This window comes from Oreochromis aureus, linkage group 6, assembly GCF_013358895.1.
Source record: "Oreochromis aureus strain Israel breed Guangdong linkage group 6, ZZ_aureus, whole genome shotgun sequence".
NCBI classification, from domain to species: Eukaryota; Metazoa; Chordata; class Actinopteri; order Cichliformes; family Cichlidae; genus Oreochromis; species Oreochromis aureus.
In genome coordinates, this window is record NC_052947.1 from 32,360,803 (window position 1) to 32,499,971 (window position 139,169).

Genomic DNA, 139,169 nt, shown 5'->3' on the forward strand with positions numbered 1-139,169 from the left:
AATAGTAATGGGGATAATGGGCACCCCTGTCTTGTTCCCCGAAAAAGTGAGAATGGGGTGGAGCATTGGTTATTTGTGCAGACAGAGGCAATGGGAGAGGAGTAGAGTAGTTTGACCCAGGAGACAAAATTATTAGTAAAACCAAACTGTCTTAGGGAAAAGAAAAGATAGGCCCACTCCACCCTATCGAAGGCCTTGTCGGCGTCAAGAGATATTATGGTTTCTGGAACACTAGAAGATGATGAAGAGAGGATGACACCAAGAAGTCTTCTTATATTGGAATGTGAGCGTCTTCCCCTTATAAATCCTGTCTGATCTTCTGAAATAATTGAGGGCATGATCGATTCTAATCGCCGAGCTAGAATTTTTGCAAGAATTTTAACGTCTACTGGGAGGAGTGATATTGGTCGATAGGATGTACAGCTCAATGGGTCCCTGCCTTTTTTAAAAATTAGGGAGATAGTGGCTTGCATAAGTGTGGGTGGTAGGGTACCTTGCTCGAATGAGTAATTAAACATTTCCAGTAATAGTGGAGCTAACTAATCTGAAAATGCTTTATAAAACTCAACCAGGTAGCCATCTGGACCTGGTGATTTACCGCTGTTCATTAACTGTATTGATTCTTTAATTTCTGAGAGTGTAATAGCGGCGTGTAATTTCACTAACTAACCCTCGAGAGTGGAGGAGGAGTTGTTCAGCTTCGGAAGTGAGAAGAAGATCTAGTTCCGTTTGAAGTCTTAATCTTTCTTTATATAGATCAGGTGTATTTGTGAGAGAAAGAGAATTATCCACGTCCGTTATGGCCTTCACCAAATCTTTCTGCTGGGATCTATGTAGTTTATTAGAGTAAGACGTAAAAGAGATAATCTTGCCCCTAATGTAGGCTTTTAGAGTGCCCCATAGAATGGACGGGGAAGTTTCAATGTTTTTATTGATTTCACAAAAAAAGTAATCGACTCAGAAATGTACTTGCAAAAGTTGGCCTCCGCCAACAAGAGAGGATTTAGCTTCCAATATCTGAATCTCTTTGGCTTCATTGTAAACTGAAGGTCTAAAGTTACTGTGGGGGTGGTCTGATACAGTTATCGGTAGATACTGGGTGGAAACAATCTCTGGGATGAAATTCTTATCTACCAGGAAGTAATCTATATGTGAAAATGAACAATGTGCATGGAAAAAGAAAAAAATTGTTTCGCAGTGGGGTGAGAAAATCGCCAAGGGTCGATAAAGCCATATTGATTCATAAATGTGGCAAAAGCCTGGGACATTTTTGTAGGCGTAGATGATCGCGAACTAGACTTATCTAATGTTGGATCAGTGACACAGTGCATGTCTCCTCCCAATATTAAAAGGTGAGAATCTAAATTTGGAATGGTAGCAAACAGTAAACTCACAAATTTATGGTCGTCCCAATTGGGAGCGCAAACTGAGACTAGGATAACCTGTGTTCCGTATAGCTTGCCTGTGACAATAACATAATGACCGTTTGAATCTGTAATTACTTTATCAATGGCGAAATGAGTATTGCGCCGGATTTGTATAGCTCTGCTCCTTGTTTTTACATTGAACTTAGAATGAGAAGTTTGGTCAATCCATGGTCTATTTAATTTCTTACGGTCAGAGTTGCATAAAGGTGTTTCCTGAAGAAACATTATGTTAGCGTTTAAATTTTCAATATGCGTCATAACTTTTGTGCGTTTTATTGTGGCATTTAGCCCCCCAGTGTTTAGTGAAATTATCCTCACAGCCTTTGTCAAGGCCTGGGTCTAGGGACCCAGGGCTCATGTATCTTTGTGTATATATATGCTTATTTTTCCGTGTGGTGTTTTGTTTTCTCTCCTTTTTCTCCTCGTCTCTCCGTGTGTGCTTCCAGATGTTTTGGGTCGCTGAGGGGAACGCGACCCTGGAAGTGTTTCTGCACTAGAGGCAGCCACACCTGCCGCTCGTCATCCACAGCCAGCTGCAGCAGATTACGCTCGTCAAGGGAGCTATATTTAAGACTGTGGCTGAGCTGAGGCCAACGCTGGATCCTTGAGTCAGAACTTGTACATACAGCCGTGGACTTTTGTATAAACCTTTGCAATTGTAGATTTCCTGCTAACATGAATGTGTTTATGTGTTACCAGGAATCGGGGAGCGGAGTGTGTTTTTGAAGTCAGTGTGGGAATAGTTTTTGGAGTCGCTACTTTTCACCTTTCACAGACATCTGCACTGTGTGGGATTCAGGGAGAATCGCCACGGGACCACAGTGCCGGGATTTGTATATAGTTGTGTTTTTTCCACCCTCTGTCAATAAATCCATTGTCCAGTATAAATTTTGTATTTTGTTGCCAGAAGTTTTTCAATTATGTAATGTCTTTTCAAACATTTTATCTTAAACATGAAATTTATTATGAAAAAAAGTACAACATATTATTCAGTCTTAAATTAAAATGAGATGCAACCAACTTCTGAACCGGCTGGAATAGCTCATGGCTAGAATAACACAGCAGTTTGGCTAACTGGTAAACATCAGCCCAGGGCTCTAGTACGTCTGAATAGTTTTTCTAGTACATCTGAATAGTGGTCTATTCCTGACAAATAGACCACAGTCTGTCAGACTCGGCCCACACCTGTCCAGCACCATCACACTCAGCACCGGGTCTCCACAAGGATGTGTTCTGAGTCCCCTCCTGTTTACACTCTACACATCCGACTGCTCCCCTACCCATCTCTCAAACACCATCATAAAGTTTGCGGATGACACCACCGTGGTTGGACTCATCTCAAGGGGGGATGAGTCGGACTACAGAGATGAGGTCAACAGACTGACTGAGTGGTGTTCAGTTAATAACCTCCAACTGAACACCACGAAAACTAAAGAACTTATCTTCGACTTCAGGAAGGGCAGAGCAGACCCGGCCCCACTGTACATTCACGGGAGCTGTGTGGAGAGGGTGCACTCCATGAGGTTTCTGGGCGTGCAGATCTCTGATGATCTCTCCTGGACTGCAAATACCACGGCGGTGGTAAAAAAGGCCCAGCAGCGTCTCCACTTTCTGAGAGTGCTCAGGAGGAACAACCTGGAGGAGAGGCTGCTGGTGACATTCTACAGAGCCACCATAGAGAGCATCCTAACGTACGGCATAACAACATGGTATGCAGGGTGCTCAGCTGCAGACAGGAAAGCACTGCAGAGGGTCATCAACACAGCCCAGAAGATCACTGGCTGCTCTCTGCCCAGCCTGGAGGTCATTGCAAACTCTCGGTACCTCAGCAGAGCTGGCAATATCATCAAGGACCATTCTCACCCCAGGAATCAACTGTTTGAACTATTACCGTCAGGCCGACGGTACAGGTCACATAAAACCAGGACAAACAGATTCAGGGATAGCTTCTTTCCCAGAGCTATCACCGTTGTAAATAAGCACAAAAACAATTGAAACTGCTTAGCTACTCCATACTGTCACCGTCAATTATTATGCTGCTATTCTTACTGTCATTATATTAATGCTGCTATCCTGTATATATTGTACTTACTATTGTTTGTTTTATTGCACCTTTTATATTTTACATTTATATTTATTATTGTATTTTTGCACCAAGGGAGTGGCACTCCAATTTCGTTGTACCCTGTACAATGACAATAAAGGCTATTCTATTCTATTCTTTCAGGCTCCCATCTCCATTTAAAGACTTACCAAAACAGAATCAGCTCCTCTTATTAGGAAACTAAATTAGCATTACACACATTAGCCAGAAGAGAAACAGCTTTTAAGCTAAGCTGGACGGGTTCGAGCTTGTTGATATTTGCCGATGAAGGAAGTTGCTTCTTCAGGTGATGAAAATCTCTTCTTCTTGCCGTTCTCCAGGGTGATCTGTAAGCGGGCTGGGAAGAGAAGCATTGGCCGGAGAGCTAAGTTGAAGAGGTAAGCCATCACCGATCAATACTTAGCTCGCTCCTCTGCGACTTCAGGGGTGTAGTCCTCAAAGATCTGGACTAGTGACCCTCGGTACTGGTGCATGAAAAGTACATTTTTAGAACAATAAACTTTTCACATTATAACGTGATATACTTCTATTTTTCTTTTGCCTGGGTGGCAGCTCTAAGCTTCAATACTCGGATGAGCTTGCAACAGTTCTACAAGTTGTGCCTCCATCACTTGTGTCCAGATCCCACGCTGTATGTCGGTGTTTGCACATGCGCAGTGTGAGAGGCTGCGTTGACACCCTCACGAGGGGCGACCGGATTTCAAACAGGTTTGATTTTTTTTGCGACCATGTGATTGATGATCGGGAGCTGGTCGTGAGATGTTAATCGCTTCTAGTTACCCTCCATGTATACTACATGATGCACGACACACGATTAAGGCGAAACTCGGGCAGTTCCCCAAAACGGTCGAACGACTGAAAAATCGTCTCAAAATGGGCCAAAAATCGCACAGTGTATGCCCATCTTTAGGAGGCTAGCTTCATCAGTTTCCCTCCCCTGTGGTTGAAGGGCGTGTTTCTTTTTCTTTCTTTTTTTTTGCAGCCACGCAGACTGAGGTGTTTGCCTTCTCAGGACAGCCATGGAGAGATTAGAGGCTACATCGCAGCTCCAGTCACGGCTTTCATCACTGTCTTTCTCGTCTTTCCCCAGAGTAACAGCCAAACAGTGCAAGGAGGATCTATTGGCTAGCACTGCTTAGTCTTGCACGCATTCTTATTTTGAACTTAATCTGGAATTCATTGCAAATTGTTTGTGCGGGATATGAAGAACAAGATTTTGTTTTTCAACAAGAGTTGGTAAAAAAACATCTCCAGTGTGATCAAATTTTCATGCCAAACATCCGCAGCTTGGCAGTGTATACAGCACTATAATGCCTAGACCTAATTCGTTTGAAAACCATACATCTTTCCACAGGATATTATTTTTAATTACTTCATTAATTATTGAATAATCAATAGAATAATCAGTGCTGTATTTGAAATGGAAGGAGGAAAGACAATGTAAAAGAAGAAGAACCTGAAGAAGACTCCCTTATGGTCAGAGTGGATAATGTTTATAGCACTGATAATAACAAGATAAGTTGAGTTGAGAGAGGGTATCCCCCTGACATGTAATTGGTGCCAGCAGACCCTTTGCATTTATGCATACTAGATCAGTGGTTCTCAAACTTCTCACAATGAGTACCACCTCATAAAATATATGGCTCTTGAAGTACCACCCTTATGACCGACATTAAAGTACAGTATGTATAGGCCGATTTAACAACACATACAGTTTACACAGACAATTTTATTTCCTATATGAATGTTATTTATTTTAACTGTCATAAACAGGATGTGACAAGTGATAATAATAACAACTGTACTGCATTAAAACATTAACAGCAGGTGGGATATCCAATCTTTAAATAATGACCTGATGAACCCTGCTTCCAGGTCCAAACTACTCTGCGTTTATTAAGTCTGTTGTGTTTTTAACATGTTTTAATGCTTTGTATCTTGTTCTATTTAATCTGAACAAGCCCTTAAAAGAGTCAGTGATCACTGTCGGCCTCTCTCAGTTTTTATCATCACTGTTCATTTACACACCAATGCCATTTTATCTAAATGGCCTGTAAATGGCCTGTATTTATATAGCGCTTTTATGGTCCCTAAGGACCCCGAAGCGCTTTACATATCCAGTCATTCACCCATTCATGCACACATTCACACACTGGTGATGGCAAGCTACGTTGTAGCCACAGCCACCCTGGGGCGCACTGACAGAGGCGAGGCTGCCGGACACTGGCGCCACCGGGCCCTCAATATCTGTCTGAATATCTGAATATCAATCGGGCTTTTGGAAAAATCACAGTACTATTACAGCTGCAATGAAAGTGGTAGATGATATTACTGTTGCACTTGATAAGAAACAACACTGTGCATCCCTTTTTATTTATTTGTCAAAAGCATTTGACACTGTTGATCATTGTATTTTAAAACTTAGACTCCTCCAGTCAGGATTCTCTGAGAGAGCAGTGGCATGGTTCTCAAATTACCTCAGTAATAGGTCTCAGTGAATTAAATCTGATGTTCTGAATTTGTTACAGTGCACAACGGAGTGCCACAGGGCTCTATATTGGGTCCCTTTCTATTTATCGTTTACATAAACAATCTTGGTCTAAATGTGCCAGATGCAAACTTGCACTTCTATGCTGATGATACAGTTATTTACAGCTGTGGTTCAACTCTTGTCCAAGCCATTGATTCCTTGCAGAAAGCCTTTTTTGCTGTCCAGCACTCATTACTTCAGCTTAAACTTGTTCTCAATGCAGACAAAACAAAGCTCATGTTTTTTTTCTAAATCAAGGAAATGGGTCCAAACAATTCCATCAGTAACCACTCTTGAGGGTAATAAAATAGAGTTGGTTCACATGTATAAATATCTGGGTATCTTGATTGATGACTCGCTCACGTTCAAAAAATCATAAGTTAGAAATGAGATTTTATTTTCAAAATAAGTCGTTTTTCTTTTAATACAAAGAAGTGACTTGTTGCTGCAAAATTTTTACCTGTGCTGGATTATGGAGCTATTCTGCTCAATGTCTTCGAATGGTTGATACTGTGTATCATGCTTCTCTGAAGTTCATTACTAACCGTGAACTTCAGACTCACCACTGTGAGTTATGCTCCCAGGGAGGATGGCCTGCTTTGGCAAGTCGGAGGAACTCTCATTTATACAGTTTTACATAGAGTGATGGGAATAATGGCGTTACAAGTAACGGCGTTACTAACTGCGTTACTTTTTTCAGTAACGAGTAAACTAACTAATTACTATTCCTATCGTTAAAACGCCGTTACCGTTACTAACAAGAAAATGCGGTGCGGTCGCGTTACTATTTTTCAACAAACAGACGGCTGAAGCGGTCTTCAGCTTACCGCATCTTATATCAGTTGCATGGAAGTAGCTGTCTACGTAAGTAATCTGGGCGCTACAACTTTCAGCAGCTGCGCACACTCCTGCGGACGTCAATCAGTTTCTGGCAGACAAATCACTTTTTGGAACAACACCTGGAGCTAAGGGGGCAAAATAATCACATGAGTGCTGCAGTTTGACTGAGGAAGAATAAAGTAGTCGTGGTAAGCCAATCACATGACCACTTCAAGATGACAAAGCAACAAGGTGATATATACCAATTTTTAAAGTTGATAGGCCACGTAAAACCAGAGTCATGATAAACAATATATACGCTGCGTTTTTTCCTCAATAGTTTCGTCACGTTTAACGTCTAAGGACAGCGCTAGCAAGCACTCTCTGCTTATGACAAAAAAATAAAAAACAAAACAAAAAACAGCCTGTTCGTGTTTGTGGAAAAATGCACCATGTTGACCAATCAAAAGATGATATGGCAACACGACATTTGGTTGTTTAGGAAGAGGGGGAAGTTTCAGGAGTGACGATGAGAGAGAGAGAGAGAGAGAAAGAAAGAAAGACAGCAGAAAAAGAGAGCGGGTTTTGAGATGTTGAGAGATTTGTGATGTTTAGCGTGTTTGGAGTGTGTAGTTAATGTGTTGTCTTGTGTAGTTAGTGTGTAGTGTTGTGGATAGTTTTGTGTTGTGTGTCAGAACGATGAGGTTACTTTACAAGTATCTAATTACTTAGTGGTTAGTGTGTAGTAGTGCTGGGCGATATGACGATATTTATCGTGTGGACGATCGTGCCATTTGTCTTCTATCGTTTCTATCGTTTCTAACCCTAATTTTATAAATTATTACATAAAATATATCATTAACCCTTTACAACCGGTCGGAGCAGGCACGCTCCGTTTTGCCTAACTATTTTTAAATCCCTGTAGAACTGGAACCACGTAAGGTAGCGCAATAATTTTTTTTGCATATGAAACCGGAGGAGTTGTACTTACATCTTATTCCATTAGCTTGTCCTAAGTCATGGTTTCCTTCCACATATAGCTTTGCAAAAATTGCATAAAAAGCACTTCCAGCAACAAAAACATAATATTCCAGACTTGCAGCAACAAAAACAATATTCCAGAAACAGGCTTTGCCGATCCGATCAGCTGTTCATAACACTTCCTACGTTGGAATCAGTGTTGCCAACTCGTCAGTAAGGAAAATCGCTATTGGTTGTCCTAAAAGTCGCTAGAAGTCGCTAAATGACGTCATTGCCTAATTTGCATAATTGGTCGTGCTAATGTAATTGTAACCTACGTTGTTGGAGAGAGAAATAACATCGTGGAAGAGACATAAAGTGAGTAAAACACGTCCTAAATGCATTTAGAATTTATTTAGAACTACAAATTAATTTTTTTTTAGCAATTATTGTTTTTTTTAATGTCACAATTCCAACCCTGCACCTTTATCCGGGCTTAGACCGGCAAAAGTGACCCAAAATAGGCACTCTGTCGGAGTTACTGTGTGTGTGTGTGTTTATAAGTAGTTTTAAACCTTGTGATCCACAAAACAGCATAACGTAAAAGAAGAACTGACTGCGTTACAGTCAGTGCGGGAGCAGCGGCTTCGCTCATGTGCGATTCATTTGCAGTTTGGACGCATAGGTGTGAACATCTCCTTCCGTGATAGCATCGGGGGAAGGACTATCCTCCGCCTGTGAGCGCTTTGACACGGGCGAGGTGCCCACGGCAGCACCGCTGCTTGTTGAGAGTAAAAGTGATACGCACTTTCATGTCAAAAAGTCATCATAAATAAGTCTCCAATAACACCAGAAAAAGTCGCCAGATTTGTCGCTAGTCGCTTTTTAGAAAAAAAAAAGTCGCTAAGGGGTCTGAAAAATCGCTAAATATAGCGACAAAGTTGCTAAGTTGGCAACACTGGCTGGAATATAAGTCAGCGCGAACTATCGCATGTCCGCCATTACCTGTCCGAAACCGTAAGTGACTTCATTTTCGTGGAAAATGTAGTTTTTAAAAGTCATGTTTGACTTTATGCTTTTATGTATCGTTTCTGGGATGCTTAGAAGTCAAATTACACTGTTGGAAATAGTTTATTTTGATGCACATGCTGTTTTTTTGCAAATTTGCATTATAATATTTATTTTCATTTTTCCTGTAGTATATTAAAATTAGTGTAACTCAAAAATAAAACTATGAAGACACTCAAAACAAATTTCTCGTGGTTGGAAACTATTTTGTGCAATTTTTTTGTATTTACAGTTTTGAGGGATAAGCCTCTTAAATTTCTCTAACTAGAAATATATGTAAAAAACAAAACAAAAACGATTTTCAATTTTTTTGTAGTTTATTGCACTTTTTTGCAATTTATGTAGTTACTATGGACTTAATGCATACATATTATTAAAATTTGAGCTATAACGGTTGTATTGATGTATAGCAACTTGAAATGCTCCCACAAATGTCTCCACAGCATGTAAAATGTAAAGATAAGCTGTGGCGGACTTGGTTCTATGGTAGGTCTTAAAGGGTTAAATAGCCTGTGGCAAATATATTAGTGTTGTCTTCTCACTATACATGCTCTTAACTTTATACAAGAGAAAATAAAGTATAAAAAAATGATATTTTTCGCAAAGAAACTCCGTCTTGTGGTTTTGCGATATGGTGCTGCTTTACGTGCACCCGGATTTGCGACATGCTTTACGGTAACTCAAAAGAAAGACTGCACCCTCTCCACTCGCTGTTTACAGACTGCATACTTTCCAGATGACCACAGGTCAGGTGGTATATCGTGATATATATCGTTATCGTGATATAAAATAATTCATATCGTGATAAATATTTTTTCCATATCGCCCAGCACTAGTGTGTAGTGTTGTGGATAGTTTTGTGTTGTGTGTCAGAACGATGAGGTTACTTTACAAGTATCTAATTACTTTTAGAATCTGGTAACTCAGTTACTTTTTGGAAGAAGTAACTAGTAACTATAATTAATTACTTTTTCAAAGTAACTTGCCCAACACTGTTTATATATAAGGCAATACTTGGATTGCTGCCTTCCTATATATGTTCCATGAAACATGTTATATGAAACATGCTGGTCGGTATTCTCTTCGTCCGCAAGGTTACTTGTTGCTTTCTGTTCCATTTGCCCAAACTGAATTTGAGTTTTTGTCCATTTAGCACCCTTGACTTGGAACAAACAGCAGAACGACTGGAAAATGACTGAATACATTTCATTAAGTGCTCTTAAATCTAAACTAAGTATCCTTGAGGCCAAGTCCATAACATGCAACTGTTTCAATTAGATTGATTGTCATTTTAACTGAATTTTTTAATTTTCTATTTGAATTTTATCTTTATTTTATTTTTTTATTTTTCATTTATTTTTGCATGTGTGTTGTTGCTGCCTGTGTTTAATTGAGTAATTCTGTAACTGTGAGACACTTGCTGCTGCCTACCTTGGCCAGGTCTCCCTTGAAAAAGAGGTTTTTAATCTCAGTGGGATCTTCCTGGTTAAATAAAGGCTAAATACAAAATAAAAAAGCTCAGTTTTTAAAACCTTACGATGTAACTACAACCCAGCCCATGCAGCAGTATATTAATGACTAACCTTATATTGCAGTTGTTCTCCTCACTGACGTTTGGTCCGTTTACAGCATCCTGCCATGCGATTGTCGCTAACCATCGGGAACCCTCGCGTCAACTTTCATCGAGTGGAAAAAAGCTAGCGTTATTCCAGCTTCACTGTGTTTATATTATGCTAAACATAGCTGTGTAGCTAGCCACCACGCAGCATTTCATTTATGTTGGAAGTGCTAGCAGAGCTGTACACTTTAATTTTTGCTGTGGCGTTTAAGCTGCCGGATTTTTGGCTTCACAACCCTCCTTCGTGGTTCATGCACGTTGAAGCTCAGTTTGCTCTTCATGGCGTTTCAACCGACGACACGAAATACCATCATGTGGTGGCCTTGCTGGATTGGCTGTCCACCCGCCTTGTGATGACTCTCCTCCGGGATCCCCCCACCCAAGGGAAATACACCGCTTTCAAGGCGCTGCTGCTGTGGCACTACTCCCTCTCCGATGCAGAGCGGGCCAAGAAACTCCTCTCTCTCAGGCCTGGGTGATGGTACTCTCGAGCTCATGGAGAGCATACTGTCCTTGCTAAGAACGGATGACGGCGGATTCCTTTTCACTCACGTCTTCCTCCGACAGTTGCCGGTGCGAGCTGGCCAACTCACTGCTGGTCGCGATGGATTACCGCTCACTCACAGAAGAAGCAGATCGCATTCTCCTGGCTACCAGGAAACATGCCCGCCAGCGCTCTGTAGGAGCCGCGACCACTGGCGATAAGGAAAGGCTGCTCTTCATAGAGGACTCACGCTCGGGGAGACTTTTTCTGGCTGACTCTGGCTCCCAGAAGAGCCTTGCATGCCTCCACAAATGTTATATTATTTAATCTTTAAAAAAATTGGAGATTTCCCGCGTACCACCAGAGAGAGCCACAGTTTTAGAATGACTGTACTCGATCACTGATCTGCCAACCTGCTGCCAGGCCACACAGATCAAACCTGTGCCCCACTCACTGGCCTTTGGTGAGAAGCGGTGGCCTGGAGTGGGTATCTTAGTATCCCTTGGCTTGATGCCTGTACGTTGGGGATTTTCCGGTGGACGGGAGGGTTTGTTCCCTGCACCTTTGGGTCAGGAAACGGGTCCTCACTGTTGTCTGTGCTTATGTGCCAAACAAAAGTTTAGAGTACCCAGCCTTCTTGGAGTCAGCGGGTGGGGACGTTCTACTGGGAGACTTTGATGCTCATGTCGGCAATGACAGTGAGATGAGGAGAGGCATGACTGGGAGGGACAGTGTGCCAGATCTGAATCCAAACGGTGTTACTGGACTTCTGTGCAAACCACAGTGTAGCAGCAACCTTCGGTCCTTCTTTGCCGCTTCTGCAGGACGTAAAGTTTCTGACTCGTGCTCTTGTTAAAACGCTTGTATGCCTTTCGGTAGCAAAAACGAGGCGAAGGAAAAAAGGGCAAAACATTTATTCTCAATACAAACCAAAAAAAATACAAAACAAATGCCTCCGGTGGGAGCTCCGTTTACTTTCCATTTATGCTACAACGAAAACAACATTAAACGGTGACGGTCAGAAAACTGTTGCTCCACGTCCTGCTTGCTAGCCTAACCTTTCTTTCCCCCCCCCCCACATACGGGCAAAAATACACACCCCCTTTATGACATCTATCAACACTTTACAACAACAACAACACAAAAGACTAACAAAGCAGGATTAATTTATGGAGCACAGCATATTACATTATAACATAAAATAATGAAGATTATAACTAGAAACTCAAAGATCATAACAAATACTTAAATATGGCCTGACGTAATTGAGTAAATTATTGGCCTGAACTGTCTAAGCTCCAACACACAGTTTGTTCATAACAAACACCATGTTCGAACATAAGGGTGTCCATAAGTGGGCATGGCACCAGGACATGTTAGGTCACAAGTTGGTGATTGATTTTGACACTCGGGTGAACAGAGATGCTGAGCTGTCAGCTGATCACCACCTGGTGGTGAGTTGGATCAGGTGGCAGGGGAGGTTGGGCAGACCTGGCATGCATAAAAGTACAGTGAGGATACTCTGGAAATGCCTGGCAGAGACCCTGGTCCGCAAGATCCATGTTCCTCAGCGTGTTCTGTGGGAGGTGCTTCGGGAGTATGGGGTGTCTGGCAGGTTGCTACAAGCCATTTGATCCTTATGCAACCATTGCAAAATCTTGGTCCACATAGCTGGCAATAAGTTGAACTCGTTCCCGGTTGGCGTTGAACTTTGCTGGGGCTACCCTTTGTCTCCTATTCTGTTCAAAATTTTTATGGACAGAATATCTAGGCGTAGCCAAGTGGCGCAAGGCTTCCACTTGGGTAGTCTCAGAATCTTGTCTTTGCTTTGTACAGATGATGTGGTTCTGTTGGTTTCATCAGGTGGTGGCCTCCAGCTCACACTGGAATGGTTCGCAGCCGAGTGTGAAGCGGCGGGAATAAGAATCAGCACCTCCAATTCTGAGGCCATGGTCCTCAGCTAGAAAAGGGACTTTGGCCATCTGGGAGGTACTCAGAGTAAGTAAACATTCAGTGGTTAAAAATTACTTTAGTTACAAAGGCATGATATAAAAAAAAAAGTCTTACAGTCTTACTGATTTTGGGCTTCTGTTTGACTGCCATAAATTAGAGTAAAAGTCAGGGGTGATTTTAGCCCATTTTGGGGGTGCTTCAGCACCCCCAAAATGAATCAAAGCACCCCCAAAGATTTCTTACTTTTTTTGGACAATATTTGCTGTCTGTGTGACACACTGCTAAAAATATAAAAAGCATACAGTACTTGGTTGAGACATAACATTTTAACAACAAAAGTATAGATAACACCCCCTCCCAAAATGGTTTGTTCCAGCTCGGCTCTCCCCTACTCTGGCTCTAGCGCAGTTGCTGCCAGAGTGGCTGAGATGCAGCGGAGCGGAGGTGTAAGTGCCTGGCTTAAAACAGGACATATTAGCTGCATTTAACCTGCAGTTACTCTTTATATAGTTAGGTAGGAGTCATAACATGTTTCTTTTTAGCTGAAAAACATTACACCAGGTAACCTCCAGTGTTGAAAACATGTTTTCCGATGATGTTTGCTACTCTACAATCCGTCCTGCTCTGTAGTAAAATCAGCGACATTTGACCGTCCTGTTGCTCCCATTGAAATGTATACAGCCTATTTAAAATCTAAAACTTAAAATTGTCTGTAGCCTGCTGTTGTTACCACTGTCCTGTTTGAAATGGATACTAACTAGCTAACTGACTGAATGCCCATTAACCTTATAACTCCTGTTGTGTGTGTGTGTGTGTGTGTGTGTGTGTTTGTGTACAGAGAGACAGTCAGGTTCATAAGGGATATAAGGAAGTTTTTTCAAAAAAAGGAGCCACATTCAGGTAAAAGTGTAAAATCAAATGATCCGTCAATCAAAAATAATGTTGGATCAGTGTTTCAATATTTATATCTTTTATTAGATGTTCATGTGGTTTGGTTATTTGCCTTTTGGTTGAAAGTAGACTGAGAGAGGACTTTTTGTTAGCGATCATAATGGTATTTTTTCATATTAATGTAATTTTTCATCTAATTGAATACAATCTATTTGTGTATGATTGTCAGTCCAAAGAGGGAGAGAGGAAAGAGGGGAACATGAGGAGAAAGTACAAGGTCAGGAAGAACCAGGTAAGAAAAAAGACAGGGAATAGTGACAGGCAAAACAGAAACTGTTAAACTGACAAAGAGAAAAAACCTGATTTTACTCATACAATCAGGAAGTTGTTTTCTCCCTACATTAAAGCTGCTATACAGAATCTGCAAAACAAACTGGGTTGAAACATTTTTGACCCTCTTTAACAACATTCCAACATAACATTATCATTGATTGGGGAGATTAAAATTAATGATATATTTTTATGTGGTTCAGCCACAACTCTACTAAAACCTCAGCCAGTAATAGGTAGGCCAACTTTTGGACCGTCCAGTTGTCTGTATGACTGCCGCAGTACAGTATCAGAAAGTGCCAAACAGCCCTGGTGGAGTGAGGAGCTGTAAAGAGAAGCAGAGTGCTCTGTTTATATTCTAAAAGTGTTTTAAGCTGGCTTGTTTCAAAGATTCTGTACAGCAGCTTTAAATGTTTTCCAAAAGCACACATACACTTATCAGTGTTTCTCAAACTTTTTACAGTGTGTACCACCTGAGAAAAATGTCAAGCTCTCCCAAGTACCACTATGAAAGCATGAAACTCATAAATCTTACAACACAAAATTAGTATTATTAAATTAGTAAAATTAGTATCTGCAGTAAAGATTTTTATTTGTAATAATTTATTCTGTTTTGGGAGTGTTTTTTATGTATCTGTATTATATTATACATACACATTAAAAGTGAATCTCTGTCCAAATGCACTCAGTTTACTTCTTACTCACTATGAGCATCATTCATCATTTTCCCCCAGTAATTAAGGTTAGGATATGTATTTTTTTTTTTTATTCCAATCCATTCTTCTTTTGCAGCATTTAAATAACCTTGATCAGATTTGATGGTTTTGTTACAGACTTTTCAAAAAAAGTGTTTGCCTTTCTTTCTCAAATGTGGGGATTAAATTGTGTTAAAATGTACAAAACAGTGATGTCATGTTTTGAGACGAGGACCCAGGCACAAAGAGACTTGTTGAATTTAAGAATCATATGATTTAAGAAAGAAATTTGCAGACTTGCACAGAGATGGTAAAATTATGATGACTGATAACGGAAATGAAGACAACAGACGATGAGGACAGGGAGGAACAGGGGTTTAAATGCACCCAGGAGACAGTCAGAGAGAACTTGGGACAACTGGAGACATTTAAGGATGCAGGGACTGACAGAGACGGGGAAGAAGTCTCATTGTGACGTGTAAAGCAGGGTTTTAATAGTTTTGCAATTTTCATTAGTTTTTATTTTTATTTAGTTTTGACTTTAGATTTTCAATTTTATATTAGTTTTAATTAGTTTTTACCAATTGTTTGCTAGTTTAGTTTAGTTTTTATTTTTTTGAAAATCCTTAGTTTCAGTTTAGTTTTGATTAGTTTCAGTTATAGTTTTAGTTGTGTTTGCAATAATTAAGTGTAACAAAATCCCAGTTTCATCATATCAGTCATTCTCTTCTGCTTATCCTTGGGTATGTTGCTATTCCAGCTACCATACCCTGCACCCTGGACAGGTCGCCTGTCTGTCGCAGGGCTAACACGCAGAGACAGACAACTCACATTCCCACCTATGGGTTCTTTAAATAAATAAATAAATAAATAAATTAGGGCAGATGAACAACCGTTGATACCAGGCAACTATAAAATGTATATCTTGGCCGCAATGAGACTATTAACTCTTGCAGCACCGGGTGTTCGTAATTTTGGTTCAACTGAATTGATAAACCTTTTGAAGGCAATTGACTCACACAGTTATGTAGATATCCCAGTCCTGTTGTCTCGGGATGCATCACGCTGCCTTGCCTGGGGTTAGCTTCTCTTTTCTGGGGATGAGGGTTGGGCGTGCCCCTTACCCTCTCAAGGTAAGCTAGGTTAGCCTTCTTGTGTGAGCTTTTCAAGTGCACTTTAAGGTTTGTGGGATTTTTTTCCCTTTAGAAATGTCCCTCATAATTTCTCTCTTTCCACTACAAGACACTTGCTTTATCCAAAACACAGTCATATTCAAAGTAATCCCAAATTGGACTCTGGCGCTTTCTCCCGACTTTTCCTGACATGATTCTGCGCGTGGACGGAGCAGCGACACAGACGACTCGACTAACGTACTTGCCACCTGCTGGCATAATGAGACACAGCAAGAAAAAAATCTGGAAACTAAACTTCATTTTCACCCTTGACTATTGTATGACACGCACACATCAACGAAAACTAAACACATTTTTGCTATAAATTCAGTTAATTTTAATTAGTTTTGTGAACACTCATTACAGTTTTAGTTAGTTTTCCTTTTTTTGTTTTTATTTTTATTTCCGTTAACGAAAATGTTTTTTCACTTCTAGTTTTCGTTATTTCGTTAGTTTTCGTTAACGATAATAACCTTGGTGTAAAGTTTATCTTGCCTGGCTGGGCAGCTCTCTGGGTGCTCAGCACCCCCAAAGCTCTGATCCTAGAATCGCCCCTGATAAAAGTACTGAATGAAAGACCTACAGCAAATGTCTTTCTAATTCCAGCTCATAGATAAACACAGATTTTAGATTACTTTCAGTAGAAGTTTCTTGGTTTTTGTAGTAAACTAAATTTTGTTTAAATTTCTTTTCAGTAACTAAAATGAAATTTAAATTTATATTTTGCACTAGCAAAAGTGAAAATAAAATTAAAAATATACATGAGGTGGTTTTAGTTTTGGTATTTGACAATTTAGTTAAATTTGTCAACATAACAAGCATGTGGGTGCTTTGTTGAATATGTTTATTAAAAATGGGATGCAGTTAGATCCATAAAACACATGGCACAACATAGAAGAGGCACATCAACAGGACAAGACTGAGACACAGGACAAGACACAAATGTGCCAATGTTCATATTTTGGACCGAGAAGGCAGATGGTTTGAAAGACGAGTCCATCTGTGACCACATCATTTTTCACTCTTTGCTCATGTGATGGTGCTCATGATTAGTAATTGGTATCTTTAAAAGTTTCACCTCTGTCATCTGAATGACAGATGAAAGTCTTCAAAAGTTAAAGACTTCTTTTTGCCTTCAATTCTCAGGATCCTAAGATTACAGTGTTGAAGTACGTCTAAGTATGTGCATGTGCGCACTAAAGCAAGACAATGACATTTGGAAATTTGACAAAAACACTGATACACCTACCTAATTCTCATTGTACAACTGTATAGTGACAATAAAGGCATTCTATTCTATTCTATTCTATTCTATTCTATTCTAATCACCTGCCTATTCATAGTGTTGCTGCTCCACCTTCTTTTTGACACAATGCAGTTGCATTTGTGTATTTAATACAGTTACTGTCACACTGAGAAAGAAGCAGGACCACACTGCCACCCACATACTTCTGACCTACTTATCAAGGTAAGAGGCATTTGATCTCTTCTCAGGTTAAGAAAAACATTCAATTATACAAGTGGAGAAAAAAAGAGTAAGAAAAAATTAAAAAGCTGTAACATTAAAGCTATAAGCAGAATGATTTTTGTTGGTAAAATGTCCCTAACAAACATTTTTTTTCTTCCCTATTTTATGAAGCAAGGTTATAAAATTTTATTCAGGTTAATTATAAATCAGTCTTTAAAAAAAAAAAAATGTAGTCAGTGGTGTACCTTTAAGCCAGGTTTATGAAACTCAATAAAAGGTGAGGTTTTTTTTGTTTTTTTTTAAATAACCCAAAACGGGTTATTGGGGCGATCGTGGCTCAAGAGTTAGGAGTTCGCCTTGTAATCGGAAGGTTGCCAGTTCGAGCCCCGTGATTATGTCAATTACAAAACTGGGACATGTGTTTCAAATCTGAGAAACAGGGCTTTTAGTCATGTGAGAGCAGTTTGTACGATTTCCTGTAAAAAACTTACAATGCAAACAAACCTGCTCACTTCCTTATGTGGAAAGAGTGTGATGTGATTCATTGCTTCAACCTGATAAGCAAGTTTTCAAACACAAAGACTTAAGCCCATTCCTCTTGACCTACTTGGTGGTTTAACTTTTTCACTTTGCTTCATTCAAAGAGAAAAAATAATGACTGAGACATTTTTGAATTTCAGAACTTTACTGTAATTTTCTATTTTCTTTATTTCTGTTTCTATAAAAAGACACCATGGAAAAGGGAATCCAAATCCCAGCCCCGCCTTACCCTGGCCCCCCTCTGGACTACAATGCAGGAGTCTCCCAACAAGGTTACCAGCAAAGTGTCCAGCCTGTTGTCCAGCCCATTTTCCAGCCTGTTGTCCAGCCCATTGTCCAGCCTGTTATCCAGCCTGTTGTCCAGCCTGTTGTCCAGCCTTTTGTGCAGCCTGTTATTCAGACAGGTGAGGAATTAGAGGTTACTAGTCATTTTACTTAAATATATTAAATACTTTAATATAGTGCTCTTAATTTATAATTCATTAATTCCATATTAGTCTATGTGGTTGAAGCTTTTGTTCAGCTTTTGTTCTAATTTTTCAAGTTCAATATCTGCTTCTTTATGTCCAGTTCAACAACATCACATCATACAGCCCGGTGAGTCTCTATCTCCAGTTAAATCGGAATTTGGTGTCACAAAATTCCAGTTTTAGTGGAGTTTTAGTACAGAGGTATAAATATTACAGTCATCTGAGGTTGTGTTTTGTTGTTTTTCACAGTTAATCAAGTTAACCAAGTGGTGGTGGTGCAGAATCTGCCAAAATGCATTCCTGGACAGATGGCGTGCCCTTACTGCCACACCAGTGTTGTGACTAAAATTGAGTACAAAATCGGACCATACACCTGGTTGGTTTGTGGCCTATTAGCAGTCTTCCTGTGAGTCAAAACTCCAATATACTCAAGTACACATGAATAAATTCGAACACACTGCAGAATATCATAAAAGATTATTTTCTTAGCGGGGATTTTCTCAGTAAATATCACTATTTTTTGGTATTTGTGTGTGACCTGTTTCATCAAGTCATCATTTTACCTGATGGCCTGATGAAGGTAGGACAGAAATTCTGTAGATTACCAAACATTTCAGCAATGAGCAAGACAGTTACACTCAACTGCACCTGCTATTCATTCAGATGTATTACATTTTTAAAGGTAATTCAACCTAAATTACTTAAATTAGTTAATTCATGTGCTTTTTAAATGTACTATATAAATACAAGTGGCTTGCTATATATTTTTAAAGCAAAGTGATCCTATATTATACTTTTAGTCTCCTCCCAGGCCATCTTAAAAAAAAAAAAAAAATACCAGAAAAAAGGTTTTAATTAAAGAAATTCACAAAGAATGAAAATATAACTCTTTCAACCATACCAAAAACCGAAACATTTATATGTGCACTACTAAACTTCAGGCCTGTCTCTTCTACATCCCTGTTAGTAAATTATTTTATAACTGATAAAAATATTGATTTATTCTGCCTCACAGAATCAAGGTAGTTTAATGGTAGTTTAAATTAATCAACACCCTCGAGTCGTAACTGTCAGAATCCTCAAAGCACAAGTTGAGGAGGAGGAATGGCCACAGTCTTTTACTGTACCTCATTAGTCAATCAAAGACTGAGACAGAATTTTAAATCATTTGAAAGCCTTACTCTTAGCCTGGTAAACCCTAACTGGAAAACACAATTAAACAGTTTGATTTGTAGTTTTCTATCACCAACCTGGACCGTATTCTGAGTTTCTATCAGAATTCTCAGATTTTCATATCTGATTTAATACTCAGAGTACTTAAAGAATAATTATAGCAGGTGATGTTGACATTAATGTCGATGAACGTGTCAAGGCAGGCTAGCGGACATGAGTTAGACCCAAATATAAGGCTCAGAAAGACTTAAACAGAACTTAAAGTAATCCAGGTCATAAACACTAGGAAACCAACTAATCTTAAAGTAAAACAAAATGTAAGGGAGAACACAACAAAGGGCAAGGGGAAAACTATATATACACACAGTATATAAACAGAGGATAACAAGGGAACAGGCAAAACGTGGGAGGAGCTGAAACCACTCACAAATAAATAGACACATTAAAACATGGGAGAAGATGTTGCCAAATGAAACAGGAATTAACTAACACTGACCTGGACTAAGACTCATTAATTCGACAGACAAAAGGCAAAACATAGAGACAAAATAGACAGCATAAACACAGGAAAGAGCACAAAGACAAGACTAGGACATTAAAGGGAAGTATTATAAGCCAGAAACCAATAACCAAAACTATGGAAAACCAAACTCTAAAGGAACTCAGAACAAAATAATGCAGAGAATGAACTTAAATCATCTCTTAAATCCATACGATAAAACCATAAGTCAACAACACCAAAACCTCAAACTCAAACTGGATCGTGTTGTGACATATGCCATATAATCTACAGTTAATCCAGAATGCTGCTGCGAGACAGGGACCAGAAAGAGAGAGCATATTTCTCTCATATTATCTTCTCTTTGATGAATCCCTGTTAAATTGAAATTCAAATCCTTCTCCTCATATACAAATTTTTGAATAATCAGGCTCCATCTTGTCTTGGAGAACACATAGTACATTAGAATTTTTAAAGACTGAATTGGCAGCTATCAGGCTGTTTCTACGAAACCAGTCCCAGAGTCAATTTGGAAGACCGACACACTCTTTGCTTTTAAGATTAGACTCAAAACTCTTTTTTTTTTTGATGAAGTGTATTGTTAGAACTGAAATGGGTGATTCTAAACCATCCCTTATTTATGCTCTAACATGCTCAGATTGCATGTTGCATTGCTCAGATACACTGGAGTTTGTGAGGCACTGAGCATTTCACTCTACTCTCTTTATTCCCCAAATTATAATTAATATTCAGTCTGTAGAATGAATGAGTTGATAGGCATATGATAATTGTTTTGATGCTATTCTTGTTCACAACAGGTGCTGGCCTTGCTGTTTTATCCCTTTCTGCGTCAATGATTGCAAGGATGTGGAGCATTCCTGCCCCTCCTGTAACGGCATTATTCACGTCCACAGGCGCATGTGAAGGAGAACTGCAGTGTATGTTCTACTGAAGCAACAGCAGCAGGGCATCTCTGTGCAAACAGAAATCCTCTGTAACCCTGTGCTCATCCTGTATGCATGTTTGCATGTTTTAACTGTAAATATACTGAAGATACTGAATGTGTAGCTATATAGAAGAGCAACAAAAGAACTTCCTTTACTTTTACCGGATGATTAAGAAATCACTTTGTATTAATTTACTGTGAAAATATGAGTGAGTTATCAGGATTTTTTTTTTATGTTTATTTTGATGACAGTGGTGTTGTCTCTGTATCAAATACCTCTGCGTTAAAGTGAAGGAAAATAAGCCTCAAATGAAGGCGTGTGGGTTTTTTAAAATAACATACCCACAAGTAAAATCAAATTTAGATGTTTTAACATTTAAAGTTATTCTTTGATTTTCATTTAGATGACATATTGAATGTTTTCATTTAAATTTTTGATATTTTAAATATTAATATAAAACTGATGACAAGATTAAAATGTCAATACTGACCAGTGACCATTAGTCAATGTTTGCTGGATTGCTCCAGTCTTTTACAAACACTGGAACCATATTTTCATGAAAAATTAACATAAATAATTAAATACTTTTTAAATTGTTTTTACCTACAACAATCATGTCATATGTCTTGATTTATCTGTTTATATTAAAAGCATTTACTGAAATAACTAACTTCCTGCTTGTTAGATGTAATGATGATCTAGAAACAAATTTAAATGTTAATATATAATAAATAAAAAGGCAATTATCAACTGAAGCACAAAATTTCTTGACTCTACAGCTGACATTTGCAATGGGTTTTTAGTCAATAAAATTGTTACTGAAGTAAACAAGCAAGTATAAGTTTAGATCAAAATGTATGTTTTTGAATATGAAAACAATGCAAAATATTGTTTGTGAAATGAGCAAAATAGAGGAAAATATTTAGAAGAGTATAGTCATTCAAGTGAGGCTTACATTTTTTCATTAAAATTAAATTCATAGGTCTATTTTATATGTGATAGGTCTATTTGTAAAGACCTAGTTTTAAAATAAATGCATGGTATGGACTATAGTGCTTCCCTTCTGCTATATTCTTAAGTTTTAATCCTTCTGTGTGGTGTGATTTAATAAAAATGTAAAAATAATCAATTCTAAATATAAATAGATTATTATTTTTTAGAGATTATTTATTAATCTATATAAATTATACCTGTGAGTTTAAAGGAATTAATGACTTACATGTCAGTGTCAAACATGGCAACTTAATCGAAGTTTAAGGTCAAACCAAATTCTCTTCACTGACAAACTTGTGAACTCCACCTACACTTTTCCACTCCTTACTTTTACCTCTGTCCTCCAAAGAGCCTGTGTACTGACAACAACAGAGACCTGTTGGGTACGTCTCCAGTGCCAGTGACATCTGACGCAATGCCAGTTTTTGACACAGTGGGTGTTGACAAAAGAGTATTTTCAGGAGGAGCTTTTAGTATCACCATTTAAACTCCTACATACACACCATCCACCCATGTCAGGTACACTCCTAGTCTCCTGACTTTAACTCCACTTCACATATTTAAAATTCTTTAATCAACCACAGAACACAAGCAGGCAGTTAACATTTGATAAGCAGGATGATTGATTATAGTTGCCAGTGCAGAGCTGCTGTTGTGTAATATTAGTGCATTTTGAGTATGCTTAACAGATCGGTTCTATCTTTCCTAAATAATAACAGCGTCAGTGATAATATAGTATAGTATATTAGTATATTATAGTTCTCTGTCCTTTTTATAGTATGATAAAAACAGAGTCCTTGCAGGTTCAATGCTGTGTTTTCATGTATGTTTTGATACTAAATTACACTATTGATGGCCATGGTTTTATCATTAATAATTACAATGTAAATCTGGGTTTCCAGCCATGTGTCCACCCATGCTTTCTTAGATGACTATATTTTTAAAGACAAACATATTTTGCCTAATCAATGTGCATTTTACAGTGTATATTATAAGGATGCTGAAGATAAAACATTATGTCATTCCCACAGGAGCCCCTGCATGAAACATAATAACTATGGTTCAGTGTGGCTCTGGACTGAGAAGAGACCTGAGGTGGTATAAAGCTGAGATATGCCACTTTTCTGGAATGTGACAATAGTCACTCCTAGATTAATGAGATTAGGACTGATGAATTCCGTTAGCACTTCTCCATTTCTGTCTTAAAGGGACAAATTGGGAAACACATGCAAACACTAAATATCAACCTGTCAAGGTTTGTCAAACATTTTAAGTCTGGCAAAAGATCTATGTATTAAACTGCATTCAACTGCATGATGTCATCTTAATTATGATGAGGTCAGGACCAGTGTTGGTCAAGTTACTTGAAAAAGGTAATTAGTTACTAATTACTGATTAATTCTCCAAAAAAGTAATCCCATTACTTTAATCATTACTTATTTTCAAAAGTACTTAGTTACTTTCAAAAACATGATAAACAATCTGAATACGTAATAGAGCAATAGACCTTTCAGCACAGTTCTATTTTTTATGCATAATCCATCATATAAAATTGAATCAAATGGAAAGCTCTTTTTAAAAATTGTTTTATTAGTTTTAATCTTTTAATTTTATGCACATATATATGTGCAACAGTCTTTGGCTTGAAGAAATTTGTTTAACATTAAAACCTATTTTCTGCATATTCCAGTATATAAAATAAAATAATGTTTTGTGTTTACACTCGCTCTTTCAAATAGATGCAATTAAAACACAGCAAAAAATAAATAAAATCAAAGATTCAGCGGAACTAGGTCCTGTTGCTATTCAAGCTATTTTCACCTGTTTAGCAGGAGTGGGATTTGAAGTTTAATTTTTCACTGTAGAAAGTTTTCTTCCCACGCAGAGTGTACAGTGTACGCTAATGCTTTTGCCATTTTTTACGGAATCAAACTTAAAGTAATGTAAGTATGTCCACGCTTTAAATGCTGCATGGTCGTACGCTCTCCCGCACTCGATATTTTGTGCGGAGTGCAAAATATGGAGTACAACAATACAATACAACAGACAATGCAAAAGACGTGTATTGTTGATACGGCTGTTGCTGCCACGGACGTCGCACGCGCTTATGTCATTGTCATGACACACTCTCAAAAACAAAATCACAACGGTTTAGTAACACGGTAACGCAGCATGCTTACGGGAAGGTAACAGTAATCTAATTACTTTTTTGAAATAGTAATCCCTTACATTACTCATTACTTTAAAAAAGTAATCAGATTACAGTAACACGTTACTGCCCATCTCTGGTTAGTACATTGTAGATTGTTGAGTGGGGTTGGGAACAAAACGGGCGTTGTGTATAACAGCTGATCATTTTACATAAAACTCCGACATCAGTGATATCTCAGAAAGATCAACATGGCAAGCATATATCGAAGATTAAGTATCAAACATAGCAATTTAGTTACTACTGTCTGTTCACAATCTTTTCTTGGAAATCAATAGCTAGCTACAGAGCCCCGTCTGAGCACTTCTGCAAATATGTGATGTCTTGATAAACCAAGCAGATATTTGAAGTTTACACAGCTACATTCACACCTGAAAATATCTTAAAAGTTGATTTTGTGACCCATAAAGACTAATATTAAAACTAAGTAGCTGCCTCCATTGTTGGATACTGGAGTTGGCTGGGCCTCGCTATGAATTCTGGAATAGGTTGGGCCACGAAGGATACACCGTCTCGGCCTTCAACTGCGACCTGGGAAGGATGCAGCCTATTTTGTGAGATCTCGCAAAAGTTTTGCGAGATCTCGCAAAAGATCATCTTTATTTTTTTTTTCTCCAATGTCTCTTGCAGGGCTCCGTAGCTAGCATCTACCTCCCCAGTGGCATCATGCACTAACAGCATGAACAAAGACTGCACATACAAAGAAGCAACTGCCTGAAAATTGGATTCATATTTGACTCTCTGTGAAATGTAGAAAATGAAAATTAAACAAGCTGTATACAGCATATTGTGGTAATTATTGAGCTTTAAAGGCTTTGCATATGTTATGCTGTAATGTGTCTGAAATTGAGCTGTTTGTTTGCATTTTCACATCAATCTAAATGTCATTCTAAACTACACTAAATGACTGCAAGTTGTTACTTCGTGTTTATTGCACAGACATGACAATGGTACCTCACGGACAACTCATTTATTTATAATGTTTAGGGTAATGCCAACCTAGGTAATCAGGTATTAATACTATTTTGAGAGTTACTAGAATAAAAGCTTCAGCTCCACTTATGACTAAAATAGAATTTTAGTAGCAGGATTAAATGACAATGAGCTGCACAGAAAAAACATTTCATCATCACTCTATTCATCTATAATTAAACTTAAGCTGTTGCTTGCCTGCATGTGAGGGCTCATTATCTGGATTACACTAACATGATCGACTCAACATGACACTAGTGTGCATACTTGTTGTCCAGCACTGAAAATTAAGCTCGTCTAATGGCCACTTGAAGCTGTCTCCAAAAAAAGAGTTGAATCTTGTAGACTGCCATATTAAAGTATCCAACTTTAGAGCACAATAAAGACATTTATCAAAAAAAATAAAGTTTTGATCTCTGCAAATCTTACCAAATCTTAATAAAGTTATTAGTTTTTAGCATAAAGTTATTATAGTTATGGAAATATTAGCTTTAACTGACACTTCCCCTCAGCTCATTCAAGCACAGAATTGCGCTGGGGTTGTCTTGGTGCCTCTTGGAACATTTTCAATGCACCCTGCTGACCAAAGACAATGGCTTTCTATATTAACAGTCTGCTCAGGAGGTCTGTGCATCATTTCTGGTGAGCAGTATTTTGTTAATAGTAATTAGGAGGTATGTAGGTCTGTTTATTGAGTCTATGGATGCAGCTTGCTAGCATTAGCAGACGACCTAGCACTCCACATTATGCTCACTTCCATGTAATCAATAAGGTCGCGACAGAAATCCTTGAATTAAGACTTCACAACTTTACAAATCATGGCTTAGTCCTTTTTTATACAGTATATGCTTTATTTATTTGTGTACCACAAACCAGCTTTGTTTTTTCCTGCCTGCCCACTATCACTGAGCGCATATGTCTGTCAGAACCAGTTTCTCACACACTAATCCAAACTGGCTCAGTGACAATGGTAGCTGCTCATTATGACTTTCCTAATGCCGTGTCCCTTTCTAACATCACATGCAGGGTAAGAGATTACTCCTGTCTAAGCAGACTTGGCTGAATCATGTCTTCCAGAGGATTATGCAACACTCTACTAGAATAGCTACACGGCCACAAGGCTCACCTGTGTGGACTCACTACATGACCCCCTTTATTTTATATCATGTTGTCACATGCAAACCATCAACAGACATCTTGCCACCTGAAAAAATAACTTTGTTATAATTTATTGATGAAAGATGAATCTATACCTCCCACAACTATGGGTGTGTGGAAGACTTTTACAAGTGGTAAGAGGAAGACGTGGGAGCTTGAATGTGCAAATTAGTGACTAATCCTGGGCTGACTGAAATGTTTGTGTACTGTACTTATTTCCTATCTTCTTCCTAGTTATACAGGTGCATCTGCAAATCATACTCAACATACTCCCAGTGTGTGGGTGAACAAAAGTAAGCTGGGATTGCATCTCTGTTGACACCTCCACAGATTCAGCGCGAAGCAGGGAGAGCGAGCGGCACAGACATGCAGACAGAATGGATAGAAAGACGACAGAGGGAGCGAGAGAGTGAGGCAGAGAGTGAGAGAGACGAGTGAAAGAGACAGAAGATATATTTGACTGTGTGGGTGTGTGAAGTATCAAGGCATGCATCATAATTGTGGATTCTTCTTGGAGCAGCTGGACAAGTCAGTGCATCAGCAGGAGATTTACTGGTCTTTCAAATTGTGTTATTTTGTACTTTAAAACAGTGGAAGCTGTGAGCAAAGACAGCGACATTTTGAAAGACAAAATGGAAACCGACTTGTTTCTGCTGCCTCAAGGATTTCATTAACAGGGAATACAAAATTACTTCAACTAACTGAAGTGATGCCAAAAATGATTTGTGGAAAATTATGATACCTCTGCACCCTCAATAATAGGAAATCAAGTGAAGACTTTATCTGAGGTAAGTTTGAGATTCTTATAAAAAAATCAAACTGTGTTGAAATTTTGATGATTTTGTATTTATTTTATTTATTTGTTTTGTGCTTGTGTTCATTATGTGTGATAACTTATCCTTCTATTTGAGTTTCACACCTTAAAAGGACATTTTGCCTTTGCTTGTTTATGGTTTGAGGGTTAAAACTTTTGGTTTTTTTGCATTTGAATTAATGATGAATTAATTAGGTTTATACTGTGATTGGAGCAATTTTAAGGAACCTTTCAACCAATGTGATTCTCACTAATCAGTACAAACACTGAATCTGTGTGTGTTTGTATGCATACTCCTATGTTTTTCTGTGATTTGGGGTACTGAACTCGACTTCTCAAAAGCCCAGTATGCAATGTAGCCAGCCCACGCTGTTTCCCGTTTCCATGGAAACTATTGCCCAGTGCTAAAAGCAGTTCTGTTGTGCGGAGTGAGTGCGTGAGTATGTGTCTGTGTGTGTTTGAAACATCTCACACAACAGGTATATTGGATGTTAACACATATTGACTGCTGTTTCTATGGTGTTGTGAGGATGCAGTAGAAACTAATATACAGAAATGTACCATCACACTCACATCCCTGCCTCCCTCTTCTCTGGAGCTTTCACCCCAGTGTAACCTTCCTGTACTTGTATCTTTGTCTCTTTCTCTTAACCCTTTCTCACCAGTACACTTTTTTCTGCCTCTGTCTCTAAGATGGCTGTCAGCCACATTATCATCTGCCTCCTGCCACTGATTTGCTATGGGTCATCCCACCCCTCTCCTCCTCCGCCTCCTCCCCGGGGATGCAGTGTGGATGTGGATCCTCCTTACAGGGTGCTCTGTGACCTGGAGTCAGTCTGGGGTGTTGTTCTGGAGGCTGTGGCCTGCAGCGGTGGTCTCACATCAGTGGTACTCGCTGTGCTCCTGCTAGTCAAGATGCGCTCCATTTCTGATCCTGCCAAGCGCTCCAGCCTGGGGCCTCTACTTCTGCTTCTGGGCACACTCCTTGGGCTTTTTACCATCTCTCTGGCTTTCCTGGTGGGGAAGAACCAGGCGCTCTGTGTGGTTCGAAGGGCCTTCTGGGGACCCCTTTTTGCCCTCTGCTTTTCCAGCTTACTAGTGCAGGGTGTGAGGCTCAGGAGGCTGGTAGCTGGAAAGGCAAGCCCATCTGGCAGCTCCCTTGCAGCACTCGGTCTGGCCTTGGCCTTGGTTCAGGGGATAATCTCTGCCGAATGGGTGCTGCTGACTGTAGTTAGGGAGGGTCACCCAGCCTGTGAATATCCACCTTTGGACTTTGCCCTTACCTGCAGCTACACTTTGGGGCTTCTTCTCATAGCCATGGGTCTCTCTCTTGGTGTGGTGCTGTGTGGTGGAGAGCTGGCAGTAGATGGAGGAAGTGGCAATGAAGAAGACAGGGAAGGAGATAGTGAAAAACGGAAATGGAAGTGTAACGCAATCTGGCTCGTCCTGTCCAGTCTCGCATCAGCATTGCTATGGGTGGCCTGGCTGGGGTTTTATCTTTACGGCAGCCAGACGTTAAGGGGAAGGGGGAACAGAGAGAGGGGAGGGGGGAATAAGGATGCAAAAGTGTTTGATGAGCCCGCACTGGCTGTCGCCCTGGTTATTCAGGGATGGCTTCTGCTCCTGTTCCACGCTATCCCAGAGACTCACCTGTGTCTCCTGAAAACTTCACAATCCGACACGCAAGACTTCTTTGACACCAGTCACACGTCTCCTCCTTCACATTACGGAGAGGAGCTCCCTGCGCATTCGCACCGATCCTTTCAAGAGAACCAGGCCTTTTCAATGGAGGAACACAGTGCAAGTAAGCCTATGTGACGTGTGTGCATGTCTATACCTGAGTGACAGAGATAACTAATCTAACAAAAAGGGAACTTATTAGATCAAAGTTTCAATATGTTAGGTTGAGAGCAAAATACATTTGGCATTTGAGTGTTTTACAGTAAATTATGAGACCACTGTTGCTAGGCAACTGGCAACAAAAATGGGGACTGTGACAACCTTATGAAGAGAAATGAAAAAGGAGAAAACAACAAAAGTAATTCATGTGGTTTGTCTTTTTAAAATCACAGGTATGTTACATAAAATTTAAAGAAATAATTTTAATTGATTGAATATATTTAATGTTACAATTGCAAATTAGTTTTAATAATAATTTTTTAACAAGAATATTAATTGACATAAAATCATGTTAGATCAATCTGAATATCAATTAGATATAAAAATTGGTATCTTACAACCACATTTACATTTTTCCTGTTAAAACTCGTTGAAATATTTTAAGTCAAGCAGAGACTGAAAATAGGGAAATTTATGTATGAAAAATCTGATGGGTACATGGTTATGGTGCATGACTCACTACTGCCCAGGCCTTTGCTGATTGTCAATCCTCTGCTTTTAATCAGCTTCTCTTTTTCTTTTTTATAGTAATAACTTAACTAATCGTACATTGAATTGCAGGCCAGTTTTCCATTCATCATACATGAAAATGACTACATCACCATCCAACCACAAATGGCAAGTAGTCTTGTTTACAGACAGAGAAGCTCAATTCTAGCTACTGTATGGGAAGAATCCAATTAAACCTCAGAAAATGTCTGATTTTTCAACAGGCTTTCACTGCAGTACAGTTATGAGTCATCTCACTTTGATTGCTCGCTATATTTATTTGAAGCGAGATGCACAGATGAAGAGCTAAGCCTCGATAAGCCAGGATAAACAAAGAGTGAAGGGAACAGAAAGGCACATGCAGTCTCCAGCATAATGATGATATTTGGTGGTCACTTTACACTTCTTAATAGGCAGTCAGATCTAGAAGAAAGAGAAATTTAAAAGGGAATTTAATTTGTGGCTGAAAGCACAAGGTAAATGTTTCTCTCAGTTATATCATTAATAATGTAGAATAAGCTATGTTTTAAAAACTCTGGGTTTGTAAGGGCAGCTGGTGAATGTGTCTAATACCTAAAAATGATCAACTCCTCAGTTTATGAAAAAAACAAAACAAAACATACAAACAAAAAAACAAACAACAATAAAAATACTGCTTGTGTCTCATTCCCATTCGCTGCTCCATATTAAGTCATCTTATGTAGAGGAGTGTGAACTGAGCTCAGTCGCAAAAAAAAAAAAAAAAAAAAAAAAAAAAAACACCAACAGCAAACACTCTTGGACACTAATGGTGTGACTTTCTAAGCGCCAATTTCTTGCATAATTGCTAATGCATCATTTAAATGAAAGATCAAAATCAGCAAAATAAATAAATACTGATAAGCATTTTTTGTGATTAAGACATAATATACTGAGTGTTGTGACAAATTAATACTAACAAATCCTTTCAAGACAGTTTAAGTTACAGTGCAGTGGTCTCATTTTTATTTTGATGTAGTGCATGATAGTATGCAAGGGCTGGATGGTGACCTTCCGTTTTAGAGTATTTTTTGTGAGGCACTGGGGATTACTTGTACCTTTGCACTGGGGCACATGGGCAATATAGTTCCTAAAGGAGAATTTTGCTAAGAAATCTCAGTCAAATGAGAAGTGTGAGTCTCATTCTACAGTTACATGTTTTATCATTCACTATTGAGGTTAGTATATGTAGTGAATCATTCTGGAATTTCTGACACAGTTTAGCAGGTTTTTACTCTCCATCCAGGTCTCCATAGACAAACTCTGTGCACCTACACATGTAACCAAATGACTTTTCAAAGTAGTATTACTAAATCTCTAGGTTAAACTATTTGTTTTGAGTTTAATTTATTTCCCCTAACATAAATGAAACAAATAAAAAACAAAAGACAATTCAAACGTGTAAAAATTGAACATACTGTAGACTAAGAAAAACTTAGATTCTTCTTGAATTGTTGCACTTAAATAAACAGTAGATACAAAATAGCACAGATATTTAACACAAACAAGTTGTGTATTATCTTATTGTGGCATAAAACTGATAACATAGATCTTACATTGCTGGGAAATGGGAAATGTTTTGTCATCTTTTTGTTTCAGTGTCTGTAGTGTGGAATTTATTCATGAACAGAGAAAACATGGGATTCCACTTACTCTTTACAAACCCACCCAAAGTGCAGATCTGCACGTTTTATGGCATATAAATAATACATAACATTAGGAAAAGCTAAATAGGCACTAATTCAGTCATAATCATACGGGTGTTTTAATATACTCCAATCAGACCACTGCTCAGGTGAAGAGCACATGTAAAAATGAGTGCAGACAGTCTGAACAATGGAAATAAAAAAAAGAATGCAATGATTTGCAAAACATGCTGAAACTGAGAATTTAAAAAAAATGTACATGCTTATTTTTTTATTTTGATATTAGCAACACCTTTCAAAAACAATGGAAAGGGGCTTGTTTATCAAACCCTTCTTTATCAAGCACATGTCTTTTAAGTCAAGCCAAGTGGCTTTATTGTCATTTCAACCATGTGCAGTGGTACAGTACACAGTGAAACAAGACAGCGTTCCTCCAAGACCATGATGCTACATGTAACAGACAATCAACACAGGACTACATAAAGTGCAAACACGCAAAAACTGCAACAAAACAGTGCAACATCAGACAATACAAAACAATAGAGACACAAGACAGTGCAGACACAACACTGTACTTGTGGTGACTTCAGAAAGTTGCTAAGAGACTGAGTTTGGGCTGCTAATTTGTCTAACTTATCTAAAAAATTAAAAACATGAGCTCCTGCTTTGCACAGTGAGAGATGTTAAAGTTGGCTGTTGTAATGGTCTTGCAACCTGTTACGACCCGGCTCAAAAGCCGCAACATAAAAAAGGAGATGAATACCAGAGTGTTAGTGAGAAGAGGTTTTATCTTAAAATGGCATAGCAGGTTGGCTAAAACGGCTGGTGCCACCAAGGCAAAAACAAGTGAGCTCCCTGGAAGCTTGCCTCAGGTATGGTTTTATCCACACCTGACTAGGTGTGGCCAATTAGCACCAGCTGAACACATTAAGATGATTAGGGGGTGGAGAGGGACGTAACACCTCCCTCAAAAGGGTTCCTCTAGGACCCCTAAATTTATTAAAAGCCCCTCTGAAGCCTTCAGGTCCTTGACCCACAAACCTGAAATAAAAGTAAAAGTTAACAGAAGCACAGTGTTCACATTATAGTTGGCATCTGTAAGCATGGATGCCCCTGCATGAGGATTTGAAGTTGCCACACTGAACACACACAAAAAGTAACATGTGACCAACACAAAGGAGCACAACAGTCACAAACCCAAAATGATTACCTGACCTGCTACAACACAAAACCAAAAGTAGCAACAAATAATCACAACTAAGTGATCTGTTGTCTCCACCACACAAACAGTCACATACAAGTGGCCCTATACCACAACAAGTTACTTTAATCCAAAAAGTTCAGTAAAGCAAGCACACTAGTGACCAACCACAAAATGGAGAGCTATGGCCACACAATGATCACATCAAGGGTGACTCAGCACCGCTCAGTGTTATTGCCATCACCTGGCCAGCAACACTCACGAGTGATCCAACAAAAGTAGCCATATTCCCCACAACACTAAAGGTCACAGCACAAAACACTCACCTCACAACGATCTCATCAGCATCCATCAACACTGACATATGCACACACATGATGTACACACAATACCAACTTAAAAACAGCCTACCTGCCTCAACTACAGACCATAATTAATGAATGGTCTCAAACCTCCTGCCAAGTTTGGTGCCACTGATTTACTATGAGCAACTCCCAACCTAAAGTGCTAAAAACAATAAAACTTTACCCTATCTAGTCTTCAGTGGTGTACCGGGCTCGAGGCAACTTTAAACGCGAACTCGAGAGCAGGCAGCAGACCAGAGATATAGTCTCCTACCAAACTCTGAAGCGTACCCCCACCCAGGGGTCCGTTCTTCGTACCTCGCTTACTACATCCAAGATCAAATGACACATTCAAGATCAAATCATCGCGCTAACTTTGAGCTCGCTAATCCGGTTCTCCGAACACACCTGTTGTTGACGATTAGTATAGCTGGATGAAGTAATCTGAGATCACTGGGTGGTTTAAAAGGGGCTACGCATCGATAGTAGAAACATTGATCGGCAACTCTGTGATTGGTCGGCGAAGATGTCGAAGGAGCGCGCTCAGTATTTTACGGCAGCAGAGCAAGAACTCTTGATTGAGGGATATCAGGAGTTTCAGAGTTTAATTAAAACGCAAGGGAACACTGCAAAGGCTGAAAAAGCAAGGAGAGAGGGCTGGCAGAAAGTTGCTGACAAATTAAACTCGTAAGTAATTTATTATATTATATTACATTATATCATATTATATTATATTACATTATATCCTCTTTCACATTAGAGCCACAACAGGACCCACTAGAACATGGGAACAAGTAAAAGTGAAATATAAGAATATTCTACAGAATAGTAATATTTATCACTTATATTGCTTTTAGTCTCCTGAAAAGAGACCCTGAAATAATCTGTTTGTTTGTTTATAACAGCAACCAAGAAAAGGGCAGAGCAAATAAAGACAGGTGGTGGTCCTGCACCCCTCGTCACACCCCGGCAGAGGAGCTGGCCCTAGGGTTGAATGCCACCAGACCCATTGTTGAGGGCATCCCTGAGGCAGCTCTTCCTTAGACCAGCAGCCGGGTGCAGTAGCAGCACCTTCATAACTGGTGCTATTTGTACAATGTAAAATATTTGGTTGTTGTCTTAATTAAAATGCTTTTTGTACTGCGACATTTATTGACATTGTGGGGTTTTTTTGTGTAGTTTTACATAACACTCCATCACTTCTACCTGTTCCCATGCAAGGGGTGACTGAAGCATGCACAGTAAGTTGAGATATATATATCTATATATATATATATATATATATATATATATATATATATGTGTATATATCCCGTCTATCCCGCAATATACGCTGAATTCTGAATACTCTCCTTATCAATCTTGCACCTTCCACAATGGGTTGCTCGCGTACAAACGGACAGGACATGGCTGCGACAGACTTCCCAAATCCACCTTCGCTTTTATAGCCATGGTCTCTCATCTTGATTGCACGTGGTAATTTACTATTACTACCCTAAAATATGAATTACATCTGACATAATCTACTACATGACATAGAATGATTAATAGTACATTTCCCTTTTTTTCGGAAATGACCTGTATGTATCTGTATGAAATCAATAAAAGAATCAAATGCTGCATTATCTTTAGTTACATTGATAATATTTATTTATGGTAAAACAGTGGCGAAATATCGCTGTTGCTTTCAGATAAATGCAGCGGACATACCTGAGTGGCGCGATCTAATCCTGTTTACATAAAGTAAGCCTGCTCCCGAGCAGGTTTACGCCACGGATCTGTTGCTATGACAGCAAGTCCCGGATGAGCTTCGGAGAACCGAATGATCCAAGATCACGCGAAATCGTCAACAATCAAATCCGGCTAACTTACTTAGTGAGGTACGAAGAACGGACCCCAGGATAACCACCAAATACAACAAATTAAAACAACAAAGCAAAACAACAAACAAGTGCTTCGATGAAAGGGCAGCACAGCCACCCAGCCGAAACACACTTACTAAAGGGACGTTGCTCAATCACAGTGAACACCATCACTCACCCACTTAAAAGCAATACAAAAAAACTGATATTCAGTCTCCACTAAAATCTCCAAATATCACGGACGAGCCCCCACTTATGTTACGACCCGGCTCAAAAGCCGCAACATAAAAAAGGAGATGAATACCAGAGTGTTAAGAAAGCCTGGGACAAAATTCTGACAGTGTTAGGAATCAAGGATAACTATCTCACAATGTCACGGTAGCTGCGACCTACTTCAATTTAAAAAACAGCCAACCAGGAATGCAGCTCAAATGACGCACTAATCAACTCAGTTCTTTTTTAAAAAATATGGCATGTCACCAGCTGTCACTGTGAAAGCAACTAAGGGAATGTAGTGGAAACAAATAGCAATGCACCCGTGCGTCATAGCTCATGACAGAGCAGTTTTCTTTAAGCACAGAGTCTACATCAACCAAAGTTGATTTCCAGCCCAAGTATATTCAATCCATGTCACATAGTGCGGCGTGAAATTAACTTATACAAATCAGAACAACAGCAAATTTAAAGTGTTCAGTCTTTGCAGGAGACTCAATATGAACACTAACAAGAAGAAACCTTGAATGTCACTAGAGTATGGGCAGTCATCTGCCTCAACCTATCTGGGTAAAAGGAGAGTGAGACAAAGGGCATTGAGCAACAGCAACAGTATATACTGAGCAGGTTTGTAAGTGACTGCAAATCAGAAACATGCAGGAAACAGAGACAGAAAAGAACAGAGGCGGAAAGGACAAAGAGGGAAAAAAAAAAAAACAGAATCAGCAGGCATGAAGTAATTGAGAAACAAGTGTGAGAAATAAATGCATGACATGAAAAGAGAACAGAACAAAGAAGGGAACAAATCAAGTGTTCGATTAATTCAAATGAGTCAAAATGTAGAACTGAATTCATTTAAATTGCTTACTGCTATTAGCAGTTTTAAACTGACAGTCTTGAAATTTTTTACTCTTAATTCATATTTATCGCTTTCAGTTGTGACTGAGCCTATGACTCACTGATGAAGGTATGACAATATATAAATTATAATCTGAGTGCCAGATTCTGACCTGTAAAAACTGCTCTTGCTTCTACCATCAGCCACTACAAATGGTGCCAAATCAACAAGGATTGTACAGGGAGTGCAGAATTATTAGGCAAATAAGTATTTTGTCCACATCATCCTCTTCATGCATGTTGTCTTACTCCAAGCTGTATAGGCTCGAAAGCCTACTACCAATTAAGCATATTAGGTGATGTGCATCTCTGTAATGAGAAGGGTGTGGTCTAATGACATCAACACCCCTATATCAGGTGTGCATAATTATTAGGCAACTTCCTTTCCTTTGGCAAAATGGGTCAAAAGAAGGACTTGACAGGCTCAGAAAAGTCAAAATAGTGAGATATCTTGCAGAGGGATGCAGCAGTCTTAAAATTGCAAAGCTTCTGAAGCGTGATCATCGAACAATCAAGCGTTTCATTCAAAATAGTCAACAGGGTCGCAAGAAGCGTGTGGAAAAACCAAGGCGCAAAATAACTGCCCATGAACTGAGAAAAGTCAAGCGTGCAGCTGCCAAGATGCCACTTGATGCCACCAGTTTGGCCATATTTCAGAGCTGCAACATCACTGGAATGCCCAAAAGCACAAGGTGTGCAATACTCAGAGACATGGCCAAGGTAAGAAAGGCTGAAAGACGACCACCACTGAACAAGACACACAAGCTGAAACGTCAAGACTGGGCCAAGAAATATCTCAAGACTGATTTTTCTAAGGTTTTATGGACTGATGAAATGAGAGTGAGTCTTGATGGGCCAGATGGATGGGCCCGTGGCTGGATTGGTAAAGGGCAGAGAGCTCCAGTCCGACTCAGACGCCAGCAAGGTGGAGGTGGAGTACTGGTTTAGGCTGGTATCATCAAAGATGAGCTTGTGGGGCCTTTTCGGGTTGAGGATGGAGTCAAGCTCAACTCCCAGTCCTACTGCCAGTTTCTGGAAGACACCTTCTTCAAGCAGTGGTACAGGAAGAAGTCTGCATCCTTCAAAGAAAAACATGATTTTCATGCAGGACAATGCTCCATCACACGCGTCCAAGTACTCCACAGCGTGGCTGGCAAGAAAGGGTATAAAAGAAGAAAAACTAATGACATGGCCTCCTTGTTCACCTGATCTGAACCCCATTGAGAACCTGTGGTCCATCATCAAATGTGAGATTTACAAGGAGGGAAAACAGTACACCTCTCTGAACAGTGTCTGGGAGGCTGTGGTTGCTGCTGCATGCAATGTTGATGGTGAACAGATCAAAACACTGACAGAATCCATGGATGGCAGGCTTTTGAGTGTCCTTGCAAAGAAAGGTGGCTATATTGGTCGCTGATTTGTTTTTGTTTTGTTTTTGAATGTCAGAAATGTATATTTGTGAATGTGGAGATGTTATATTGGTTTCACTGGTAAAAATAAATAATTGAAATGGGTATAGATTTGTTTTTTGTTAAGTTGCCTAATAATTATGCACAGTAATAGTCACCTGCACGCACAGATATCCCCCTAAAATACCTAAAACTAAAAACTACTTCCAAAAACATTCAGCTTTGATATTAATGAGTTTTTTGGGTTCATTGAGAACATGGTTGTTGTTCAATAATAAAATTATTCCTCAAAAATACAACTTGCCTAATAATTCTGCACTCCCTGTAATATATGAGACTCCAGCTTTAACATTGGAGGCTAGATGATGCAGTTTGACAGTTAAATAAACTTTAACTTGGTATATTTACAGAAATTTACATATACACATTTGTTTTCCACGCAGCAGGCATTCTTCAGCTATTAGCCCAGTAATATAGGGTGTGGGAAAATGAACAAAAAATGCATTTAGTACCCAAAACAGTGACCTCACGGTTTTGTTATGGGAAGGCACCCAACTACATCTCACTGCATTAAGAATAACTTAAACTACAGTCATGTGGGGGGGAAAAAGAAAATCTTCAAGGGACTCTATCCAGCCCTGTGACAAACTAAGTACAGCCCATGATTCAATTACTGGTTGAACCACTTTTGGCAACAATAACTCACACACCTCTCACAAGGTCACACCAAAGCATTTCAACTGGGCGAAAGGCATTTTGGCCAAACATCTTCACTTTAATTTTGTCTGTCCGAACGATGTTGTTCCACAAATCCTGTAGTTTGCTGAGATGCAACTTTGCAAATGTAAGCCATGGTAACATGCTCTTTTTAAGAGAAGAGGCTTTATTTTGGCAGCCCTTCTAAACAAGCCATACTTCTTGTCTTTTTTAACCATGCTGTCAAGAATTTTAATATTTAGCAAGTTAACTGAGTGCTGTAGAGTCTGAGACGCAGCTGTTTGTTATTTTTTCCTCTAAGCACTACAGGGCCTTACCTTGGGGTGAATTTACTGGGTTGTTTGCTGGGAAGATTGTGGCACCTGAATGCTTCAGATCAACAAACCACCAACCCATGTGGTTGGTGCCACACGAACCAGTGATCAATAAATCAAGTGCATTTGATTAGCAGCAACCGGATGCTACTTACCCTCTTAATTCTTATGGAAGCAGTAAGGGTGTACTTAGTGGTTGACACAATGCAGAGCCCTTTGACAAGTTTCTCTTTCACATGGCTGTAGTTTATTCATCCAAATAAAGATCACAGGAGAGTTGCACAACATCCCTTACAAAGGTATATGATCAGTATGAAAGTTATACTTAAAGTCAGCTGCTTGGACTTTCAAGGTTATGGAAAAATTATAATCAGATGACACATTGATTATTCTTAGTACCAAATGCATCTTTTGCGTGTGTGCGTGCCAGCTCTCCGAAGCGGAACATACCACGGCAGCCATGGAAGTATGCGTCCTGGTATCGCCTTCAGAGGGCATGTCTACCAACCTACCGAGATGGCTCTAGTGATGAACGGTGGTACAGTAAGTATGCCATAAACACAAACTGCGTTTTTGCCTCTAAATCACTCTGGAATAAAATGACTGTACAGTAGATTAGATACAGTAGAATGCTGTACTTTCTCACTACTTGTTCGTGTCTTACAGATGCCCACAGCCCCAGTTAACTACACTGGACGACGGTTATGGTAATATATGGGGCAAATGTTGAAGAGGACACACTTCAGTCACATTTTTGAGAGAAGAAGTATTAAAGACAGTACATATCACAAAGAAGCGACTTCATATGAGATAGCTATGTTTACTGTGTTTGTGTTTTTCGCCACACATGTGCAGATTTGGCATTTTAAAAAGAAACTAGTGGTATTTTTGCCTACATTTTCCTGAAGGCGTTTTTGATGGATGTAAAGGAACAAGAGAGGGAAGAGAAAGCAACATCTCTCAGTAAAGTGATATTTTTCGATGATGCATTTTTCGATGAACACATGTAATCTGAATTATAATACATACACACAAGAACAAGAAGTCTTTTAGCACAACTAAATGTTATATTTAAAGTGTTTTTAAAAAATTATATTGTATTAAAAGAGAGATATTAAATGACCTGTTGTTAAACCATGACAGAGTTGAGCTTAGAGGAAGATTTGAATGTGTTGAGGTAAACTCTTTTGCCTGAGCAGCACCAAACCAGTGCTGCAACATTCTAACCTTTGTTTATCAACCATGCTTACTTCATAAAAATGCAGTTTGTATGTCATTTTATTTTTAATTTTTTTGTTTGGCTTCAAGCTTCAACTACAAATAAGCCTTTAGGATAGGTATGTAAAATACCTGCTTACACCCACAATGCTTGCACAGCCTCTGTTTTTCATACTGGAAAGTCCCAAAGGATTCGCATAGTGATTTTCTCTCTATCTCTCGCCTTTCCAATATAAGTACTGTTGGGCAGTTTGCCACATTCACAGTGTTTACTCATAAAGGCTTTGTAGTCAGCAGATCTCGTGCAGGGCTGTGGAGGACTATCAAATAGATTTTAAAAGGTGAATAAAAACTCTACAGCTTGTGGATTGTTTTTTTAAACAAGGTTAATTTTTAATAAGCCTATGATAAAAAGCCATTTAATACTGCAGCACTAATCCTGCAGTATTAGTAAATAGGGTTTACTGTTAGAGGCTGTGATTTTGCACTTTATCAGCACTGATTACATCTGGGAATTGTGATATTTGACATTACTGGACATGCATGTAAAAGCACAGATTAAAGGTAATGTATTTTGTCAAAACATAAGTGTTTTGTTTTCTAGAATTTTAATAACTGTATACTGAAGAAAATGACCAGTTGTTTTGAGTTTCTAATAAGTTGACATTGGAGAAATCATTGACAAAACAGTCTCACCCCTTTAAGCCAATATGGATGTCAGAAAATGTACATTTAAGAATCAAAAATTTTCAGGACAATCAAGCAAATCCAGTTGCTGAGGAAGGCCAGGTATGTGTAAACCTAAAAGAAACAGGTAACAAATAGTCTCTGTGGTCAGACTGTTTTGTCTTGCAGAGTTTATTGTGCACTATAAACATTTTTTTAGATGTATGATAAAATCTTAAAAATGGCAGAAAAAGTGAACCCTTTGGAATTAAACAGCTAATTTTTTATTGGGTTTTTATCCATTAACTGGTGGTGAGAAATAAACAGCTGTCATTAGTCTTCATTAAACATAGTGAATATATATTCACAAAGGAAAAAAAATAATGAACCTTGGATCTTATACATCCCTAAACTGTCATATAACGATGCTCCTGGGTTCATTTTAGGATTATATTTCACTGAAATCATTCTGTAGTACACTGGTTCCTAAATTCACTCCAGAAAGCCATAAAATGTATATAAAAGACGGCTGTAGCTTCCGAGTCTGATAAGTAAAGCTAGTGCCAAAGTGCCTTAAACTTGGGTTCTTTCTAACGGTCAGCAGGGGCCCTTGATGTTGCAAAAAGAAGTCAAAATTTATATAAGTCTGGGCTCCCTTGATTCCCACCTTTGTAAGAACTTTCCCTATGAGTTTAAGGTCTCGATCGGTTGTTTCACATTTTGTTGACTACAACATGACATTCATTTTGTAAATTATGGTCCCACTTCAGTCAAAATGACAACAAAGCAGGGTTTATGGTATGTTGACAAGACCGAGATGGTGATTTTACTTCAGGTTAGGCTTATTGTCCTTATTATTACCTTCTTACCTACGCTCTACTAGACTTCAGCTTAATACCACCCATCCTTACATTACACTGAAACTTAATAGTGGTGATTATTTTTTGACTTGATAGCAAGGAGTCCCAGGCGCAACAGAAACAAAAGGGGTCCAAAATGATAACACTATGTTTGATATCAAATGTGAGTTTACATGTAGGGTTATTTTGATAATTCCAAAGGGTTTTCTTGCATTTTCTTCCCACTTTACAGTTAAACCTTAAATACCATGAAACAGAATGAAAAGATCTGGCATAACTGTAAATTTAACTGGAAACCTTTGATATTTTGGGCCTGATTTGCTGACGTATTGCACAAGCAGAAATTGGGTTTTGGTGTGAAAAAAAAGTAACATCAGTATTAACAAAGACATTGCAGTAACAAGATTGCATGTAAGAGGTGGGATTTCAGAGATTTTTGTGACCGACCCAGTCATGATATTTTACACTGAAAAACAGCATATCATATTTTTTGCAATTGATATTATAATGAACTGAATGTGGGTGTGTTTAGATAACTAACCACACCTGTAAGTGCTATTTGGGGATCGTGCTCACACACTATTTTGTCCTGTTTAGTAAATCTGGCCCATTTAATTACAATGCTGAAAAGTTTGTGTTAAGACTCAGTTAACTTTGAGACTGAATTTTGAATCTAATCCTGAACAAGTTAGTAAAATGAGGTTGAAAAGTAGTTCTCATAATGTTCTTCTCTAATCTTGAGACCATTTCTTCTTACTATAACACTAAACAACTAAACTGTGAGTGATTTTACTTTTGTGTAAAGCTGTGTGTTCTGATATAGTACAATGAAAATATGATCATTGTAGGATTTTTTTAAATGTATTAAGCCTATATAACTGATTTTTAAACATGTACTGTAGTTGTTCCAAATGTGAAAAAGCACTGGTATTTCTCTTTTGAGATGCTCTTATAATGATAGCACTGTCACTGTTTTATGGCAGCGTAACATGAATGTCTGTAATGTGATTTGCACAAAGTGACTAATACATCAGTGCACCTTTTCTGTTATATATTCCCTGGTGTTGTTGTTTTTATTGTTGGGATAACTATAAAGTCAGGTACTACTACATCTAGTTCAGATGTCAAGTGTTCAGTGCACTGTAACTGAATCACAAATAAAGAAAGAAATGGTACAACTGTTTTAACACCAAACTGGTTTCCAAGCAACACTTCAAGCATGTAAATGTATGTTTTCTGAAAAGATGATCCTTAAAATTGGTCCATATATTAGTCCACACATTCTCCTTAACAATCCTGATCTAGAGTGTATTTTAAAACTTAATATATATGCAAAACTCCTTATTATACTTAAGCTGTATGACTGACTTTGAGTGTTATTTAGTAGGACTGAAACTGATATGAAGGCGCACACATGGGTTCTCTGTGTTATGTTGAATCACGAGCCAAGTCATATCACATAAATAGCCAAAAATCCTCACTGCATGTGGGAGTCTTCCAAAAATAAGTAAGCTTTCAGTAGTAAGAACGTCAGGGACCTGCAAAAGCATGGCCTGCTGGATGATGGAGATGGAGATTGGGATTGCCGCTAGCTACTAGGAGCAGAGCTGGGTTCAGATGTGGCTTCTTAAACGTCCATTTGTAGAGTGAAGGCTGGGTGACAGAAAACTGTATGCTTGGTCAAAATGACTGTCATGCACATGGAAGAGCATAAAGCTAATGGCTGAATCTGCAATAGCTGTCTACAAGAGGTTGCACGGGGAGGGTTACATGTTAATAAGGTCATCGGAGACCTGTCGCTGGCTTCTAGCTTTGTTTAGAATAAAGGGGATGTCGTTAATGAGATGTAAATTACTCATTAACTTAAGGTGCCACATCATTTCAGCCCATTTTAATCCCTGGTTGCAACAGAAGTCAGCAGGGTGAATTCACTGTTAAAATAACAGGGATTTCACTGCCAAACTCCCAAAATTTCTCCACAAACTATGTGTTTAAGTTGTGGATCCTGCTTTGAAAGATACCTGGTTCAAGACCGAGATGCAACACAAACCCAGCCTCAGGGATCACACGCCTGAATAAATGGGAGGGTTACATTAGGAAGGACATTCAGTGTAAAATGCATCCTTCCCCTGTAGTAAGTAAGTGGCTTGGAATAATTGAGCTGTTATTTGTGTAATGAACAAAGTGAATTTGAAGCTCAATGATATTATCTGCTGTCACAAGTGTATTTTCAATACTGGAATGTAACCCAAAAAGGGGAAAGTACAACTTTGACAAAAAATTCTGCCACCTGCACAAGAAATTCAAGCACAGACAACCTATCTGAAATCCCATTAAGAAAAGTATGCTTAATAACCTTAAACACACAGCATTGTTATTTATTTTGCAAGTTTCAAGTGAGATCATGCTTTAACGTCAGCCTCAAATCACAAGACATGTTTCAAAGAGAGGTCTATTAGGCGTTGCTGACTGTTCATGGTCTGACTTGCATAGGTTCGTCAGTTTTCCTCAATGACACTGACAATAATAACTTGAGGGTATTTAACATTATCATAAGCAAATCATATCTAACTACATACTTCTGTTTCAATAAAGACAAAGTAATTATGAGTTCTGAATTTGGTTCTACTTGAGTTACAATTGAAAATTGTGCATAATTTAGTTATTTTTTTTATGTTGATGGTCAACACAAACAAAAACAGTAAAAATTAAAAATTAAACAACTATCAAACTGTTTGGCAGCTCACTTACGTGTACGCTCGTCTCCGTTGCTACGGACTCCTTTCTCGTCGCTAGCAGGAAGAGGAAAATCTACTTCCGGGTCGCGAACGTAAAGCGCTACCCACGTGAATTGTAGAAGTGTGCAAAGTAAGTAAATCGCTTTTGAAGTTTGTATTTTATAATATCTGATGCGCTTGTGCCAAAATATTCTAATTGTCTGACTAATTAAACTGTTCAGTTCTGGATCGGATTAACTTTTTTTTACTGTAAGCTCCCGTTGGCTAATAAGCTAGCGTGACCAGTTACCTGTAGCGTTTTGTGCATAAACCTGGTCAGCTTCTCTTGAATCAAATCGCTTAGTTTTGTTATATATTATATATATTAGTTTGCCTTTAACCTGCATATTCAAACACAACACCTGGTGTTTTAGTAAAGCTTTAACTTCATTTTTTCCTAAATATTTGAGACCATGGACTGGTTAGCTTAGAGATGTGTCTGAATGGATGCTGATATTTCCCTTTTATGTTTCAGACGGATTCCGATGAGGACGTAGTTTTTGTTTCTGAAAGGTCCTGTCACAAGCCCATTGAAATCACAATTGATCAGGTACTGATTATCCAACCTAATCGGAATATCTTATTCTGACTTCCTAACACTACAAGGCAACAAAGTAATCCAGACTTGAATATTGGTTGTATGGCAGACTTCACATGTCAGGCTGTGAGACGATAAGCTGCCACATATCTGACAATTATAGCGTTAGAATTAGTAATCTAACGCAGTGTTTAGTGAACTATTCGCTGTGTCCTGTATTCCATTTGAAATTTTGGATTAGAAGACACCTTGTCCATGTGAAGGACATTTCTGAGTTTGTCTCTCAGCTTGACTTATACCATTCCAACATTGATAAATTTGTACTTTGAGCTTAAACAGTCTGTTTCAACACTTATAATGCCACATTTGTTGCACTTATTTACTACTTAATCTATTATATTCTTATCAGATGTACAGTCAGGTAGCAGCAGAACAATAAAAACATTTGGATCAGAATTTTAAATCTGAAATGAAACTGGTAGATTGGAATAAGTGTCATGCTAACCAATACACAAAACAGTGTTGCAGTGGAGTTATCCATTTTTATGACAAATATTTATGTCCAGTTCTGATTGGTTCTCTTCAGGCAAAGCGACTGGCCCTCCAAAGAGAAATTGATCAGCAGTCCCGACCCAAAGAGCCAGCCAAACCTTTGGTTAGTGTTTACTGCTCTGTCATTCACTGTTCCACATACACAGAATAGAAACTTGAAGTAACTGTAAACTTTCTCTCACCAGTCAAGCAAGAGACCTGTAGCTGAGGAGAGGCACGCAGAAATCATGAAAATGAAGATGGAGGAGGAGAAGAGTGAGGAAAATAATATAAAGAAAGAGAAGAAACACAAGAAGGGAAAAGCTGATGATTTGAGCCTAGCAGATGTGAGAAAAGAACAGAAGAAAGGCAAAATGGCTGATGCTGTGGTGATCGAAGAGGGGTCTTGTGACGGAAATGGTGAGAAGGAAGAAAAAAGAAGAAGAGGAAAACTGATTCTCTGGATGATGTCAATGATTCTGAGGTCACTGATGGAAAAGATGTCACCAAAAAGAAGAAGAAGAAGAGGCTGCTGGTAGATGGTGAGAGTCAAGGAGAAATTACACAGAGTTTAGTAAAAGAGGAGGAAGTAGATAAGAAAGAGAAGAAGACAAAAGGAAAAAATAAGTCTACACAAATTAAACAAGAAAACATGGTGAAAGAAGAAGAGGAAGAGGAGCAAGTGGGAAAAGATAATCTGCCCAAAAAAGTCAAGAAAGGGAAAAAACAGGTTTTAGATATGAACACAGAGGAGACTGAGGAGAAAATCAAAGAAAAGAAGAAGAAAAATAAGGTGTTGGCTGATGGTGAGGCTCATGTAGAAACTGCAGATGCTTTAGTAAAAGAGCAGGAAGTGGAAAAGAAACAGAAGAAGAATGTAAAAAATAAGTCTACACAAATAAAACGAGAAAACATGGTAAAAGAAGAGGAGGAAGAAAAGCAAGTGGAAAAAGACAATGTGCCCAAGAAAGCAAACGAGAAACATGCTTTAGATATGAGCACAGAGGTGACCGAAGGGCAAAGAAAAGAAAAGAAGAAAAAACAAAAATGCCCTTTAACTGTGGAAGAAGCAACAATAAAGAAAGCTAAAACAGCTGAAAATGGCATAAAGTTAGAAAAAATCGAACACGAGGACGTAAAAATAAAAAAGAAGAAAAAGAAAGAAACCGAGACTAAAGAAGAAAATGGAGTAGAAACAGAGATTAAAGGCAAAAACAAAAAGAGCAAAGAAGCATCAGACAAAGTTAGAAAAAGTGAAAAGCAAGAAAAATCAACAAACAGTGTTATTGTTACTACTGATGATGAAGTAATGACAGAATTTAAGAAAAAGGTAAAAAAGGGTAAATGTAAAATAGCTACTGTGGAGGCTACCAATGCAGAGAAGGAAGAGCCAAAGAAGAAGAAAAGAAAAAAGGTACAACGTGAGGAGGAAGAAGACAAACATGAGGAGGTTCAGAAGGATGAGCAGAGTGGCGAAGCTGGTGACACACCAAAGAAGAAAAGCAAACAGAAAAGGAGCTCTGCTAAGGTGGAGCGCGTGAGCGACTCCAGAGTTGAACCTGTTGCTAAAAAGAAGAAAAACATCAAACAAGAACGGGAAGACCCAGAGGTGAGTGCGCTTCTCTCAGGTTGTTAACAGTGTGCCTGGATGCTTTTACATTTGAATGGTATGAATGGTGTATGAGCTTTTTATGAACTGTAGTTTCAGGAGTCACCCCAAGTGGACGTGGTTTTCCTGTCAGAGAGGAGTGGAAACACTGATGAGGTCACCATCAATCAGGTCAACAGAGCTCTCGTTATCTCTCCATAGATTGATGTGTGAAACCTATTGCCATAATCAGTAATTGGCATGTTTCAAATTACACTTTGTCCTTCAGAAATTCAGGAAACGCTGTTCTTATACTATCCACTTTCATATTAACAGTCCTTGTCGCATCAAACATTCCCTGAGGGACATAATTATGTACTATGGGCAAGATGTGACATATATCGCGTAAGGTCAAAGGAAACACATCCATTCAAGTTGTTAAACTGTAATTTCTAAACAGCAGCTCACCTGTCTGACGTCACTGACCACTGAGTCAGTGACATCATTACTTTCGTGTCTGCAGCTGGTTCACAATGCAGCTGCATGACTTCACGACCCCTGTCCTGGCCTCCCGGCACTGGCTGCCTGTGTCTTTTAGAGTTCATCCTCTTTCACAATCCTTTCAATCTTGCCCCGCCTTCCCTCTCTGCACTTCTTGATCCCTGCACACCCTGTCAGTGTCTCAGGTCAGCTGACCAAGATCCAGTTGGAAGTTCAGAGGAGACTGGGCTTTTTCTTTCGTGCCTCCTACGTTATGGAATAACTTGCCCTTGGAAGGTGGAGAGGCCCCTTCACTGTCTTCACTTAGCTTCACTTAGCTTTTTTTTTTTTAGTTATTTGAGCTTTTTTAAATGTGTTTTTTATTTAAATCTCATGTATTCTTATTATGTAGTTCCAATGTACAGCACTTTGTGTCAGCTGTGGTTGTTTTAAAGTGCTTTATAAATAAAGATGGATAAATAGATTCATACTACAGTAATAAAGTCATAGATAACAATTAAATGACAGAAACGTTACTGTTTTTTTTTTTTTTCACTATCTACGATAGAAATGTCTGGTTTTTAAATGTGTCGACAGTAAAAACAAATGATAAAACAAAAAACAAAACATTTCCACTTTATTATTACAGGACAGTCTGGGAAATGAGCCACCCAAATTTTCTGTAATTTGACACATTTATTTCTTGTCATTTAAGCCCATGGATTTGTGATGACAGGTTTTTAGTATTTATTACGGCAGCATTTTCTTATCATCTTGAAAAACTGACAAAATTTTTAAATTACTCTTCTTCCTCATATACTGAGATATCTCAGAGATCAAATGTGCAGTTAAGTATCTTTACACTGTCAGAAAGGATATTTTAACTTAAGCTCAAAGTGGGTTGTATGTGGCCCACGATGTAAATTAAGTTTACCAGAGCTAAGCAAATCAGAATGCTTTGTGTGTTTTATGCAGTGCAGTTTAATGATTGTTTTGTTTTGTTTGTTTGTTTTTGTCTTAAAGGAAAGAAGACAGGCTTTACAAATGGAGATCGACAAGGCCTCTCAACCTGACAAAAAAGTCAAACCTGCGGTCGGTATTAGTGTTGTTTGTTTGTTTGTTTGTTTTTTTTACAAAGAATACCACTATGCAATCTCCCTGTGTCTTAAAAGCCTTTAAATGAAGGAGCACTTGTTCGTCACAGCATGTAGCTCAGCATGTTTGATCTGGCAGAGTTTTTATGTCAGATGCCCTTCCTTATGCAACTCCAATGCATTTTAATGAATCAACATGGCAGATAGACTCAAAAAGGGAATGGTAAACAGAGATGAGACATAGGGGGTTTTCTAAGGAAGACTCTGTTGTGGGTGAAGATAAAAAAAAAAAAAAAATCTCACAATGCTCACATACTTCTTTAAGATCAATCCTACCTGCCAAATGCCACCATCTTTTAAAACAAATAATCCCAAGTTTCTGAGACAGAATTATACTCTTCAAGCAGAAGAAGGTTCTTAAATGTGGAAACTTTACTCCTGAAAGCATTTCTAATGTTTATGAACCTTTGTTTCTGTTCTGCAGGGTTTGGGCCAGTGGAGCACAGCGCAGTTCAACAGCTCTGAACAACAACAGAAGTTCCTCCGGTTGATGGGTGGCTTTAAAAAGGGTTTCCAGCCAGCGGCGAGGACCACTGGTGGAGCAAATATGGCACTAGGGAAGGACGCACAGCAGCAGTTGCAGCAAGGCCTTCTGGGGGAGTTTGAACGAGCCCACTCGCGCAGAATGGACTTTAATAATAGGGGGGCAGGACTTGGGTTTACTGCACCGTCCAATAAGAAATTTTCAATTGATATCAATACATGTCGATCAGTTCGCTTTGATGATTGACGAGTGAAGATTTGGTTTTACAAAGTTTTGTACATAGTGTTTTAATCGGCACACCTTTTCGTTTAATCAGCTTTACTGGAGAATTGATCCTACAGAAAGTAAAGTGTGTACTGGTGAAAAAAAGAGAAACACTGCTAGTTGTATATACTGTATATTAAACATTTCTCCAACAGCTGGAAAACAAGCAGACCGCTTTAATGTGTGAGCAGCTCATTATTTTATAACAGTTTGTGGGATTTTATATAGATTAAGGATTACTGTTTACTTTGTAAGATAGTGAAACATATAAGCTTGGGGAAAGATCACAATGAGACATCTACACTTACTACTTTGTTAGATACACTTGACTGGTTGTTAATGCAACTATATCTAATCAGCAGATCACATGGAAACAACTCAATACATTTATGCATGCAAACATGGTCAAGGCACCTGCTAAAGTTCAAACCGCGCATCAGAATGAGGAAGGAAGGTGATTCAAGTGATGTTGAGTGACATGATCATTTATGGGAACGACATGGAATTTTCCTGCATAACCATCTCTCAAGTATTCAGTGAGTGGCAGATCTAGGTGAAAATGTTTTGTTGGTTCTTGCTGCATGCAGCAGTAACTCAAATAACCAATTATTACAACTGAGGTATATATAAGAGCATTCAAATCCACAAGATGTTGAACCCTACCCAGACAGTAGGGTCAGAATCTGGAGTGAACCACATACCGGAGATCCATCCTCTCTTGTATCAGTGGCTCAGGTTGAATGTGATGGTGTAACACTGTGGGGAAATATTTTCTTGGCACATTTTGGGCCTCTTGGTACCAACTGAGTATTGTTCCTGACCATGTCCAACCCTTTATGATCAGAGTGTACCAGGATAAGAGCAGGCTAACACACCATGTCACAAAATTAAAACAATCTCAGCTGGATTCTTGAACATGAACATGCAATTTCCAAGAACTCAATCCAAAAGAGCACCTTTGGGATGTCACGGAATACAGAACTCACTGTCATGGATGTGCAGCAGAGAAATCTGAAGAAACTTCATGATGATGTCATGTTAACATTAACCAAAATCTGAGGAACGGCTTGAACACCTGGTAGATTCTATGTTAAAAGGAATTAAGGCAGTTGAGAAGCCAGAAGGGGTGATGAACCCAGTGCCAGCATGGTGTACCTGAGAAAGTGTTCAGTTAGAATATATTGACAGTTAAATGTATTAACGGTCTGTTTGCAAAAGGATGGGCCACTAAATTGTAAAAGACAATATAATAATTGTCAAATGATTTTAATTTGCAAAGCAATGTGAAAGTAATCAAAATTCTCATTGTGATCTTATGAATGTGCGTAAAGAGGAAACCTTGCACAGATGGTTTGGATAGTCGTTTTATTTCATTCTTGCACATCTTCTGTACAGTAAAGAAAGAATAAGAGAAGTCCAGTTTAAATCAAAGAAAATGTAAGTATTACTGCTTTCTTGTTTTTCGCTTATAATCTTTGAGTTAATATGCTGGAAATCAAAAATATCTGACTATCGTATGCAGTACTTCAGTATTCCGTTCTTTTAATCACATTTATTTTACTAGAAACTGAAAAGTTGTAAAGGAACAAAAAAAAAAAAAAGAGCTCAGAGTCTTTTCAGCTCAAAGTCTTTCAGTTTCATGAACACGGCCTGGAGGGGTGGCCAATCAGGTTAGTTGCATGGATATCTCAACAGAAAAACTACATTGCTACCTATGTAGTATTTCTGGTTGGATCAGGGTCCCTTTTTTCATCTCTTCAGATATAAAATGGATATAAAAGAGTCCAGTTTTGTCTTTACGTCAAAGATCCATCCATTTATCGATTAACCAACCCGATGACCTGCCACATTTCTAACTGTAATACTTAACAGTAAAACTAAGTGACTCCTGCATCTGGTTAGTTGCTAAATTTGGTTTTCAGGTTTGTGACAGTTTGGCAGCTGCGATGCAACATGTTGAGTGAACTGATACAGTTCTAATATGATTGCCGTCAGAAAATTTAAAGGCAATTTTTCACACCCACATTACTGGCATGTGGATTTAACAACACCTGGTATTGTTTGGAATTTATCCACTTTTTTCCTAAGTTGGTTTTAATCCAACACAATAAAAAGATAACTAAATGAACAGCATGGACAGATGAAAGACAGCTTTTTGCAAAACACTTAAGACACGCGAAACCAGAAGTAATCTGTGAATCATTACTCAGATACCATTGAAAAACAGAGCTGGGAAACTACTCGACAGGAGTGACTGAAGGGCAGGTGGGCGGGGTTGTGCGTTTGTTGTGATGATGGTTCCTTGTGATAGGAAGGAATTTCCAGACTCTCATGCTTGTAGGTACTCGGGCTGCACTCGCGCTACTTTACGGAACTCTTTGGAGTGCGTAAGTGGGCACTGCATCTCACACCAGCTGATGGGAACCATCTGAGCACCTGGGTTACAGAAAAACAGAGTGGAAAAATACATCAACATTACATTATTAACCAACAATGAATTTCTTCACTGCTAACAGATTAGCACATCAGGCATTTTGATACTTAAACACAGTTATAATTCTGCAAAAAGCAGTAGTAGTTTAGTAGTTTAGTCTAGCAATTCAATTGTGTTGTCAGTCTTCAAGTGGCAATAACAAACCTAACAGAAATGCTTTTCCGTGGAAAGATAATCCAGCAGATAGCGCCACCTTGTGGTCCAACAGGGTGCTAGTATTCTGTGCAGCACGGTGCTGGAATTCTCCAGCGCTTCAAGATTTAAAGGCCATTTTATGCATTTGATATTTACCTGCTTCACTGTGTGCAACGACCACTCCCAGTTCATTTTCTGCTGTTGTCAACAGGTAGTTAGACTGAACATCACCGAGAGAAATCTGACATGGTCAGGTCAAGGTTTATCAATGCATACAAATCAGGATTTAATAATTCTTATTCCAGAAGTGGACGAGTGAATTTGTAAAGGCAGTTGATGAAACGTTTACATGTCACACATCACATTTTGTTTTTGTTTTTTAAGCTCTGTCTTGGTGACCTGATGTGTTTCCAGGAAGAAATAAAAGTTACATAAGACCTGCATACTTTCCACAGACATTCATCATTCACTCTTATTAACATTTTTGGCACAGGAGTTATTTTGACTATGACAAATATTCTCCCTCAAGCACATTTGGAAATAAAAAAAGAGGAACTTGGTGTTGACAGTCTCAGCCTTGGAAATGAATTCAGAGTTATGAATCCACAATTATGTAAATGTTGAAAAAAGAAATGACAAGCATGCGCTGGTTGAAAACCACCAGTGTCGGCATAAGAATGTGAAGGATACAACTTTTGCCAAGACGATGTCACCGGGTCTGAAGCTTTTGTATGTCTCTACCTGTAACCAGGAAGAAAAATGGTTACCAATAAACATGTCACCTTATTTTAATAAAAATTATTATATGCAGAAGAAACTAATAAAAGATGTGAGTGGAAAACAGGAAATCAAACAGACCTTGTCTTTCTCTGTTGCACGCACATCTTCTTTTCTGTAGAGAAACAGAGAGTGAGTTTGTGTTTAGGCCAGAATTTTGTGCATATCCATATTATGTCCACAAAACACCGCCTCACGCTGGAGTTAGATCTGTATGGTGGTGGCTATGAGCATCTCGCTCAGCAAAGCAAAATGAAAGAAAATACTTCTGTTAAAATTACTTTTAAAACTTGCTCGACAATATAATATTTTGAAACCCGTAGCAACCCTAGCGCTGATTCTGAGTCTAGCAATGCTGTCAATGCTACTGCTCCACCTTCATTTTCTACAACCACCTCCTCAAAACAGGTCCTGCTTTTGGCTGCCTCAGGCCCATCTCACACGATTAGCAGTCTGAAGGTTTGGCATGCATATGTAGAGACTTTAATGAGTTTATTTCGTTGTTTTTAAATCAACTTATCAGTTTGAGTTGGAAAAAGACTAGCTGGACAAGTACTGCTGAGAATTACAATTAGATTAATTTTTATTTTGAAAAAAACCAATAAAAAATATGTTTTTGAATTCATCTTAAAATCTGGATGCAGTAATTACTATTTTTATGTTTAGTTCCAATCATAGGATAGCAGCAACTTTAAAAAGGCTTCTTCATTCTTACTTCACCTGCTATTTCTAACAGTTTCTTTACAGAATCAGCTTCAGTGAAGGTTACAAATGAGCTTCTTATGAGTCCTCTTCAGATAGGAAGGTTAACTATGGAGTTCCACAGGGTTCCATTCTAGAATTCTGTTTACATTATACTTGCTTCCCATAGGCAGTACCATTAGAAGACAGCATACATTTTCACTTATTTTCACGTTATGCAGATAACACTAAACTTTATCTATTCATTCATTTATCTATGAAGCCAGATAACACACAACAATTTGTTAAACTACAAGAATGTCTTAACGACATAAAAACCTGGATGACCTCTAATTTTCTGTTTCTAAATTCAGATAAAACTGGGATTAATGTACTCGGTCCTAACAATCTTTGAAATGCAGTGTCTAACAGATGCTTACTCCGGATGGCATTACCGTGGCCTCCAGTAACACTGTGAGGAGTCTTGGATTGATTTTTGACCAGGATATGTCCTTTAATGCACATATTAAACAAAAATGTGAGACGCCTTTCTTCCATTTCCAAAATGAGAAAGATCCTGTCTCAGACTAATGCTGAAAAACTAGTTCATGTATTTATTACTTCTAGGCTAGACTACTATAATTCGTTATTATCAGGATGTCCTAAAACCTCCCTGAAAAGCCTTCAGCTAATCCAAAATGCTGCAGCGAGAGTACTGACAGGGACTAGAAAGAGAGAGCATATTTCTCGTATATTGGCTTCTCTTTATTGGCTCCCTGTTAAATCCAGAATTGAATTGAAAATCCTGCTCCTCACATACAAGGTCTTGAATAATCAGTCCTCATCTTATCTTATTGGCCACCCTTCCTGAGCCTGTTTTTGCTGGAGGTTTCTTCCTGTTAAAGGGGAGTTTTTCTTTCCCACTATCGCCAAAGTGCTTGCTCATAGGGGATCATATGATTGTTGGGGTTTTCTCTGTTTTCTTTGTGTTATTGTAGGGTCTTTACCTTACAATATAAAGTGCCTTGAAGCAATTGTTATTGTGATTTGATGCTGTATAAATAAAACTGAATTGTACTGAACAGTCTACAATAAAATATTAGACAAAAACTGGCTCAGATTTTGTGGTTACCTGATCGTGCCTCTAAAGCGGTCCTTCAGTGGGGTGGATCCTACATAAAGGATGTGGACTTTGGCAAATCTGGGATTGATGCTGGTTACCTGTTAAATGAAAAATAAATAGAACAGATTGTAAACTGTGCAAGATTATTTACTCAGAACATGCAGCGATAGTAACAGTTTCTTATTCTATTGCATACCTTACAGGTGACTATTGCTCCTACATCTGGCAGCAGTTGTGTTTCGGTTTCCCTCACAACTGAAATCACTGGTAACTAAGGAGACAAAATAATCCCAGTAGAAGTTATCCATATGATGTACATATCACCTTAGACAATTACAAAACTAGTTCGCTTACTCACATCAAAAGACATTGCAAAAATACCTTTAGTCTGGCATTTGTACTTGTCTCACTGCTGAACAAACTTTCCCCTCCCCTGTCTTACCCACACCCCTCACCTCCTCTCCCTCATTCTTCCTGAGCACATAGCCTGCTAGTGACGAGTATATGTAGCCATGTCGCAGGTATACTCCTGTGCCAGGAATACAGTCTTCTGCGCTGCATAGTTTGTCACCTAAGTATAAAAAAAAGACACAGATGTGTTAGTGTTTGGGTTCTGGAGATGCACTGTTCCTTCTAAAAAAAGAATTAAAATAAAAACATCTTTGCATGAGTCATCACCAAAAATAATCTTTATCTTATACTGGGCTTTGCTCCATGTCTGAACCCAGCCGTTTCACATCTCCATCAACCATCTTTATCTGACTGACTTCCCTTCACAAACAGACAAATTGAACATCCTCCCTCTCTTGAGGACATAACAAAGATCCATAAGTAGAAAAAAAAATGAAACTTAGCATTCAGTAGAGTCTGAAGCCTGAGCTACTGGCTTACAGGGATGATCTGTACATATCATTATTTAAAACGTTGTCCATGTTTAATATAAGCATCCACCATTATAACAGAATATTTTGTTACAATGGTGAACATAGACTATATAATATATAACTAAAGAATAACAAAAATAATAATAGTTTCCCTTATTTTGGTTATCATCTGCTAACTGAATCTGAGAGACTAACTGAGGATACTTTGATGTAACAGCATTGTGGGACTAACAGTGTATCTGCAAACCTTAAGCACAAAACACATCATGGACAAGAAGATTAAAACACAAAACATAATTTATGTCATGTGACACAATACTACCCTTCATTTTTCTTGCACTACAATTAATTATCTTGCTACTTTGTGCTCTTTCAACCGTAATTAGAATGAAGTTAAATGTTACTCCTGCAGACAACTCATTTAAGGTTCACTACTGCCATGCGCCGGATAGACCTGCGGCTTTCCCACGGGTGTGACAAAACAAAGCTCAGGAATGCGTTATCTTGCCCGAGGAGATGGGCAGGGCTGAGGATCGGATCTCATCAGCCGTGGAAAGCCAAAGTCAGTAACTCACAGCCCTGCAAATACGGTAAAAGACCATGATACGGTAGGCCTGAAAACCCCGACTCCATCTGACAGTCAGCTGATCCAACAGGTGATTGATTGTAAAATAAGTTACTACAGCCTTACAAGTACGGGAAGCCAAAGCCCACTCCACGCATGGCAGCTGGAAATAATCACCAGGGTTTCACACGCTCAGAATGCAGTTTAACTTCCTTTTCTAATAGAAAATGACGCTAAAGCTGTTAAAGCTGTCTACATATCCCAACATACAATCTACACACCGGTATATTTAGTTTTTAAGCGCTTTTAGATACGAATTTACTGGACTCACCGGGAACGCACAGCTTCATCGGCGACATGTTTTCGAGAGGTGTACGTAGGCAGCCTATTGGTTAGGACTAAGGGCTCGGAAAGATTCTGATTGGTCAGTGTCACTCAGCGTCAGCGGAACGAAATGCGTTGATCCGCCATGATTGCTGAGCCACACATGGGCGGGTACGTGCCATGTGTGCATTACTATATGATTGAATAAGTCATATATGGTCAGATAATTATGAAATACTGCTGCGAGATACTGCAAAATTTGGTAGCAATCTGATACTAAAGTATCGGACACCAGTACCAGCATTCTTATTGATACTATCGATATTGGTATCAATCTACCCACCTCTGCTATGAAAGTTAGCTACTTCCAGTATTGGGATTTCCTAGGTTTATTACTTCCCTACAATGTAAATTTAATTTACATTGTAAATTTAATTACAATTTAATTTACATTGTAGGGAAATTGTCGATTCTTTTATTCAAAATCTGTTTCTCTGAGCATGGTTTTAAAAGCGTCATATAATCGGAAAATTGCCACCGAGCAGCCATTTCTTCAAAATCATGTTTATCATAGTCCTGTTACGGTGCATCTCAAACCTTCGAGAAAATAAAAAAAAGACTTGCCCCCATCCCACAAACTAAAACAATCTCTCACATTTTGGATTGGTTGCAGTTTACAAAACTAAGTATCTGAGTCTCCTGTGAAATGTGCTAATCTATGGATGCATATAAGAAATACAAATATGTTTAACCAACAGAACAGCTGCTGAAGTAGCAGTTACTGTGACAGAAAAGGGAGAAACAGGGACTGTCACATAAGGGAATTAAAACAAACTTTTCATTTCTGCCAATTGCATTTACTTAGTGAGGGAACTGGATAAAGTGCATTTCAATATTTGCCTTTTACTGAGACAAATTTCTCAATTACCATATAAAAAAAAGTGCAGTTGTCCTGGAAAAAAAAAAAAAAAAAAAAAAAAATGACATCACACACAGTACACTGCATAATGACTCACAACATTTATTCATTTTTAAGCACAATGCCACAGCAAACAATATTCAGCAGTCTAGAGCAAATCTGCTCTCTCTTTAACAAAGCCAGTGTAACTTTTGGTTTTTCCTGCTTCTGCTGCACTTCATCTACATGGATTGTAAATTGGAAAGAATACTTGGAACTCTGCTGGGGTAGTCTGTTTGCTGGTCCCCAATTTATATTTGGTCAGTGCTTAAACCACATTACAACTGATATCCACAGTCTAATAATGAAATGCATGTTTCAGTATGTAACAAAGTAAAGAGCAGTCAAATTAAACATCAGATTGTACATTTTTGTGAAAAGTGGGTGGTATTAAGATAAAGTGCACATTCTGTGTCTACCTGTGCTCAAATCTGTGATGACACAAACAGTAAATGACCCTTTCACAACTTGATGGGGAAAAAAAAAAAAAAAAAAAAAGCAGATGATTGATCTTTACTCCCAAAGGAAGGACAAGTCTATTTCTTGGCTTTGCCCTGAGCAGCCACAGCTTCCATGGCTTTCTTTACAGTCTCCTCATCTCCCAGGAACTGCATGGGCCCAATAGGCTTCAGGTTCTTGTCCAGCTCATACACGATGGGGATGCCTGTGGGCAGGTTCAGCTCCATGATGGCCTCCTCTGACATACCTATGAAAAAAATGACAGACACAGAGCTGTAATTCATTTGCATGTAGCTGCTGCTTTAGACCGCGTTAAAATGTTTGACAGCAGATGGTAGCTTTGTATGACAAACACATGATTGTTAAACTCTTATGTTAAAATTCACAACTTAAGAACTAAAATAAACCTGCTTGGAACAGAAAATACTGCCTATCCCTCAGCCTGCTAGTAGATGCAGAAATAGTATCAATTTGAAAATCTTAGGTGACTTCCTTCTTGAGTTATTGCATTTACATAATTTTCAGAAAATGTGACCTATGACCTTGACTTTGAGTTCAAGGTCACAGATTCAAACTCAAGGTCACCAGGACTCGAACTTGCCTGAGATTTTTAGTAGATGCCTCTATGGTATAATTTCAAAAACCAACATTGTGTAACTCTAAAGTTATCACAGTCATAAGTTTGCACTACTAGGAATGTCCATCCATCCATCCATCCATCCATCCATCCATCCATCCATTCGCTTCCGCTTCTCCTTTTCAGGGTCGCGGGGGGCGCTGGAGCCTATCCCAGCTGTCATGGGGCGAGAGGCGGGGTACACCCTGGACAGGTCGCCAGTCTGTCGCAGGGCCAACACACAAGGACAGACAACCATTCACACTCACATTCGCTCGCACATTCACACCTAGTGGCAATTTGGTTTATCCAATTAACCTATCCCCACTAGGAATGTAGTCACATTAATTCACATGCGGTGGCCACCTAGACCAATAACTATCTGCTAGTTAAGCCACTGCAACAGCTAATAACTTAGCACTCTACGCTCTTGTCTATAAGGTAATTTCTGACTTCCCTAAAACCCAAATGGATGATATCAAGTTCATATGTAGGCCTTTATGAAGGTTTAGCGGGTACCCCAATTCATTGTTGACTCATAGTAAGTGAAATAACACTGAAAGGTGTTTTTAGTGCTGAGAAATGTTTCACAAGTTTCTCCTCTTTTCCTTACCCTCCAGGTGCTTGACAATGCCGCGGAGACTGTTGCCATGGGCAGCAATCAACACCCTCTTTCCTTCCTTGATCTGTGGAACAATCTCTTCATTCCAGAAAGGAAGTGCCCGAGCAATGGTGTCCTTAAGACTCTCACAGCTAGGGAGCTGATCCTCTGTCAGGTCAGCATAACGTCGGTCCTACAGGGAAAAAGAAGAAGTCGGTGTTGTCAAAATAGTTTCAGCAACGCAGGGTTACATTGATGCAATAACGAAAAGAGTCAACTTGTCACAATTTCCCCGAACTGCTTATACCTTGCTTATGGTCTGATAGTAGTCATGTCCCTCATCCATAGGTGGGGGAGGAATGTCAAAAGAACGCCTCCAGATCTTGACCTGGGCTTCCCCGTGTTTGGCTGCCGTTTCAGCCTTGTTCAGCCCAGTCAGACCACCATAGTGACGCTCGTTGAGGCGCCAGGTCCGGTGGACAGGCAGCCACATCTGGTCGATGCTATCCAGGACAAACCACAGAGTGCGGATGGCCCTCTTTAGGACAGATGTGTAGCAAATGTCAAACTCATAGCCAGCATCTGAAGGGAAACAGAGATGACATTTAGAAATGTGCATTTCAAAACAGCTTGTCATATTTTTCATGAAGGAATACTACTGCAGCTACCGTTCACTGGATCAAATAATAGATACCTTCATGTTTTATTGCCCCTCTTTTATCAATTGCTTCTGATTTTGCTTGGTCAGGGGCCGCAAGGCACTGGCAAACTTAACACTGCAAGATGTGCCTGTTTGGGATTTTTAGGTCATTAAAAAAATAAATAAATAAATTGTGTTGTTCCGTCCACCTAACCCCACAAAATCCAGCATGATGACTCAGCAAACAGTAATATTCTGCCCTCCTCTGGAAATAAAAGCATCTTTGGCCTGGTTTTTATGCTCCAGTTTTAATTAATAAGCTTATTCCTTAGGAAAAAAAACCATTTCAATAAATACAAACACTCTTAAAACGTCAAAGACGCTAAATTAATCACATTAGGACTCTCCTAAATACCTCTGTGGTTAAAGAACACCACAAATAAGAATTGCTTCCTTTGAATTAAAATTAGAGGCTGTACTGCTGCACCAGGAGGCGCCAAACTGTCTGCCCTGGTGGGAGGGAAGCTAATGGAAAAAAAACTCCAGTAGCATTTAATTTGAAGCAGTGACCGTGTGGCCCAGCAGACTGCGGAACAAACCGTGGAATGACTCCATCCCTTCTGCCCCACTGGGCCTACTAACGGTTTCCCCATTCAACAAAGTTGCGTAAGCACCGGCTTGCCTTGGCTTAATCCAGTGACCGAGATAAAGCCCTATTAGGCCCGATGACATTTTCTGATACCGTACCTTTCAAGGCCTGTCCTCCCCGCTTTGCCTCCTGCTCCCCGGCCTCGCTCAGGTCCGCGTCGAACCAGCCGCAGAAGCGGTTCTCCTGGTTCCAGCAGCTCTCTCCATGGCGGATCAGCACAAGCTTGTACGCAGCCATCCTCACACCAATGCCCTCTACGCTGTATTTCCGGGAACTTCGGGGAAAGTGACTCCTCCTAAAAGGCAGCAGCAGCAGCAACGCTCTCAGATTTCCCCGTACTTCACCGAAACCCTGAAAGTTCCTACACAGCAACAGGTCGGTGATTGCTTTACGTGAGCTCGAGTGATGGCAGGTCTGCTACTGCGGAAGGTTAGCGACTAGCCCAGTTTGACAGTCCTCACGATTTGAGTCCTCTTCCTCGCTTCCTGCTAGTTTCCACCAATCAGAAGGCGTGCTGCGTTCAACGGAGGAGGAGGGAGGCAGGAAGATGCGCACAGCGGCACGTCCACACCGGCTTTTGTGCATCAAGTTAACACGTGCCTGTAAAAAAAAAAAAAAATCATGAATGATCACTTTAATCATTGAAAAAAGTCATTTATCGCATATTCTCACTAAATTAGAAACATCTATTCAATTCAGTTTAATGAGTGGGAAGAGAAGAGAGCAGAGGGAGACACACATGCACACAAGTTTCAAATTTGTTACTGTTGATTAAATCTAGTTACTGGTTATTGAATTTATACACTACTCTGTAGTGGTGTATAAATACACGGAGAGCGAAAGATTGATCATATTTAAGATAGAACCATTAGTTAATTAGCATTTGTGAAACATAATCGAAACATAAGACTGTGCCATAATCTCAAAGCTCCTAGTCTACATAGTTTCTCTTGCCACTGTCAAAAACGCGATAATCGGTTACTTTCATAATTCTTTAGGTCACTGTAGACAATTTACTTAAATGCATCAAAGATGTTATAGATATTTGTGCACTTTATTAAGATGAAAAAGAAAATTTTAGAAACACCACTAAAACACCACTAGTATGATATTAATGATACATCACATATTTAGAAAAATATAGATTACCAGTAAAAGTAAACAAAATGACAGCAGAACTATTGTGTGAAATCTAAAACACCTGTTGGGTTATAAAAATCAGTCACTGATACAAAAGGTGAGTCAATATTGTCACCTTATTTTCTCTTTTAACTCCCAGATTCCCATTTGAGAGCTCTCTCAAATGACAATATATTATTTATATGTGATTACATGATTTATTATTTATCATTAATATTTTAAACTTAATATAAAATCGTTTTAAACTGAATATATTTAAATAAGGAATCATTCACGGATAGAAACCCTGAGATGTGAGTTGGGTTTTCCTGTTACTCACTGGGATTTTCAGACATTCATCACACTGAGATGTGGTAGTTGTGTGATGAGTGTGCACTTAGTGTACCCACATTTAAACCACACTTTGTTGTCTTCAAATGTTCAGTGTGACACTAAATTTAGAAAGGTTCAGATTTTAACACCCCCTAATCAAGATATTAAGCCTTCTTCTTATAATGGATAGCATCCATTCTAACAACAGGAGCAAAGGGTGAGATGTGGCAAATGAGTGCACATATACCAGCAGATACACGTCACTTTTGATGAAACCTATAATACCATCTATAGGTAAAGGGACACACAGTGGACATCCCCCACCGAAAATTTAGAGCATATACATTTGTCTTTTCCAATAAAGCACGGAGAAGGCATCTCCCTGTCACCCCTGTAGGGGGTGCTATGTGTCTGTTTCTCAATCCTCTAGGCCTGAGAGTTTGAAGGTTCTGTGTTGTATCTCAGCAGTTCTGAGACAAGACAGAGACCTCTGATTGAATCTGTTAGAGCCGCTCTTCCAGCTTGGAGTTAGTTCCAAATGCTTTTATTCTATTCTATCACTGGAACCACTTTGGACTTCCACATCTGTTCCAGTTTTCCTTTAGCCCTTGGTGCTTCTCTTTTTTATTGTGCTCCTTTTTCTTGATGTTACTTTCAACCGAGATTGCCACATCTGTCACAGCTGCAGTCTTCTGTTCCTTGTCAGCCATCACTATGTGTGGTTGGGAGCACCAGCAACTGCTTGTCTGTCTGGAACTTGAAGTCCTACAGTACCTTAGTGCTGGTGTCCCCAACCATCTTCAGCGTCATCTCCCATCAGGAGTTGAAGACTTCTAATTCATATGTTTAAAAGATTTTCCTGTACACTATCCCACCCACTTGGTTTTCCATCTCAGTGTATACCAGCTCAGCTGGCACATTACATCCTTCTATATCCTGTTGGATAGTCTCCGGGGCACCTTTGCACAGGCTATAACTTGGGAGTAGCGGTGGCACAGTGATAAATGTAGCTATACCAAATGATATCAAGGGCTGAGAGAGGACCTTAAGGACATGTGGAAAGTGGTAAATAAGGTATGTCTCTAAGTCTAAACCAGACAAAAAATACAAAATAATGATGGTGCTGCTTTTTATAGCTGAATCCTTATTTGCAAGAGGTTGCCACAACATATGGAAGTGTATATTCTCATTTGAAACAGGTTTTTTCCTCCAGATGCCCTGCCACCAGGTCTTCTGGGTGTTAGGTGAATATGTTAACCCACACTAGGCAAACAAGACAAGACAAAAGAGTAAATCATAGATATGCATGATAGTATAAAATAAGAAGAAGAATGAATTGTTGGTTATATTTCAGTATATGTTGAACTGTGACCCATTGCCTGATTGTTAAATGTTTTTTTTACATTAGAAACATATCACCAGAAATCATTAGAAATGACACATCATGTTCCCTTAATTAAATTGAAAACGTTTTCATGCAGTACTTGAATCTAAATATAAGTCCTTTTTTTTATCAGTCTGGCAGAATTTACCGACATCTACAAGTAAAACTGTTATAACGCAGTCTGATAACATCCTAAAAAGGCCCCGTGATAAAAAAAAAAACACAGAACATGTTTATCAAAGGCTTTTTTGTGGGGTTAATTGATTGGGTTAACTTTTCTCTCACGTGCTTTCCGTGGGCGGAATTATTCTGTCCAATCACTGCAACAGATTAGCTTGGTGAAGTGGCTATTTGCACGCTGATTGGTTACAGATCAAAACACTTCACGGGTCCCGCCTCTTCCCGGAAGCTGACGATCATCTGATTTTTTTTCCCTTTTTCCTTGTTCCTTGTTAGCAATCCTCAGTGCTAGCTAACAAAACATCGGTTCCACTTTCTTTTCTGTCTTCTATTTCCTCTCTGCATCCATCATTAGGAGTTAAAGGAACTTCTCGTCTACCTCCCAAGTCATGGACGAGACGAGTCCGCTTGTCTCTCCGCTCCGGGACTCGGGCGATTTCACCTACTGCCCCACGGAGCCCACCAGTCCCCGGGGCGCGTTTGGAAGCACGCCGGGCTCCGTGGTGCGCATCACGGCCGGCAGTCCGGGGCGCAATCGAGAGAGACAGCCGCTTCTGGATCGAGACCGTGGAAACACGCCACGGGAGGCGCACAGGAATGAATTCCCAGAAGATCCCGAGTTCAGGGAGATCATCCGAAAGGCCGAACGAGCTATAGAGGAGGGGATCTACCCCGAGAGGATCTATCAGGGTTCCAGTGGGAGCTATTTTGTCAAAGATTCACAGGGGGTAAGAAGAGCTGCTAACTTAAATCTGCCTCTTAACTGATCGGTCATTTGAGGGATTTGTTTAACCCGAAGAGTTGTTGGTGTTGTCTGAAAACACCTAAGAGTGTTTTGAGAACTGTCACTTGGTCCCAGGAAAGGCCTTGTCCAAGTAGCCCGTGATGACTTTGCAGATACACTGTAAGTCTAGATAAACTAATTATCATCCAATCGAATAGCCAAACACTGAAGAGAATGTGCAAGGGAGGTTGGTATGAATAATACAATGCAACAGAGAAAGTTTAAATAAAACATACCCCGAGATTCCATAAGAGGGGCTTTAGGGGTTTTTTTTTCTTCTTTCTCATCTCATGTTTTCTTCTCAGACATTTATTTTCTCTAAGCACTTTACCTCTATTTCACCTACACTACCAATTTGCAATCACCTAACGTGCAGTGAGAGAAGGGTGAGGTGTCCACAGGAAACCCACGGCGGCACAGTGACAACATGTAAACTTCACACAGAATGGCCCCGGCTGGAGTTGGAACAAGGAACTTTGAATTGTTAACCAGTGCACCACTGAACGAGCCAGTGTGGACTCAGTTCTGACTTAATTACTCATAATCACAGATGTCAGTGGTTCCAACACTGGGTCCAGTAATGCCAGGACTCTTTTATGCACCAAATCAGTGAAAAAGAGGTTAATTAAAAATCACACAGACACAACCCAAATGAGCCTGGGGTATTCTTTTTTATTTTACTGGCCACACTGATGGTGCTTTTTAGCTTATGCAGTGCACATCAGAGCACCCTAAATAAGATACACACTGCAGGCCGCCTCCAACAAATATATCTGTCTTCAACCAAAACTATGAATGTTATATACCAATTGCAAAACTCCTATAACAAATTACTTGCTTATTTCTCAAATGCTTTTATCGCCATTGTTACTGTAAGTGTGTTGACACATGTTCATTATCTACATCCCAGCTAGTGTAAGTAATCTGTGACTCTGTATCTGACCAGCTGTCCCGATGACAGCAACACATATTCAAATAACATACAAGATTTTTAGGCTTCTTTTTTCCGGATGTTACTCTAAAGTTTGATCATTAGAGCCAGCTTCAGCAGCTCACTGACACCTTCCTCCCAGTTTCTCCCTATTGTCAGTGTGTTAAGTTGTTTAAGAAAAGAGAAGTGTGCCTCAAGGCATTTGAAATGGACCCACACAAATGCATTGTCCGTCTAATCACACCAGCTTTATTGTGCTGCTTTCTTTGGCCTGTTAAGGCTGAATGTGTGAGGTTTTTATCCAGTGACCTGCTGCTCCCATTCACCCCCACCTCTCCAGTTTCCTTAGTCACTACCGTGATTAGTAGTCATGTGCTTGCTCCCTGTGAGGATATAACTCTTCAGTGACCAAGGTTTATGTTGTAATTGGCGCATGAGATGCACTATACGCACCATGTAATGTAACATGTGACTTCTATAAAGAATTATAACCACCATACCAAAAATCTGCCTTTGCCTATCCTGTGAAACTGTCATCCTGTGTAGCTTTTAAAAGAAGTTTAAAGGTTATAGTTTCATTTCAGCCATAATATGGTTGCAGTATACAATTTCAGTTCATGTTGTTAATGGGTTTTGTCATTTAAACTACTCTGCAGGATAATTCTGCTTTCTATTGTTCTGTATTCTGTGTTGCTGTCAGATTAAAAGAAATACATTGTCTTTGAATTTTACTGTTTGTCTCATACATATTTTTAAACATGCCCTTTTTACTCTATCTTCTCTGCATGGGACACTTTATCTGCAATTTATTTTATTTTTCTTCCATTCTGTCTCCCTTTGCAGAAGATAATTGGTGTGTTCAAACCTAAAAATGAAGAGCCCTATGGGCAGCTGAATCCCAAGTGGACCAAGTGGCTCCAGAAACTGTGTTGTCCCTGCTGTTTTGGCCGTGACTGTTTGGTCCTGAACCAGGGCTACCTCTCAGAGGCTGGGGCCAGTCTGGTTGATCAGAAACTGGAGCTCAATATTGTTCCCAGGACCAAGGTATAAACTCCCAGGGCACTGTCTTCACATTAAGAAGGTCAGTTTAGAAAGAAAATTCCCTCTTTTTACTCCGAATTTCTACTTTTAGGTGGTGTATTTGGCAAGTGAAACATTCAACTATAGTGCCATAGACAGGGTCAAGTCTCGAGGAAAAAGGCTAGCTTTGGAGAAGGTGCCTAAAGTGGGCCAGCGCTTTCACAGGATTGGACTGCCACCCAAGGTAATCTGATACATTGGTTTTATGCAAGTCATTTTATTCAGTTATTAATTTGTTTATTATTCCACAAATCCTCTTAAATATATTCTTAAATTTCTATGAAATGTTCAGTTACTCTCGTCAAGAGATTTAAGCTTGTTTTACGTGAATAATCATGTTCGTCGTGTTGTTTGTTACTGACTAGCTTAGAAAGTCAAATGCTGTTTTAGCTGCAGTGGAAATACACTGATGTTCTGTCACATTATCTATACATGGTCATCAACCCACATGAATATATATTTTTTTTTAAAAACTACCAAGGATAAAATACCATTTTAGGTAATTTCAGATAAAGAGTTGTAGGCTTTTTAACTTTCTTGGCAAAATGATTTCAAAATCTATCAGAAAGTCTATAATTTGCGGTACTTTTCTGCTTCAACAGGTTGGCTCTTTTCAACTCTTTGTTGACGGATACAAGGATGCAGATTTCTGGCTGCGAAGGTTTGAAGCAGAGCCTTTGCCCGAAAACACCAACCGGCAGCTCCAACTGCAGTTTGAGCGGCTCGTAGTCCTTGATTATATTATCAGGAATACAGGTACGTACTCACAACCATAAGTAAACAAAGCCGAGTGAACTCATTTATCTCTGTTGAAAAAATTTATTGTGCTTATTTCAGATCGTGTAGTGCTGTTTTGGTTAGGATTGGGTTTATGTGAATTTGAATATTTTTTGCATCCCAGACCGGGGAAATGACAACTGGTTGCTGAAGTACGACTGTCCCATGGACCCTGTTGGAAACCGGGTGAGAAACACACACACGAAAGCCTACGTGCAAATACATTTAGGGTTGTAATATTAATTTTTAGAAATGCTAATTAAATTATAACTGTCAGGAAAAGCACAGGTAGCGATTTACATTTTTCGTGTAGGCAAAATGTGTTGCCCACACAAACATCAACCAACCAGCTGATCTGAGCATCTTTTTATTCTTTTTTTTTTTTTAAATAAAAGACAATAAACTACTCCTCAGTCTAAACTACAGTGAGGCTGAGAAAATGAATATAGTAGTACAAGATGTGGTCTTAGTATTGTTGCATGTAGTAGCACTTTAAGAGAAAGGCACATATCTCTTAAAGTGCTGTTTGATTATTGCAGTTGTAGTTGGGCAGACTTGTTGCGAACTTAAAACAAGATTATTTTTTAACTGCAGTTTCATTGTCTTAGTAAGGACTCATAAATAACTACACATAACAGATGTTATGGAAATCTGTTTATATTTCATGTATCTGAAAGGAGATAAAAATTATCAGCCGATATATCTCAATTTTAAATCGCCAAAAATCAGTATCGGTATTAGCAGATGAGCTAGCATTAGCTTACATTAGCAAGAAAAAAGATGCCTCGCTTTTGAGCAACAAAATCAAGTGAAGGTCCCTCAGTGAATCAAGCCTGTTAGAATTAAATGAGAATCATATACTTGCAATAAATAAATAATCCATTAACATATGAAGAATGAGGGTGGCATGCTGTTGCCTCACAGTAATAAGGTCCTGGGTTCCAAACCATTAACCAGCTGTGGACCAGCCTGTTTATTGTCCCCGTGCCTGCTTTAATCTTCTTGGGTTCTCCGGCTACGGTCCAAAGATGTTTATGTCAGGTTAAGTGGTTATCCTAAATCGGGCATAGGTGTGAATGCGACAGTCAGTGGTTGTCTCTCTCTTTTAGCCCTGCAATAGACTGGCGATGTATTCGGGTTGTACTTCAGCTTGTGCCCAGTGACAGCTGGAATAGGTTACAACCCAAGTCTCAACAGTGAGAACAGTTAGATAAGTGGATTAAAACATAAAAAATGCTAAACATTGCAATTTTAATATCGTTTATCTTTTTTTGTTGTTGTTGTTATTGTTTTTGCTCATTCTGCATTGTGAAGTCCAAATGCTTTCCCCTGAAAAGGTCAGTAGTTAAATATGTCTTTGTTATATTTATGTTTTTATCTGTCCAGGACACAGACTGGGTGGTAGTAAAGGATCCTATCATCAAGTTGGCAGCCATAGACAACGGCCTTGCATTCCCCCTGAAACACCCTGACTCCTGGAGAGCTTGTAAGCACCGTTTAAACCACTCATTATTCAACTTAAGAACGTTATTCTTTCCTTGAGAAAAGAAAGAGATTTTGTAAATTTTCCATTCATTTTGATTTCACGAATAACTGCTGAGCTCTTTACAAGCAATATATTAAATGAGAATGTTTCCTTGTTCAATCACAGACCCCTTCTACTGGGCATGGCTTCCCCAGGCCAAAGTTCCTTTCTCCCAGGAAATCAGAGAACTAGTCCTTCCCAAACTCAGTGACCCAAATTTCATCAAAGACCTAGAAGAGGACCTCTATGAACTCTTTAAGGCAAGTCATCATTAATTTTTTGTGCCTTAGAATGATGTGAGAGAAGTTTGAAGTGAAAACAAGGATGGAGAGGATGGTATATACATGTGTTATCTACTGTGTCTCACAGAAAGATCCTGGTTTCGACAGAGGACAGTTTCACAGACAAGTAGCTGTTATGAGGGGACAGGTGAGTTGTCTTTTCTGAAATTGTCTATCTAGACAGCAAAACCTAATGGTGAAGACAAAAAAAGGGGAAATGATTCTTAATATATGTATGAGTTTAAGATCTCTCAATTTGCATCCTAAGATCTTGAACCTGTGCCAAGCCCTGAAAGATGGTAAAACACCCCTCCAGTTGGTCCAGATGCCTCCAGTAATTGTTGAAACAGCCAGAGCTCCTCAGAGAGCAAACAGTGAGTCTTACACTCAGAGTTTCCAGAGCAGGAGACCCTTCTTCACCTGGTGGTAGAAAAGAAGCAGAAGAAGAGAAACAACAAGGAGCTGGAGCGAGAAAAGGATGAAGAACATTTGTGTTTGGATGAAGGACACTGCAGAACCTGAGGGCACAGGTTTTATTTTTTTTCCTTGAAATGGAATTAGTCCTCACATCTCCCACCCTTTCCTTATGGGTAATTCAGTAGCAGAGTGTGAGTTGGTGAATGTTAAGAAGAGGCCAAAAGAGGAAGAATTTCATAACATATCTTCCCTGTTTTACTTCTGTGCCTTTTGTGGAGATCAGCTTAAAAACTGATGATGTGATGAAGATTTTGTACCTTCCTGTGAAAGATTTCAGTGAGGTGACTTTTCTGTTGGACTCCTGGGTGCACGTAATGTTTGTTCACGCACATGCACACTCATCAGAAGCCTCTCATGCTGTTGTTTTTGTATGGAAAGTGTTGCATTCCATGTTTTGTTTTGTTTGCTTTTTTCCATATCTCCCATCCTTCAATATCCACATGCATATTCCCTCCCACAAAGTTCAAAACCCTGGGTTGGTGAAAGCAGTTGTGCCACTAAATGGACATTTTATTTTTCTTTTATTTTTTAACAAATAAGAGAAGTTGTTCATTGTGACTAAGTATTACAGATTCAGGAAACAGGCACTCAGTGGTGTGCATGCCTTTACACAATGAACATCAACCATGTGAACTGGTTTCACATGGTTCCTCCTAAGATCAGGATCTGCAAGTCATCTTGGTTGATGTAGAAAAGCTGAGGTACTTTTGGTTTAAGAACTTAACTGTTTGTTAAGTTAAGGTAAGTGTGAGTTTGAGTGGCTCGTCTAATATGCCTACTCCCTCTGAGGAGTTGAGTCTTTGGTGAAGAAAACAAAATTACTGCATCTGCAACTAAACAAAGGCGAGTCGTGGTTGCTCGTCCATCAGCTCCTTTTGTTTTGGACTCTTGGTTTGAGTTGATTTTCTGTCTCCAAGGTGGACCTAAGTAAACAAAGAAATAACTTTCTGCTGTACTGAACTGACATGAAATGTAATGTGGCAATGCACTGTATAATTTGTATGTAATATTTAATGATAGATTATAATTAAAACATATTCCATTAATACAGACGATTTGTGTGTTTGTGACTGTTGATTATAATTGATCTTATTATAATAGAAAAGAATAGAACAGCCCTTTATTGTCATTGAACATGTACAATAAAAAAATAAGAAGAACTGCAAGAATAATTTGCTCATGTTCAACCAGAACTAAAGTTTGTTAGTTTTTCAAAACTATACTTTCAGTTTATGGCTTTTTTTTTCTTTTTCTTTTTTTTTTTAATGGATAGCATTTTTTTTTAAATCATGACTGAGTCGTGAACAAATAATGAACTTTATTATTCTGTTAGATTTGCACTGAATTTTGAACAACCTTTAACGCCAGTCTAGCACACTTTAATCTGACAACACTTACTCATGAGTATCGAGTTGTGTGGAGAGGGAACCACAGGCAGCACTTTTGAAGTCTATTTTGCATTTTGGCCTTGGCTCTAGAATTGTTCCACCCTTAATTTAAACTCAGTGCTGTACTCGGTATCCTTTTCTGTTGACAGTTGATATAAAATCAGGACCACTTCACTGTTGAACTGCTTGTTAATGCAAATAACTAATTAGCCAATCGCATGCAAGCAACTCAGTCCAATTGTGCATGTAAACATGGAACAGATGACCTGCTGAAGTCCAAACTGAGCATCAGAATGGGGGATAAAGGTTATTTTAAGTAATTTTGAATGTGGCATGGTTGTTGGTGCCAGATTTTTTTCCCACACAATCATCTGGGTTTGCAGAGCATAGTCCATGGCAGTGAGCAGCAGTTCTCTTGGCGAAAATGCTTTCTGGTGCCATAGGTCAGAGGAGCATGGCCAGACTGCTGACTGCTGAATCTTGAAGCCGATGGGCTAGAGCAGCAGAAGACCGAACCACATACCACTGCCTTAAAGAAGAGGAAACAGGCTGAAATTCACATGGGCTCATCAAAGTTGGACAAGAGAAGATTGGAAAAGTATTGCCCCGTTTGATGAGTCTCTTTTTTTGGTGCAACATTTGAATAGTGGGGTCAGAATTTGGTGACCCAAACTTGAACCATGGTGGTGTAATGGAATGGGGGATCTTTTCTTTGTAGTTTTTGGGCCCCTAGAAGCAATTGAGTATGTTGTAAACACAGCAGGCTACCTGAGTAGTGTACCCATCTTCTGTTGGCTGCTTCCAGCAAGACAACATCCCATGTAATGAAGCTCAGATCATCTCAAACAGGTTTATTGAGCATGCCAATGAATTCACTGTACCCTAATATCCTCCGTGGTCACCAGTTCTCCAACAGGCAACCTCTGCATTGTAATAGAATGGAAAATTAACATTATGAATGTGCATGCAAATCCACAGCAACTGTGTGATGCTATCATGTCAATACTGACCAAAATCTCTGAGGAATGTTTTCAGCACCTTGTTGAATCTATTCCATGAAGAATTAAAGCAGTTCTGTAATCTGTTTCCAACCCTGGTGTGCCTAGTAAAGTGGTCAGAGAGTGTATGATGTGACACGTATCCCACGTAGCGACAAACCTATAGTAATCACCCAACTTTTTTCAGCTTGTTGATTTATTCATTGTTTTCACTCCCAGTTTAAATGATTTGGTTAATTTTCCTTTGTCTCCTCATTCCCTGGGTTAGCATTGCACCTGTTCGCAAAAAAGAGCACTGATAAACGCACAGTACACTCTGTCCACCACCCATCGACAGATACAATTAGCACCTAGCTGGTAAATATAGTGGGGAATTTAGCAACTAAGATTTAGCAACCAGATACTTACCGTAGCTAGTGGTGGATACCAAAATCACAGCAAAAAGACAGAGAATGTTGTATTTAAATTTACCAAATGGCTAAAACTAACTGTAAATTCATGCTAGTGTGTTGTAAATAAGCAACTTTACAATATGGCACCGGTTTTCTGCTGCTGAAAAGCTAATCCAGGGTTTGAAAAGAATGTGAGTGAATCATTTTATTTATTATTTAAATGTACATTTCAGACATGCAGTTTGTGGGGATAGGTTAATTGATTAATCTAAATTGCCCATAGGTGTGAATGTGGGAGTGAATGTGAGCACGAATGGTTGTCTGTCTCTGTGTGTTAGCCCTGTGACAGACTGGAGACCTGTCCACGGTGTACCCCGCCTCTCGCCCTACGACAGCTGGGATAGGCCCCGGCGCCCCCCGCGACCCTGAAAAGGATATGCGGAAGCGAATGGATGGATGGATGGATGGATGTACATTTCACCGCTAACTTTTTAAAAAAAAAAATCTATGAATGTTTTGATATTCTGTGACACATTGAAATATCCTATCCATATAAAAGTATTTCCCTCTGTTTATTCAAAATATTTTACTCTGTGTATAAGAACTGTACTTGTACTGCACAGAACAGCCCATTAAAAACAACAACAACAACAACAAAACAGTTCATTCTAGCCTCTTTCCAACAAGTCTCTCTGTGAGTAGACACACATTTGAATTTCCTATAATAGATTGTCCTTTAATTTGCATGCAGGTTTACCACAGTTCATAAAGTTGTGCTAGTGTCTAACATGTATAGTGCATGATAGCAGAAGCGTGTACGTCTAAACAAAATCAGACTTCTGTTTTGTTGCATCTTCAACCAAAATCCAGTTTTTAACAGAGGATGCGGTGAAGGTAACGTTCAGAGTCTCTGGCACCCTCAAGCCTTGTCACCCCCAACCTCCATGATGAAGGTTTGAAGGGATTTTGTCTATCTGAGATGTCTTCCTCAGTTGGCAACAGAAATTCTCCTGCACTTGGAGCTTTAGTGGTTTCTTCATCATCAGGGCTAAAGTCAGATAATGGCTCCTTAATCCTGCAACAAAGATAAATAACTCTTGGTTAGGCAGTTAAATAAACTGTCACAAAGACACATTATAATTTGAGGATCTGAACATTTCATTTCCTGTTTATATTCTAAAATTCTAATTCTTCTGAAGTTGGCCTGATGGTTTGATACTAATGTGTATGGTACTCTAAAGCAGAAATATAGCCACAGACGAGCTATTACTAGAGAACAGCCATAAAGAAAATTTGTAGGTTGCCACATGCAGAAGAAGTTAAATTACAATGTAACAAGTAAAAACTTTAATGACGATTACTTCTACTTTATGATTGTAGAACAGAATAAAGTTACAATGTTTCTTTATTTCTCCAGAAATAAAAAAAAGCCTTTCAGCAAGTGAAATGAATTTGCCATTTGTAGCATACAAAAAAGTGTCAAGAATAAATTGTCACATTAGACATTTAGCATGAGAAAACAAGCTGAACTATACACTCAAACAGAGTTTCACCACTTTAGCTCACAGCGTTGTCAAAGAAGTAACACTGAGTAATTCTGTTAATACTGCACCACTCTGTCGCCTCCCTTCACCATGCTGTGAGATTTTATTATTACTCTAAGAACCCTTATTTCATCTCAGTGAGGAATGTAGAAACAGATGTATGACTCTGTGTGTGTGTGTGTGTGTGTGTGTGTGTGTGTGTGTGTGTGTGTGTGTGTGTGTGTGTGTGTGTGTGTGTGTGTGTGTGACGAAATGCAGGGGAACACAGTCTTGTGAGGTCAAAATTAGTTTGTTAGACACATGACAATTGTTTGCTGCATTTAAAGACAGGCACTGGAACAAAGTTAGGCAGGAGCTTGTGTAACCCACAGTTTAACTGGTGACAGTATTACTGATACGAAGGGGAAACAATTTTCTACGAATAAAATCTACAATCATCATCTTCACACATCGTGTCTTTTCTTATTTTGTGTAGGAATAGAGAAAACAGACACAAACCTGAGATATCCCAGTGCTCTGTTCCACTTGTGATCTTTCCATCCCTCTACTCTGATTCCTGCTTTATTCCTTGCTCGGACTCTCAGTCCTACCAAGGCCTCGGCCAGCCCTGTTTCTTCCCCTTCTTCCTCATCCTTTTCTTCATTTGCTCCTGGCATATCGTCATCTATCCCCTGCCACACCAGCTTCGCCCGATGCTCAGCATTTCTCTCCCCCGCCGTTCTGAACAGCCTGTGCAGCTGATGCATGTTCAAGCCTGTAAAAATGTTAGAGCATCCAGACTTTCTGCTGCGTCGACTGGAAATGTTCCACTGCATAAGGAGACTTTCCTCACTGGAGCTGGATTCCAGGGCATCTGCCATGTCACACGGTTGGAGAATTTCTGGGTTGTTATATAAGGGCACGAAGATGATGATGTGAACCCAATGTAGGGGCACTGCTGAGAGTCTGGAAGGTTAAGTTAAAGAGAGAGAATTAAAACGAGAGAGACTAACCTGGTCAAACTAAGGATAACGATAAAGAGATCACAACCACAAGCAAAGCTTTTATCCAGCAGACAATTTCCATGACTGGAGCCAAAAACCTATTTACCAACACCATCCTTTCCTGTCTGACAAACTCTTATCTCATTACTCATGAGTATTGGGTTAAGTACAGTATGTAGGGAGTTTGTTGGGCACATTACAACTTAGACATTGTACAAACCCATGTACTTGCACAAATCCATGTAAAAACACTTATGCAGGACTGCAAATAGCAACTTTCTATTTTTTTTTCCAATGACTTAATTGGGCCATAAAAAGTCAAATTTTCTACAGCCATTAAGTAAAACTGGAAAAAGAATAAATCTGAGAAGATGAAAACAAAAGAATTTTGTATTTTTTGCTAAATCATGACAAGATGTGTTCAAGCCCCCTGTAGGCTTTCAATAAAACATGCACGTGTATCTTTAAAAAAACAAAAACAAAACACCACCTCATTATAAAACATGTTTGAAGTGGTGGACTTCAGGTCTTTTTGCTGTTTCAGGAGAAACTGGTATTTTTAAGAGTATAGCTTTTATTTACTTTATTTTTTTTTTTTTTGCTGATGAGAACTGATAAGGAAATGGGAAGTTTCATAGGCTATTAGCAGCCTAATAGTTCTATTCATCACATTGTTGTGTGACAGCAAGTCTCCATGTCAAATCTAAAGCTTCAAAAGCCCCAAATCTACATCAAATAATTCGCCATTATCATCTTGACAGTGTATCCCGAATATAACAGTAAACTACAAATGCAATAATAAGGGTGCTTACCTTCAGTCTGAATGAGACAACTGCATGCACTAGGCCAGTAGACAGACAACCTGATTAATGAACCAGCATCCAAAGTGTAACCTTCACACCGGCTAATGCCCAGCCGACCCACTTCACAGGGGCGCGTCAGTGGCACGCGGAGCCGCGAGGGACGTAAAGGAATAATCAAAGAGTAGGCTAATCCATTAATGACGTTAGTGTTTGTGCGCTCACCTCACAGCAAGAGTCAGCCTGTAGCATTCAAAAAGAAAAACAATAACCAACAGAGCAAACACAAGCCCCGCCACATGGATTTGTGTTTTTAATCTCGCACAAATCCATGTGGCGAGATTAAAAACGGGGTCATTTTGTCTTAAAAATCTAAATAGCCGCCTAATTAACCTTACAGGTATCTATGCATGAGAGCTGAACATGAGTGCATTGCTTGAGCATGAGCTTCAGGATCTCCTGAAGAATATTGAATAGATCAAAATGGTCTGAGGCATCATAACTGTCTGATTTGATTAGTGTTAATTTCATGACTTTTTTATGCATTTCTCCCATTTCTTCCGTCAACGCAATTTCAGTGGTACTTCTATCTGTACCCTCCTATGGGGGCGATTGTGGCTCAAGAGTTGGGAGTTCGCCTTGTAATCGGAAGGTTGCCGGTTCGAGCCCCGGCTTGGACAGTCTCGGTCGTTGTGTCCTTGGGCAAGACACTTCACCCGTTGCCTACTGGTGGTGGTCAGAGGGCCTCCCCTCTGTCAGTGCGCCCCAGGGTGGCTGTGGCCACAATGTAGCTTGCCATCACCAGTGTGTGGATGGGTGGATGACTGGATATGTAAAGCGCTTTGGGGTCCTTAGGGACTAGTAAAGCGCTATATAAATACAGGCCATTTACCATTCCTGGTTATTAACGAAGTTAATAAAGCCCACGCAAAGCAATTTTACCTTTATAAAAATAGTGAGTGCCATTTTAGACAAGCTGAACTAAAAAGCTAATACCCCCTACGATTAAAAGCCACTGAAATTACTGCCGTTATCCAGTCTCTGTTCAGACGTTGAATATAATTTAATAGCACATACCACGTGACCCATTGTTCCTACCATTTGGCAAGAAGCCTGGTGGAAAGGTAGCAATTAGCAATGGCTGGTTTAGAGGTAATGTAAGGTTTTTTATTCATATACTCTCATACGGCCCTGACTTATATAAACTCATAACGCTCCATGTTTTGTTTTGTTTTTTACCATGTAGGAGGTTGATTGTAATTTAAATAAAATCCAACCCAACATCAAACTGGATACACTTATAAACACTGATAAAAGGAAGCACTGGGACTGTGGAAGACCCAAACCCTGAATTTAGAGTTTAATGTGATCGTCAACAGGAAAAGGGGAGATTTTAAAAGTAAATCATTTCTGTTAGAAATTATTTTAATTGGGAAAACCTCATTACTTAAGATAACGAGCATTTAGTAGATCCAAGATTCTAGTTTAACTTGCTCGAAATACTGTAACTATTCACTTCCAGGATGTAGCTGACGTTAAAAAACAAAACAAAGCAAAACTCGTTTTCTACAGCAGGTGTAGAGCACTTAATTAAGACCAATTAGCAGGCGTGTGAGGAAATCTCTTTAAAAACTTCTCACACGCCTGGTGGTTATTTCTCTTGTGTGTGACCAGCGTTCCCCTTCAAGACCAAACATGCGTGGGCTTTTTGCTGGACTAAAGGCTGGCCGGGTTTTTGTTCCCGGGTCAGGTATTCAACAAAGAGCAACTTACATCCATGGCAAACCGCCCAAAGATAAAATAGGCGCTGTCGTAAGTAGACGCTAATTCCATGTCTGCTGACTATGTTACAAATTTTAAATGGCGGTAACTGAAGCAACATGTTGTTGATCCGCAGCAATCTGCTTTTGTCTTGATGGTGATGTCTCTGGCCATCCTCGGGCCTTCTGGTTGGATTCTTTCCCGCCTAGACCATTACAAAACCCGTGACTGATGGACGACGTCCCGGGAGCAGCCGTTACACCTGTGCTTGCCGTTAAAAGAGCATAATTTCAGATGTTTCAATGTTGCTGACATAATAAATTTGAAGTTTCACAGTTGTAGTTTCTCTCTCTCTCTCTCTCTCTTTTTTTTATATATTAAACTAACAAAGTGATGCACTTCGCCATTTGGACCACTAGTTGGCACATAAGCAACTGTTGGCGGAAGTAAAACCTCTCACTTTGCTTATAAACGAGCTCCATCAGTACAAGGGATCCATTATTGAGAAATCCCGTGCTCATCAGGGGTTTAAATATTAGGTCACTACACAACGTTAGTGCGTCTTTAAACGCACCATGAAGCCGCAGCTGTTTGGGACCAAAGAGCGACCGTGCGTAACACACAAAACCAGCGCGGACGCTGCGCTGTCCTTTCAAGAGGAGCTTGTTGCTGCCATACACGGAGCATTTGAAGTGGCCGTGGAGATCGCGGTTCGCGAGGTGAAAAAGCTTGTGGCAGGGCAGGTGACGAGCGACATCTATGAAGAGATGCGACGAGAAAACGAGTCCCTTAAACAAAGGCTGCAGAGAGCCGAAGCTAAGCTGGACTCTGCGCGCAGAGAGGAGGAGAACTGTGGAAGCCCTCTTACTGCAAATCAGCGCTTCGGTGCCATAAAGTACACCGATCAACCGCCACACCCCAACTGCAGTCAAATAAGGACAAGTGCTGTGGGCAGCGTGCTCAGCTGCACAGAGGTCAGAGGTGACACGACCCCTGCGGGTCACAGCGGAGCGCATCAGCCTCGTGACAGCCAGGATCAACATTTGAGAAGACCCGACGAGCGCAGATTACGCGAGGAAGAGAGAACAAATGACGCAGCTTCAGATCCAGAAAATGAGCCGAACGATGGATGCACCAGAGGTACTTGGCAGACTTGTCTTTTATTACTGCCCCATTGCCTCAGCATCCTAGTTATATTTATATTTAGACCACGATGTGTGCACAGAAACTAACAGCTAAACCGTTAACGCATGGGGATGAACATTTTTCACACGTTTTGTAGAGAAGTGTGAAACTAGTGATGCACAGTTGCCAGTTTGAAAGGCAGGTGACGAGCGAATGTGTTACTAGCAGGATTGCTGAAGTGCAAACAGTCACCTTTTTTTTTTAATTTATTTTTTAACACAGTTAAGATTGCAGCCGATGCAAAGACTTAAACAAGATACCTGTTGGTTTGTGTGTGAATCCAATCCACCCTAACCCAAAGATCAAAAATACACAACACATCAACCACGAATCATTAAAAGGTCTTTAGCTTGTCTTGATGCGCTCATATAACTTACAAGTGTTTTAAAAATAAAATCGAATGAGTGAGAACTAAAAGCAAATTTTGTATTTATTACTTCCATGTTATAGGTAACTGAACCTTTTTTCCCATCCCTTAGTGAGTGGATTGGCTCATATTGACAGTATTTAGTAATTTTGTTTTTTGTTTGTTCATCTAAAAAAAAAAATTTTGGGGGGGCAACTGATTTATGCCACCATGCCACCCAGGTTATGCATTGACGGGATTGCAATATCTTGTTCCAAAAATGTGTATACTCAGCATTAATGGTGCCTTCACAGATTTGCAGGTTACCCATGCTTTGTGCACTAATGTGTTGCCACACCAGATGCTTGCATGATTATGATAAGAAGGGCACCTCAGTGTGAACCATATATATTTAATTTTGTGTTATATACTGAGATAATTATAATTATATTTTGTAACTTTCTAACATATTTTATTATTTTGTTTAGTTTATTTTGTTACTGTTCTTACTGTCTTGGAGCAACTGTGACTACATCATTTCCTCTGGGACTGTTTTGAATTCTGTTTTTAAAGTAACTATTTTTGGAAACAGAGTTGCAAATGCACTCCATAGAATGCTGACTTTAAAATTATTTTATAATGGATGGAAAAATGGTCTTAGTTTTCTTATTTTAAAAAAATCATTAAATGCTTGCATCTCTTTATTTGCAGATGTAACTGAAGAGATTTCTCATGTTTGTATGGTGAAGATTGAACGTATGAACCCAGTATGTCCAAACCAAGGAGCTCAAGATGGCATCTCACCACCACTTTCCAGCATTCTAGGCAAATCCATTCAAGAGCCGGTTACTCAGGTTACTGTAAAGCAGGAGAAGCCAGAAGAGGAAACACATGGTTCCTCTTGCTGTTTGGATTCCTTTAAAGTGGAGGATTTTAGCCTGGAGTGTATATCTGGAGTCCAGTCCAAAATGTTGGAGGAGTGGAAACCAGAAGTGCCGAATATTCAGAGCCAAGATTCAAACTCTCAGCTGTCCAGTGCTGGGCTCGATCAGGGTAAGAGCGAAAACTGCCACAAAGTATTCCCTCTGTTACAACAAATAAGGTTGAAATTAAGATCAGATTTAGAATATCTAACACTGACCTACTCAGCTAAAGTGGAAAAGTCTTTGAAACTCCATTTACCTCATGGGAGGGTAAAATGTTTGAGATTCAAGAGGGTTTAAAAAAACCCTTAATTATGTTCAGTTTTACAAATGCACTGTACTGAAATTACCAATATTCAGATTTAGAAATGTGGAATCCAGAAGAATAAATAGACATTTTTCCTTGCGATGAAGTTGCTGAAAGATCATCCAGGGAAATTTTGTTGTTTTTGGATCTTCAGGCCAATCACATTTGTAGCTAGATTTTATCATTATGGGAAATTATTGTCTGTTGTCTCACCGATTAATATTATAACTGTTACATGGACTATTTGCCAACTCACCATGTGCTATTTCACTGGGTGCAAAATTATTAGCTGTTCATTTTACTTAGCATTAACAAGCATTAAAGTTGTGCTTAAATTATATGTATAACTCCACTTATAATGTAATTAAAATAGTTTACTCTCATATGAAGCAATTATAATGCAGATTAGGTTAATTTTTAATGATCTTGAATGTATCTTTGAGTCATAGATGCAATTATGCCATCGTGGTTTTTAGTAAGATTTTAAAAGGCCAGCAGTCAGACTTTTACTTGACAGCACTTATATTTCCATGCACATCCACCATGGTTACATTAACACGGCCAGTGACATCTGGTGCTTAAACTCTCTCCTCTCTTTTGTCTTCTGAGGCTGAGATTGATATTCAAACTGAAGATACAGATATGACGTCCAACCATAGACAGACCTGAGCCAATCTATAGTATTTCTCAGTACTTGTGTACACATATTTTGTTAAATCCACAGCACAGAAAAATGTTGTTAAAGGTCTTTGACAGTAAATATTTTAAAATACAGACAGACTTGCTGAGTATTTGGTAGAGCTGTGTGATCACACCTCTATCTCAGTATCCAGCAGACAAAAACAACTATAGCTCTGTGCAAGAGACTGGATCAAGGTGACAAGGAAAAGCTGGTTTAAGCCCTAACCAAATGCCAGGTGCAGGGAGCATGACTTGTAGTGTGAGTTTGGGACCTGTCGTGTCCTGGCTGCTTTCAGCTAGTGGAAAACATAAAAGACTCTTCATTCTTCACCCAGCCACAATAAGGAATGCTAAGGGGACTGAACCAAGTTGGTCCTAAATTCTGAGGGATTATTGTGAGATTTAGCATTTTGTACCTGGTAACTCTCAGGTGATGAGGGGAGCAGACATTTAGCTGATGGAAGTAAACCAGAACATGCTCGTCTAATGCTATAACATGTAGAAGAGGCAGGAACTCTTAGTGCTGCTTCAGAGGCCAGTGCTGCCTGCAGCTTTCCCTGAGTCTGATGAGCATCTACAGGAGGCAGCAGTGCTCAATGCTCAAGCCATGCCAGCACAACAGGAGCATCAGTGCCAGCTGCTAGAGATGACAGCAGATCCGACGCAATAGAGGGAGATGACTTCTAGTCAGCTCCCACATCCCATCATGTCAAAGCAATCAGTGAAGAGACAGACCTACCAGCATTCTTTCTGACACCTCAGATCATCACACCAGCAGGACAAGCAGTACTTTCTGTGCCAGCAGTTCACTTCACCAGCCCACAGTCCATTCTGACTGCCACCATAGCTGGACAAACTCCAAGGAAGCTGTATAGGGGAATTGTGAAAGTCACAACAAATGTTTGGGACTGAGCACAGCCAACACGATGACAGAATATTGCCCTCTGTCAGAATCAGTAATGAGAACAGTGTTCAGGGAAAATGAGGAAAAAGGTTTCCCACAGGCTTAGCAAAAGAATTTTCATAACTTTATCTCCTAGGTCTGTATAATTAAATTGGACATCATAGTCATACAAAAACAACAGCAGTTTCCTGTTTGTGTTCAGGTAGATAGAAATACATTCAGTCATGACCCAGCGTAGTTTTTCTTTTCTTTTTGGTTGGCATCGTTTCTTTACATCACAAAGATTCTGGTATTGAAATTTTCTGAATGTTTTTAGTGTTCTGGTACCAATACAGCAGTTTCTTCACGCGGTTCAAATACATCCATGTTTGGTTAACTAGCAATTCTGAATTGACTTTATGTTTATTGTGCATGTTTATTGGCTTGGAATGTAAAATGATGCTAGAAGCACAATAAAAGTTCTATATAAGTAAAAGACAATTGTTCATTATCAATAATACCGATTGATTGTACAACCAGTACAATAGACAATTTGCCTCATACCCATGTGCCAGTCAAACAGCATGACATTTATGCTTTCATGCTATCTAGTGATGCAAAATTTTAACATCTGGACTTCTAATCAGGCTGCTAAACATCAGATTATTCCCAGAATAAAGGATTAAAAAAATCTCTATATAAAAACAACGATCTGACTTAATACGTGTAATTACTGTGTTTTTATTTATGTACGTGATACTACATAAATTCTGATCTTTAAAGCAAATAGAGTTTGTGTAATTGAAATTTTTGGGTTCACGTTTTTATTAAGGTGAAAAATGTTCCCATTTTCTACAGTGTATGTAACTCTGTGTTATGTCTTTCAGCAGCTCATCCTCCAAACCCAGCCTCCACCCTTCAACCGTCCACAGATCTTCCATCCCTCCCTGCAGAGTTCTCCAGTATCTTCCAGCTCCCCGAATCAGCTCCTGTGTCAGAGGCCGCTCCACAGGTTTACCCAGTCCATGTTCGAACCAGTCATAAACTCAACCACCCCATAGCTACCCTCTATGCCTGTAAGTCCTGTGGTCAGACTTTCCATCTGCCAAGCTTGTTGCGCCGGCACACTGGCCAGTGCCAGCTAAGGTTCCAGCAACGCTGTCAGCAACCTGTAGCAGGAAGCAAGAGGACCAGATTGCAGCTTTACCCACCGGGTTGCAGCCCCTTCCGCTGCACAGTGTGCAACCGAGAGTTCAATCGCATGGAGAATCTCAAGACCCACCTTCGCATCCATACAGGAGAGAGGCCATATACCTGCTCAGTCTGCTCAAAGTGTTTCCGTCATTCTGGTGCTTTAACCAGGCACTTCCGCATCCACACTGGAGAGAAGCCTTACATCTGTGGACAGTGTGGAAAGTCTTTTAGAAACTGTGGTGGGCTCAAATTCCACCAGCGCTCTCATAGCAAGCAGCTACAGTAGTGTGGTTGTTGAGATTGAAATTTTGTTATGCAATATGCATAAAAGTTGATTATATGCAAGGCTCAATATGTTTAAATTTTATTTTTGTGTTAGCAGCCACCTATCAGTCCTGCCTCAGAGGAGTCAAGTGTAAAAACAAGCAACATTCACTAATACAGGATGCAAATATTTACGTTTCTGAGGTACGTCATGCTCAGTGGCCATAATCAGTCATTTATAACCTCCTTACTGTATATTGATATAACCTGAAATGACTCACCAGTATGAGGTCTCTCTTATCTGTCCCATGCACTTTTTTTTAGACCAGGTCTTCCCTTTGAGACTGTGTTGTTTCAAAAGAAATCTTACAAAGCAGTATCTCAAGTTATAGATACTGCAACGAGCATCTTAGGTCACCTGTCAAAAACTAAAACTATCTAACTCTCAAACAAATTTAAATACCTTTATGGTTACATGGTGGGAAAAAAATCCAAGCTCCAGGAACTGTAGCTTTGTGATCACCGAAGTCAACATTTAGATGCATACAGTATACGTCAGGTCAGTAGTAAGTGCTGAAAAATAAATGTGTGTGGAGCCTTTCAGTGTAATTCCAAGTGCCATTTTTCTTATGTTTGTGGTATTTATTAAAGAAACCACTGGTTGAGCCAGTATGTGTTTATGCCAATCCTGTTTTTATAATTGTCTGTGACTCGCGTATGTATTACTGTCTCTTAATTTTACTACACTATGTAAAATAATGTATTTGGACTAATAAAAGTAGTATTTAAAAGTAGAAAGTCGCAAAGTGGATCTTTTTTATTTATTTATTTATTTGTTTTGTTTTGTTTAATCACTCATCTGATCTTAACCCAACAGAGGAGTTTTTCAGTTAACAGCGAGGAACTGTACAAAAACAATTTCCTAAACAATAAATGAATTAAAGTTGAAACTTTAATTCAACTCTTGAGCCGATCGTGGCTCAAGAGTTGGGAGTTCGCCTTGTAATCGGAAGGTTACCGGTTCGAGCCCTGGCTCGGAGAGTCTCGGTCGTTGTGTCCTTGGGCAAGACACTTCACCCGTTGCCTACTGGTGGTGGTCAGAGGGCCCGGTGGCGCCAGTGTTCGGCAGCTTCGCCTCTGTCAGTGCGCCCCAGGGTGGCTGTGGCTACAATGTAGCTTGCCATCACCAATGTGTGAATGTGTGAATGACTGGATATGTAAAGAGCTTTGGGGTCCTTAGGGACTAGAAAAGCGCTATATAAATACAGGCCATTTACCATTTTATTATTTATTTATCTTTTTTCATCTTTTTTTAAGCTAAGGTAACTAATGTTTAATGTTAACAAAATAAATAATGTGTCATTCAAGTGTCTCTCTCCCAGACTAGACTAGCAGCATTCAGTTATTTAGTGTTTCATTTAATTGTTATTAACTGCTCTACTTGCCACGGTCTTGCTGACACTTTTATATCCTCTTCCTCTTTTTTCTTCTTTCTTTGTTCATTTGCAGAAGGATACTCCTTCTTCATTTTTGCTGAATGGCTTTGCAAAATTGCAAAACCTTAGCCTAAGCCGTAGTTTAAATCTTGTCTCTGTTATTTCTTTTACATTCTGCCTGTGTGTTTGGATTTAAAGCAACAGTCTAAATTCCACAGCTGCTATTTAATCTTCATCAGCTGCTGTACAGTAAATCTGTGGTCAAGGACTGACTGAAGCTCTTTAAACCAGGTGAGTTTTACTTTGTCATGACCTCAACTTGTGTGTGACAAAATCAGCAGTAGCCTTATGCTACTTGGAAGCTGCAAGTTTCGTCCTTCACTGGTCAACCCATCTTTCATTTCTCATTTTCACTCAGAATGAGGCCCTGTTAGTAAGTGGAGGGCTCTCACTTCTCAGTACAAGGATCCAGTCAGTATGACTGAATTATTGCTTAATAGGAACACATGGCTCTCCTTCCCTGTGCTCCTATCTGCAGCTTTCAACAATATTTAGTGATTATTAAAGCTCCCAGTATTCATCAGTGTATTTTGTTTAATGCTTTACTTTCACTAATAATCAACAAAAACATATCTTCACATCTACTCTAGTAACCCCCCACCACCACCACCTTTACTTACAAAAACAAAAACAATAAACAAAACAAAACCATCCTTTAATTAAATGTTTTGGTATTCTGATACTCTGAACTCTGACATAGTCTGAATAATTTCTGCTTTAAAGGTCACAAAGACACATTATCATCATTATTATTATTATTATTATTATTATTATTATTATTATTATTATTATTATTATTTCTCACAAAAATACTTTCAATATAAAATTGAAATGTATGGAAAGATTGTCCAAGAGCGCAGATGGTAGTAAAATTTCCAAATATATTTTACAAAAACCCTAATAAAAAAAATATGTTTATTATGTTCTTGTTTTACAAAGGAGTATTCTTAATTTAAAAAAGGGGGAAAAACTTGACTGATCAGTCTCTCTGCGATCGACTGGATTGGACACCTGCCATTGACCAGTTTCTGTTATCAATTATCAGGCCTGGGTTAAACGAGGAAGCAGACGCTCTCGCAGCTGAACGGAGCTAGCAAAGCAAAGATAGCAGGTCCAAAAAAAGCAAAACAGCGGGTTTACTCTCTCTGCCGACACGCTGACAGTTTCAGAAATCGCCTCGTTGTTCCAGGTTTGTGCTCATGCAGGAGGACAGCCGGAGCCATGTTGACTGAGCTGCTTGAATTTGGAGGCTCTTTCTTCCTCCGGGCTGAAGATGATGGTATCGGTGGGACGCGCTAGTTTCGCCTGAGCTCCTTTCAGCACCGCCGCCGCCTCATAAGTTGGTTGTTGTTGGAAACCCAGCTCGAGGTAAATGATCTCCTTCGTATTTAGTAGCTAGTGTTAGCAAGGCTGACATGCTGGTGTCGTGCTGCTATTGTACAGCACAGCGCTCTCCCACCGGCACAGGACTGGAGTTAACTTTCCGGTTTGACCGCATCTCGCAGGCCACAGCAGTTAGCCCGGATTTTGCTCCTTTTGTGGCTCCTTATGGTCATGACAAAGAAATAGATTTTAATAGATTAATCAGAAATAAGTAGTCCTCATGAAAGCTACCAACATATCGTAACACTTGGAAGGAATCCACCTGAACGCTAGGCTAGGTTTATTCATTCATGAACTCGTACAAAGGAGATGAGACTGTAAGCGTGGGTTATGGACTAACTAAAGCGCACAAAGACAGGTTAGTAGAGAAATCCGCTCTTTCTAATAAAGCTTGGATGATGGGTTTCTCTCACAGGACCTCAGGCATAGACCCCGGAAAAGCCTACAAAAGCATCTCTAAAAACTTGGTTGGTCATAATGAGTCAGACTGTCTACAAATTGAACAAATCAAGCATTGGTGTTAATCACACTAAAGCAGTTAATTTTCTCAAGGGGGTCACAGAAGAAACAGGGACTGCTGTGGAGGATTATACTAATAAGCTTATTGAGAGATAAAATTAATATTGAGCAAAACTCAGTTCAGCTTGATGAACTCAACAAAGAACCTAAAAGCTAAAGAGTAAAAATCTCTCCAAGTCTCAGAACTTTTGTTCATTCAAAACACTAAATAAGAGTAGTTAATAGAAGGAGCATTTAGTGTGTCTCAGGTTTGCAATGACTTCTGAGAGTATGTTTTGTGGACAGATGACAAAGAAGTCCATTTTTCTATTTAAAACGCACAACTCTGTATTTGTGAATTTTATGACGGTACTGTCTACCAGCTCCAAAACTGAAAGACAGTGGTGGAAGGATTGTGGTTTGGGGCTGCTTTGCTCTCTCAGAAGTAGAGTGTCACAACTACACAGTGACCAAAGTGCACAAGTAAATCAACAACATGATAGTTTAAAAAGAAGAAAATTCATGTTTTTGGAATAGTCATGTCAGAGTCCTAACCTTAACACAACTGGTTAAGGTTGATGTATGATGGAAAGTGTTGAAAAGTTTCTGTATAAAAAGCTAAAAAGATCTGATGTACGTGTCTGCTAAAAGAGATTGTAAGATTTAGGAAACTCAAGGCCTGTTACATTTGTCAGCTTGGACTTTTTGTAAGATGTTTTTGTGTGTTATCAGTTTATGTTCGTCTTTATTTGTAAGAAGAAGACATTTCAGTAATTCAAAACTGTTTACAAACTTTCTCTTGCTGAAGCTCTAGATAGTTGGTAATATTATCACAGCAGATTCATTTTTGCTTTCGAAGTTACTCAACTCCTGAATCCTGCTTGTGGTCTGTCCCTCATTCTGTCCAGGGATGGCTTTGCACAGTACCGGATCATTCCAAGACCCCTCACAGGGCACAGGGGATCGGGGGGAGCTGGTGCACACATTGTCTAAAGAGACCCCCGGGTCTCCAGATGCCTCTGAGTTGGGAAGCCCTCGCAGTACACCAAACTTTGACCTCCTCAACATGGTTTTGTCCTATAAGAGGATGGCTCTATATCTAGAACCGGTTACAGATGCAGTGGAGCTCATTCGCTTCCTGCTTGGGTGTGTATTTGTGCTTTCTGTACCCTGTATGAACTTCATATGACATAACTGCTTTTTCATAGTAATCACAGAGCTACATATTTATATTGCTGTATTCATTATGATCTTTTTTTTTTAATCTCTCAGGTGGAAGATGCCACTGTGTTCTCTGCTTGTTTGTATTTTCCTCAATGTCTTCTTCTGCACAGTTAATGAAGGTAGGAGGAACCATTACACAGCCTTATTCAGCCTTATTGTTGCCTTTTGAATAATTTACCATGTTGTTTTTTCTGTCTCCCTCTTCTCTTATCAGTCGGTTGGTTCACTGTGAGTTTAGCAGCAGTATCTTTGCCGGCTGCCTTGGGTTACCTGCAGGACAGGTGTAGGGGCAGAGCCTCAGAAGATGAGCTTCAGAAGCGTCGGTTTCACGCCGTGTATCGCAGAGACTTACAGATAGTTCATCTCACCAAACAGGAGGCCATGTTGGAAGTCAAAGACCTGTAAGGCAAATTATGCATTTAATGACTTAAACTATTAGGATGTAGCTTCCAGATCTAAAAAATGAAGTCAGTGTGGAGCTGCTTTAAACCTGCATTCTTTTAAAAGGCCAGCAGAAACAACCTGTGGTTGTCAAAAACAAAGTCCAGAGCCCTCAGCTCACTTGATCCATGCCCATAGTATACTTGTTACTAGTATGTTTAGAGTCTTAGACACTTCTTTCAGGCTTTACTGAATCCAACATTGTATTCATTTTGTAAATTATGGACCCCTTAATGTGCAAAAAGAAGTTAAGCAGAGTATGCTTTCAATGTTTGATGCACCCTATACTTATAAACTGGTTTCAAAAAGCTAAGGTCCTGATTGGACAGGTTTAGAGACCTGTAGGTGACCCCCTGGCAACCACTGGTCGCTAGGGAAAAATGTGTATTCCCTTGCTGATTTGTGAGCAATTGCTTGAGGTTGCCCGCAGTCACTAGGTGAAATTGGTTGCAAAGAGGTTTACAGGGATGCATCAAAAACCTCTTTTCAATTGCTTTGGTTATTAGCAGGTTGCCATGGTTGCCTGTAGTTCACATGGAAGATGTCAGCAAACACTTGCTGGCTGCTCCTCGTGTTTGGAAGAAAACACTTTGAGGAAATGCTTGTTTGTGCTGTAGAGTTGTTAACTTTTTTGTTAACTTTAGATTTATAAAATGTAATGCAACCAACAATTATTAGTTGGAGTGAAACTGTCATTATTTCTAAATTATTATAAACTTGAATATGTCTCTCATCACATCATATGTGTCACAGTTTCCACAAATTGATTTTAAATTGGCATATTTATTGTTTCATACAATTTTAAAATATCCAATTTAAAGATTAAGTTTCAGGCAAACACTGATAAAGAAGCTGGAGGAAGTCAGTTACTTCCTCTTTTTTTCTAAGCAGTTTACAAACTGTAGCTATCGGTGCATTTCTGAGTATTTATTCATGGTATGTATTTGCAAATCAGTTGAAATATATTTGATCACCCTTTATTTGTGGGTCTCATTTGCCTTCACCAGGTTGAAGCAGCTGGATGACATGCTGTCCTCTGCCTGTCAGTCAGCAGAAGCTGCTTATAAAGTCTTGTACTGGGATAATCACACCAAGTCATCAAGGTCTGCATCTGTGGTCTCTCGCTTTTATATACACACACACACACACACACACACACACACACACACACACACACACACACACACACACACACACACACACACACACACACACTCTTATTGCTTATAGCTGAATCATTATTGCTCAACAGCCGTCGCTCATGATAACATCAGTTCAGGTCATGCATGTGAATGAAATGTATATGTTTTAACAAGCTCTACTGTACTGATCTCTTCTGTTGTTCCCAATAGTAACAAGATATTCAGATGTGTGTCAGTAGTCACGGTTTAAAATGTCAAATGTGAACTTAACAAAGAATTCTGTTGTTAATCAGTCGCTCACATAGTTTTAATGTGACGTCTCAAAATGTTCCATCTCCAGGTTCTATGGAGGGATATTAATCGTGGTGTGTCTACTCTATGTTGCTCCGGTGGCCTGGGTGCTAGCTGGATTCAACAGTGTCATCTTTCTGTGGAACAGAGACTTCTGCAGAGGTTAGTTCATTTTGAAAAAGGCTGAAAAATAAAGCTAACACTGAAGCGTTAACAACTGGAGATCTTCAAATGGCCACTAGAGCCTGGCTCTAAAAGCAGTAATACAATACAGTAGTAGTACATGGTCACTCCATACATTACATTCTCATTTAATTATGGTTAAAAAGTAAGATGGTGACTGAATTTGAGACTTTAAAACGGTAGTCCACAATCCAGTGAACGAGCTTTAGGTGGCTACATCCATCTTTGTAAATGCAGTCGATGGTTAATAATCTGTTAATCTGTTCCAGTTTTATTGGATCTGAAGAAACTGTTCCACATGGGCAAGACACAGACCTCAGAAGGGGCGTGTGAAGAACAAGAACAAGGCAATTTATTGGAGAGGACCCCCACACCGACTAGTCTAGAGGTGAGAGACAGAAGCACGGAGGACAAAAGTTTATATGGTCTGATACGACTTATACTGAAGGATTATTTGCTGTGATTTATATTAAAACCAAATACAGCTGAAAGCTTCTTACACTGAGAGCATGGGATAAACAGTCCATCTATCATTTTCCTTTGATCCTCTTGGTGTCTTTCTGTGTTAGGATTTTTACTCCAGCAAAGTCACAGACTGGGAATCGGATTAATCTGTGGAATTCCAGAGTGAAAACTTCCCCTGTAACATTCACGTGTGATCCTGATTTCAGATCTCTTGATCATACCGCAGTTTAGCAGCTGTCCTGGGTGCTCACTCTGGGATCAGCTGTGTTTCAGGAGTTGAGTAAACAAGTGCTCAGATGTTGTTTTGTTTTGTCACAACAGGATCTGTCCCCTGGCAGTGTAGAAGAAGCTGAGGAAGCTGAGCCTGATGATGAATTTAAAGATGCCATTGAGGTAAACAGAACACTTACATTTTAGGATGTGCTTTTAAATTACATTTGTATGTTACTCCTCAAACACACACCCTTAAATCTGTAATCCCGTGCTGTGCAGTTGTGATTCTCAGATGTCTGTGCTATTATAACTTCCTTCCTATAATGTCTAATGTGATTGTCCAATTTCATAAATCTTTCTAGTTTAATTAATCATAAAATATATTTCTGTAGTATTTTAATTTGTTTTATTGCCAAAAAAGTGGTTACTACCATTTATTGTCTGGCCAAGTTGGAAGCAGTGAATTTACCTGATTTGGCACAGATTTACACTCATAGGTGGAGCAAAAAGACCAAGTGTGTTCCACTTGGTTCAGCCTGACAGCAACAGAAATGGTGTAAAGAATGGGAGAAGTTTTGTCTTTCACTCCTTTCTTCTTTTGCTGAGATAAGTAATTTCTACTGAAATCTTCAGTAAGCTGGAGTCATTCATTATCTTAACTTTTCATGTAATATATAGACGTTGGGGGAAACAAATTTGGATGGTGAATTCTATAAATTTTTTTCTTGCATAATAATAAAAAAATTTAAGAAGTTCACCTTTTGAGCTTGCCAGTAACTGTTAGGGAGGAGGAAGCCTTTGTTGCTGACATACCTCCTGTGTTTTTTTTCCCTCTGCTATCCTCCTAACTCAGGAAAATTCAGTTTCAACACAGGTAAGTGTTCTCTCCTTCGTTGAGAGGAGGCTAGTTCATCATGACTTTCTTTAGTTCTTGCTTTGCTTTTTGAAGCACACTTTTAGGTGTGGTCATGGATAGTCACACTGAATATCAGTACTTTTAGGTAACGTTTTTCTCATCTCTTGTTTTGTTGCCTGACAAGGAGACCCCATTGGTTTTGGTGGTAAGTGATTTCACTGTGCATCCCTCCTGCCCATCCATCCATCCATCCATCCATCCATCCATCCATCCATCCATCCATCCATCCATCCATCCATCCATCCATTCACCTTGGCAGGAGTTGTGTGGCAGCAATAATGCTATAAATAACATGCCCATAATTGTTGCCTTTAATGGTTCCATTGCACAGGATATTTTTATCATTATTATTCAGCATGATCAGCATCATGCTTTAGGCAACAAACAAATCTTTACTATATTAAATCCCCAGACTGAACTAATTCTATCAACAGAATGTGAGTAAATGTCTGTGACTTTCTGTCCAAAATATTTTAAGAGAAATCAGCTGAACACTAGTGCCAGGGTGTTCTTTTGTGTAACAGCAGTCTGCACGACAAGACTCAGTCAAGACTGAGTAGCGATGAACCTTTATTTTAAAAACGCATATTGTTATTTGTAACAGGGGAAATGGGGTTAGAGCTAAAAAGAAATGTCTTTTAAAATGTTTAAAGAACACAAGCATAGATCCAAAAACATTTCAGGACTGGTAAAATGCTGCCCCCTTGTGGTGAGGGATTTAAATACCAAAAGTGCCTTTAAAATCTATTAGCTCTTGTGGCATTTCAAACTATTTGAACTCCTTTAAAAAATATATATATAAATGTTGTCAAATTTGGTGGCCAATATTAGTCAACAAGGTCCATTACACCTGATTTATCTGTACATGAATTTTTTCATCAAATAAATGGACACACTTATTTGCTAAAATCTTAAACTGTTCCATTAACTGCAGGGAAGAAAGAAGTTATCCTCCTCTCTCCAAGTCTTTATTTTTTTGTTGAAGTTGGATATGTGTTATTCTTAATAAAGAATAGTTTTATATTCTTTAACAAGAAAAGCTTTTAACACATGACAGCTAATGTCTTCATTCTGTTTGTCCTCTTGCACTCTGTTCATTTGGTTCTGTGTCATTGCTGTCACTCAGTGTAGTAGATGACATTTGTAGTGGAGTAGGTTGTGCCAACCTTACTTGGTAGCCCTTGGTTCACAGACAATTGGTACCTTTATCACATCCTAGTTATATTGAATATTAAGAGTTAAGAGAGATTAACAACATTTAATTTCTTTAATATTTCTGCTTTTGCTCTTACGGAGGTTGCGGTCCTCATGTTTGGCAGATAAATTAAGTACAGCAAGTGCGTGAATGCATGTTCTTTGAAAGCGTGTATTCTCCACCTTCATAATCATCCTAGTAGTTGTAGTTGTTGTGATCATCATGCTTAGCTTATTCATCAAACAGCTATTAGTCAGACTACCTGATTTATTTTTTAATTCTAGTTTCTCCTCTGTTAATGTTTAATCTGTTTCCTGGCTTCTTTACACTTCAAAAGCTTATACGTTATATTAAAAAAAAATTGTTTTTTTCTATGTATCTCACTCCTCTTCGTCTCCCTAAGGAGGATGATGATGGACCTCTTGGAGCTCCTGAGTATGACACTATCTCTGAAAATGGTCTTCTAAGCCGAAATGAACCAATACGCAGCAAAGTGTCTAAACTGACAGAGAAACTGCGTAAACGCTATCCCACAACTGTCACAGGTCAGCGAATCCTCCACTGATTTCAACCCTCTTATTTATAGCTCGGTGATGACACGGTAGATTTTCTAAGACTAACAGCTCTATTCTTGGCTGTTTCTTTCTGTCTCCAAAGGCAACTGTTCGAGCTGCAATGCCGTCTTCTCAGTTCTGAAGAAAAGGGTGAGACTGAAACCTTGTGGCAAGAATTTGGGATATATTTAGGCATCACGTCGTCATCATGGTTAATTTTATCCTGTTTTTCAATTGGGATGAGGTCTAACCCACTATCTGTTTTTATTGCAGAGAAACTGCAGTAACTGTGGCAACAGCTTCTGCTCTCGATGCTGTTCCTTTAAGGTGCTGAAATCTGTTATGGGGGCAACAGGTGAGAAGCGATATCGTTAAAATATTTGCATCATATCACACAATTCTGTTTCTGTTCATTTTATTCATCTGTTCTTTGAGTTATAGCTGCTCTCTTTTATTATTTCATCCTCAGCTCCAGAAGCACAGAGAGAGACCGTGTTTGTTTGTGCTGCCTGTAATTCCACTCTCATCAAACCACAGTGAGATGGCATGTTGGTTATGTCTCCCAACGGTCAGCAGGTGTTCTCTCACTGCTTGGCCCTGAGCCCTATATTGGACCCTGACGTACATGCCTTTGTGTTCATGTTAAGGCTCTTCTGTCAAGAAACATCCCATGTGGAACTCCTACACCCCTTTGCCTTTATCAGTTCCTCGTTAGCTTCTCTTGTTGCTTATGGGATTTCTACTATTCCTGTTGTTGGATTTTTCTTTTTTTGTGCTATCAGTGAAGGACTGGATCTTATTACTCAATGAGACTCAGCACAGTACACAGTGGCTCTAAAATCAAAGGACCTATTTACAGTCTTTCCTAGAAGGACCAATATATGCACAGTGATAACCACGACTCAGCTAGTAGTGATTGGTGGTTGAAATAAGCGAACAGGGTTACAATGGTTTTGCTTTACAATCTTTGCCTCACAATAACGGTGATGGCTCGTGAATTTTGATATCTTAAGGACTGTTTGGCAGATTAATGACAATGTAATGCTGAAGGACCTTTCTCTAACAACATAAGGCATCAAATCTGCCATTCAGACTGATGAATATGATGTGAGACAATGCTTAAATTGTACTTAAGCTTGTTCAAAAGTACAAGATAATGCTACTACACCTTGCCATCCATCTGTCACCAGTATGATGTGATGACTTGTGGGTTTGTCTGAGATTCTGAAGGAAAGTTTGAGTCCTGAGTCACACAGGGCCACAGTCCAGTCAGCCACCTCTGGCTGCAAGAGAATGCACATTCCCCGACTGTTTGTGAACAGTTGCTGGAGGTTGTTAGCTCTTGTTAGTTAAAGTTGCAAAGAGAGCAATGCAAAAATAAGTTGTTGTGATCGCTTCTGTTGCTGGCAGATTGCTGCGGGCACTAGTAGTTTGTGAGGAAGATGCCAACTTGTTTGGAGACATTTATCATTTTAGTCTCTGAGCTGTAGTAAAAGTTGAAAAAGAACAGTGCAAGCTGGAAAAAGAGAACATTTGCCTTCATAGTACAAGTTGTGCCTTACTGGAACAAACACATTTTAAAAGGGTCACCTTTCACTTTGAGGCCGAATGTTCTCCATCTCTGGTTTCTGTCACACCTTTTACAGCTTTGCTACTGTTGGCGAGTAGTTTGCGATTGTTTTCACTCCAGCCTCCTATCAACCAAAATCATCTCACAGAGCTTTTCTGGACCTGACTGGTCATTATATCTGAGTAAATGGGTCTTTAGCAGTCAATATCAGAGTGTCTGCCAGCAGGCTCTTACCAACTGATTCGCAAATGCACAACGTGCACGACAGATAGTTCCCAACAGGTCTCTAGGCCTGTGTGACTGAAGTTGACCAGACTGTTATTTGCTCACATAAGATCATTTTGAGCAAATGCTGTCCCGGTAATCCTGGTCTGGAAAACTCACTGTGATTAGATTTGTCTTTTTCAGTTGATTTTCCTACCAGAGGAAGCAGATGCTGAAAAGCATAAAAAACTGAAAATGCAAAGCAAAGTCTCACACAGTGTGGTTTTGTTGAAGGCAGGGTCTGAGCCGTTTTCGAAGTTGAGCAGACCAGTTCACTCTTGTAATAATCTAATTGCTGCTGCATTTCAGTTGTCATGGTTTCCTACGTGGGCGTGTCAAACAAGCTTTATTGTATTACAGCAGCACGTCCAAAGGTCCTTTGAGTCCATGTTTTTCGTCTGACTGGATCGAGTCGACCCAACTGGATAAAAATAATTTGAGTGGACCGAAGAACCCACTAAAACTGTTACCAGAACTTCACACTCTTGCAAGCAGGACTTGACTTGAAGAACTCATGTGAGGCACTGAAACCCAATATGTGGATCCTGGTGGCAACATTGTTTTAATCATGTTTCAGACACAGATGATTGTAACTGTTTGCTTTGCTTTTACTGTAATCATATATAAGCTTACTGTAAATAGTTCTAATTGTTCTATATATAATATATTTAATTTAAAACTCCTGAAACTGCGAGTTATTATTTGATCGAATGATTAATTATGTATATACTGCCCAGGATTTTAAAGATTAAATTATGCCGTTATTAAAATAAACAATGTAAAGATTTACAGCTGTGGTTGGTTTACATACACTCATTGTGAGCTTGCATGTCATAGTAACTTTTGACTTTTCATAATTTCTTTGAACTGTTCCCTTTTCGTATACATGTTTAATTTTATTTTGAATTTTCTCTAATCCACACAGGGTCAAAATTTTATGAAAGGGCTCAAATATATGCATACGCTCCGTTAAATGTTTCAATAAATGGTGCTGAAGGTTCTACAGTGTTGTGGCGAGGCCAAGGTCTATTAATTTCTCAAGAGTGATTGTGATTGACTAGAACTGCTAGCTTCTCTTTGCCGCCATGGTGGAGTGACCAATACTGCAATTGGAAAGTGCAAGACACTCAGTGAAGCCTTAAGAAGAATTGTAGATTTACACAAACTGGAAAGGTCTCTTGGAGCCGTTTCTGAACAGCTGTATTCAAAGATCATCAGTTCAAATAAACTTAACAATTGGATGTATCACTACTTTTCCAAGATCTACAAGAAGACCAAAATAGTCACCCTCAGGTGAGAGAAAATTGGTTAGAATTGCTGTTAACTGGAAACTGCTGGAATACTAGAGCCACTGTCCACAGTGAAGCGACTTTTACGATGGACTGAGAATGTACCAAAAGCCCTGCTCTAAAATTCTAACTTTTAAGCCACCATGCCACCTCTCAAGCGTGCTTGTGGTAGCATCATTGTCTATTTTGCTGCCAGTGGAATTGATGCATTGCACAAGATTGATGGAGTAATGAAGGAGGAGGACTACCTCCAAATTCTTCAACTTGATTTCACATCAACAGCTAGAGGGTTGAAACTTGTACACAGTCAAATGTTCCAACAGGACAATGATCCCAATCGAAGCCCCGACCTCAACCCTACTGAAAATTTGTAGACTATGCTTAAAAGCCGAGTTGGTGCAAGAAAATCAACCAATTTAAATAATCTCTACCAATTCTGCCAAGAACCAGGATTATGCCAGAAGAATACTGATGACTATTAAAAGCACCTTCTCGAGGTGCAACTTGCTAAGAGACATTTAACCAAATAAAAGTGTGGGTCTATGTGTATATTTTTGCCTACATGTATCACTTTGACCCTGTGCAGATGAGAGAAAATCAAAAATAAATTAGGACTTGTTTTTCAAAGTTGTTAAAGATGTATGCCATATGATCATTCCACTCTGGAAAAAGAATAGTTCAATCATTGAAATCATTAAAAGCTGAAAATGAGCATGGCAGTCACGGCCATGATGAGTGTATCTAACCACAACTGCAATTAAAGTGACAGGTGGTAAATATGTTCCTTTTGGCATGGGAATCATTTTATTAGCAACTAAAAGGCATTGTCATTTCATAGCACAGTTGTACTACACTTTAAAAAACATCAGAAATTATTTTGCCTTTTTTCAAAACAGCTTAATTTGATTGATTTATTCCATTTAGAAGTAAAAGTTTGAATTCCTTCATTTAAAATTTGGTGTTTAACTTCTAACTAATTTATTCAAGTATCAACATTTTCAGTTATATGCCAGTGATAGATCCTCAAAGTTGGTTTTACAAATATTTGTCTGACCACAGTGGATTAAATTATGATGTGTAAAGTGAAATGGGTCACTCCCACTGATAAACCCATAATCTTTATGCCAGAGGTTAAACAAGAAAGCTCTACTGTAAAGGGTGCAGATATCAGAAAGAAAATGCAAATAACGGCACTTCAAGTAAGACCTTAAAGTGATATTTACAGTTTTAAAAAACTGATTGCCATTTAGACTCATGTCTAAAGTTTTTAAATAAGAGAAAAATTAGATGTTAAATCACAAAATGTAGCTGTAATAAATTTTATTTGAAAATTTAGGATGAATGATGCTGCTTTCTTTAACATATAGCATATAGTATAGGCTACTACTAATAAAGACTGCAATCTGTTTTAAACGACTTCTCAAAGTCCTGAATATAAAAAGCTACTGTCACAGAAATCTATGTTTTAGATATGGTTTTGCAAGGAAAAACTTATTTCATAAAGCCTTTTTAGCACATATTAAGAAATTTACATGGAGATTTTGTAAAAAATTAAAAGCAAACACTTATTTATCAATAACTGCAGTTCCTCTAATAGCTTCTTGAGGTTGTCTCCAAAGGCAAAAACAGGCTTAAAATGACCAAACCCAGCAATCAAAATGACATGTTTACAGCTTTGTTGAGTTTTTCTAACTCACCTTTTTGGATTATGTTAACATTTAACATTGTTTTGACCTTCCAAAAATATGGTGCTGGCCACAATTCTAACTCTAATGCTTCTGGATGTGGAGATGGTTGCCAGATGGCCTCTAAGCTTTTGTGATTGCTGTATCATTCATTTGGCTCTATATTGTCATATGTCCAAAATGGCAGACAAGATAATGTCACTTGGTTAACAGTCTCATGGCTTCAAAACCTCAATTGTGCTCCAAGTAGTGGATGCTCCAGCTGAACAGATGCTGTTCAGCTCCAGCTGCCTATGTCAGAACACCTGTTAATCAATGCAGCCACACCCCTGACTCAATTATCATGTGAATGAGTTAACTTTCACTTCACTATGAACTGCTGTGAGGAGGGGGGGGATTGTTATTGGATCAATACTAGCGCAATGGGATCGATACTTCTAATTCTATCCTCCAAGTTCAGTATTTAGACCTCTGAACTGTGTTAACTATATGTTATATATCTCAAACATACACTATGAAAAATGTCTGAACCTTTTTGTGTTAAATGTCACATCTATTTTATAGCCTGTAGCACATTTAAACAAGACAAGCTGACCCAAAGTGCATTAAAGACAGGCACATTTACTTTCCAGGTCTCCAAAAAAAGAAACCTAACCCATAAACCCTTTACAAGTTGCCTTTATAGGTTAAACATATCAGTATCGGCAATGGTATCGGCAAAATTTAGTTCATATCTGATCGATACCAAAATGTGCAGTATGTCAGATCACCGCCTCAAGTGGTCACCAGAGGAACTGCAGTTTTTGACGCTTCCACATTCTCCGCTCCTGCTGCATTTTTCAGGTTTGGAGGTCGTCGTCCCCCCGACGTCCCACAGAATTCAAAGTCAAGTTGAGGCTGAAGAAAAAGCCGAACTCTCTACTACACTAAGCCCCGCCCCCTCTGGATTACAAGCCTCTCCCCACCCTCCCCCCTTCTGTGTCCCACTAAGCGGTTTCGGAGCGTGAAGGGACTCGTCCCTACAGCCACGGATGCACGGTGCAACATGGCGACAGAGGTAAGACACTCGCTCGGTCCGTTTAATTTCCAGCTCGGGTCCGGTTACCGGCACGAACAGTGACATGGAGGTTTAAAAGGAAACAGGCGCGGCTTCAGTTAACACGGACGGTGAGGGCATGGAGGCTGCACACGGTTAAACTGTGCGGATCACTTGAATCTGGACTGACCACTATGTCCTTTATTATCACGCCAGTTTCGTCCGAGGGTTTGGTCGTTTTCATTTCTGTCTTTTTTACTCTATAAACGCGCTCTGGTATTTTTTTAAAGAGAAAAGGGAGGGAGGCATCTTTGAAAGTCAGCTGAGCTATAAGAAGAAAAAAAGGATCAGTGCAGCCCCCTCCGTCCCTGCCATGTTAAGCTGTTTTGGGGAAAGCAGATCTGTTTTTGTGTATTGAGAAGCCACGTTAATCCGGCGACAAGCAACTGTATTTGACTACACACACATCCCCAAAACCCACACACACACACACACACACACACACACACACACACCGAGAACAGCCGTTCAGCACCATGGACAGAAGCCACTCCGCCCTGACCTTCCTCCGTGCTTTGCCTGACTCCCTTTTCCTCCATCTGTGCTTTCATGTAACCAAAAATAATGGTGACGCACGAAAGTGATTATATCGAGTATAAACAAGCTTGTATGTAATACTTGTATGGCCTCTATAAGTCTGCTCTAGCTTGTTTCGTGTCATCGATCTGTGTTGAGCCGTAGTGAAATGTTGTCCCGTCTCCCTGCTTTCCTGAAAGACCAAGGGATCGTATGTCTGAAGCTGGGCTTTGCTCCAGCAGTCAACAAGGCAGAAAAGCGTGCAGACACTGAGCCAACAAGTGATCGATCACATCTACTCCATCACCCTGTTCCTCTAAATCAGCTGCTGTTTGTACACATTACAGGTGAACAGGTGCTCAGGGATGCACATAGAGGGATACATAGCTCTCTTTTGGGACTCATTAAAGAGATACTATATTAACCCTTACTGTATTACTCTCTCTCTCTCTGTTATTTGATTCCCACAGTTTCATAACCTGCAGGAGTTGAGGCACAGTGCATCTCTGGCCAACAAAGTATTCATTCAGAGAGACTACAGTGAAGGAACCACCTGCAAGTTTCAGACCAAGTTCCCATCTGAGTTGGAGAGCAGGGTAAGGAAACTGGAGGAGTTACAGTGTAATGTGCTTTAATTCTAGGTTTTATATTGTGTTTTAATAGGTGCGGATCAGAATAGAATAGAATGGAATAGAATAGAATGCCTTTATTGTCACTATACAGTTGTACAATGAGATACAGAGCATCTCCTACTCAGTGCAAACATGCTGGGGTGGGGTGGGCACAATTCTGCAGCACTATATACATATGGACAGTATTAACAGAGAAAAAATATATAAAATGTACAAATATACAAGCCAGTTTTAAAAAGTAATATGTAATAAATATTGCACATAGAATTTGGTATTGCACAGTGGTGGTTCATAGAGGAAATGGGAAAAATTGGTGGGGGGGGGGCTGTGTTATCGGTGCATGTGTGAGTTCAGGGTGGTTATGGCCTTAGGGAAGAAGCTGTTTTTGAGTATGTGGGTTTTTGTGCTGATGCACATGTAGCGCTTCCCTGAGGGAAGCAGGCTGAACATGTTGAAACCAGGGTGGGAACAACCATATAGATCTTTGTTAGCCATCATGGTTTGAAAAGAAAAAGTCTGTTAAAAGGCATTATCATGACATTGATATGCTTGATAATCGATGTAAAATAAGCTGGAAATCTACCTTATAAAAGCATATACAGTAACAAAGTTTCATTTGAGTACTGAGTAAAGCAAAACACATGCTGGATCGCAAATCACTCCACTGTCTCTGTTGTTCACTGGTTTCACCGTATTTAAATGCTTCTTCCTACTTCTTTTTAAACATATTATTTATTGAGGATTATGTTCCCTATATTTTGGTATCATTTTAACATGTATAGAATAAAGCCTTATGTCATCATATCATATGTGTGTAGAATTCATTTGGGGTGGACAAAAAAGTGAATCTTTCAGCATCAGACACTTAATTTCCTTCATTGTATGGATTTTTAATGTAGCAATATAAGGGTTTCATGACTCAGATTGGTTCTTTAGGTAAGTACTATTGGCTCACATGTAGATAAAGCAAACAAAATTCCTGATTGTTAGCTAAAATTTTTATGCTGTGTAGAATGATATACGCACAAAGTTCTGTGATTTGGTCAGTCATTACCTCGCTAGCTTTTATCACTGTGGAGTAAAAAGTATGAGGTGTTAATTGTCCCTTAAGAGGGTTGCTGACCCACTATTGATTATGTGCCTCATCACATGAGCCAAGGTGTGAAAAAGGGTGTGGGTCATTATAACCAGAGGTTTTGGGTGAAACCATTGTGAGACCTTGCCTCACTCTATTATATGACCTATTGAGATCAACTGACACAAGGTGTGAGTGGGCGTTAAGGCATCTGGGAAGGGATTTCAAAACTGCATTTCAGGTGGCAGACAGTTGGTGTTCTAAGCCACACCCTCTGTTCAGAGTGGACATAGATGGCCTCTGAGTGACCTTTGTCCTTTAGATGCAGATGTACAGCTGAGTCTTGTCCTGTCGAGGTGGCTCTTTTATGTTGTGCCATGTGTTTATGGAGTGGCTGTTTGGTTTCTCCAATGGAGAGGTCTGAGCACTCCTCGCTGCACTGTACAGCGTACACTACATTGTTTAGTTTGTGTTTGGAGGTTTTTTCCTTGGGATGAACCAGTTTTTGTCTAAATGTGTGTGGCTGGGTCTGAACTACACTGGGATGTCCTGCTTGGAGAAGACTCTCCCGAGTTTCTCTGATAAACCGGCTACATAAGGGATGACAATATTGTTTCATTTGTCCTTCTGATTCTCCCTAGATGGTGTCTGACCTTCTTTTCTATGCATCTTTGCCCAATTGGGAAACCCACATGTTTTAAGAGCTTTATTTACATGTGTGTGTTCCTTTTCTTTTCCTTCTGGCTTAAAGGGAACAGTTTCTGTGTTGTAGGGTCCTGATTACTCCAAGTTTGTGTTCCAGAGGGTGGTGGGAGTCAAAGAGTAGGTACTGGTATGCGTGTGTGGGCTTCCAGAAATGACAAACTGTTATCCTTTGTATCTTTCCTGGTAAACCTTATGATTCTACCCACTGAGTCGATGTGAACAGTGAAGGCTTCTACTTCTTGGGTTTTGATTTTTGGCTCGGTGTCATCCACATATCTGTACCAGTGACTAGGTGCTGTCCCTTTGAAAGAGTCAAGAGCTTTACTTTCCACTTGCTCCGTGTAAAGGTTGGCTACATTGGGTGACTCTGAGGAGCCCATGCCATGCCCTTGTTTTTGTTTATAGAAACCTTTGCTGTATTTAAAATATGTGGTGGTAAGGCAGAGGTCTAACGGTGTGCAAATCTGATCTACTTCTTTGTGGATCTTTGGAAGTCCATATATACGGAGTATGGCATTTCCTGGGTAGAGACATTGGTATGTAGGGCAGTCAGTGGCTTCACCCATTTCAAGTTGTTGTAGGCAACTGATGACTGATGACTCTCTTTTCCGAGTTGCTTGTGGGGTCTCGTCTTAAACCTTCATAGGTATTGTTGTGATTGAGGAGGAATAAACACAGCTGGTCACTGGATCATAGCTGGAGTCTCAGGTCTCATCAACACTGATGATTCTTGAAATGAAGGTCAGTTTCACACGTTAGCTGATGCTTGAGGTTTGTGCTGAAATCTCACAAGTGCATGGGCAATAACACTCACAGCGTCTTCCATGGACGTGACTTCAAAGGGGAAATTAAAATCATGCAATATTTTTTCCCTTCTCCAGCTCATTAAGTTACTTTATTAAACATAGTATTTTCTGCTGCTACTCACTGTCCCCATTTCTGCTCTTTTCTCTGTCTCCAGATCGAGCGAACGCTGTTTGAGGACACCGTGAAGACGCTGAATAACTATTATGCAGAGGCAGAAAAGATCGGAGGACAGTCCTACTTGGAAGGGTGTCTGGCCTGCGCTACAGCATATCTCATTTTCCTCTGCATGGAGACACGTTATGAGAAGGTCAAAATCTAATACATTTTGATGGTCTGGGACAAATTAACATGTAGTTTGGATTCTATATTGCTTCTCATTTTTCCTCTTCTGTCTGTGTGTCAGGTGCTGAAGAAGATTGCCAAGTACATTCAGGAGCAGAATGAGAAGATTTATGCTCCCAGAGGTCTCCTTATCACAGATCCTATAGAAAGGGGAATGCGTGTTGTATCCTTAATCTGAATTTTGGGTGTATTGCAAAAAAAGCAAAACAAAACAACATTTCTGTATTTTGTATTTGTGTAATTTATCCTAAACCACAGATCATTTTTGTTCCTTAACAACTTTTAACAGATAGAGATCTCCATCTATGAAGATCGGGGCTCCAGTGGCTCCAGCTCAGGAAGCAGCTCTGTGTCCGGCAGCACTGCTCGATGACTGGATACTTCCTAAACCTGCGTCCACCTGATCACTCACAACCGTGAAGGAAAACCTAGGATATAATACGACTCCTCTTCCAACACCAAACACCCCCTCAGCTACGCTCACACAAAGTATTCACTAGTTTTTTTTCCCATCATGTCCTTAACCTGTTCACAGTAGACACTTGAAACACGCACTTTAGTGCTTTATTACGAAAGAAATGTGCAGGTGCTGATGCACTTTTGCTAAGATGTAATGTCTCAATGAAAAGGAAGAAAAGATGCAGCTAGTAATGCTTTGTGTGATCCCACCATTTCTCTCCTTCCTGTCTGATTTCAAGATAAAAGGGACAAAGTGCTGAGACCAAACCTCATACCTCATCTGCTGTCATTGCACCACGTAGGCCAGATCAACCTGGGCTGCACCCCCAAAACACTGGACCAAACACAAGACTAGACTCCAAATTCAGCACCTCTTCCAAATCGGCTCTAAATCATGCTGTCTGGCAGCAGATGAATGTCATATAAGTCATCCTTAATGTAGCAGATCCTCCATATTTCTGATGAAGCTTGTATTTCCTTTTTAAAGTCACAGCCACAAATCCAAGTACTAACCTCTTGGTTTCACTGAGCGAGAGCATCTCTTCCTAAATTTAGATTATGCAAAGACTCGTTGTGCGTGAAGCGCAGCAGTAAGTAAAGAAGGGATGGGTCAAAAATGTCTTCCTAAATTATACCTGTAAGTGTTTATGAAAATACACCAACCCTTCCTTGCTTTATGAACAGACTTCCAAAGAAAAATAACTGCCAAAAAACAAACAAACTGGCTCACAAATGTGAATGTTTCTTTTATTTTGGTGACATTTTGTGAAGAACAAGTTTTCATACTGCTTATTGTTTTAATACACATGGTAGAAATGACTGGCGTCAAATAAACAGTTTCATCACAGCTCCATCGAGCTCATTGTTCTTGTATTATCTGTATTATACAAATATATGAAATCAGTGTTACTCATATTAAGCATTTAAATGATTACAAACATATAAGAAAAGGCTCAGTACTTAATCTGAGCTGCTTGTTGGCCATCAACAGAAAAAGAAATTTTCATGTAAACAAGCAAGTGCAACGTTATAAATACCTCCCAGGGATCCATATTTTCCTCCCTTTTTCTGTGGTTGCCAATTTTCCTCTCTGCCTTAGAGTGTCATCATTTAGATTGGGTATAAAAATCTTTCTAGTTGAACCTGCCCCATTCAGATGTGATGGAAGGACACCGATTATCCAAACAGGAACACAGAAGAGCAGCTGCTAAATGGAAGTTAGCAAATATCAAAAGCAGCACTGGTTAACATTTCTGCATTAATACTCTCAGCATGGAAGGTGAAGAGGATTGCTCATAGCAACGCCTACGGATGACATACTGGCCGTGTAGTTCCTCTGAGCTCCACAGTTTTCAGTACTTGATCAAATCTTTAGTCTGAAATTCCAAGTGCTTTGTTTCAGTGTCAAAGCTCTCACTGAGTTATCAATAATGCATTAAAGAGACAGTAAACAAACAAAGCCCAAATCAGTGATAATGTAGCTGCTGGATGTGTCACTTTAACTCAAAGGTAATGTTGTGTACAGCTTGTTTGACATGTCGGTATGCTTGGAGTTTATTATAAAAATATTTGGTTTAATTCTTTAGCTTGACAGTAACATGATCCGTAAATCAGTGTAAAAGACAACAATATTAAACATCATTAAGTCTTAAATTTACTGGACACGGACACCATTTCCAAACAAACCAAAAATGTATAATTTTTGCAGCCCTTTTTTTTCTAAAGGCATTTTGTCTTCACAGCTTGCAAAGTCGTGAAGAAATTAACAATTGATAATGTCCACTCAGGGCCGTGGTATTGTGCACACTGCTCACAGTCACCGATACCTAAGTAGAACAGAGGTAACAAAAAACCTGCCTTAAAGAATTACTTAACGATTTAGGCTTATTGCTTATTTTGTTACAAATTCCTCATGCCTGCATGCATGCACTAACTGGTTATTTGGCACTACAGCTTCCACATGCAGCCAGCTCATCAAAACAAACAAGCAAAGTTCAGGACTGACATGCCCCATGCATGTCACAGTAATTTGTTCTAGCAGGTGTTAGATCCAGGTGACCAGTGCTGGATAGAGGTTGTCTTTTCCCTGAAGACTGCTCTCACTTTATTTCTGCTACTGCAGACAGGAATAAAACACACTGTAATAAAACTGTCTTAAACCAGGAGGCTTCAAACATGGAGACCGAAGACCGAACGCCATCATAAAATGGAGCCAATGCTGCATGGGTGGAGAGAAAAGAGGAGAGTAACAGTGGGGGAGGACAAGACAGACAAGCAGACATCAGATTAATACTAAACAAACAGAATGACTAAAAATGAAGACTTGGTCACCCATGTGTAAAGACGAGGACAGGTACAAGTGGGGAAAATTGGGGAACTCAGGGTAACCTTTGTGGTTTGCACTAAATACTTTCAGTTACTCTGTGTCAGTCACAGTTCGTGTGTCTTGTTGTTTCAGCAGGTTTTTAGTGCAAATTCAGCAACTCCTAAGTCACGCAGGAAACATTTCATTGCATTTGTTACTCTCAGGGTAGCATTTGGAAAGTTAATGCTGAGACTGGAGGATTAAAATGTCAGTACTAGAACAGTTAAGACTGACTTTTGAGTTATAAAATAACTTGAAAGAGCCGGTGTATTGATAGGAACAAGTTTATTCAGTTCATTTAAAGCCATAAAAGAGAAAAGAAATCTAAAAAATAAAAAGGAAGATGAAATAAATCTACTCACAGAGTAAAGAAAAACAACCAGCTCTCCCTTTTAAAGAACAAAGCAAAAGACATTTTTTTTTTCGGTAACATTACTGTAAACCACAAAAATCCTTTATTGCATTTCATGTGATTCTTTTTAAAGACCTGTAGAAAAATAAACATTAAATTAAAAATAAAATAATATCTGGTTTTGGATTATTTTATGAATCTTTAAGACTTGCTCACCTGCACAGCGCCCATTCCTGACAGTAAAGCCATTACCACACTAAAAAGAAAAGAAAAAAATAGAGGAAAAGAATTTTACTTAAACCAAACAGGCTGATTCTGTGACATTTTAAAAACAATTTACTTTTATTTTTTGAAAGGTGGGAGTAAAATATCTCATAATTAAACTAACCAGAGAGAGAGAGATTAAGGCTTTGGTGTGGTTCAATTCACTGCTCCACTAACAGAAAAAAAAGGCGTGTTCATAATTCATGCTGGGAATTCAGGCTGTGTACCTGCGTGTCATTGGCAAGCACAGTGGTTTCCCCTTCTTTGGGATAGGTGACTTCCAACACCGAGTTCATTTCACCAGCCTGAAGAGTTCGAGTAAAACTAGTGCCGTCTGGCCAGGAGACCTCAAGCACCTTCACCTCATCATTTCCTGGGAGTCATGGGTACAAGACACAATACTACGTTACATTTTACAAGTACAAATTTGTATTTTGGGAATGACTTAAAAATATCTGCTGGGATGCTACCTGCCTCCTGACTATCAAACTATGTTTTACAGACTGATGTGAGAGTATCTCATCTTACTTTTAGCAAGAAAGGTCATTAGCTTATATCCCAAAATTTTAAAACTTTTACCAGCCATTAGTTATAACACCAGTATAACACCAGACCTAAAGTAAAAAATATCAGGGTATACTATTGTGTAGCTGAGATGTCTAAAAACACCAATGACAAAGGCAAACATACTGAGTTCTGGTGTTCGACAGGATAGGTGCACGATCACAAAAAAAAGCTGTTTGGCCAACAATCTGTTCTCGTGTTTACTTGTGAGGTGTCTGATGTTTTTTCAGTGTCTACAACATTTAAAAGGAAATCACCTAAACCAAAGTGGGCAACTGGCTCCATCTCACACAGATATCCAGAGCCTCCATCAATGATGCGTGTGAGAGCTCCACTCTGACTGGTGAAGACTGTCACCTTGGCACCTCGGGCGAAAGAACCAAACTGGGTGCGAGGAATGACCCGCAGCCAGTTATTGGATGATCCCTAGCAACAAGGATGTTCATGGATTATTATTCGCTAACTAATAATAAGAAGACCAGTTAGCAGGTATATCATTAGGCTGTTAATTAAAAGAAAAACAAACAAACTCCACCCCACAAATACACACATGCACACCCACCTGCGTGACCTTAAAGACAGAGATTGGCTGCTGGGCGCTCTCCCCGTGTGCCAACAGCAGGTCCAGCTGTCCATCCCCATCCAAGTCAGTCACAGTACCACCTGTCCAGAACACACAGAGTGCTTTCACTGAACTGACCTACACATCAATGTCAATGGGGAGTCTCCCTGACAGTTATATTTCTGAGGCTCATCCGAACACAGAGGCAGTTCAGGCAACATCAATATATTTTAACAGGCTAGGATGTTCTCTAATATTTTCACATATTGATTATTGTTTTGTTACCAGGTGGAACAACACTTCAATAGAGTCACTTTTCAAGAAAGCCATAAAAATCATTCTCAATTTATTGTAATATTTTAGAAAAAAACATCTGTATATCACTGTTTTGTGTCTGTATTTCCTGCGACTACACATCTAAAAGAATAGGCAAGTTAATATATGTTAGACTTTTAAACTGTCCATTAAGATGTACCGTGCCTGTTAAACGCATAGGAAAAAGAGAACATACTGAAAAAAGTGTATAAAAATGTGCTCTGATATTAAGAGTTTACAGACCTGTTCCTCTCCCTTGTGGCTCTTCAGCGTCTCCCACATTTAGTTCTTGGATCAAAGGGTCTGCATTAGTCCTCCTTGACACTCTGCAAAAAAGGAAACAACCCCCCAAAAAATCTGGTTATTTTTTAAATTACAAATACATTTCATTGGAAATATTAACAAACACATGGAATCTAACCTGAACAGCCTATTGGGAGCATTTCCTGTGTAGGCAATATTGTTAAAGAACACCTCCAACTCCTTGTCATTATCAAAGTCAGCAGCGATGACTGTGCGAATAGGTGAGGCTTCAGCAAATCTTCCAGTAGCAATATTCTGCAAAGGACAATGTACTTCTCTCAATATACACTTTATTAAAAAACTTTTGTTTTTGCCAATTTTGTCACTTCTCTCTTACCTGGAATCTGGAATCGCTGCGCTGCAGGAAAAGTCTGTGTGGGCCGTTCCAGTTTCCATAAACGATGTCTGTCTTTCCATCACCGTTGAAGTCAGCCAGTGCTACTCCTCTGCCATGCTGGTATTGGTCCTCCACATCTGTTTGCATTGGTACAGTGTTAGAAACAACTAATCACAGTGCTTCTGGAATACAATTTTTTACAATAAAAAAAAAATTAAGTAAAAGTGATCAGAGGACCTTCATATGTCTCGTAAATTTAGTGCTACATCCAGGAGATTGCTAGATTAGTTTAGCATAAGGACTGGATTCTGGGGGGATAAGTCAGCCTGGCTCAATAACAGTAAGACGCTCCACATACTTGTCTTAAACTCACCAGTTAGCATTTCCACTTGTGTTTGATTAATATTCACATGACAGGCTGTGTTACTTCATGAGGTGTTATCCTTATGAGCCTACCAGACAGCCAGCAAATGTTATAGTAAGCTAAGCAAATAGACTGATTAAAGTCAAACAGGGCAGCACCTGCTATGACCTGTTGTGGTAACGGGAGAGCTGAGTGTAAAAGCGAAGCTGTCAATTTACCAGTCAATCTACATTTCTACATACCTGGTATAGGTGTCCAGGTGGAAATCTGGGCTACTCTACTTAGACTGCTACCCCTGTGACCCAAACCCAGATAAGCAGTAGAGGATGGATGGATTGATGGATAAATAAACAGTCAAACATAAAAGCCTCAAAATATTTCTAACTCTTGGTAACTCTATAAATCATATATAAATCACATCATATCAATAAAGATGTAGTTTGATGACTATAAGAATAATTTCTGGGTTTTTCCAAAGGTTGCTGCATAGGCAAAGACCACCCCCACTAACTTCTGATGCACACTCAGTATTTTGTTCTATAAGCTGGCCTGAAACATGACACAAGCCATTCAGTTCAGAAAAGTGAAACGAAGGTTCCTCCTAGCTGGCATTCACAGGTAAAGAGCTAAAATTAGAAACCAAATAATGGAAGAGTGAGATGAGACAAATAATGTCTGATGTGAAACCAAGAGTTGAAAGACAGATTGCAGAAAGTACTACTGAGTTAGGCTTCATGTTCCCTTCCCACTTCATTCTCACCTGCCTGTCTTGCCATGTCAACAAAAGTCCCATCTCCATTATTCTTGAATAGGAAGTTAGGTCCATTTTCATTGTCACAGAACACATCAGACCTCGACTCGCTCAGGATCGGTCCAACGACCACACCGCGACCACCTGACCAATGAGCCAACAGCGAATCTTTCAGTTGTTTTTGACAACTTGAAAAAAAAAAAATCCCATGTTTCAGGTAAACACTGTGACACCTCACCTGTGTACCTGTTGACTCCCGCCTCAACAGCTACGTCAGACAGTGCAATAATGCCCTTGCTCACATCACTGGCAGCCTCGTCCATTTCTATGAGAGCGTGGGGGCCAACATTCCCACTGGCGTAGTTTGCAACGTAGACTGAGTAACGGCCTGTTCCCTGCACAGAAACATCCGTAACTTAGATTAAAGTATAATGTACTCAAATGCAATGAGACAGAAGAAATAGGTGGGTTTACTCACCTTTCTATCAACACATGCGACTGAACGTCCCGCCATCCGATTAGCAACACCACGACGTACATTCAGCTCATCGCTGAGCAGATCTTCAAAGCGACCATTACGAAACTTGAAGAGCTTGTCTGTGTATGTTGCTCGTCCTTCACAGAGAAAGAAAAATTATTTGGTTACCTCAAATTACTTTGATGACACTTTAATTTCAGGATGACTTATGCAATATCATATTTACCAGAGTAGGCATTGTTTGTATTAAGAAAATAGATTTCTTCTCGTCCATCTCCATCCACATCACAGGCAGCAACTCCAATAGCATTTCCTGCCTGGTCTCTCAGAGCATAGTATGGAGAGTTACTGTCATCAATAGCAATGTTTAGCAGCTTTTTTTGAGTCCTGTCATACTTCAGCACCAAGTTGGGCCCATTGTACCTGAGAGAAAACATGATTTTGATTTATTTTTCATCACAAATTTCTGCATAAAAATCCTCACACATGGTAATACACTAGCACTCACACTTACCCTGCCACCACCACTTCCAGGTCACCATCACCATCCACATCAGTCACAGCCATCCCATAGTTGAGTTGTGTGGGATTGTGCAGATTGTCAGGGGGAAGCATGGTCTGTGTAACAACCTGAAGCATAGGATTCAGGTTTTGGGCATGGGAGTGATGCCAGAGTGTCACCAGTAGGAGCAGCAGGCCCGAGCCCCACATTATTCCAACCTGGCGAGACACGGAAGTCAGGAAAATATCTTGTTTTGAACAAAACTTGCAAGAAACATCTGAAACTGAGAATTATAATGCAAAACAACATTTCTTAACAATTGAAAATATATATGAAAATAAAATTATCCGAATGGATCCAAAGGAATCAAATAAGAACGTTAAAAGAAAGAAGAAGAACAAAAACATAATCACCAGATATGGTTGTAAACGTGGAGTGTTTCTGTCTAAATCTACCAACGAAAAGTCTTAAATTCTGTTAAGAAAGCTATAAAATTTCAAGAAGTTAAAAAAAAAAAAACAAGACGCAAAAACTGTCATGTGCAGCTAAAGATGTTATTAATATGTTATTAATGCTCTCCAGCAAATACATTTTCTGTATTTCTGACTTGCTTTTCCTCCAGCGTAATGACTGCAATTCACTGATTTTAATAAAAACATGCATGAAGCCTTTTCCCCATTTTGTGCAGAGCAGAGCGTGTGCAAGAATTCATTCCCTTCGTTATCGTAATACCGTCTTACCGTATCAAGGTGTGGAGGAGAAAATGTGTCTCCTGCGGTAAAGATGATGTCTTCGTAGTGGTGAAGCGAGCTTGTCAACGCCTCTATTACACAAATAAGTTTCGTAAATTAAACATTTACGAAACACCTTGTGTAACGCGGAGAATACTGTCCAATCAGCGAAGAACTGTCTGACCGATGAAGTTGGTGACCAATGGCTGAGCTGTATTTCTGTGCACGTGTCCCTTGCACCCGAGGGTTTGGTTTGTTTGTAGTTGATGCTAAACGATGGCACAGAAAAAGATGGATTCGGTAGAAAGTATATTAACCATTTCTGTTGGGGAAATTCGTTGATCTACAAAGGAAAAGAAAATTCGTTGGAAAAACGAACTAATAACCTGGTAGTTATTCCGGATTTCGGAGCGGCGGCGCCGTAGAAGAACACGATTTCCCAATATGCTTTGCGCTGGGATTTGCTTGCGTCAGCTGTGCGACGAAAATCTGTTGTTAAACAAATCATAAACGGGTAAGCCGACAGAGTAAATTTATTTAATTTAATTCTAGATTAAATATTCTGAGTGACAGTAAATGAACATGAATAAATTTAATATTAGTCGCTATTTATTTTATATTTATCTCTTCATTTAAAAATATCGTTACAAGCTACACGTCAGGAAGTTTAGTTAGCTAACTGAAGCTAGTTGTTCAAATCCAGTTTATTTAGCAGGCTGCTTCCCCCGTACCTGTCTGCTTCATTCATTAATAAAGTCTTTAAAGTAAATTTAGAGTGTTTTGAAAATCTGTGAAGGTCTTACAATGTTCATGTTCTCGTTCCTCCATGATCCAGATGCTTTAATATCATTTAACCATGGAGGATGTGCAGCTTAAAGAAGACTGCGGTCCAACTCAACCAAGACCTACACCTCCCTCTCAATCAAAGAGGCCAAGTCAGCCTCTGTACGTCCCCAAACAACGACTTCATGCCTCGAAAGAGAAAGCTCAGACTCAGGGAGAAGTTAAACCAAAAACCAGGCCTCGCTACACAGACAAAGCACGAAAGAACGCCAAGAACAAGAAGGACAAAGCTGGAGGAGCGGATAAACCATCGTCCGCTGGGGGAGAAGGAGATGGAGGTGAAGCACAAAACAACGACGTTAAGCCAGATGTGAAGGAGGACCGATTACAGGGTTTAGAGGCTGAGGTTAATGGGGAGTCTTCAGCCAAAGTGGAGGCAGGCGATACTGCACAGCAGGAAGAAAAGGGGGAAGAAGAGAGCTGGGACACCTTGTTCAATGATGATGGAGACTATTTGGATCCACATCTGCTTGAAGAGGTGAGAGCTTGATGTAGGTTTTGATAATCAAAACCCAAGACAAGCAGAATAATGTCCACCCAGATTCACACACTCTCTGCTGATAATTAACCAAAAAAATCATATTTAATACGATGCAAAACAGACAACTGCTAAAAATAGTGTCATAATTCAACTTTATTGACTCCGATCTTTTTCTTTTCTCATCATTGTCTTCTCTTCTGCCTGCCTTGGATGCACAGCTGGCTGTGAAGGAAGGAAAAAAGAAGGAGTCAATCCAAGAGCCTAGGTTTGATTACTACAACATGGACAGAGGCGATTATGATGATGATGACGACGTTGACCTCACAGAGGATGAACTTTCTCATATTGTGGAGATCTACGATTTCCCTACAGAGTTCAAAACAGAAGACCTTCTCAAGCTGTTTCAGTGCTACCAGTAAGTCTCTAACCGCGTTAGAATTGTACAGACTCTCAGGTGAGAGGGGCTTCTGTGCTCACACCAAGATCACTGTTCCACCAGGCTGTTCTTGACATCATGCAGACGAAGTAGAAGAACATTTTTTTTAATGGAGCATTTAGATGAGTATCTACCATTGTAATAGTATATGTTAGAAAATAAGGAAAGTATAATAGGTTTACTTTAAGACAAAAAAAGTTGTGAAATCTATGAATCCTTTAATTAATGAAAGAGCACAAGTATATGATTTTTATATTTTTAGGGAGCACGGTCTCTCTTTCAGAGCTAATGCTACTGAGGGCATGTTGTGAAATATTCTTACTACCTTGTGTGATTTCTGACTGTCTTTTCAGAAAGAGAGGATTTGACATTAAATGGATTGATGACACGCACGCCCTCGGCCTTTTCTCAAGCCCCATAGCAGGTAAGTAAAGCTCTGCCTCACATTTAAGGCAATTACAGTTCATTATGCTTTGCATTAAGTGTCGTTGCTATGACTCATCGTCTTGCTACGATGTTGTAAGTAGAAGTGTTTTAGTAAAGAAAATCCTGGCCAACAATCTTAATGCTGTTTGCTCCTGAGCTTTTGAGATTGTGTTTCTGTTACTTGGGCCATCATTTTTCTGACTTCAGATTAGAAATTCACATTTTTCAGTTGCAAGAAGATATTAAACTCGCTGACTCTTACATTTCGTTCATTTTCCCTTTTAAGCTCGTGAAGCTCTGAGATCCAAGAATCCACTGATGAAGTTGCGACCACTTTCCAAATCTTCCTCTGCCACAAAGGCCAAAGCCCGTAGCTGCTCAGGTGCGATTGCACAGATCTGTGTTTGTAATTTTTCATCATTTTGTGTTTGTATAATAATTAAGCAAATCCATATTTGTTGAGAAAACCCTTTACCTTTATATCCAATTCTCCAGTACACTACCATTCAGTTTTTCAAGATACTTGGCATGTAGATTCTTGACTGTGGGTTTGGTTTGTGTCTGTCGCTTCCTCAGACTGAAAGTGAATTTCTGCTTCGAATTGAATCTCACCTATGGTGCAGCTTACACAAATAGCTGATGTTTTTGCCAGCGTTTATACTTATGCCTGGTTTGCCTGCTTTACTCTTCAATTTCTCCACCAAAATACTGATTGGTGGTGCAGTTTCTCTCTTTGAGATGATCCATACTCTTTCAGTCAGCTAAAGAAAATGACAGCAGAAGAAGAAATAAATGGAAATATGTAGAATGAGCCAGTTACAGATGTTATAGGCTTAATTAAGGTGACATGTAGTTACATTTCTAGGAATGTGCATGCCCAATTATGATGTTTTCAGAAGAGTTTTTGATGTATCGGTGGAATAGATTTGGAGCAGAGGTGTAAATCCCATATAACTCTGATGCTGCTGTCAGCTCTCTCAAAACTATCCCACATTTATATGTATCCTCCTTCCTCTTGCCCCCAGACTACCTCCTGCCTGCTAAAGAGAGACCTCAGACGAGCGCAGCACTGGCTCGGAAGCTTGTGATCGGTGCCCTCGGTGTAAAGAGCAACCTCACAAAGGAGCAACGTGAGGCAGAGAGGAAGAAACTCCAGGAAGCAAGAGGTACGTTGTACTTCTTTGAGTCTCCACTTACTTTTTAGGTTGAAGTCTTATCTTGGGTGGGCGGTTGCTAAACTAATTATGGATTCGGTAGCTTATGCATGAGGGTCATACAGGGTGCTCAGTTAAACTGAGACATAAATACAAATAATTACTCTCCCAATAGTTGTATCACAAAGTTACCACCACAAGTGGGAGCTGTTTTCATACTTAACTGAAGAAAGTTTCAAATGTAGTGCCAAAAGAAGTCCATCCATTGCTGTGTAGGTCACAGTAGGTCTATAATCAGTAAAGCAACCATTTCCTTTCACAGATGGAAAATAAGTATATAGGCCCAGAAAACAACCACTGGCCATCCAATGACAGTCAGTCCAGGAAGACAGGAAGTAAAGCACACTAAAAAAAGCTCCTTTGTTCTCAGTTTAGGCCCACTGCTGCGCTACCATCAGCGAACAAATACTAAACTTTGTGTTGGAACAGATGCCATGTATGGTTCTATGTGAAGATTAATATGCAGTCGGCTTCAGCTCTTTACTGCTCTTCATGTGGCAAAGACAGTGATATAAATTTAAGACTTTTGTTTGTCGTGTGATTTATCTTTCAGAACAAAAGCGCCTGGCAGCCAAGCAGAGGGAAGACGCTTGGGAGGGAAAGTAACTGGACAAACCTCTATTTTTGTTTTTTTTAAATTCCTTGATTCAGCAGAGGCTTAAATCATTTCTGTTTCATGTAATGCTCTGGTTTTCTCAGCTGGCCACTCCTTTGTGCAGGCATATTTCCGAGAAATGATATTTTTTTTCAAACTGTTTCCTGAGAGTCCTTTACCGTTTCCTTTGTCATTCAGTGTCTGACATCATAAAATGCTACATGATCAGATCACCTTCAATTATCTGTGAACTTACCGACTCACCTGGGCTCTATGTATTGTAAGCACAGTCTGTAGTCAAGCACTGAAGCTAATGATTCAGTTAACATGTAACGCGTTAATTGAAATACTTATCTGTACACGTCCTTGTGTTTGGGTTTTTAAATGTTTTAAGATATAAAAATGACGTGATGCTTTCAGTTAAATGTCACTGAAGTTCAGTCATGTTGATTCGTTAATTTTTACGTGTCACAACATTGTTGATTTGATCCAGTTTGAGTGATTAAATTGAAGGTGGTGTCATTAAAAATTAAGGCTGCATTGTTTGCAGTTTAAGTTTTATGAAAGTATTAACTTACTTTTAAGCCATCGTGTCAGGTGGTTTCCGGTGTTTGAACTGATACCCGGTATTATGTATAATGTTTTGCTCAATGCAGCTGCTGTTATGTTTGTCCAGTAAAAAAACAAAAAAAACTGCTCGACTCCGTCTGTTAAAATCTGAGCGTGTGCTTAAAGACACGAGTCTAGACATTTCACGATGACAGGCAAAACTGTCATCAAAGATTTTCCTTAACAGCGAAGCACCTCACTATTTTTGTGCATCACTTAAACAAATCTACCAAGATTTTCAGTTCAGCTCCTGTTTTTAGCTCCATCCATTCTTGCTCTGTTTGTTGACGAAATATAATGACAGTACGAAGAAAAACGTGTCTCTTTATTCCTGACAAGCTATTTTTTTTTAACTTTACAAAGGTAATCACTAAAGAGAGACGGTGTTTATTCTAACTGTCATCAAACAGGGTTTCCCAAGAGTCAGCTTTCATAAGTCAGTTTCCTCAGACACATATCTCAGGCTCGAGAGCCCTTTTTTGACAGCTGCAGGCAGACGCCTCTTCTGAGGCTTTACCCAGCAGACCACAGACCATGTGGCACTGCGGCTCATTCAGTTCCTCAGTGAATAATTACACCACTTTCAGCCAGTGTGGAGAAGGAGTTTTAAATTTGTTCTTTGAGAGATTTGTATCAAAACTTAAATTTGCTGCTAACTTAGGGGGTTTTTTTTGTTGTTGTTGTTTTTTTTTTTTTTAGTCCTTTCAGCCAGTGGAAATGCTCACACACTAATAGAGCCGATTGCTGTGTACTTAAATGTTTATAATTATTATTCGGTAAATTAGTTGTCCTGCAGATGACCGTGATTTATAGTTCCCCTCCTTTTAAATATCCAAATCAGCCCTGTATTGCTGTAAGAGAGTTAGTTTTGTAACTGTTTACTGGCTGTGGATGAATGAGGCACTGCCACGTGGCTCACAGTGAGCTAATTAAAGCGCTGCAGCTTGAGAAAAAGTCTCATTACATATTTGTTTCTTTTCACATCAATCCTTCTGAAAGTGTATTGACACACTTATATCCGTGCACGTAATATGAAAGACGTTTTTGTACAGCAGGTTTGAGGATTCATATTAGGAAGAATTTTCTTTTAACAGGATTAAAAAAATGCTTTTATTTAATGGGTGACTCATTAGTGTAACAGTGGTTATATGATAAGAGGTTCCATTCTCTATAATAACCACAATTTGATAACCGAGTAGCTTTAGAAATACTTTAAGGGTTCCCTTTTCTAAGTAGTAGATTAATACCCCTAGCAGCGTTCAAACCATAGACTGTGTAACTGCTGCCACTTTGTGTAAAATGTGCTTGAGGTATGTTGCCAAGCCCAGCACTGTGTGCAAATATAATGTATTAAAAGCTATTTGTCCATTATATGAACATACAAGCACTAAATTATGGAAATGCTCATTTGAAGAGTTATAAGTGGCTTGGCTTAACTTTTAAAGTACTGAAATGTTCAAATAAAAGCTTGAGCCATGCCAGTCTAAGTATATGCAGCTGGTACGGTGAAACTGCTCATTAAATCAGTTATTTCAGTCACTCTCTTCGCTAGCTAAGAATCTCTTCTGCAGGAACTTGCTGTTCTTTTGTAGTGGGCTGGTGATTTTTGAGCTGCTGCTAGTGAGACAACCATAGACTGCATATAAAAGATGAACATAGATGGGTGCTACTTCACAGCAGACCGTATCATTTGTCATATAATTGTAGTAAAATTGCTCCAAGACCAACCGACAACACAAACAGCGTAAAGATGTAAAGACTATACATAGCATACAGAGATCGGCTACAGTGAGCGGTGAGGTCAATCAAAGCGGACATTTCTCGAATTTAAAAAAATACAGTAAAAATTAATAAAAACAAAAAAAAGTTTTAGAAAATTTGCGGAGCAATAAGCTACAGTGAATGAAACCATTTTTTTGTTTAGGCTTCGAAAAAGTTATTTTTATGACTTAACTAAATGGCCTCAAGTGGCCATCAACGGGACTGCAGTTTTTGGCACTATAACTATTGGGTATTAAGATGTCAGATGTAAAAAAAGAGTAAATAATAAATATTATTTTATGTTGATATGCCATCTATTGATTGTTAGACTTTATGCACTGATTGTTGGTTATAGACAGGTGTCTCTTGATCTTAGTGCAGAGATGGCTCTTCTTGATGCCAAGTGCAAATGTGGACACATTCTCATGACAGACCTCCGTGTATGCTGTTGTTCTTGCAGCTGGACTACATATAGAGCCTGTAGCTACTCTTTACCATCATCGTGTGAGATCTGAACCCTGCCCATAATCTCATGTTTTACTGTGGCTTCACGAGGGGGTGATGTGCCACAGAGCAGCCAATTGGATACCTCACACACATTCATTAGATTAACTACACAAACACAAGCCACAACTGAGAAAGTGGTGGTTTCAAGTGCCAACTCTACACAGAAATGCTACATGTTATGTCATGGAGCAAGTGAAGTGTGAGACATGGTCCAAATTAAGAAGTAATCTAATCTCCGACCACAGCAAAGGACCCTGTTAGTGAAGGGTTTCCTAGCACCAAACACTGTCAGCAAACATACCTTACATCACTCTCTTCCCTTTGTAAAAATTTGGCTTAGCAATGACACGTTTTCATTAACACCTGAAAAATCATTATGTTTTCTATTTACTTCAGTAATATTTTTAAGGTGCCATTTCAAAACAACAGGCAGCTTAGGGGCTTTTATGTGGTATGGTACAATATTAGAGAAAGAACATCCAAACAATCATGCAATCCTTGAATGAGCACCTGGCGACAGTGGGGAAGAAGAACTCCCTTTAAACAGGAAAAGCCCTCCAGCCACTTGCTGATATAGGTTGGGGGGTGAGTAGAAAAAAAGAAAGAAAAGGCGAAAATAGCGAGATCACAAATAAAAAACAGGACAAAAATCTCCAAAAAGACAGAAAAGACAAAAGTGAATGACATGCAGTAGTGGTAAATAAAGCCATTATGGAAAGTTCCCCAGCAATATGAGCCTATAATAGTATAACTAAGTGATGGTTCTGGATTCCCTGACCCAGCCCTTACTCTAAGTTTGAAGCCTTACCATATGGACAGGTTCTTACATAGTGCTTTTCTACTCTACCTGAGCACTCAGAGTTCTTTATACAACTTGCTTCATTCATACAAGAAATTTTTTCTAAATAAGTGTTGTTTCGGTAGCACTTTCTATCACAGCTCGGTAATAAAGGGGTAATAGTAGAATAACAAGGGGAAACAAGAGGGTACTAATGTGGTAATTTCTAAGTTATTACAATGCAATTACCAAAGTAATAACCATGTTATATCAAAGTAATATTATGGTAGAAACAATGGTTACAGTAATATTACCCTGAAATGTTTGTAATAGGATAATAAGAGCTTCAAAAGTGCGGTAACAATGTGGATATACAGCTTGGTAATAAAGTGGTAATAGTAGGGTAACAAGGAAGATAGTTTCTGTGTAATAAGCAGGAAATAGCATTGCAAAATGAAAAAACAAATGGCTACTTCTCTTTAATAACATATGAATAACCTATTAAAGCTAACTTAAAGAAGTGTGATAATTACCTGGAAATATCTCGGGTAGATTCTGTGGTAATAATTACCACATTATTACCCTCTTGTTTCTCCCTTGTTATCCTACTATTACCCCTTTATTACCAAGCTGTAATAGAAAGTGCTACCATTGTTTCTATCGAACAACTACACTGATGTGGATGCATCAGAGAGCGACCTGGGCTAAGTATCTTACCCAAGGATAGTTGGTTACAGACTGGAGCAGACAGGACTCAAACTACCAACCTTTCGATTAGTAGATGACCTGCTCTACCTCATGAGCTATAGCCGTATGAAGGCAATAGAAATAAGGAGGCATTAAATAAAATAATGCAATGATAACAGAATGGTAATTTGCTTTGATGTCAAGAACCACATACATTAAAAAGGCAAAGTAGCATCTTTGTTTCATGGAACAAATGGGTTCTATAATAATAAACATGTTAAGGTCTTAATAACAGGTGCAGACATTGCACCCACTGACACTGAAATGACATGTTCAGGGATTTATTTTTTGTTTTCAAATTTTCTAAAACTCACAGTTTTAATTTACCTGGGTTCAGACCTTTAAATGCCTCCACTCCACTGAGTTGACTCACTGAATTGATTGAAAATGACAAATGCTGGCAGCACAGTCGTGTTAGCACTATTGCTTCAGTGTTTTAAGGAAGCGGTCCCTAACCCCCCGGGCCACGGACAGGTACCAGTACCGGGCCGCGAGAGTTGAGGCTTGGGTGTGAAACTCCTGGTTTTCAGGGTTTTTATCGTTTTTTAGCATTATTTTTTTATAGTTTTTATCATTAACTCGGTTTCCTGGGTCTTTTCCCATGTCTTATGAATAAATCGGTTGTATTTTGTTGTATTTATCCACAACACCTAATAATTGTCAGACATAAACCGGTCTGTGCCGCAAAAAAGGTTGGGGACCGCTGTGTTAAGGCTCTAGGTTTGAATCCACAGGCTGGCTGGGGTCCTTATGTGTGGAGTTTGTATATTCTCCCCGTGCCTGTGTGGGTTCTGTCTTGGTCTTCTGGCTTCCTCCCACAGTTCAAAGACGTTAAGTTATTTTCTAATAACCTTATTTCATAATGACAAATTCTAAATTAGACATAGGTGCAAATGGTTGTTTGTCTCTCTGTTATCCCTGCAACACATTGGGTTTGCCCTGCTTGGCCCCCTATGATGGCTGGGATGTACTCCAGCCCCCCGTGACCCTGAATCGGATAAGTTGAAGAAAATGAATGACTGGAAGGAGTGTCTACAGTCTGCTGATGCACTACCAGCCCAGATGCAGTCACAATCTGTAATGCAGATTTGCATCATGTTTATGTCACCTTTACCGACTTTGTATTTGATTTTAATTTGCCACTTTATTTATATAGTTTTATATGGCACCAGCTCATAAAATGGGAAGAAAAAAAGGCCAAAGTGAGTCATTTATTTAAAGCATAGCCTATGTAATGTGACAGAGGGCAACTGTGAGAGTTTCCAGTGTTTCTATGTATTCCTCAGTGGAAATATGGTGGAAACAACAATAAAACTCCGCTTAGCTCACGCTCCCAGGAAAAGGAAACCCAGCAACTTTAATCATCTTAGATCTTTTTAAAATCTGCTGAAGAAGCTGAAGCAACTTGATGTGATTAGGCTCACATAAGGCACTGCATGAACTTCAAGAATCTCTTTTAGCCTATTAGGCAAGTCTCCAAACCTTCTACAGAAACTGTAACATTAACTCTGCTTAATTATTATTATATCCTTAAACACGGCCTAATTATTCTCTGCTTTCTGCATTATAAATGTCTGCGGTCAAATAATAATGCCTCAAATGACAGTTTTCAATCTGACATTTATTCTTTCACTACCATTACCAAGTACTGACGCAATACTGTGGTACAACCAGATCTCGTCTGTTGTTCCCAATGTTAAACAGTTAAAGAACAAACAAAGTGGAGATAGTTATCATAATAAAATTAACAATACAAACAGCTTTCAACTCAAAAGTACATTAAAATTCTGCATAAATTAGAGACCTTAAGAAACATTATTCCAGAGAGGTAATATAAAACTGTACATGACAATACATTTGCAATACATTACAATATTTATTCAAAACAGGCAAAATAGCACCATGAAAAATAAATCTCATTTAAAACCAAAAACCACACAGATGTAACAGTAAATGCTACATTTTGTAGTGTGATGATGGAAAGCACAGTAAGCAGGTACAGAGATTTATGGACTACAGTCTGGTGATGTACTGCAAAGTTGTTCTCATATGCCTTCATGTCATGACTTTCTTAACGTTGGTTACTTTTCAATCAAGGTAAGTGTTAAAACATCAAGTTCTGAAAATTGTAAACTATTGTATGTCTATTATGGTGTCATGATGCTTATGATATCTGACTTTAATGTCTTTTTTTTCTTGTTTAAACATTTTTTCCTTTAATCTCTTTGACTTTCTAACAACAAAACTCATTGCTGATCATAATCAGTCACAGGATACTGTTTTTCATTTTTTTAATCAAGTCACTCCATCCCTCCCAAATCATTCCCGTGTACAGACCCTCCTCTCTCTGATCCCCACCTCTTTGTTTACTGGCAAGTAATTATCATTCACCCTCCCTCCCCATACATGTTGAGGTGTGGTGAGGAGTTCTACAGTTGTTCTGTTAACAAATTTGGGTCTCCCATAATTCACAGGAAGTTGTTGGAGATCTGACGCTGGTGGTCAAACAAGTCCTCCGCCTCAGCGCTGTAAGCGTCGCCTGATAAAAACACAACAAAGAAGAGAAGTGTCTTACACAGAATCAATTAAGAAAGTATTGAAACAGAGAGAATTCATTACAAGACACATTACCTGCATGGCATCCGAACATGTAAACCCGAGCTCCATCGTACTTGCAGCGGCAGCGCATCACATTGTTCTGGAAATCAGACTCAGCCATGTCTAAAGACGGGTTGACATCCACCTGAGTAAGAAACAGGACCGATGATTAGACTGAAAGTCAGTCATCTTCATCACAAATACAGTTTCCTTTTGAAACAGAAGAATTATTTAAAAAAAATAAACAAGCACAATGTAATCCTTTTGCTAGATGGAGAAAACGGCATCGCTATAATTCACTAGCAACTCCTGTTCTTGCTTTAGATGTTCTAGATTTGATTACCACCACCACCACCACAAACAACAACAACAAATAACCCACTTCTGTATACTATGAGGGCTTGTACATAACTACAACCTTCCCCATGTCTTTTTCAAAGATTGTACTGCAATTTGTGGCTGCATTGTACATGGTGTCTCGACAGTTTTTGAACCACTGCAAGCATTTAGAGTATCCCAGGTTATCATTGCGATACATGGAACATTATATATCCACCATCAAAGCTAGAAACCTGCATTAAACATACAGTTAGGATGGGTTTAGCTACACATATGATTACCACATTTCCATTTAATATATATTATTGCAGAAACATTGACTAAACTTATTTAAGTAGCACCAATTCAATTTAAATCAAAGAATTTCATGCATGCATGTTAACATTTTTAACAACTACTTTATGTATTGGTAAGACTGTATACTCCATGTGCACAGTTTACTCAGGCCATGTGTCTTCTTTTTCTTCTTCTTTGTATTGCTATTATTTAATGCATATTAATTATGAAGCTCGAGTTGGGAAGCTGTTAGCTCAGTTTATACTGGAAATACGGGTGGGTGTTTGCATGGGATTGATAGTAAAAGCAACATTCTGTCTAGACTTGAATAGTGCAAAGGGTGTCTTTTAATAAAGTAAGGGAGTGAGTGTGAAAGTAGCAGTTCTCCTCAGACAATTTTGAAACAACAGGTTTTCATGGGGCCCGACGGAGAAGCCACAGGATTATTGTTTTCATCTTTTCTATATGACCAGTGATCTTATATATTTTGGGTTCAAGTGATGCATGACATCACTTTCCACTGCTATCTCTGTAAAGGACAAAAGACCCAGAAAGGCAGATGATAGTGTTGGGTTTGGATTCAAGTCACAGCCTAACATTAGACTGTAACCATGGTTGGTTGCCATGGTTTTTTGTTTTCCACCCTGTCTGTCTGCCATATATAAGGAAAGCACACAAATGAATTTTTCTGGTGCACACATCAAACAGATAACGTGACCACATATTCAATAAAGCAACCCACTTTCATTTTTTACATACTGTATAAATTTTGTGGTTACAATTATATTCACAGACAAAGATTTAAGATGCAAAATTTCCATAATTATGTATATATAATGTGCAGTATTATATATATATATATACACATTACAACTGGTCCCAACTGCACACTGGGACCAGCCAATGATTTCAGCACACATTTTGTAAAACACCACGTTAACTTAGTGGCAGCTGATATCCCGTTAAATGCTCTTGTAATAATGTGAAACAAAGGGCCCTTAGCCTGTTTTACAGAACAATGAAAGGCTGTCACAGTCATGTAAAAGACTATGAGGTTGTGTCGCTGATTTTTAAATAACAACTCAATAAGGAGTAATCAAGCTGAGGTGGACGTGACTCATCAGCTTAATGTATGGTCTTAAAAATGGCTGCCACGCTGTGATTCATAGTGAAGGCTGCATGAAGGACAAACAAGGCTCTACGCCCTTCCCTAATCTCTCACTTCTTACACAAATTTATGAGCAGCTCAACTACTGTTACACCACAAGCTCGACCACAAAGTGCTGCATCGTGGCAGCACTGCATCTGTGCTTTATGTGGGTTTATCTCTCAAGAAGTGGCTCGTCACATGTGCGCAGGCTCATGTGGACACAGAAAGACCACTCCTGCATGTAGTTTACATAAAGTCCACGTCGGCACATGCAAGTCTAACTCTGGCATCTTGATTTCATGTAAACACTCCGAAAATGATTAGAAACTGTAAACATCGTTGCTTTTCTGACGCTAAGCTGTCCGGAAAAAAATAGAACAAATGACAGAGAGAGCAAGAGGACAGATGAGAAGGTCACCACACAGCGGCACACGGGATGTCTAGAAACAGCCGAGACGTGATAGAGCACTAAAACTTGTACAGATGCAAAGTGCTGACAGCTTTTCCACCGTCAATAAGTCCGTACTTTCTAAGAGGGTGGACTAATAGCAGGTCTACTTTCTATATAAATCCAGACTAAATTCACTTTCTCTAAATACACACACACCCTTGAAACTACATATATACTGTACACCTGAATGGCTGGAAACACAGCCAAGAGCCACTTAGCTAAAATTATAGTGTTTTATCTCTGCTTTTATCTCGTGTGTGCCTTCAGATGTTGAAACACAAACGTCTGTGTTTGCTCTGCTCTCTATTTTGCTTTCATGCCTGATCTGAGAAGTTGTGTAAGCTACTGAGATCACTGATGCTATTTCAGCATGAAGATTAAGTGTGGATTACTTTTTGTTCTGCACTTTCACTGGACTAACAGTTTCACCATTAACTCAGCACAGAGTAAATAAATTAGTGGAGCGAAAATATATTTAATATAATTTTGTGTTTTAAAATAAACTGACCTGAAAGATGTATTCACCAGGTCGTATGTCTGTAATGTCCACCCACTGACAGTCAATGTCATGGCGGTAGGTGTCCCAGCAGCCAACTGAGATTCCCTGTTGTCCCATGTTATAACAGGAATATCGCTTATGAATACCTAGAGGGACAAAAAAAAAAAGTTGGAGAGACTTTAAACTTAAATTTTCTTTGCTGTCAGTCGCTGTGGATTTGAGGTCTGAAGTTAAAATAACATGATTTATAAAACAAGTCTTTTTTGGTGTTTCCTCTAAATGAATAGAAAGGATCTGCATAAAGCTGTCTGGGCTCTCTGAAACCAAGATCTATTTAGGCTTGGCTTCTGATCTTACAGCCTGACTTTGAGCACTCATTATAGGATTTCAGCTTTGCATTTTTATGTATTCTTGATTCTTTCTTGTCTGTCACGATTCTGCTCTTTTTGTTTTCACATTTCCACACAAAAAACAAATGAATGTATTAGTAATCTCTATTACTATCTTACCATCAGGACAGTAGGTGTCCTCCAGACAGAAGCTGGCTTTGTGACCTTCAGCTACCTTTGTCCCATTGAGTGTGAGCAGATCATAGTGGGTAAACACCTCGATGCTGTGGTAGTGTCTGAAAGAGGGCAAATAAACAATGAAATGCTTAAAAAAGAGAGAGAACAAAACTAAGACAGACTTCTGTTGAACGTGCTGCTGTTTTATTTTCCAACTACCCGATCTATGGACAAGAATCCTAACGTCAACTTGAAATTCAGCAGCTATAAATCCTGTTATGTTGTTCTTAAGGCGTCAGACAAACACAGGAAACAGTTGTAAAAAAGCAAAAGACAGATATCAGTTTGGTGTTCTCTCATTACAGAACCATTCCCAGAGCAAACCCTATCAAAACTCAAAGTCAAACCATGTGTTTTCTGGTCGGGGAGGTAGTGATTGGGTTGTGGCTGGGAGACACAACGAGCTGTGCCTCTCGTTTTGGGACACACAACCACAACCGCCAAGATAAGAAGCCAGGCTGCTCTGAGTGCAGTCATGGCTCTGACTCTAACAATTGGGTGACCAGTGAAAGGATGTTTATTGTAAACAGTATTTTGGAGGATAAAACATTATGTTCATTGTGCTAAATAACAGACTTTTATACATGTTTCGCTATTTATAGTGCAAAACCCAGTGATCCAGTTTCACTTACTAAATCTTAATGTCCCATTTATCTTTCCCTGCTGACATTTAATTTTTTGACCTCTGCTAGCAGCTATGTTTTCTATAAAATGCTTAAGTTTCGCATCACCTCATAATGCCCTGTGCTGTACCATAGAGGAGGTTATGCTGCTTTACTTTTCCAGCCAAAGACTGCAGCACATAGTTACTCCCTATCTGGTTGGAGGCATAAAATAAGCAGCTACAGTTTTAAATGAAAACCTTGAAGCTCAGTTAAATGGCACATTGGTTTCTAAATGCCTGCTTCAGTTCTTACCTGTGGCACTGGTGCCATACCCAACTTTCTCTTGGGGCTCGTGGTCGGAAGTCAGCACGACCCATATTCATGATGCGGGAGGAGAAACGTAGCAAGCGGCGGTGTCCGTAGGGCCAGTTCATTCTGGCGGCAGAGGAGGACAGGCAGTTTTCCTCGTTAGCACAAGTCAGAAGGTGAAGAGGCCGATCCTCGATGTAAGCAGTCTCTTGGACGAGCTGTGCATCCAGTACAAGGTCAGGAGCAGCTGCAGGAATCAAAGAGTTTTATTGTTAAGTTTCCCTTCCAATTTGGCACTGTACTGTACTGGAAACATCACTAAAAGTGCAGTTGTGTCCACGTGTTTGCCAGTCCTTGACTTACTTTCTACACATGTGACTCCTGCTGCCCTGCCATCTCCCCCCCTTGGACAGTAGACGTGTGCATTTCTGCGGCACTGCTGAATAGACATCTCAGTGCCAATGCAATGTGTCCCACTGAGCAACACCTCACCAGCATCTGCGGATCCAGGCCAGTACCAAGTCTCCTGCACAGAAGAAAAAATATTCAAAGAAAAATCCCAAGAGGTCATTTGTGCTTTGAAAAATTATAACAAGAATTGTGAAAAACGGCACAGCAGAAGGCAAATAGGAGCTTCTGCTGTAAACAGAGAAGCACCATTTTTTATAGGATCTATCAGTACATATTATCACACTTTCTACTCTTTTTCACAATTTTGAAACTGCCTGTTAAATGTTCTCAGTGGCCTTTTCCATGCAAAAGTCTATTTCAGTTTGTTTGCTCTGTGACTTTCTCCCAATCTCTCTTCGGCTAACTTTCCCTCTTTTATTTTCAGTGCGCTGGAAGTGGACGTCTGAGAAGCCTGTAATTACCTCAGGCCTCAGTAATAACACAGCACAGGCACACAAACAGTAGGATGGAGAGAAAGCGGGGAAATGGGAGCACACATAACAAAAGCTTAGAGACAAAAAGGACGGAATCAGAGGAAAACATCAACAAAAGGGATTCTGTTTTTTTCCACCTGATGAGCACTTGAGGCAAAGCCCAAGCCCAGCTGACGACAGACCACCATGGCCTCATTCAGGCCCCAGTTTTCACTGCAGACAGAGCCCCAGCGTTTCACTCCTCCTATTTCCATCAGCACCTCCACACGGCCCTGCGATGGCTCTCTGCCTCCTGCCAGGCGCACCTAAAAGTGAAAGGAGCAAGAAAGTGTTTCCTGTTGTATGCCTAAATGTTGATATGTGTGCACTCTGTTTGTGTGAGTTTCTCACCGTGGTCTCCATGCCAGTTTTTGGGACGTTGCAGCGGACTGCCACATCCTGGCTGTGTTTGCAGGTGTAAAGAGGCACTGGTCTGGAGTGGCACTCGGTAATTGACTTCTCCCTGCCTGTGCACTGGACGCTGTTCATGTGGATGGGACCAGTACCTACAGCATAACGGAGTAGCAGTTGACTGATTGTAAATTAAAAGAGTGACACAGACATAAAAGTCCCTGAAACCTGATGGCTCAAATGCAGCAGATGCGCATGGAGAAGGATTAAAAGCCCAGACATGAATGGGACCTGTGATGTGGCTCTAAAAGCCAAATTACTGTACACTCCGTCATGCACGTTGCACACCAGGGCTGCTCTTTATAAACCAAAAATAGATGTCAAAATAGCAAAATGGAGCAAAATCTTTGAACACATGTATGTTTGCGTAGGTGTATGGGGCCCAGGGTAAAGCCCATTAAAGCCCTATAATTTAGTCTTAAATAGCTAATGATGTCATCAAACCTAGTTTTGAGTTGCTGTTCTCTTCTGACTGGAGAACCATGGGACCTCACATGGACTCATGCCTTATATGTTTACACAACTCATAAACTAGCATGAGACGTTAAAAGGCACAATGGCCCATGCTGAAATGTAACCATAGCACCTAGTTTAATGGAGCCTTTAAAGTAACACTCACATGCTTTCCATGAATTACTTAATTAAGTAAAGTAGAGAGAAGGAAATGCTCCCACCATTATAGGACATGCTATGTGCTTATTTGGGCAGAAAGATAATGGAAGGAAATGAATGTGATTACAGAGTTACTGCAGAGGTATGGCAAGAAAAAGTGTCAATAACAAAGTGTGAGAAAGGGCCTGTGTTGTTTCCTGGGTGAAAAAAAGCATTACTGCCAGACACTTTGGTGGCTATATTTTTACGCCCACAACAAAAGCATTACTATAGTAATTACATCTGAATGTTTGGTCTTACTCGGCATTGATTGCCTGACATCCCAGTTTCAAAGCTGCGCTAACTTTTCACATACAATATGTTTATTTTGACAACAACACGTGCAGTGCTTCAGTCAGTGGAACTTCATAGCATTGTTTACACTTTTCTAAGTGGTCATGGGTAAAATTCTTCAACAATCAGCTTCTCTGATAGAAGTGGAAGCGAGGCAGTAAATATTTTCTCCGGGTTTATTTGTCTGCTCAGGTCGACGATTCTTGTGCAGCAACAGACATTTAGATAGAGAAGTGTTTAGTCTAAAGGAATCGCCGAAATAAACTAATCATACTTAGGATGCCCTGATTCAAAGTCTGCACCACATAACCAGTTATCATATCAGCAGCTCGTGGCCTTTTTTATCCTCTCTGTGATTTCATAAATTAGGTTATCTTTTTACTTAGGACTAAAGACAAATAAAACCTGCTATTGGTTTTGTTCAAACGCACAAACGTCTCCCACAGTGACCTTCCAAGTCATGGTGAATAAAGTTCACTGCACCAGAAAGACATCAAAGTACTGCTTGACTGTATGCAAACTATGTGTGTGGCTATATTTATGTGTCCTATCTTACCCTGTCCCAGCTGAGCCTGGGTCAGTGCCTCTTTAGCAGTCCCAAAACCCAGCTCTCTGCAGACCACGCTGGCTGCAGGTAAGTCCCACAGATGGTCACATATGGTGCCCCACTTGCCTTCTTTCAGCACCTCAACGCGGCCCTCCCCGAGACGGGGCCCGGCCTTCAGACGCACAACAGGCTGGAAGAAAAAAGTGCAAGTTTTAGTGAGGTGTTTCTGAATCAATCAATTTGGAAATTTTACACTTAAAGCATGTTTACATTTGGATGCTACATTTTCTCATTTCTCATTAAACTCAGTTTCTTGCTGAAAAGCAAAGAGAAAGTTAGCATAAAAATAGGAAACAGGAGTAAACAACTAACTAAAAAACCTAAAAAAAAAGCAAAATATGTTTTTTTGGACTCAAAGGCATGCAGTGCTTTGAAAAAAAAATCTTTGCTCCCTTCCTGGTTTCTTAGTTTTAAAAAAATTGGTCAAAAAAATCATCAGACATGTTAATTTTAGACAAAGATAACCTGAGTAAAAACAAAATGCTTTTTTAAAATGTTGCTTTCGTTTATTAAGGGAAAAAAAGCTCTTTAAATCTACCTAGACCTCTATGAAAAAGTGACTGCTCCCTCTTATTAAATCATAAACTAACTGTGATTAACCATATTTTTTTTAAGCCGAGTTCAATTTCACTGGCCACACCCAGGCCTGCGTGCTGCCAGTTGAATCATGAATTGTCTTAAATATAACCTGTCTGACAACGCATCGTGCCAGGAGCTAAAGAAACTTAAAAACAGCAGAGAAACATATTCAGTCAGTCTTTTAGTCTGCAAGGGTCACAAAGTGATTTCTAATGTTTTGGGACTCCAGTCAACCATAGTGAGAGTCATTATCCACAAAAGGAGAAAACGTGAAACAGTGGCTAACCTTCCAGGACTGCCCGGCCTCAAAAAATTACTCTTCGCATCAATGACTTATCCAGGAGGTCACAAAAGAACCCAGCTCACCCTTATTCACATAGGGTGAGCTGGGTTTGGATAGCTTTTTCCCCTTCATCATTGAAATACTGCATTTTGTATCCACTCAGGTTATATTTGTCTAATATTAAAATTCGTTTAGTGTTAAGTGTGACAAATATATAAAAAAATAACTAAGAATCAGGAAGAGGGCAAATACTTTTCACACCTTTGTATCTGTAAGAAGACTTTTGCATATAGGTGCGTGCTCAGAGTATTTCTCGATTTCAGACTGTGACTTCCCTGCTTTTGTACAGATTAAAATACCTACAATATGCTAATGTGCATGGTCAACTGGCAGGGAAAATTAAGCAGGACAATATTAGTCATAGTAACCCAGTAATTGTATAGAAAAGTGTCCCTTGCCACCAAGGAAGACAGGGCAGTGGAGGAGCCTCTGAGGCCAAAAGCTGATTTATACACACAGAGTATACCATAGAGTATACTATAGGCCCTTTATATAGAACTTCCTTGTGACCACTACATGGAGACCATACTGTATGTAATGTGATAAAATGCTTCTCATTTACCACTTAAAAAGAAAACCACTGAGCATTTTTCCCAAAAGACTTAAGCCGCGTCCACACTGGAAGTGATTCACTTGGGACGTATTACTTTGAAGCTAATGTTTGAAGTGCTGGGTGCCTGGGTAAATCTCCAGTGTATTTCATATATCAGACTGCAGCATCTTGTGACACTGAAAAAAGTAGATCACCCGTAGTTTTTACAGTCATCCGCCTTCTGTGGTCTCTGGTCATCAAGTCACTGAAAACTGGCTCCACCGTAGACACAGCTTAAGGTTTTAATTTGAACACTTCCAATCTGTATTTGTCATATTCCACCGCGACACTAACCGGCACTGCAGGCGGTGCAGGCGCTCTGCCGTTACGCGCGAACTGGGATCCAGGTACACAACGGACCACGGCGTGCATGCCCCCCCTGCATGGGACATCGCTCCTGGGCAGGGACAGCAGGGCCTGACACTGTGACAAAGATGTTTCCACACCCTGACACTGCACCTTCTCCACCCAGTAACCCTTCTTACTGATCTGTGTCCTCAGCCTGAATGATTCAAAGAAGAAATAGAACGAGATGACACATTATAAGTAAGATTTTGTACTGAGTTGTATCCTTTAATAAGCAGATGCTGATTTTACCTGGAGGAAGGATCAGCCAGCTTGGAGTCCCACAGTTTCCTAAAACACAGAGAACATTATAGTCATGAATGTTCAGTCATGTGCATCTTTACATCGAGTAGACTAAACAATCTGCTGTCCTACATACTCCCACAGTCTACCCCTGTGCTTCTCTTGTACACTCTCCTTTTCAATCACCCTCTTGTTTCTTCCTTGAAATCCCTGCTTCTACCATTCTGTTCATCAAAGGTTAAGTAAACCAGCTGAAACCATAAATAGGAGACACAACATTCTTGACAGGGCATTTGTTCCCTAGTTAAACATCTGTCAGAAAGACAGAGAGGAGGAGATTTAGAATAACGGATAACAAAGTTCCCATTTTCTTTCGTTTCCCCTCTAAAACCTCTAAAACCATCCCCTCCTTCTTGTGTCTTTTTTAGAGCTTCTATTCCTACGTTCATGGGTATTTCAGTTTCAGTGTTTGCCTATATGTCTACTGAGGATGTCTGGTTTGAGGAGTCCACGTGGAAAAGAAACTAAATATATGAATAGTCCACTATACATTAATCCCAGCGGGAATCCTTATTGAGGTCTGCCAACTTCAACAGTCTTTCCAAACTCTGTCTAGTTTTATGGGTATTACCTTAAACTAGAATCCAAAGAGGAAATATTGTCTATGCACAAAATGGGCTCCCGTAAATCTGGAAACAGACACATTAGTGCTGACCACTTGTATTAGACAGTGTGACCACAGACAGGTGCAGCGTGACTGACGCCCTTCATGAATGTGCCTGAATTAAATGACTCACAACACAAAGTATAACCAGGAGGAGTTTACTCTAAAACCAGATTTGTGATGCAATTAAATATTTGGCATACTGGAAAAGGGAGATGTTTCCTCTCCGGGAGAACCTCGGTATCCTGCTTTTCCAAGTGCTTTCATGCACAGTCCCAAGATTAGAGGAGAAATGTCTTTGATGCTGGAAGCGCTTATAATGAAAACTAATAGGAATCGAGAGCCAGAAAACTACTGTGTGGAACATTTGCACCACAAGTCATTTACAGTCTAACAAAAGGCAGTCTGTGGAGGGAAAACGGTGTATATTTAAGCTCTTTTACAATAAAAGACATTTTCCATGCTTGGATAAGCATAAACTGTTGCATATTTTTTTTTTCTGATTTCCGCTGCAGTCCAGTGGTTATGAAATATGATTTATTCTGCAAGTTTGGTCACTAATGCTGGCCTTCTCTGGTAATAAATCCCTGCAAACAACAGAAATGAGACACAAATCCTAAGTCGTTATGAGTTTTAGCTGCAATGGAAATAAAAAATTGATGTAGCATTTTTGGCGTCATTCAGCAGTTAAGAAAACTGTTTTCGACTTAGAGCTCTGTTTCTGTCGAACTGAAGAATGTGCAGTATTCACTTGGATGGCTGCTAATTGTGTCTGTTTCCTTTCTGTGCTGAGCAGGTACATAGCTTTATCAGGGGTTGTTTTTGTTCAAATAGCTGCTGACTGTAGCTGAAAACGGGTACAATAAAAGCAGTGAAAGTATAGTGGGAGGTAAAAATGGCAAAAACCAACACATCCTCAGACTGAAACAGCAGAATAGGTCGATTGTCAAGTGTCTGCAGAAATAAAATATACGAGTGCTTTCACATTTCCCACAGCAGCAGCACCTGCGAGGAAGTATAAAGACCAATAAAATCTATATCTGGAGATGGAGGATAGGACTGTGGTTTGACTCAGACACAAGACATTTAATCAGGGGACCTGAGATCCAACACTGTGTTTACCATTTATTTGTTTGCAGGCACTATTTGGTTAAGTTTAAGCCCCTAAACTACTCGGTTGGGTTAACTAGAATTAAATGGTCCAGTAAACAATAACAATTAAATAACCACATCTTAGAAAGCAAACTCGTTGCCCCAGATTTTAATGACAGAAGTAGTGACCACTTCTGTGACAAGCCTGAATATTTTACATGCACTTAGTCACACAACCAAGAGGTCCCCCCCCACATAAACAGTAGCTGCTGAATGCTTTCAAAAATTGACCACGCTTGTAATTTCTCTGATCAGGTAGAAAACCACCTGCTCATCACTGTGAGAAAATATTATTATATACAGTGTGAAAGTGAATTTTATGACTTTATAGAAGCTTGTATTTTATTTCCTTGGCTTTATCTCCCTGTGTGCTTGTGTAAGCCTATCTGTCTGTGTTTGCACCGTATAAAATGTGTCATAACTCCGCGGTAAATCAAAATGGGAGAGACAGACTGCATGGGGGTGTTGGTTCATGGTCTGGAGGAGGCGGGGGTGAGAGTACTTCCCATATAATTGCCTGCTCTGCTTGGCAGTGTCTGCTTTGCGGTGAGCAGTAGCATGTTGGTTCACACACAGCAGACATGGAAATATGCACGTACATATCGACTTTCCCAGCCTATAAAAGCAAAGATCTTTAATATTCTGTAAAACTGCAGTTACGACTGCATGATGGGAAACATGGAACGAGTGATGTAAGAGTAAAGTATCCATGAGCTGGGCAACTTTTAGGAGCATCTCTTCACTTAACAGGAAGAGGAAATGCATGTTCTCTTCGATAGGTCTCAGCTGTCCGACTGAGAGCTAAAAACACAATGTGTGATGCTCTTTGTCGGATTGAAAACAGGTTGGAACTGAGTTAAGGCTTTAATGGCAGATAAGTGAACCACAGCAACATGCCTCAACGCAGCATACCAATTCTGATTGCTGCCGAAGTCTTTTACTCAGGAGAAAATATTCTCCTCCGGATCCTCAGCTTGATGCTATTTTTTTTAATGAAACTCTGACCACACAATACCATAAGCCACAGCGGAGAGAGGAGCTGACTCTCAGGAAAACTGAGATAACATGTTATTATACTCCATGAATGCAAAGCTGCCTGACTGGAACAATTGGCTCACTGAAGAGACAGCAGGTTGCCACACTGACTCCACAACAGCCCCTAATGAGTCCAGTCAACCTCCATGGAAAAAAAAAACCCCTCAAAGGGGTCATAATGATGTACTTTCCATGAAAAGCGGGGTTTAGCATAATTGCCTCCAAGGCATTAAACATGGTGTTTTAATAAACTGAAGCTGAGGATGGGAGAAAAAGGAGCAGGGGGTGAAAGTAAATTAGAAGAACTGAAGAAGTTAGTGTCAGCCTCAAAGAGAATGTGGATGTTAGAAAACAAGGGAGCTGGCAAATGGATTTAACACTTGCCTTTTGTAAGCACTGCAAAGTGGGGGAGTCTTTAAACATCTGTAAAAATGTGCTGAGCAACTTAACAGGCAGAGACAAAGGCAGTCACACCAAAAAAACAACCGCATGGTAAGAGGGGGATGTGCTGACACAGCAAAGGGTGTGCAGCAGGTTCTGCTGAGAGAATATTCTAGATTAGAGGATCGCGCAGACCATAATTACAGCTGTTCAAGTGGACACCAATCCCCAAAAAAGACTAGTCATGGAAAACTGCCAGTGTAGTGTGTAGCACCAGAAAGAGGCGATGTGACTGCTGTCATGTCTGGATAAACAATAAGAAAAGCTTGGTGGTGCACACAGAAACTCAAGGAATTATATTTATATTATATTTGTATTTGTTCAATGCAAATTTCATGACAATCCACTCAGTGGTGGTCAAGACATATCACTAAAACATAAAATAATGACTTAAAATTAAAGTCACGTAACCCCCCAAACCCTTTGGGTCTTTATAAAAAGTGACAGGAATCAATTTATAGTCACTAAAATAATGTTTTAGTCTGGACCAAAGGGACCGAGCAGCGCTGCCATCCCCATAGATCTTCTCTGCTAACATGGCTAAAACACTCCTGCCATTAAGGAGAGACATAACACATCTACTTCTACCTCACTTGAAAAACATTAATCTACAAAATATCTATTAAAACAGACGCTAATGCTCAACCTGATGCCACCTCCAACTGTTTACTGTTGGACAAAAATGTCTGCTCTATTCATCTCCCACGTAGCGGGGTGGATGTTGACAAAAACAAACAACATTCATGGCCTGGTTCAATCTTCACACAAGCTGCTGGTCAGGTTCTTGGCACAGACACAAGATTTTTCTCCAGACAGCTTTGAGGTTTGTGTTTTTTTTCAGTGTTGTCCAGATGAACATTAGATTCCAAAAGTTGGACAACCAGACTTGTTTATGTTTTTCATAGTTTCTTTGTCCACTTTTGACATTTGGTCACGTTTGGAACCCAAATGTATCTACTTACGTAAAAGTGAAGACAAACTTCTGAAGCACTGGAGATAAATCAGAAAGAAGACAGAACGTCAGTGTTAGGCTGCTGGAGCTGCAGTGAATGGGGCAGATGAGGTGAATAAGCCTGTGTGCTGCTGCTGAGCAGAGAGGAGCAAGACACATGGAGTAATTATTGGCGAAATGGAGAGAAGAGACAGATGGTGTAGAACAGGCCAGCGGTCAGTACAGTCGTCCTGTTAGCCAAGACGTAAAAAGACCTCTGTGGGCAGACAGAGGGACATATGGAGAGCTGTGTTTGCATGTGCGCAAGTGTATGTGCGCGTGTGTGTATGTGTACTCTGTTTGCATGTTTATTTGTGTGAGCACGTGGATTTTGGACAAAGTTTATGCAAGGTCTGTGTGCGCGGGGAGCAGAATGTTTAAGCATGTGCAAGTGTGTGCAAAGACTTTGAAGGTTGCTGTAGGTGTTTTAATGGGTATTTACAGCTAAAGTTAGACGCGCCACTTGGATTTATGGCTATAAAATCAACAGTTCAGCCTGGTATTATTTGTAGAGCAAAGGGTTTATGTTTAGGGAACAATTAAACAGTTATGAAAACACGCAGTTTGAAAAAAGTGAGATCTTTTACTTTTCTTAGTCATTATTGTATACATACTGGATCATTATTCCAAAAACCCGAGACATGTTTTAGTTGTGTTTCTCTGTATGTTTATTTAAATGTGCAATTGCGGAGAGGTGACATGTGTTCCCTGAGCCTGGGATGCCCACCAGGTGTGCTGTTTTCCTCCAACATTCAAATAATATGCATGTTAGGTTAACTGGTAATTCTAAATTGGCTGTAAGTGTGAATGTGAACCTGCATATTTGCCCTGTCTAGAATGAACCAAATAAAAAAGGAGGACGGGTCAAAGTATATTAACCAGCTGGGAGAGCCTCCAAAACCTCTAAAACCTCTGCTCTCCTAGTTAAAGAAGCTGTTGGGTAAGTGTATGGCTGGAAAAAGGCATAATTACTAATGAATTCAGTAAGTGTGAGCTCTTAGTTCTTGTAAACATGCCACCTGGCATTCGCAGATGCTGCTGCACACAGTTTTCACTGGATGATTCTTAATTGTATGAGATTAGAAACCATGTAAGGGAAGGTTTTAAGTAGAGAGACACACAAGATGAGGATGACGGTAATCTTGTTGTCTGGATCTGACATTAATAACATACTTTCTAGGACTATTTTAAAAGCCTGTGCTGAGACCAACTCAGCCAGTGGGGAAGACAGCCCTGGTGGACAGCCAGGCTTGGCTAATACCACTATGGACCTGTCATGCCAAGTGTGGTTATACTAATGACAGCGGTTGTGGTTAACCTCTACTACAGGGGGGTTGGAACAGCAATCCAGGCATGGGGCTGCCTAATCTGTGGAGGGATGTTAGTCCATTATACTTTTCCATCCCTTTCACTCAGACATACATACACACACACATACACACATTCATTTCTATGTCTCTCCACCTCTGGTACTCTGCCTGGTCCACAATCACATACTTACCGGTAGGCGTTTTGCTCAAACGCTTCTGCTGCAGGGAATCCTAACATGCCACAGACGACACGGCTGCTGCTCAGGTCCCATCCACGATTACATACATGACGCCACTTCCCAGCATGCTTCACTTCCAGCACTCCCTCTGTCACCAGACCGCCGTGGCTGCTGGACAACACTGGCCGCAGACGAGCCTCCTCTAAGTGAACCCTCTCAGATCCCTGTTGATAGGAAAAAACAGAACGGGCACTGATTTATCCCAAATAAATAATCATCGTTGTCTTTTTAGCTTTGCATCAACAATTCATTTAAAGGTTGACACATTGTCATACTGTTTAAATAAGCATAAGCAGATAGCACACAATCAAGACAAGAATAACATGAGGAGAGTCCTATGCTTTGTCTCTAATCATCCACATTAAATACTGTTGGCAGCAGGAAAGAAACTAACAGAGGTCGGCACAGTTTGTTTAACGTGTTGGGATATGTGTCATCATGATTACAAAATGGTCAAGAAGTGTAAACTCGGCAAGTTGAAAAGAAGAAAAAATAAAGTCAAACAGCAGGGAGAAATAGCAGAGTTTTCTCTGATCTAAAGTTTTTCCTTCAGAGGAAGAGCTATTGGTGGTTAAACTAAACTTCAGGCCATGGTAATTCATAGGAACTGGTTCTGGGGAAGGTCTGGTTTTAGGTTTGTCTCTAATTATACATGTCCACTGGCCTGTGGTTCCACAAATGACATTTCTGCAGAAGTCTGGCTAAAACTAGACTGGGTTGCTTCTTTGGTGTGCACTAGAGGTTGTGTGTATTGTGTATGTGTTTACCTGTGTGTAGTATGCACCATTCTCCTCTCCTATGTCTGGATAAAGAGTGTCTGGTTCAACATGGTTCCCACTGAGCTGCTGATTCCTGTCACTCCTCCTCCCAGAGGGGATCTGGGATTCAGGCTGATATTGAGACTGCCTGTTCACCCTCTGCTCTTCCTGTTGTCTCCCTGCCTGTGAACTTCTCCTCGCCGTTTCCTGTCTTTGCCTGTAAGCTTCACCATTTGCCATACGTGAAAGTAGCTCGTGCCCTTGTGGAGCAGCCGGGCTGACTTGGAGGTTGTCCCTTGAACCACCTCGATTTCGTCGCAAGATCTGGATCTCATGACCATTTTCTTGCGGGGAGATGTTGCTGCGGCGGGAAGAGACTGGGTTGCGATGGAGAGCAATCTCATGGCCTCTTTGAGAGGCAGATGAGATGTGTGCTGGGTCTGGAGGGGGAGCTGGGGGCAACAGAGACTGTCTTGGTGACTGGTTTCTCTGTCTTTGCTGGTTTGGCTGGTAACTTAAAGATGAAGGACTCTCTTCTACAGACACAGCAGGGTAACCGGGTCTCCTTTCTGGGCTGCAAACAACTCCTAGATCCTCAGCATGGCTACAGTCATTGACCCCCCAACCATTGGAACGACATTCTGCAATAGAAGCCTCTGTGCCCCTGCAGCGCACATTGTCTAACCAGATCACACCTAACACAAGAAAGAGTGGCAAGTCATCAAATAAAGGGAAATCAATCAAGAGACTTCTATTTTAAAGCTTCCCATTCTTGGCTGGACCTACCTTGTCCTTGGCCAAACCTGGCACTGTGTGCCCAGGTCAAGCTGCGCTGGAAGCCCAACTGCCGGCATATCACATTGGCCAGGCTAAGATCTACCTCATCATCACACACAGTGCCCCATGCGCCATTGTAGAGCACCTCCACACGTCCTTCATTTGCACTGCGCCGGTTTAAGCCTGCAAGGCGTACATGGACCTCCTGTGCATAAAACGGAGGGGGGTAGAGGAGAAGCAGGACAAGGAGCGTAGACAAGGAGCTGAGCCACCGCATCCTGGTAGGGGGGGAAATAAAGAGTAAAAAACAGGCTGATAGAAACTGTGTGACATCAGCTCAAAAGAGTAAAACAGACAAGATGCTTGCAGCTCCCAAAATAAATGTGTATGTTACCACAAAAATCTTCAAAATCACACAAAGCCATGGAAGTCACATTCCATAGTCTAACAGAACATATAATTAGAAACTTCTTCTTCAACCCTAATGGGACATTCCACAGTAAAATGAAAGATTGATAGATGTTTTTATCCTCTAAAATAATCAGAGTCATTTAAAGTACAGCGGGAGGTTTGAGAAACAGCCTGAACCAGTCAGGGCACAGGGAGTAATAACCAGAGCTAAAAGTAGCTTCTGCATCCAGCCAACGGAAATTCTGGCTTTCCGCAAACCCTCAAGTTTAGTTGCACGTATTAGGCCAACAGACACATAAGCAAATAAACATTGTCATAAAAATGCTCTCACACATAAATAAAGCAGCAGGTCACCATCTGTGCGAGATGCTGTAGTTAATGAGCAATAATTACAACCTCTAAAATTTTTGTCTTCTAACAGAGTAGCAAACTAGTGGTAAGCAGCAAGCTGTGAGGAGAAGGTCTAGAAGATGATAGAAACACTTTATGGATTTAGGAGTCAGACAAATTCTGCTTTGTGTATGGATCATGGGCCCTCATAGAAAAGTTGAATGAGGATGACTTCAAATAGTTACAGGGATGAAATTTTCAGTTA

The 139,169-nt window shown here is 39.6% G+C and overlaps 14 protein-coding genes and 1 long non-coding RNA gene across 21 annotated transcripts in view; 10 read left to right on the plus strand and 5 right to left on the minus strand.

The window, feature by feature from the left end:
• The window catches only part of LOC120440509, an 18,409-nt gene extending 15,792 nt beyond the window's left edge, over positions 1-2,617 (plus strand). The window contains exons 2-3 of the long non-coding RNA XR_005613300.1: positions 1,874-2,045; positions 2,127-2,617. This is a non-coding gene — a long non-coding RNA (uncharacterized LOC120440509). The remainder of the gene's footprint in view (positions 1-1,873; positions 2,046-2,126) is intronic.
• Positions 2,618-14,128: 11,511 nt separating this feature from the next.
• Positions 14,129-22,063, plus strand: LOC116315436 (lipopolysaccharide-induced tumor necrosis factor-alpha factor homolog). Its single transcript, XM_039613085.1, has 6 exons — positions 14,129-14,146; positions 17,453-17,519; positions 18,248-18,463; positions 18,630-18,656; positions 18,779-18,935; positions 21,020-22,063. The coding sequence occupies exons 3-6, from the start codon at positions 18,253-18,255 to the stop codon at positions 21,123-21,125; spliced, it is 501 nt and encodes a 166-aa protein (XP_039469019.1). The 5' UTR covers positions 14,129-14,146; positions 17,453-17,519; positions 18,248-18,252; the 3' UTR covers positions 21,126-22,063.
• Positions 22,064-27,987: 5,924 nt separating this feature from the next.
• gprc5bb (G protein-coupled receptor, class C, group 5, member Bb) lies at positions 27,988-40,344 on the plus strand. The gene is made up of 3 exons (XM_031733733.2): positions 27,988-29,098; positions 38,734-38,846; positions 38,970-40,344. The coding sequence occupies exons 1-3, from the start codon at positions 27,988-27,990 to the stop codon at positions 39,012-39,014; spliced, it is 1,269 nt and encodes a 422-aa protein (XP_031589593.1). The 3' UTR covers positions 39,015-40,344.
• Positions 40,345-43,822: 3,478 nt separating this feature from the next.
• On the plus strand, positions 43,823-49,034 carry knop1 (lysine-rich nucleolar protein 1). 2 transcript variants are annotated; one of them, XM_039614106.1, is made up of 7 exons: positions 43,823-43,915; positions 44,300-44,374; positions 44,949-45,017; positions 45,100-46,502; positions 46,596-46,673; positions 47,985-48,053; positions 48,540-49,034. In XM_039614106.1, the coding sequence occupies exons 4-7, from the start codon at positions 45,546-45,548 to the stop codon at positions 48,843-48,845; spliced, it is 1,410 nt and encodes a 469-aa protein (XP_039470040.1). In that variant the 5' UTR covers positions 43,823-43,915; positions 44,300-44,374; positions 44,949-45,017; positions 45,100-45,545; the 3' UTR covers positions 48,846-49,034. The 2 variants fall into 2 exon arrangements, with proteins under 2 accessions (XP_039470040.1, XP_039470041.1); XM_039614107.1 differs by lacking the exon at positions 46,596-46,673.
• Positions 49,035-50,211: 1,177 nt separating this feature from the next.
• On the minus strand, positions 50,212-55,913 carry exosc1 (exosome component 1). The gene is made up of 8 exons (XM_031733744.2): positions 55,854-55,913; positions 54,529-54,644; positions 54,270-54,344; positions 54,083-54,171; positions 52,351-52,384; positions 52,183-52,233; positions 51,649-51,733; positions 50,212-51,299 (listed from the first exon to the last, which is right to left on the minus strand). Exons 1-8 carry the CDS (start codon positions 55,879-55,881, stop codon positions 51,193-51,195), a joined length of 585 nt encoding a protein of 194 aa, XP_031589604.1. The 5' UTR covers positions 55,882-55,913; the 3' UTR covers positions 50,212-51,192.
• A 929-nt stretch (positions 55,914-56,842) lies between these two features.
• pgam1b (phosphoglycerate mutase 1b) lies at positions 56,843-60,288 on the minus strand. Its single transcript, XM_031733742.2, has 4 exons — positions 59,868-60,288; positions 58,788-59,062; positions 58,493-58,673; positions 56,843-57,510 (listed from the first exon to the last, which is right to left on the minus strand). Exons 1-4 carry the CDS (start codon positions 60,004-60,006, stop codon positions 57,341-57,343), a joined length of 765 nt encoding a protein of 254 aa, XP_031589602.1. The 5' UTR covers positions 60,007-60,288; the 3' UTR covers positions 56,843-57,340.
• A 2,710-nt stretch (positions 60,289-62,998) lies between these two features.
• Positions 62,999-69,692, plus strand: pi4k2a (phosphatidylinositol 4-kinase type 2 alpha). Its single transcript, XM_031733745.2, has 9 exons — positions 62,999-63,513; positions 65,344-65,544; positions 65,633-65,764; positions 66,183-66,336; positions 66,482-66,543; positions 67,744-67,843; positions 68,009-68,142; positions 68,252-68,311; positions 68,432-69,692. Exons 1-9 carry the CDS (start codon positions 63,175-63,177, stop codon positions 68,591-68,593), a joined length of 1,344 nt encoding a protein of 447 aa, XP_031589605.1. The 5' UTR covers positions 62,999-63,174; the 3' UTR covers positions 68,594-69,692.
• Positions 69,693-72,158: 2,466 nt separating this feature from the next.
• avpi1 (arginine vasopressin induced 1) lies at positions 72,159-74,854 on the minus strand. Its single transcript, XM_039613184.1, has 3 exons — positions 74,758-74,854; positions 73,461-73,907; positions 72,159-72,493 (listed from the first exon to the last, which is right to left on the minus strand). The coding sequence occupies exons 2-3, from the start codon at positions 73,820-73,822 to the stop codon at positions 72,292-72,294; spliced, it is 564 nt and encodes a 187-aa protein (XP_039469118.1). The 5' UTR covers positions 73,823-73,907; positions 74,758-74,854; the 3' UTR covers positions 72,159-72,291.
• A 969-nt stretch (positions 74,855-75,823) lies between these two features.
• LOC120440457 (cytochrome c oxidase subunit 8A, mitochondrial-like) lies at positions 75,824-76,847 on the plus strand. Its single transcript, XM_039613008.1, has 3 exons — positions 75,824-75,897; positions 76,420-76,557; positions 76,643-76,847. Exons 1-3 carry the CDS (start codon positions 75,883-75,885, stop codon positions 76,736-76,738), a joined length of 249 nt encoding a protein of 82 aa, XP_039468942.1. The 5' UTR covers positions 75,824-75,882; the 3' UTR covers positions 76,739-76,847.
• Positions 76,848-76,909: 62 nt separating this feature from the next.
• On the plus strand, positions 76,910-83,083 carry LOC116315438 (zinc finger and SCAN domain-containing protein 2-like). 2 transcript variants are annotated; one of them, XM_031733740.2, is made up of 3 exons: positions 76,910-77,646; positions 78,749-79,090; positions 81,719-83,083. In XM_031733740.2, exons 1-3 carry the CDS (start codon positions 77,082-77,084, stop codon positions 82,309-82,311), a joined length of 1,500 nt encoding a protein of 499 aa, XP_031589600.1. In that variant the 5' UTR covers positions 76,910-77,081; the 3' UTR covers positions 82,312-83,083. The 2 variants fall into 2 exon arrangements, with proteins under 2 accessions (XP_031589600.1, XP_031589601.1); XM_031733741.2 differs by having other exon boundaries at positions 81,722-83,083.
• A 1,733-nt stretch (positions 83,084-84,816) lies between these two features.
• zfyve27 (zinc finger, FYVE domain containing 27) lies at positions 84,817-95,124 on the plus strand. Of its 3 annotated transcripts, XM_031733746.2 has the most exons (14): positions 84,817-85,153; positions 86,575-86,812; positions 86,939-87,009; positions 87,105-87,291; positions 88,339-88,434; positions 88,814-88,926; positions 89,217-89,335; positions 89,734-89,805; positions 90,479-90,499; positions 90,666-90,686; positions 92,140-92,281; positions 92,394-92,440; positions 92,564-92,645; positions 92,760-95,124. In XM_031733746.2, the coding sequence occupies exons 2-14, from the start codon at positions 86,577-86,579 to the stop codon at positions 92,828-92,830; spliced, it is 1,278 nt and encodes a 425-aa protein (XP_031589606.1). In that variant the 5' UTR covers positions 84,817-85,153; positions 86,575-86,576; the 3' UTR covers positions 92,831-95,124. The 3 variants fall into 3 exon arrangements, with proteins under 3 accessions (XP_031589606.1, XP_031589607.1, XP_031589608.1); XM_031733747.2 differs by lacking the exon at positions 90,666-90,686; XM_031733748.2 differs by lacking the exons at positions 90,479-90,499; positions 90,666-90,686.
• Positions 95,125-97,940: 2,816 nt separating this feature from the next.
• On the plus strand, positions 97,941-104,477 carry golga7ba (golgin A7 family, member Ba). Its single transcript, XM_031733750.2, has 5 exons — positions 97,941-98,155; positions 99,181-99,306; positions 102,084-102,236; positions 102,333-102,434; positions 102,561-104,477. Exons 1-5 carry the CDS (start codon positions 98,144-98,146, stop codon positions 102,642-102,644), a joined length of 477 nt encoding a protein of 158 aa, XP_031589610.1. The 5' UTR covers positions 97,941-98,143; the 3' UTR covers positions 102,645-104,477.
• Positions 104,478-104,650: 173 nt separating this feature from the next.
• Positions 104,651-110,772, minus strand: crtac1a (cartilage acidic protein 1a). Of its 3 annotated transcripts, none has more exons than XM_039613759.1 (14): positions 110,628-110,772; positions 109,900-110,105; positions 109,612-109,808; positions 109,386-109,522; positions 109,146-109,302; positions 108,917-109,051; positions 107,793-107,929; positions 107,574-107,710; positions 107,396-107,478; positions 106,838-106,938; positions 106,533-106,701; positions 105,939-106,084; positions 105,664-105,703; positions 104,651-104,948 (listed from the first exon to the last, which is right to left on the minus strand). In XM_039613759.1, exons 2-14 carry the CDS (start codon positions 110,094-110,096, stop codon positions 104,830-104,832), a joined length of 1,755 nt encoding a protein of 584 aa, XP_039469693.1. In that variant the 5' UTR covers positions 110,097-110,105; positions 110,628-110,772; the 3' UTR covers positions 104,651-104,829. The 3 variants fall into 3 exon arrangements, 2 of the variants coding, with proteins under 2 accessions (XP_039469693.1, XP_031589609.1); XR_005613449.1 differs by lacking the exon at positions 104,651-104,948 and adding an exon at positions 105,521-105,582 and having other exon boundaries at positions 105,836-106,084; positions 110,628-110,771; XM_031733749.2 differs by lacking the exon at positions 104,651-104,948 and adding an exon at positions 105,521-105,582 and having other exon boundaries at positions 110,628-110,771.
• A 135-nt stretch (positions 110,773-110,907) lies between these two features.
• r3hcc1l (R3H domain and coiled-coil containing 1-like) lies at positions 110,908-115,306 on the plus strand. The gene is made up of 7 exons (XM_031733751.2): positions 110,908-111,132; positions 111,454-111,939; positions 112,161-112,357; positions 112,732-112,802; positions 113,091-113,186; positions 113,830-113,970; positions 114,572-115,306. The coding sequence occupies exons 2-7, from the start codon at positions 111,475-111,477 to the stop codon at positions 114,622-114,624; spliced, it is 1,023 nt and encodes a 340-aa protein (XP_031589611.1). The 5' UTR covers positions 110,908-111,132; positions 111,454-111,474; the 3' UTR covers positions 114,625-115,306.
• A 5,311-nt stretch (positions 115,307-120,617) lies between these two features.
• LOC116315435 (lysyl oxidase homolog 4-like) overlaps positions 120,618-139,169 on the minus strand; it is a 20,255-nt gene continuing 1,703 nt past the window's right edge. The window contains exons 3-16 of the mRNA XM_039613371.1: positions 138,173-138,441; positions 137,396-138,081; positions 136,581-136,792; positions 130,806-130,844; positions 130,503-130,710; positions 128,644-128,824; positions 127,083-127,237; positions 126,830-126,997; positions 126,172-126,334; positions 125,812-126,055; positions 124,838-124,953; positions 124,338-124,474; positions 121,647-121,758; positions 120,618-121,554 (exon numbers count right to left, since the gene is read on the minus strand). Of these exons, the coding sequence (XP_039469305.1) occupies positions 121,484-121,554; positions 121,647-121,758; positions 124,338-124,474; positions 124,838-124,953; positions 125,812-126,055; positions 126,172-126,334; positions 126,830-126,997; positions 127,083-127,237; positions 128,644-128,824; positions 130,503-130,710; positions 130,806-130,844; positions 136,581-136,792; positions 137,396-138,081; positions 138,173-138,440 (2,760 nt within the window). The 5' untranslated portion in view covers position 138,441 and the 3' untranslated portion in view covers positions 120,618-121,483. The remainder of the gene's footprint in view (positions 121,555-121,646; positions 121,759-124,337; positions 124,475-124,837; positions 124,954-125,811; positions 126,056-126,171; positions 126,335-126,829; positions 126,998-127,082; positions 127,238-128,643; positions 128,825-130,502; positions 130,711-130,805; positions 130,845-136,580; positions 136,793-137,395; positions 138,082-138,172; positions 138,442-139,169) is intronic.

Excerpts from the sequence above, each read along its gene's own strand:
- zfyve27 (XM_031733746.2), top strand. The coding sequence starts at position 86,577 with ATGGCTTTGCACAGTACCGGATCATTCCAAGACCCCTCACAGGGCACA. Across the intron at positions 87,010-87,104 it reads CTTCTGCACAGTTAATGAAG|TCGGTTGGTTCACTGTGAGT; the intron begins GTAGGAGGAACC and ends TTCTCTTATCAG. Across the intron at positions 87,292-88,338 it reads ATGTTGGAAGTCAAAGACCT|GTTGAAGCAGCTGGATGACA; the intron begins GTAAGGCAAATT and ends TGCCTTCACCAG.
- r3hcc1l (XM_031733751.2), top strand. The coding sequence starts at position 111,475 with ATGGAGGATGTGCAGCTTAAAGAAGACTGCGGTCCAACTCAACCAAGA. Across the intron at positions 112,358-112,731 it reads AAGCTGTTTCAGTGCTACCA|AAAGAGAGGATTTGACATTA; the intron begins GTAAGTCTCTAA and ends CTGTCTTTTCAG. Across the intron at positions 113,187-113,829 it reads CAAAGCCCGTAGCTGCTCAG|ACTACCTCCTGCCTGCTAAA; the intron begins GTGCGATTGCAC and ends TCTTGCCCCCAG.
- gprc5bb (XM_031733733.2), top strand. The coding sequence starts at position 27,988 with ATGGCTGTCAGCCACATTATCATCTGCCTCCTGCCACTGATTTGCTAT. Across the intron at positions 29,099-38,733 it reads AATGGAGGAACACAGTGCAA|CTCTCCGAAGCGGAACATAC; the intron begins GTAAGCCTATGT and ends TGTGCGTGCCAG. Across the intron at positions 38,847-38,969 it reads TAGTGATGAACGGTGGTACA|ATGCCCACAGCCCCAGTTAA; the intron begins GTAAGTATGCCA and ends CGTGTCTTACAG.
- crtac1a (XM_039613759.1), bottom strand. The coding sequence starts at position 110,096 with ATGTGGGGCTCGGGCCTGCTGCTCCTACTGGTGACACTCTGGCATCAC. Across the intron at positions 107,479-107,573 it reads GCTCCCAATAGGCTGTTCAG|AGTGTCAAGGAGGACTAATG; the intron begins GTTAGATTCCAT and ends CCTTTTTTGCAG. Across the intron at positions 104,949-105,663 it reads CAGGAATGGGCGCTGTGCAG|CATTGGCTCCATTTTATGAT; the intron begins GTGAGCAAGTCT and ends CCACCCATGCAG.
- golga7ba (XM_031733750.2), top strand. Across the intron at positions 99,307-102,083 it reads CATCTGAGTTGGAGAGCAGG|ATCGAGCGAACGCTGTTTGA; the intron begins GTAAGGAAACTG and ends CTCTGTCTCCAG. Across the intron at positions 102,435-102,560 it reads TAGAAAGGGGAATGCGTGTT|ATAGAGATCTCCATCTATGA; the intron begins GTATCCTTAATC and ends AACTTTTAACAG.
- LOC116315436 (XM_039613085.1), top strand. The coding sequence starts at position 18,253 with ATGGAAAAGGGAATCCAAATCCCAGCCCCGCCTTACCCTGGCCCCCCT. Across the intron at positions 18,657-18,778 it reads ACATCACATCATACAGCCCG|TTAATCAAGTTAACCAAGTG; the intron begins GTGAGTCTCTAT and ends TGTTTTTCACAG. Across the intron at positions 18,936-21,019 it reads GGCCTATTAGCAGTCTTCCT|GTGCTGGCCTTGCTGTTTTA; the intron begins GTGAGTCAAAAC and ends TGTTCACAACAG.
- LOC116315438 (XM_031733740.2), top strand. The coding sequence starts at position 77,082 with ATGAAGCCGCAGCTGTTTGGGACCAAAGAGCGACCGTGCGTAACACAC. Across the intron at positions 77,647-78,748 it reads GAACGATGGATGCACCAGAG|ATGTAACTGAAGAGATTTCT; the intron begins GTACTTGGCAGA and ends CTTTATTTGCAG. Across the intron at positions 79,091-81,718 it reads CAGTGCTGGGCTCGATCAGG|CAGCTCATCCTCCAAACCCA; the intron begins GTAAGAGCGAAA and ends TATGTCTTTCAG.
- avpi1 (XM_039613184.1), bottom strand. The coding sequence starts at position 73,822 with ATGGCAGATGCCCTGGAATCCAGCTCCAGTGAGGAAAGTCTCCTTATG. Across the intron at positions 72,494-73,460 it reads AGAGCACTGGGATATCTCAG|GATTAAGGAGCCATTATCTG; the intron begins GTTTGTGTCTGT and ends TCTTTGTTGCAG.
- pgam1b (XM_031733742.2), bottom strand. The coding sequence starts at position 60,006 with ATGGCTGCGTACAAGCTTGTGCTGATCCGCCATGGAGAGAGCTGCTGG. Across the intron at positions 59,063-59,867 it reads GGGAGGACAGGCCTTGAAAG|ATGCTGGCTATGAGTTTGAC; the intron begins GTACGGTATCAG and ends GTTTCCCTTCAG. Across the intron at positions 58,674-58,787 it reads ACTATCAGACCATAAGCAAG|GACCGACGTTATGCTGACCT; the intron begins GTATAAGCAGTT and ends TTTTCCCTGTAG.
- exosc1 (XM_031733744.2), bottom strand. The coding sequence starts at position 55,881 with ATGTCGCCGATGAAGCTGTGCGTTCCCG. Across the intron at positions 52,234-52,350 it reads GTGCAACAGAGAAAGACAAG|GTAGAGACATACAAAAGCTT; the intron begins GTCTGTTTGATT and ends TCCTGGTTACAG. Across the intron at positions 51,734-52,182 it reads ACATCGTCTTGGCAAAAGTT|ATTTCTCTCGGTGATGTTCA; the intron begins GTATCCTTCACA and ends TGACCATGTCAG.
- LOC120440457 (XM_039613008.1), top strand. Across the intron at positions 76,558-76,642 it reads AAGATAAAATAGGCGCTGTC|CAATCTGCTTTTGTCTTGAT; the intron begins GTAAGTAGACGC and ends GTTGATCCGCAG.
- knop1 (XM_039614106.1), top strand. The coding sequence starts at position 45,546 with ATGGTGAAAGAAGAAGAGGAAGAGGAGCAAGTGGGAAAAGATAATCTG. Across the intron at positions 46,674-47,984 it reads ATGAGGTCACCATCAATCAG|GAAAGAAGACAGGCTTTACA; the intron begins GTCAACAGAGCT and ends TTTGTCTTAAAG. Across the intron at positions 48,054-48,539 it reads ACAAAAAAGTCAAACCTGCG|GGTTTGGGCCAGTGGAGCAC; the intron begins GTCGGTATTAGT and ends TCTGTTCTGCAG.
- pi4k2a (XM_031733745.2), top strand. The coding sequence starts at position 63,175 with ATGGACGAGACGAGTCCGCTTGTCTCTCCGCTCCGGGACTCGGGCGAT. Across the intron at positions 67,844-68,008 it reads CCCTGACTCCTGGAGAGCTT|ACCCCTTCTACTGGGCATGG; the intron begins GTAAGCACCGTT and ends GTTCAATCACAG. Across the intron at positions 68,143-68,251 it reads ACCTCTATGAACTCTTTAAG|AAAGATCCTGGTTTCGACAG; the intron begins GCAAGTCATCAT and ends TGTGTCTCACAG.